At 38.2% G+C, this 144,179-nt stretch overlaps 8 protein-coding genes and 1 long non-coding RNA gene across 10 annotated transcripts in view; 7 read left to right on the forward strand and 2 right to left on the reverse strand.

The window, feature by feature from the left end:
• Positions 1-23,002: 23,002 nt before the first annotated feature.
• LOC131787910 (uncharacterized) lies at positions 23,003-34,781 on the reverse strand. The gene is made up of 3 exons (XM_059104985.2): positions 34,381-34,781; positions 24,449-24,522; positions 23,003-23,720 (listed from the first exon to the last, which is right to left on the reverse strand). The coding sequence occupies exons 1-3, from the start codon at positions 34,779-34,781 to the stop codon at positions 23,278-23,280; spliced, it is 918 nt and encodes a 305-aa protein (XP_058960968.2). The 3' UTR covers positions 23,003-23,277.
• Positions 34,782-45,953: 11,172 nt separating this feature from the next.
• On the reverse strand, positions 45,954-46,562 carry LOC131787899 (forkhead box protein L1-like). Its single transcript, XM_059104973.1, has one exon. The coding sequence runs from the start codon at positions 46,560-46,562 to the stop codon at positions 45,954-45,956; it is 609 nt and encodes a 202-aa protein (XP_058960956.1).
• An 8,217-nt stretch (positions 46,563-54,779) lies between these two features.
• LOC131787898 (rhodopsin-like) lies at positions 54,780-55,922 on the forward strand. Its single transcript, XM_059104972.1, has one exon. It carries the CDS (start codon positions 54,780-54,782, stop codon positions 55,920-55,922), a length of 1,143 nt encoding a protein of 380 aa, XP_058960955.1.
• Positions 55,923-56,866: 944 nt separating this feature from the next.
• On the forward strand, positions 56,867-58,617 carry LOC136279313 (uncharacterized). Its single transcript, XR_010716812.1, has 3 exons — positions 56,867-57,315; positions 57,620-57,714; positions 57,920-58,617. It is a non-coding gene; the product is annotated as an uncharacterized lncRNA (long non-coding RNA).
• Positions 58,618-60,637: 2,020 nt separating this feature from the next.
• LOC131787901 (uncharacterized) lies at positions 60,638-89,231 on the forward strand. Its single transcript, XM_066162926.1, has 36 exons — positions 60,638-60,742; positions 64,303-64,467; positions 64,868-64,958; positions 65,492-65,718; positions 66,073-66,435; positions 66,833-67,155; positions 67,411-67,549; positions 68,131-68,444; positions 68,692-68,833; positions 69,421-69,746; positions 70,108-70,246; positions 71,128-71,453; positions 71,852-71,990; positions 72,509-72,840; positions 74,380-74,518; positions 75,329-75,654; positions 75,923-76,061; positions 76,454-76,779; positions 77,057-77,195; positions 78,398-78,723; positions 79,240-79,378; positions 79,630-79,955; positions 80,817-80,955; positions 81,246-81,589; positions 81,827-81,965; positions 82,467-82,795; positions 83,388-83,526; positions 83,812-84,137; positions 84,334-84,472; positions 84,698-85,023; positions 85,202-85,340; positions 85,878-85,982; positions 86,619-86,697; positions 86,885-86,929; positions 87,321-87,368; positions 88,295-89,231. The coding sequence occupies exons 1-36, from the start codon at positions 60,685-60,687 to the stop codon at positions 88,320-88,322; spliced, it is 7,269 nt and encodes a 2,422-aa protein (XP_066019023.1). The 5' UTR covers positions 60,638-60,684; the 3' UTR covers positions 88,323-89,231.
• Positions 89,232-90,842: 1,611 nt separating this feature from the next.
• On the forward strand, positions 90,843-92,922 carry LOC131787902 (octopamine receptor beta-2R-like). The gene has a single exon (XM_059104975.2). It carries the CDS (start codon positions 91,383-91,385, stop codon positions 92,361-92,363), a length of 981 nt encoding a protein of 326 aa, XP_058960958.2. The 5' UTR covers positions 90,843-91,382; the 3' UTR covers positions 92,364-92,922.
• Positions 92,923-107,918: 14,996 nt separating this feature from the next.
• On the forward strand, positions 107,919-109,405 carry LOC131787903 (adenosine receptor A2a). The gene has a single exon (XM_059104976.2). The coding sequence runs from the start codon at positions 108,028-108,030 to the stop codon at positions 108,991-108,993; it is 966 nt and encodes a 321-aa protein (XP_058960959.2). The 5' UTR covers positions 107,919-108,027; the 3' UTR covers positions 108,994-109,405.
• A 2,304-nt stretch (positions 109,406-111,709) lies between these two features.
• Positions 111,710-118,302, forward strand: LOC131787904 (ubiquitin-conjugating enzyme E2 variant 1). 2 transcript variants are annotated; one of them, XM_059104981.2, is made up of 5 exons: positions 111,710-111,922; positions 112,046-112,185; positions 113,638-113,760; positions 116,753-116,832; positions 117,554-118,302. In XM_059104981.2, the coding sequence occupies exons 1-5, from the start codon at positions 111,904-111,906 to the stop codon at positions 117,621-117,623; spliced, it is 432 nt and encodes a 143-aa protein (XP_058960964.1). In that variant the 5' UTR covers positions 111,710-111,903; the 3' UTR covers positions 117,624-118,302. The 2 variants fall into 2 exon arrangements, with proteins under 2 accessions (XP_058960964.1, XP_058960963.1); XM_059104980.2 differs by having other exon boundaries at positions 111,713-111,922; positions 112,043-112,185.
• Positions 118,303-119,907: 1,605 nt separating this feature from the next.
• Positions 119,908-144,179, forward strand: part of LOC131787894 (dynein axonemal heavy chain 5) — a 61,545-nt gene continuing 37,273 nt past the window's right edge. The window contains 34 exon segments of the mRNA XM_059104968.2: positions 119,908-120,251; positions 122,263-122,397; positions 123,029-123,116; positions 123,722-123,885; positions 124,376-124,553; positions 125,321-125,496; positions 126,284-126,460; positions 126,672-126,785; positions 127,235-127,342; positions 128,210-128,656; positions 129,384-129,469; positions 130,256-130,583; positions 130,852-131,058; positions 131,841-132,158; positions 132,372-133,506; positions 133,927-134,162; positions 134,741-134,845; positions 135,333-135,446; positions 135,880-135,942; positions 136,405-136,643; positions 137,322-137,562; positions 137,926-138,125; positions 138,531-138,684; positions 138,776-138,939; positions 139,082-139,184; positions 139,501-139,605; positions 139,897-140,058; positions 140,657-140,881; positions 141,667-141,919; positions 142,292-142,390; positions 142,811-142,981; positions 143,105-143,272; positions 143,275-143,315; positions 143,827-143,961. Of these exon segments, the coding sequence (XP_058960951.2) occupies positions 120,087-120,251; positions 122,263-122,397; positions 123,029-123,116; positions 123,722-123,885; positions 124,376-124,553; positions 125,321-125,496; positions 126,284-126,460; positions 126,672-126,785; positions 127,235-127,342; positions 128,210-128,656; positions 129,384-129,469; positions 130,256-130,583; positions 130,852-131,058; positions 131,841-132,158; positions 132,372-133,506; positions 133,927-134,162; positions 134,741-134,845; positions 135,333-135,446; positions 135,880-135,942; positions 136,405-136,643; positions 137,322-137,562; positions 137,926-138,125; positions 138,531-138,684; positions 138,776-138,939; positions 139,082-139,184; positions 139,501-139,605; positions 139,897-140,058; positions 140,657-140,881; positions 141,667-141,919; positions 142,292-142,390; positions 142,811-142,981; positions 143,105-143,272; positions 143,275-143,315; positions 143,827-143,961 (6,804 nt within the window). The 5' untranslated portion in view covers positions 119,908-120,086.

A 144,179-nucleotide genomic window follows, 5' to 3' on the forward strand; every position in this document is an offset into this window, starting at 1 on the left:
GTGTTTAAAGTCTCAATTAGCTTTGTAGGTGCACTGTTTGTAAATGCTCAAATTGGCTTCTTTGCAAATGTGTTTGTTTGCTTGTTTTCTTTTCCTAAAAGTGAATGAGAGAATGGTCTTGTTGACAATAATTTGTAGTTTATTTTAGTAATGAGTATAATTGAAAGAAACTGTTTTAGTTGATATTTTTAATATGGTCATTTGTCTCAATTTTTTGCAAATTTTTAACTTTTTTGTTATTTTAAACCAGGAAAGCAAGAGTTTAAAGGCCGGAGTAAGAAGAAGACACTATCTATTCATGACAAAGCTCAGACTAGGAATCACAGGGGAACAATACAGGTGAATATATTCTTTCCCTTGGATTTTGTATATGAATTGAAAAGGCTTCAAAATATTTAAAAATTTTATATACAGCGTGCTGAAGTTGGTCGTCAGGACGCTTCTTACCTTGGCATGAAGAAGCAGTTTCCTCATTAGATTTCCATATGGTGATCCTAACTCTGTATTTTCTGGTGGCCATGAACACCTATGTACTTGTGGGAGACAAGGATATTGCCCTAAAGCCCTAGACTCTCAATTTTTTGCCCTGATTCAATTTTGGTTATAATAATGATAATGCTGAGAGTCAATGATGATATCAATAAATTATTGAAATAAATTTGAATAGACCTGCGTTATGTTGAATGATTTTTCTATGTCAATAACACTTTTTTGGAAAACCTATTATAATTAATTCAGTGGTTGAGATTATTGAAAGATTCAATCCAATTAATTAGCCTGAAAATCAGGCTCATCAACATTTTCTTGTAGCTTGAACTCTTGAAAATTATGATATTTTTCATTTAACCTATTGCTAGCACCATCAATGGAATGGCACAATGAATGTCATGGTGAAGATGTTATTGTTATTATTATCATTGCTACCAATATCGTTTTTGGTTAAGAATATATGAAAGTCATATATTTGAACTGCGGATAAAGACGTTAATGAAAGTGATCCTCGCAGTAATGTGCACTACTTAGGCAGTAGTGAAAATAAGGCCTGAAAAAAAAAAAAAAGGCCTCAGGCCTAAGTAGTGCACATTACTGCGAGGATCACTTTCATTTTAACATAAATATCGTTTTTATTAATTTTACACTTTTGATGTTTTTATTGTTCCTTTTTTGGTAACAATCCAAATGTTAGACATGATTTGATGGTACTCTGGTTTACAGATCTAATGAATGTAACCAAAGATGTTACAATTCACAGACTCAACATTTCAACACTCCTGTCTAGTGCCTTCATCAGGGGTGAACTTTATTATATAATACAAATGTTGTTGACAATTAGCCATAGACATAATTCTTTTACATATAAGGTTCCCTCTTATCCTCATGTCATGGGTTCCATGGGATGTGTCCCATGATTAGCTACTGAGTTTGGGTCAAAAGGTCAGAGTTCACTCTACATGTACAGTATTCCAATAAAAGACCCTCTGCTATTATAGATCCTCTCCCCACTGACATGTGCCCAAATATATACAAGCCAACCTTGCATTTTTCTTTAGCTTGCACAGGAATTTTGTAGCTTCAGTTTATTTCATTGTCTCCCCTTTAATAGATTGTTGTGTTATATCTACTTGTCATCCTTGCTGTCCTTGTGTCGCTGTACTTTGTATTTTACACTGTATATGCTGGCAACAAAGTCAAAAGCCACCACAGCTGACAAAAGCAGGACAGAAAAGTGTTGTAGCTGGCAGTGGTTGGACTTCAAGAGAGAGGTACATGACTTGGCTTAATTAATCAATGAAACTAACAGTTTCAACCTCCCATATTCAGTGCAGGTTTTCTTTAGATCATCCCTCTTTGTCCACTGAAGCAGTTATGCAAACTTGTGAGCTATAAGTAACATGAACCCCAGGGGGACCTGGTACCTCTGTTGCTGAAAATTGTTTAGAGAGATTCTCTTAGGAGGAGGAATCCTATCCGTCTATAACTAATGATACCAACTTCCTTGCAACCATGAAATGTCCCTGTTTTTTTGCTGCATCAAGACTGTAAGGAACTGCAAGACAGTTTTTTTTTTTTTTTTTTTTTCAAGTCATAACTCAGTTCTGTAGCCTGAAAGTGAAACAATGATACCTCTCATAGCTGCCAATCCAACAACTTCCTTTGTGTTACCCAAAAGTGACTAAGACCCCCTTTTCCAAAATTATTTGCTACATGGTAGGTTCCCCAGTTTCCAGACTTTCGTTCTTAGTTTCTTAGGTAGATACTGATAGTCAATATTTCTTTGTTTTCAAGATTTTTCTCAGTCCCTAAATACTAGAGATTCTTGTTTTCATGGTTTCAATTAATATTGGGAAGTTTTCTTCTCTAATTTCTCAAGATTCTAGTCAGTTCCAATTTTTATATATTTATTTATTTTTATTCCTATATTTTACATTTTTTATTAGTTAGCTGATAATTGTTCGAATGTTCTCATATTAAACCTAACATTTCGCCGCCAACGAAATGTTTTCATCAGTATGGATACTTCACTCTAAAGATTTTTATTTTAAGTGTACCTTCGCATAAACTGCAACAAAAACTTTAAAATTTAAAATGCAAAAATAAGTATAAATTGTTATTGTGTTAATTTTCGGCATTAGCACTAAAGCAAAATAAACACCAATCTTCACACTTTCGTTTACTGCTTCGTTTCTCCTCCTTCGCAGCACAACCTCCGCGTGGCGGGAAATGAACCTCTATGCCAGCCGTGCACATTTTCCCGCTAAAAAGCATCGCGCGCGAAGCGGCGGAGACAACGCGTCTAGAAACCTCCTCTCCCCAGGCCTCGGGCCAAAGTCTTCGCACTTCTTCCTCAACATACATCAACTGCCTGCAAGGAATTTTTTTGTAAAAGTGAAGTACCGTGGAAGTAACTGGTCTTTCATCTGCTGTTGTGACAGTTTCGTTGATGACTGTTCTGGTGAAACCCCTGCGTTGGAGTTGTGCAGTCTCCAGTTTTCTGAGGACATCATTCACAGTTGCTCGATAGTCGTGGTTGAAAACACGAATTGCGATCTTCTCGCCAGCATTTGATTCTGCAAGTAATAACAGCTTTGATCAGTCTACGACAAAGTGCGAGTTCAATAAGAAAAAGTCATACATATGGTCTGTACCAAAGCTAGGCAGAAGCCATAGCCATCGAACTCCTCGAAGTGAATTTTCAAAATACATGTATGTTATGCAGCTAAAAGAAAACGACGATAGATGAACGTATCAGGCACGTGGTGTTATGTTGATGTAACCCCAAACTTTTCCCAACTTATTAACTGAGAAATCTGCAGGAACTAAAAGATAAAATTGGTATTTTAACTCTGGATATTTTTATTAAAAGCCTATATCTTGCTTGAACGAGGACCAATGAGCATGTTGATTGTTACTTTGTGGTGACGTTTTGTGAATGACTGTGAAGACGATAAACAGAAAACAAAAATAATGTTAAATTTTCTTTTTATAATTTTGCATAGAAACCCTTACATGTAGATTGTCACGCTAATTATTGTTTCCAGTAACCAGAACACTTTGAATTGTTTTCACAACAGGGTCTCGTTGTTAAAACCCTTTTATAACCATTGACAGTTGGCAGGCTGCTGTAATGTTCTCATTTGAGTTAAAAGAAGCAGCTCTTTGCATGGTTACTCACCATGATCAGTCTGCCGTGAGCCTGTTGCAATTATGAGAAGACTGGAAACCAAAATGGTCATACACCACGTGATATTCTTCATTGATAACGCTTGTCTGAATTACTGTAAAGAAGACAAGAAACAGTAAAGGTGTTTTAGTGGACTGACACGGTTCACTGCCACACGGTTCTGGGTGTGTCACTCTGGAACAGTCGTGCGTTTACTTAAGAACCTTGTGACCAACCAAGCACTTCGCCAGTCTCGACTGCAAATCAAAGTTTAATTTGCAACCAAGCCCACTAATTTGGTTTCTAAGTTTTTCTTTAGCAGCCTTCAATTGGTTTCAACATTACGCAAAGTGTGTTTTTGCAAGACGAATGCGAGTTGTTTTGAACCATCGCTAGCGATCGTTTTCATCAATGTCGATTGAAGACCCTTTGTCTCTAAGATAGGTAATAACTATTCTTTATATAACCATATAACCATTTCACTGAATTGAATAGGGCGCTAATAATTGGAAATATCTCTAACTGAACTTATGCAAGTGAAAAAATAAATAATTATTACATCTGCACTCCATTTTATAAATGCCTATCTGATTATGGGATCAAAAATCAATTCGAACGTAAAAAAAGACGAAAATTAAAAATTTTAAAAAAATTGAAAAAAAATTCCCAAAATTGTGAACTAGCTATATACAAAGCATCTTTTTAGCGTTTCGTTCGTTGTTAATTCAAAATGGTTAATGTGAAGACTAAAGGAAAGCTTTTCTTCTTTTTTCCCATGTAGCTGTGTTGTTTGGCGCTACAAAATTGCGATTAGAGCTGTTTTCCTTCTTAAAAGTTTTCATTATTCTTATGATCCTTATCAAGAATATATTATTGTCAAGTACTAGAAAGGTCCACCACTGATATGAGACGATTTTTCAAAAAAAGAAAGCAAAATCAAAACGATTCTTACGAGATTATCTCAATTTGCTTTTACTACTTAGCGAAGTCTGTCGCAAAATCGACGTGTAGGGATATGCTCCTTGTCTTTTAGTTGATTAGAATTTCGTGTGGAGCGCACGTTCTTCAAAAGCACTTAATATACCCTACAATAGACAGATTACGGTCATAATAACACTGGTCTTACCTGATCTTTGTTTTCAACTTTGTATCCGTAAGGTAACGCTTGAAATGGAAGAACGGTGGAGGAAATTTATATGTTTTCGGCCGCCGTAATAACGAGTTCAGCCGCTTTGACAAAGATCTCGCTGGTTAATTAGCTGTCATTAATAAGGAAACGCCTGATAGCTTTATTATCACTCTTTTCAGAACTTCAAAGCCGCAATGGGCAATTTCCTTTAGAAAAATTAATTCGAGGAACTCAATTTAGGATAAGAGGTGATGACCTATTATCACCTCCTCCCAGAAAATGAATTTTCCTTAAGCTGCTGCAAGAGAGATCCTGTTTTTGCTGAGTTAATTGTTCGACGTCTTTGTTTTAACTCGGATTTGTTACAATAAATTACGTATTTTTCCCAACCAGAAAAAGATACGATAACCAAATGAGTGCGAACTTTTCGACGTTGTTTGCTTAACAGCCCTGATAAAAGACTCCATTGATGCCTTCCGTCCTGTGACGTCTTAGCACTCAAATGGTTTAATACCTCTATGGTTTTAAGCAGTTTTTGTTTCAAATATTTCACCTTTTTGGTTTGTTTTCTTTTTTTCTATGGGAGTGCGGTTAACGAATAACTATTTTACAACGTTACTGTAACACGTAGGAGTGCAACACTGCGGCCCCCAATGACCACAGAGGCTTGAGTCTATTATGGAAGTTTTTTTATTTTGATACTCATCAGTTTCGTTAATCAAATATTCACGAGGCGCATCCTGTTAGATTTTTAAAAACCTACGACTGCTACGTTTATGTTTTTCTAGACTTCTACCTTTTCTTGAACGGAAGTCAAGAGTCACTGATTTAAAATGTAATTCCACAAATTTTTTTATGTCAGCGACATTTTCTAATCAATAAGTTACAAAGTCTGAAGATTTTGATTGCCGAGGGCGTCCTCTTTGTATAGCAATGCCATCTCTGAACACGAAAGATCCAAAGTATGATTGAGGATTTTAAAGAAGTGCGGAAAACCGTAGGAGGTTGTCATTATGGTGGTAATGAAGGCGAAATGTTACGAACTGGTGTAGGAGTTGTCTCCGTTGTTGTCGGTGTGCGTGGAGAAGAATAAAAATACCGGGACACCTTCTTTATGTGATGAATTTTTGATTAGTCAAATGGTTCTTTCATTCTTAACAATGTCGGAGGTTGCAGCTAAAAGGAAAACAAACAAAGCTGCATCACCACGTGGCCTTCTAACGGAAGATTATTTATTGCTGAGAAACACCTTATGAAGTTAATAACTCGTAACACAGTGCCGCGGCTGCCTGACGTGCTCCTGTCGAACAGATTTAGTCAAGTAACTAAGAAGCTTTATATTTGCGGTCAGGTGTGTTTGTCTCAGCTGCTAAGACATAATCACGACTTGCATGACTTGGGTTTAAACTATATAGTGAAATATTAATCTTGGGCGTGTTACGTTGGCTTTACACGTCCCAACGTGAAAATTTTAGAAGGTTCCAGCTTCTAAGGCCTAATGTGACGTTTGAGTGTTTCTTGGCGGTCCAAGTATTATTAACACTTTTGTGTTGAAGTGCCATTCGAGTGCCCTTCCATTAAATGGACTTCTAATTTTGATAAAAGCGATCAAATTCTAGACTCATTTGAGCATCCTTGAACTCCCAAGATCTCTCTTTTAGCTGCTAAATATTTCCTCGTTAAGAAAGACAAAAAAAAAATAGAGAGGGAAAAAAAGTGAAAAAAAAAATGATAAGATGCTGGTTAATGTATTGACATTGTGAGAAGTTACACCTCAATCATTTCTTAAAGTTGAATGGTTAAAATAGCTGACACACTAACGAGATCATAGTAGTTCTTCCTACTGCAAAAGTGCAGTAAATAGGTAAGGTTCTCATAAACTTTTCAATAGAAACTTATGCGAAGAAATAACAAGGCCGTGTAATATCTACCCTGAACGGATAACAACAACTTTATTCGCACTATACAAATACAGTTACAAGTTTATTAACAAAAGAGACAGTAGCTGGTCACCCAAAACAACCTAAGAGATAAAATGGCTGGTTAAGTCTTCCTATGTATTATATTCATCACCTAGATCAGCGGCGACGCTCCAGAACGATGCATCTTTTCGTGAGATTGTTTAAAGTCGTTTGCTTATTAAGATTATGAAATGGTTGCTGAAAACTCCCCTTTTAGCTCTTTATCCGGAAGAGGCTTCTAAGCATTCATCAAGAGTTGACATTCATCTCTGCGATAGGTAACCTTGAGGATGCTACTTATTGACCGATGAGACTAACATCATTTTTATGTCAGTTCTTGTGAATCACTCGAATGGGGGTACTGCTGTTTTTTTACTCGTGTCTTCATGATGGTAAAAGGAAAGCCGGTCTAGTTGAGTCTGGAATTTGTCTCGGATTCCTACAATAATGTAGGAATTTGAAACTTGTAACTGTATTTGTATAGTGCGAATAAAGTTGTTGTTATCCGTTAATGGCTAGGTGTCTTCGAAAAATTTAGTGTTACACCAATTTAAGATCATCGATGCATATCAAGGAGTTTACCCCCTTGAAGTTTAAAAAAAAGGCTTTTTCAACTTCCTTCAATTTGTATATTGAATTTTAAGATTATGTACCCTCATAAACCATGGAAGTAGATTCCTAGATCGCATATGTGTATGAAACAGCTCTTTTCGTGCATGTTTTACGCATCTGAGTAGAGAAAAAGTGAACTGGAGGTCTTGTGCATGTTCACGTGCTTTTTGCTTAGGCTGCGAGCAATACGCATTTTTTAAGCCATTCCGGTAGAGAAATACTGTTAAGCTTTATTAAAATATATTTCGCCTCAGGAAAATGTGTTGAAGAAACCAGATTCAAACGATCTGAAACTGGGCCATGAGGAAAATAAAAAAATCACACAATACAGCCGACGCCTGAATACTAAAGCAATGAAAATGTGTTTGGGTTTATAGAACATCACCGAAAATTACAACAAAAATCTAGGATGAATCATTAAGAAAAAATTAAGTTAACAAGATTGTAACTTGTTGGTGAACGTCCAATGTTTAGTACAAAAGAACCGCGAGCATATCAATGTATCATTTTCTCACGTACTTAAGGCTGAAAGAACACATAGTGAAGGGCAATTTGGAAAGACTACCCAACAAAGGATCCTTATTCAAGCGCCATTTTTAGCAAGAACTTAGTGGTAACAGGTGGCCTAGTTCCTTGATAGTTCAGAGGGAAAATGTTGAGAGTACCTGTGGTCGACTAGTCAAACTGGAAGTGTTACTGAGACTGATCTGAATAAAAAGTACCAGCTAAAACATGATAATTGAATAAACTTGAAAACAACGAGGCTCCTTCTATGAAGTCGCGAGGCGTGAGGATTAGTTTTGGTCCCTTCCTTCCTTAGTGGTCTGAAGGAGAGTTCTGTGGGCTAAATGAAGCCAATGCATGCATGAAAATAAATACAACGTAGGCAATTATAATTAATGCTAATACTTGATTGTTGCGTAGGCAGTCTTTCACGTCATTGAGGTTTGAAGCGCCTTTCATGCATTTTCAGTTTGTTCAAATCCGCCTATCTAACTAGAATCTGCCGATGCTGTCCAGCATTCCAGGGTGTCTCCGCGTAGTGTAGCAGTGATGTGGAGATAAATTTTAGTTTTCCCGCCTTCATTTTCAATGGCCTACGTCTCCTGCTTAACTGGCGCAATGGCTCAACTTAAGCATGGTACTGTTAACCTTATATGTGATAAGTTGAAGTTTAATCAATTAACAAAAACATTGGACTGAACTGCCAGACTTTTTATGATACTCAACATCGGTGTCTTCATCTCCTCACTTAGCTAGTCGCGGTGACCAACAATAGGGAAAACAAATAAAGCTATAAAGCAGTTTTGGAGCGCCTAAGAAAGAAAGAAAAACGTGGCCAGGTGTTTAAATATTTGAGTAGATTATTTAAATTTTCATGTTAAAAAATTGTGGCTGATTTGCAGCGACTGTCTTGTAAACAAATGTGACACGAACATTGTCGTTGCAGACACTGCGACAAGAAATGTAAACAATACCTTGTAGTACACTTTATCAAAAGTCACTGGGTGATAAGGTTCGGTGCACTTGACCGCTCAATAAATTGATGACGTCCATGGACCGATTGCGGAGAATTTCAAGTTCCTGTTTGAAAATACGTCTACGTGGTTGCTATCGGTTACATAAGAGGTACGTCGAAATATAAAGTGTTCCGCTCTTTATGATGCGAAAATTCCAGGTTCAGCCATGAAGATCTTTGGATACCTGATCACTAGAAAATATTTTCTCGGCAATGAAGCCGGTGCAATGATATAATAGATTTTCGTCGACATATAAATCCAATTTCCATTCCAGTGTATGTACTTTCAAACAAACTTGCGGGAGAAAAAATTGCACTGGCGCAATTCTCAAGTCGGACAAAGATACTCAATATCTACAAAACTTTGAAGGATTTTAAGTGGTGAATTTTTCTCAAGCAAATTTTCTTTCACAAGTCCTCTTTGCTATCGGATGAGATTTGATTTTGAAGTGCGTAGTTATTTGGGTCTTAGTTACAACGATGAGATTCAAGTTCCTGTTTTTGTCTGCCTTGTCCAACTGCTATTAGTGGACCCTGAGCCCAGATTTTGGCAGTCAAAGATTGATTGTTTGATCGGAAGTATCAAGTGTGTTATTGTTGCAAGGCTAACCCTGACTCCAGAGTTCCTGTTTTGGCTTTTGCAGTCAAACGCTGATTGTTTGATCGGTATCAAGTATCAAGTATCAAGTGTGTTGTTGTTCCAAGGCTTGGAGGAATAAAACAATATAAATCACATTGAGGTTGAGAGATAAATAATTAAGAGCGAATTTTTTTTATCACCGCGTGGGAGGTGGCACACGATCGGAAAAATCACTATCCTCATATTTCGCTCAGAGATACCTTAGGGTAACTCTATAAACGTGGTATAATTTTTTTGTTCAGAGCTGTTTTTATTTTCTAGAAATTCACCAAACACTGTTCGAGCCCCAACCGCCGTAAAATGACCGAATTGAAGTCGACGAGTAGGGCAACAAAACCTTTATTCCTCAAAAGCGCAAAAGAAAGCAAGTCTTTCTGAATTTTACCTATTTATATACGAGGTATTAAAAAATGATTTGAATCTAATAACGGGCTTGTTGACATAACTATGAATTATTGGCGAATATTTGAAAATAGCCAAAATTTGATTGATTAAAAATTACATTTTGGAGCAGTTTTTCAATAAAAATTCTTCCTACCTGGTATAACTCGGAATCACTTGAGATGAGCATTTTTACAAAGTGGAAAGAATGTTCTTTCCATGGATATAAAAATTAATTTGGGGCTCTTAATTACTGCGAAGAAGTAGCCCGGTCTATTTCGTGCAAATCGTAACGCCGCCATGTAAACAACCGCAGATAATCCAATTAGGCTTTTAATTATCGAAGCCATAATTCCAACAAAATCTTATCGCTTTGACCTATACTAGATTGTAAACTGGATTTCTTAGGCTCACCTGGCGAAAAACACCTTTCTAAGATTGGTTCCTTGCCTCAATCTTGTTATAAAGAGACTTGACAACAGCTTCGATAGTACAGCACTACAGGCGGTGTATACCAAATCACACTGAAAACATCTCACGAAGGTTCCTGCCGGAAACGTCGCATTGCTGGACAGTTATAACCATATTTCAGCTTGGAACACTCACATTTTACAAGTCTTCCTTTCACAATAAGAATGGAAGTTTGTTTTTTATAGAACGAGCCAGGGCATCCTGATAGATGAAATGAATCATTGACGTTCGTTTTTTGCGATGGTGTCACGCAATAACATGTCACTCGAAAGGAGGCTCGGTTACCAATACGCTCTTATTTTCTTTCCTTCTTATCCCCTATTTTTTATTTCCGGGAAAAAGTTTTAAATCCAGAATTTAAAATTACCGTTGTTTGCATTTTTTAAGCGCGATACCACTCATGCGTCACCCTAGACTGCTAAATGAATTAGCTATATGTTACTACAGCATAGAGGAAATTTCACTGCATTAATTTTTAACGACGTAAAAAAATGTGTTATCCTATTTTGTAAATTGTGACGGCTTGCAGGGTAGACAGGTGCAGGAGTGGAAAAATTAAATTGGGAGTAGCTTTCTAAAATACTCAGCGCTAAAAAAATAAATTAGATTAGGCACAGTTTCTAACCATATAATGAGCGTCGCGCCATAAATTTTCCAAAGCAAACTAAAATGGTGTTTTCGTTTGGCCGCCGATTTTTTTAAGAGGTGAGCGTACCAAATGGAAATCAATTGCTCCTTTCAAAGATTAGTTGGGGGATGCTGCTCCCAAGATAAGCGAAGTCGTGTTGCAGGAAAAGCTTCTCTTATAGTCCCTCTGCGCTTATGTGAGAAAGACATCTCAGCACACAAACAGGCTGTGGGCGTGAATGATGTTGAATCGGAAGTCGATCTCATTTTAGCACGGGCATCGATATTCACGTTGCCTTCCAATATTTCGGTATCTCGATATCTCCGTTCATCGTAAGCAGCCTTACGTGAGCAAGATCGAAGCCCTTTGTTTTAGCTGTACCTGTCAGCAGTGACGAACTACATGTAGCTTGAATTCATTGGTTTCATTGACCAGGAAAACACCTAAAGTATATGAAACTGTATTCCTTTCCTTTCTTTCTTTCTTTCTTTTTTTGCTTTATAAAACCCATTCAGTTAGCTGGTATGGAGGAACTTCCTGATTTCTTGAATCTCCGAGGGTACGCCGCCTCTGTCTTGTCGAGAATTCGGGATCTCAAAGAATGGCCGATTAATTGTTTGATTAAGGGACGGGAAACAACTTTTTCCGAGTTCGAGTTGAGAAAACTGTCAAGTTTCTAGCGATGGCCATTATCATCGTAGCAATCAAGGTACAAAATCGAAAGGTTTAAATTGATGAGCACGCTATCGTAAGGAAAATTAAAAAAAACAACAACAACAACAAAAACAAAAAACAGAGATTGTGTAAGTCCAAAGCTTTAAAAATGTAATTGTAATGACCTACAGTCAGGCGATATCAAATAACACGTAATGTCTCGCGGCCTATTACAATCGGCCGACTTTGTGACTCGAAGATTTACGTTTTTAGTGAAGTTTAACGTTCAAAGTGCTTAGATAAAGCACGAAATTGTTAGTCTGTTGTTCTGTTTACATAGTCGGTAGAATTTTTCCAGTGTCATTAGAAAAGAACGCCTCACCGTGGAACCTGTCTGCCTGCCACTGAAGGTCATGGTAGACCTTATCGATCCACTAGGGACACGTAGGTGATGTATATAATCACGGAGCACCAGACAATTAACTTCCAGTTGTTTTAGTTTACTGGGAAGTTCGTCATTTGAGAGGTTGCGCATGACGTTTGTTTTTCCCGCGAACGTCAAAAATTCAATTTCTGTCGTCTGTCTCTAGGCGTGTGTAAACGGAATTAAGTAGGTTTGATTTATTTCATTTTATTTTTTGTGCAGGATTTTTTTAAGAATTCCATAAATAGGTAACAAAATGAAAGGCAAGCTTGCGTTTACCGTTTGCCGTTAAACGTCATACTTAAAGTGCCTATTGATAAATAGAATCTTTGCAAGCGCGAAGTCGTGGAAATAGAGTCGATAACAACGCATGTATAGTCAGTACCAGGGGGTGACTAAATTTACGAAAACGTCAAAAAGTAGTTTTTCAGAATGGCACTAATTCAAAACACTCAAAAGAGATCTACAGCGTTTTTTAAGTGAATTCGCGCAGGTTTTTGTTTAAAACATAACACTGACTAAGAAATAAATATTAGTTGGCCCTGCACTCGGTACAGCGATGTCTGCAGACGAATGCCTGTCTGGGTGTCCTGTGCACGTTTAGCGTGATTGCGTGACAAACATGATTGATGACACACGACTTGGTGAACATCGTTGTGCCATTTGGGGAACCAAACGTTTCTTAACTGAAACTGTAAGCGATCAAAGCATCTTGGTTTATCGTGCTAAAAAGACTTTTGTATATACTGGAGTTGTATGGAAGCAGAAATAAGTCCAGAGTTGCGATGGTTTGCGATGATTTATGAACAGCTCCGAGTATTGTAAATGGTCAAGCCGGACGTTGTAAACACTTTTCAAGTGAACATGGCGATTTGAAACAAAAATAATGGAAACATCACTCCTTAATCACTGGTTTCAGAAGGTAAGGGTAACATATTGAGTTTCTGATAAAGCACAGCTCAAAGCGGTAAGATTTTGAAGAAATTATGGCTTCGATAATAAAAGAATAATTGGATTATCTGCGGTTGTTTACACGGCGGCGTTGCGATTTGCACGAAATAGATCGGGCTATTTCTTCGCAGTAATTAAGAGCCCCAAATTAATTTTGAAAAGAACATCGTTTCCAATTTTCAGAAATGCTCATCTCAAGTGATTCCGAGTTATACCGAGTAGGAAAAATTTTTATTGAAAAACTGCTCCAAAATGAAATTTTTAATCAATCAAATTTTGGCGATTTTCAAATATTCGCCAATAATTCATAGTTATGTCAATAATCCCGTTATTAGATTCAAATCATTTGTTAATACCTCGTATACAAATAGATAATATTCGGAAAGACTTGCTTTCTTTTGCGCTTTTGAAGAATAACGTTTTTGTTGCCCTACTCGTCGGCTTCATTTCGGCCACTGTTATGGCGGTTGGGGCTCGATATAGTGTTTGGTGATTTTCTAGAAAATAAAAACAGTTCTGAAAAAAAAAATTATACCACGTTTATAGACTTACCCTAAGGTATCTTTGAGCGAAGTATGAAGGTAGGGCTTTTTCTAGGCATGTGCCACATTTTTTGGATTTCACGCGGTCTCCAGAAAAATTCTCTCTTAATTTCTTTTGTTTTATTTCTCCTAGCTTCGGAACCATGTTATAATTTTAATGTATCGACAATGACCTGTTCAGTTGACCTGCATGCACACTGGTGTACAACAGAATAGACCTTTTTAAAGTTCCCGGCGCCATATTGGATTAGTAACCGTGCACACACAAAACCCAGGCTGGCGTTGACCCGGCTGTTCTTTCAAACAGCTGGTCTGTCGACATTTCACGTTCTAATGCACTTTTCAATGCGATTTCTCGCTTCAAAGTGGTTTTTTAACACAACAATATGAAAATTTCGTCATTAGAAGACATCCAGAAACCCGAAGCAAAAGATCTCAGGGAGAATTAAAATCTTATTCAAAATCGACGGGCGGATTTAGAGCCGACTTAGTGTCGAGAGTTTATGCTTTGCTGATGTGACACGTCCTTCCATCGAGTAGTGGAGAAAACCGAGAACTTCTTACAGACGTCCAGGACCTAGAACCAAACCAGAGCGACTTCAAATACGAAGCAACGATGGTAAGGATTTCAGCCCTTGAATGGTCGAGCAATCTCCGTAATTTACCTGAGATGAATTTTAATTCAGCTTTACGATTACTTCGTTGTTTCACGAGAATATGGCCACATCGTGTTGAGAGGAACGCACTACAGGATGTACCACAGAGGCTGTTCAGTATGGCTTAGAAAGCGAGGCAAAGGCTGTAGCCCTCTAGGTAGAGGAGATTTGTTATTGCTGCTGTTGTTGATGTCGTACTTGTTGTTGTACCATATTCTTCAGTTAAAGTTGATTTGCATTTCTCAAGCCGTTTGTCATTTTTTTGTGAATATTGAATTATCTTAGCGCAACGCGGCAAAAATAGATCAGGTGACTAATTATTTAAAAACCTAGAAGTTCGTTACACAACTTACATTTCAAAAGTGTCACCACAGATCGCACTTCGAAGCTTACTAGCCGCATATGGAACACAAATTGGAAGTATAATATTTTTCCCGTCGCTTCAACCGAAATCGACATGTGTAATAACCTTCTTTGTCATATTAATTTAATTTTTTCAGTTGACTATACTACTACAAGTGCAAATAAATTCCATGTACGGACATGTACGCGAAAATCAGTTAATGGTGAAATCTTCAACATAAAGTAGCCCTTCAATCACAGGAGCGAATCAGTCAAAATTTGTTGCAGAAGATTACGCCGAGTTACTAACTACCGCCAAGCTTCGCATTTAAATTCCGCTCACAATGCCGCCGAAGGTAGACGTGAAAACTCTCGCGGGAAAACTGGACAATGCCGTCAAACTCTTGTACGAATTAATGGAAGAATTCGAAACAATTTTCTCCGTAAAACCGGAACTAAAAACACTTGAAGCAGCATTCAGTTTAGTAGAAACCAAGTACAGGCTGGTCAAGAAACAGCAGGAAACAATTCTGGATAGACTGGTCGACGAAGGCACTGGCCCAGAAGACGAACTCGTGTTAGCAACAAAGAAAGCTGGAGACAAAACCAAAGCTGATTTCCTTCAAATCACTTTAAAGTTTGCTGCATATCAAAAGAACAAAACTCCTCTGAAAATTCTAACAATGCGACAACTCTGGAAGCACTAACATTATCAATGTCGTCCATGACGTCGGCGGTGCAGAAAATGGCCGATAACATCGGATCAAAACCGTCATACTCAAGTTTACAACGATTACCTGTACCAGTATGGGACGGAACTCGCAGAACCTATGCCACGTGGAAAAAGGAGTTCAGCCATTGGATGAAGAAATACGGTCAGGATAAAGATGAACAATTGCAACGTTTTCGAAATGCAATGCCAAAAGGATCGTTCTGGACCGACCAAGTAAAAACTTGTAAAACCATTGACAGCGCGTGGATCATTTTGGATACAGAGTTCGCAGACAGACGAAAACTAATGGACGAACTGCACACCGAGATTAATAATCTTAAAGCAGTCAAACGAGATTCTAAGTCCCTAACGCATTTCGCTACGACAATAGCCTGTTATGTAAGTGACATGGAAGATAAAATTGGATGTCCTGTGCTGGAGTCAGTTGAAGCGCCGTTCCTCATGTCCCAGCTTCTGTCCAAACTCGATCCAAGTGACAATTCAGATTTTGGTAGAGAAATGAAAAGAGAAGGAAAAGAAGAAACCGTGAGCAATCTAATCATCTGGTTACATCAAGAAGCGAGTATTCGTTCCCGAGGGAAAGCGAACACCAACACAGTGGAAAGAAACGAAATTCGCCGAGACAAAAGTCCCAAAAAGACAGAAAATAACGCCGCTAACAGCGAGGATTCTGACGATGAAACATGTCCTCTTGGCTGTAAGACCAAACATCACCTGGCTGCATGTCCTAAGTTTCAGATTCTAACAGTCAATCAAAGGTGGGAGGTTGTAAAGCAACATTGGCGATGTCGCAAGTGTCTGAGAGCGCATCACACAAACGATTGCAAGAAACCAGACGGCTCAACCTGCGACAAATGCAGAAAAAACCATCACCGGTGCCTACATAATGAGAAGACTGGAGAAACTAACACAAGTTTGAATCCCAAAGCACCACCGTTTCAAAGTCAGTTCCAAGGGCCCACATCTACATCGAATGGTAACATCCAGGGGAATGCTGTGTACCAGAAAAGCAAGTTGAAACCTGTTACTGGACTTTGCCCTGTGCAAAAAGTTAAAGTCATGGACAAAAATGGAAACTTTGTCGAAGTTCTCGCCATGTTGGACTCCGGGTCTAACACAAGCCTACTCTCCAAATCTTGTATTGGAGCTGGACCCCAAACACAAAAGATGTGAATGGAAAATGGCGCGTATTGTAGGCACATATCCTGGAAACGACGGACTTGTCCAAAAAGTGAGAATCAAGACAAGAGACGGAGAGTATGACAGACCAATTCACAAGTTATGTCTCATAGCCACTCAAGACGAACTGAATGCGGATTGCTGAAGCTAGTCGATAGTAGAAATGGACTCTAACACCATTTTCTGACACTTCTTTATTGAACATTGAACACTTAAGCCATTATAGTCGTTGCTCAATTAGAACTAATTATTTAGACCTAATTTCCGCACTGGGGCGGAGTGATTTGCATTTCTCAAGCCGTTTGTCATTTTTTTGTGAATATTGAATTATCTTAGCGCAACGCGGCAAAAATAGATCAGGTGACTAATTATTTAAAAACCTAGAAGTTCGTTACGCAACTTACATTTCAAGAGTGTCACCACAGATCGCACTTCGAAGCTTACTAGCCGCATATGGAACACAAATTGGAAGTATAATATTTTTCCCGTCGCTTCAACCGAAATCGACATGTGTAATAACCTTCTTTGTCATATTAATTTAATTTTTTCAGTTGACTATACTACTACAAGTGCAAATAAATTCCATGTACGGACATGTACGTGAAAATCAGTTAATGGTGAAATCTTCAACATAAAGTAGCCCTTCAATCACAGGAGCGAATCAAAAGTTGTTCCCGTTTTGTTTACCAAGATGTATTTTAGTTTGCCATTTTTACATTGTATCTTATGGGAAACTATACAATAGAGCCTGTAGAACCACTTGATTATAACCCTTCTTTCTATCAACCCATGAGGGAAACTGTAACTAGCAGATATCATAATATTTTGATACCCATCTGGCCCAGGACAACTTATGCTCGTCATACATTGAAAACCATTTTAGTTCGCGACTGATGGTAATTTATTAAATGGCAAGACAACATTGAAAGAATCGGACCAAAATATTAGATAATTTAAAAACTCCCAAAAGTGGCTGATTCATGTAACTTCTCCCTAAAATATCCAAACTCTATCCAGCAAACAGATAATGATAATACTGAAACTTATCAAGCAGTTATCTTGATCTTATATCAAATTCTCATAACTTATTTACAAGTAAATGTGTAGCAACTAGAAGGGAGAATTAACAATCAGATCTTGGGTATTTAAGGGTTAAGCGAAGAGAACAGAAATGCTTCCTCTCAGCTACTGACCTCAACAATGCTAGTCCTTTACACACATTTAGGTTTCTGTCAGCGACAAACATTCAGTGAATTGATATTCCCATTCTTAGCCCTCAGAGGCCTTCTGACACAAAGGTATGCTATACTAGTTCTTATTGCATTGTGTTAACCAATGTTATGATAATATAATTTTGAGATGTAAAGAAGATACTTAAAAGATTGAGAAATATATCTAAATCAAGATATTTATTTAATACTGTTAAAGTTACCATAAGATTTGTTTGAAAGAGAATCTTTCAGACCATCGAGTTGTATGAGAAATTAATTTTGTGAGATTTCTATCAAACTTGGCCACAAACAATATTACTGCCGGAATAATAAAAAAACTCTATTGAACTTAAAACAATTCAGGTACCTAATAGAAGATTTTTTACTAATTTTGCAACAATAGTTACCCTCATTTATAATTCACAGAGAATAAGATAAGTATAGAACGATAAATACTTAGCAAAAATACATGCCTCCGTGCATAAACTTGAAGAAGTGAAAGCTCGTAGGCAAACCATTCGGGCCATAAAATGTATTTGAAAAACCAAACGCGGCACACTGCTTTCCTTTCTTTTTGGGAGAAAAATGAGCTTTATCAAGATTTCGGCTAGGACTATCCATTTTCCTTAAAAATCGAGCAATTTTACTGCCCACGTACAAATTTCACTAAAAGCGCTCATAGAGATTTAACACGAGTCAACCCCAGCCTCGCTCTCACATGTGCGCGTTTGCATGTTCAATATGGTTCTAGGAACTGTAAAAAGGTCTATTCGGAGTTAGTTAATCAGTGTCAATCACCCAGTGGGAGTTAGTGTTAGCTAAATAGTGATCGAAGGAAAGTGAAGTGAGGAAAGTGAATATGCTGTAAATAGAAGTCAGCGGAAGTTACAGCCGCCGGGAAAGACCTAAAAGGAAGGTCTAGAGTCCATGGCGCATCCACTATACGCTCTTCAGCTAGTTTCCCCCAACCACGCTGCAAGTAACGGTTATGTTTTACATAGCATAGTAAACTGTAGCACTAATCCATCGAACCGCCATTTCTTTCAAACTTGTAACGATTACTAGCATAGAATAATCATCGTCGAGGCTTTCATACCACTTATTTATCACGAATATCAAATGGTTATAAATGTGAAGGCGAAGAGAATTCCGTGTTTTCGTGGCCCTTTTCTGCCAAGAGTAATTCTTCATACAGTTGTAATTAACTGTCAGACAAACCGATAAGGTATGTAACGAAAATCATCAGAAGGAAATATTGCCAAGATGTAACACCCAATTAAACAAAGAGGGTGAATAAGCTTTCAGATCTCCAGATTGAAAGTGTGAAAAAAAAAAAAAAAAAAAAAAAAAGAGAAAGACAATATTTACACATCACTGATGAAGTTTACGAAGCCGCATTCCTACCACAGAGTAAACGATGGCCTAAAGCTTAACTGGTTAGGTTACAGAAGGAGAAGTTGAAGTTCGCGGTTTTGGACAATTTTTCTTGCGGTATTTCGCTGATTTTAATCTCGAATTGCTGTATATTCCAAACCTGCGGGAGCGGCAGTGTTTTAATATTTTGGGCGGTAATAAAATTTATCATTCCTTCACTGTTTTCTGTTTTCCTCGATACATATGTCGATTTTTGTACTTGTTGTTTTTCAGTCTACAAAAATCCTTCTGACGTATTTTAGACTCATATGTTAGCTTAATGGTTATTATACCATTTCACATGTAGATCACACCTCTTGGGGTTGTAATTCAAAAAAGTTTTTGTTTTTGTCCTGTTTTGTTTTTTTCAATGTTTCCCCAACGTCATTGTAGAATTATTCCGCTGGTAAATCGATAGGAAGTACAATGTCCTTATTGTTAGTGGTGACATGTTCGTGGTAAACTTGACTTGTCAAGTGGCACATTTGTGCTGCACATAATTTCTCTGAATAAGCGTGCACGCATTAAAAAGCGCTCTTCCCCCGAATCAGCGTCCACCCATCAGGCCATTTCAACAAACAAGACCCTCTCTCGAAATGGTTCTGCTCCTCCCCCACTTTCCTAAATAGTAGGGATGCAAGGAAACCTGTTTTTATTCCCACCTTAACAACAGCGGGATCAGTAAAGGTTCAGTAATAGTTTCTTGATAAGTGCCCCCCTCGATTAAGCGCCCTGGTTCCAATAAGAGCCTCTCCTTTAAGCCGAAATTTTAAAAATGCCCTTAGGCGCTTATTCAAGGGAATTTGGCATGCTCAGTGTTTCATAAGCAGATGAAAATTTAATACAAATTCAAAAACGCACGTGTAAACAGGTCGGTCACAGACTAGACAATTTGTAGCTTACAATACAATACAATACAAAGACTTTATTTAAACACGATAATTGTTAAAGCGACTACACGCTTGTGGGGTCGTGCGTAAAATGGAATAAAATGAAATGTAGTAAAATACAATAATTAAAGTAGCCTATCAAAATTAGAAGATCTAAAAATATTTAAAATTGGGGTCCTTAAAATTCACTGTCTGTGGAGAAATGGAATTAAAGTTCAAATTTAAAAGTGCCTTTGATTTGTAGGCTAACGAGGAGAGCTGCTTAATGGTTATATTTCTTAAATTTGATTCTTGGAGAAGTGTGTTAAAAACGATAGGTCCTCTTCTGGAAAAACTGTTTTTCATGTAATATGTATTGAATTTTGGTACTTTTATGTTGGCATTACTTCTTAGATTTTTCTTAGTATTCACGTCAACTTCTTCGGTGGTATCTAAGATGGATATAGGTAAAGTCTTCTTATCTATTTTGAACATCAGTTTAGCTAAATTAACTTTATATGTGGTTTCAATAGAAGACCATCGAGCTTTGCTTAGTACGTCAGACTTAGGCATATCCCATGGCCAGTTAAAAATTAATTTTGCCGCTCTACAGTGTAAAGACTCTAATGCAATTAGGCCCTCCTTATTAGTAAGGCCGCCCCAGATGGTGATACCATATATAATTGATGGGTAGATTACTTTAAAGTATAAGTCCAGTAGCATGGGTCTTGGTAAGAACAAGCTGCGCTTCAGCATGTTAAGCTTATTTGCAAAGCTGATCTTTAGTGCTTTGACATGGTAGTCCCAGTTAAGTCTATTATCAATATAGACTCCAAGCAGCCTGGTGTGTTTAACCCATCTTATACAATGATTCATCAGTATTAATGACTGTAGTGGACCAGTGAAGTTTCCTCGATGAATTAGCATGCCTTCGCATTTCTTGGGGTGAGGCAATAGTTGATTTCTTAAGCACCATAGCTCTAGTTCCTTGAGAGCAGCATTCAGTTCGGCAATAACAATGTCTACGGTGTCTCCGATACAGAACAGGGTGGTATCGTCTGCGTACATAAAAACAGTTGCATTTGTTATATTATCAGGTAGATCATTTGTGTAAAGTGCGAACAAGGTTGGACCGAGGACTGATCCCTGAGGAACGCCTGTATTAATGCGAGCAAAATCAGAGGCTGCGCCGTCAATGACTGTGAACTGTCGCCTCCCCTTTAAGTAGCTGTGAAGCCAAGCAGCCAGGTTGCCCTTGATCCCAAAGTCAATCTCGAGTTTATGCAGCAATATTTTATGCGATACACAGTCAAAGGCCTTTTGAAAATCGACAAAAACCACGCCGACAACTTTACTGTTATCAACCGCTTGTCTCCATTGTTCTGTCAGTTTTATAAGCATTAATTCAGTAGAAAAGCCTTTCCTATAAGCCCATTGGTTTTCAGTGACTAAACTGTGCTCGTGGAATGTATGGTTGACGATTCTCTGAGAGACCGTTGATTCAAGGATCTTGCTGGGTATACTGAGAATAGAAATTGGCCGATAGTTGCTCATGTCGCTCTCATCGTCCTTTTTGTGGATAGGGCTCAGCCTAGCCACTTTCCATTGTTCAAACACGTAGCCAGATCTTAGACTTTCACAATAAATATGGTATAATGGATGGACCAACGCATTCCCGGCAGTTTTTAGAGTTCTAGAAGAAATCTGGTCGGGACCGGTAGCTTTATTCCATTTAAGATCTGATAAATACTTTTCAATTTCGGATTTTGATAAAATAACGTCTTTGATAACAGGAACTGACTTTAATGTTGTGGCAGCGTTGACTTTTGTGAATGAAAAGTTCCTTGTTAGATTAATTCCTATATTAGAAAAGAAAGAATTCATCAGATTTGATTTTTCTTTACTATCGACTGCCAGAGAACCGTCTTCCCTCTTCAAGGGTCCAATAGCCTTTCTGAGTTTTGGTGCAGTGGCATTGCGAAGAAGATTCCAATACTCCGCAGCGGTTTTTATTTCAAGTAGTTGGTTCTTGAAATGTTTAGTTTTCGCCCGACGTACGTCGGTGGTGATTTCATTACGTAATCTTTTGTATTCCTTCCATTTGACCGGATCTTTTGTGCGAGTGGCTACTTTGAATAATTTAAACCGTTTGTTCATCTTTAATCTTATTTCGCTGTTAATCCATGGTGAACAGACGCTGCGAACCTTGACGTCTTTATAAGGGGCATGGACATCACAAACATCGTTGAACAAAAGATTCCAGCCCCAAAGGACGTCGTCTTTGTCTTCGAATATATCCAGTACGTGGAAAGGTATTCGTTCGATATCTTTCTTGAAATCTTGAATGTTACATCTCTTGAAGTTTCTTGAGCGGACAATCTTCGGAGGGGGTCTTTTGGATTTCAACTTCAAAGTGGCGTAAACTAAACTGTGATCAGATATGCCCAATGGCAGCACGCCGCATTGACGAACCATGTTTGCTTTAGTTGTAACAATAAGGTCAATTAGGGACTCCGTTGTGGATGTTATTCTAGTTGGTTGAGAGATAATGTTTTGCATATTGAAGTCTTCAAAGGTCTCTATCAGCTTCTTCGTTTTGCCCAAAGTAGGTATGCCGTCAGGGTCCCTATTTAATAAACAACAGTTAAAATCGCCAAGTATAAAGATGCTGTCAGTTTTAAGCCAAGCTTTTTCGAGGGCTCCACGAAAGCTTTAGGGTCAGAGGTCAAATCTAATATTCAAATTGTTTTCGTAGCTTGTTTATCTTAATTCATTTTAATATATAGTATTTGACATGTTTGTAAATTTCGTTTACCTTGCCACCCGGAGTCAACGCAAAGCGTATGAAAATTAAAATACCTTTCCTTTTTTCGAAGATCTCCGTCATAGAGTTTAAACTAAGAGCGTTTTGATCGATATTTTTGGCCAGTTTTTTTTTGCAAACTTTTTGTCGTTTCACGTGGTTCATGTGTTTCAAAGATGTGCATTTGTTATGAAAGCGTCGTAAATGATCACTGTAATTCACATTTGATGCAAAATAGCTTTTATTGTCCATATCAGGAGCTTAGTTGCCTGCCTTGTCTTCACAGTTTTTACTCAGCGTGTGCTTGGCAAATAGATCTAATTAATGATTACATTTTTCAGTTTTACATTTGAAGCTTCTAAATGACTAGTTGACAATTGTCACTGATCTGCTACAATACTATGATGTTTTTAAAAATCGATGTAATTTTCAAACTAGTCAAAAATCAGTTGAAGTTTAAGTGTCAGCTAATGCTAAAATTACAATTTAACGGCCGGTTTACTGACTTATTGACGAAACTCGGAAGCAAAAAAAGCAATCGGGGTTTTCACAATGTAGCTTAATTCCACGCTTTACAACTTTCTTTTTCTGTTGACAAGCATTTTTGGGAACATGAATTTCAATTCCGGCGGTACATTGTTGATTTTTCCATTTTTTCATTAGGGCTTCTTTTCGAACTTGGTCTGAAACATCTTGTCCCCAGATACCAGGCATACTTCTACGTAATTCTTCTTCGACTTTTGTGATATTGTGGCAGGGGACGATTTTCCTATAGCGGACGATGAGATGAAGTAATCCTTCGTCTGTTTGGGTAGATGTTGTTTTACTGTAACCCCGCTCGATCAGGGCTGCTCTGCTTAATTTTCTCTCTATTTCCTCTTGGTTAGCGGTGTAACTTCTGTCAAAAAATCGTATATCCACCTTTCTTTCTGCGGTTATACCTTTTGAGAATTTACAAAGAAAGGATTCTGTCTCAAAATTTTCATTAAGGAATTTCTAAAGGCATGCTTATAGGAGGTCATACTCACTCTACGTCTAACGAGAAAAAGCCAGATGAAATTTCTGTTTACAAGTGTTTCATGTCAAAATTATGGAATCGATAGCCTAACATTATTTGAATACCATATGACCCGTGAACAAGGTATCTAACGGGAATAAAAGTTGTTGCTCATAAGATAAAAATCTTTAATGTAGACAAAAATTCGTTATTTTTTTTATGCAAAAGCATCTAAGTTGATCGCTCGATCCACATAGGCGATGAAGTTACTTATGTCAGCCTAATAGAATACCCTACATCTTCTTGATCTACAAAACTTTACCCCATAGTAGTATGTCCTGATAAATATATCATCAAAAAAAAACATGTCCGCTTTTTTAGCCGAAGCCAAAGTGATCAGCCAAAAACCAAATGAGCAGCACATTGCGCCAATTTCGAAATGACGGCATTCAAACGTCCAGTGTCTCAGAATCTACAGTCTCACAATTTAAGTTTGAGTGTTACATATACCTTGCATCGTCAACGAAAATCTACCACGTATTACGATTAAGCCGAAATGATTGTAGAACCAAGCACTCTATTATGATCCAATTTAAGCTTTGAATATCTTAGAATCAAAAGTTTGGCAACTTAAGGTGTTAAATATATCCTACATCATGAACAAAAACATACCTTGTATTGCGGCTGAAGCCAAAATGATGACGAAAATGAGCAGCATGTTTCGCCCTCTTTGAAATGATGCCGTTCACTGCTTCAAGTGACTCAGAATTACGCTTCGACAACTTTCGATTCGTTTAAGTGCCACGTCGGTGTTTATGTATTTGAATATTTATCAGTAGGTACTCTATCCAATAATGTGATTGAGGAAGTAGCACAATAGGAAGTCTAGATTCTTTCAGTTGGAGCTCTACAAGCTGCTATTGGTAGACGTTATTAATGTTCCTCTTTGGTTTACGTTTGAAGTACGTGATGGTTCTAATAGGACGTCACTAAATGCTTGATGCCGAAAACTTGACACAGCCTGACCTAGCATTTAATTTGGAAGAAAGTATGTCGGTGATTGTGATCTATGGATATTCGTGAAGAGCTACTCAAACTATGGACAAGTGCAACACAACCTCTTCACAACAGTTACCTTTGAGACAGAATAGAGGGGCCGTTGTAGAGAAGTAGTCGTTTCGATAAGATATGGAGTGTAACCTTAACACCAAATATTCCTGAAGTTCAACACCTTTACAATCAGGGAAACGAAACTACAGAATAACGATAATACGTTGAGACTGAAACTAAAAAAAAAAAAAATAATAAATATATATATATATATCTATCTTAAATTTTTAGACCATAAATATCGATAGAACTAAACGAGTATGCAGGCTTGCACGATTTGCGCTTTCAGAGCTACAGTCATTTTAAATGTTCATTGTCAAGAGAAAGCTCTCCGGCAAGGGTTTTCTGTTGCCCTTGAAGAAAAGGTTACCTCTGTACAGAGCTATTCGTTGGCGATGCTTTCATTCAGCCTTCTATTCACTGATATAACTTTCGACATCACAGCGAACATGAAATTACAGTCGGTCAACCAATCGTCAATCGATGGATCAAATAATTAAATTAGAAGCGCGAAATGATAATTTACCCGCGTGACAGTTTGCCCGTCACACTTTCAATTATTACAAGTTATTAACAGTACTTATTTCCCTCACATTCATTGGCGTTCTTATGATCGTGAAATACGACAATGCAGCCAAACTTTCTCCGAGAAAAATCCCAGATTTCCTTAATTTCGTTTTCTTTTTCGCATTTCCTGTCCAAGAGAAGGAAAATTGACCATATTTAGCTTAAGACCGCATAACTACTTCTAGTCGTGAATTGACACGTCCGGTACAGAGTTCGCTTTCCTGTTTTTGTTGAAAAATACATTTTATTACAACATAATTCTGAATGGGTTGGTTTAACAGATTTTGTTGAAGACGTAAGGCTAGATGTAAAGACAAACAAACAAACAGGCATATAAAATAAATAGAAAATGATACATAGGCGTGCGTACATGTGGAATTTCTTGTTCAACGTGTATGAAACTATTGCTAAATGAAAGGAAACGCATCTCCGCTCTGTGATCATAACAGGATATCCCACCGGTATGTCTCCGCTATTTTAAGCTTCAAGTTTGAAAAAATGTAATCTAATCTCCTTTTTATTATGAATTATGCTAAACCTAGTAAGAGAAAACGTCGTTAGAGTCGAAATAATTGCTTAAAAGGTGTACTTAACCAATATAAATGTGCTGCCAGAGTGTTTTTCACGTTCTGACCAAAATTTTCGCTTTCCGCTTTTCTCATGGAGGCCGGAAGACAGTTCGTCAAACCAGAAACGGAATTGCGCCTGTCGAACCTTCCAGATATGAGAAATTCCTCAATCCCTCTTACTGACTATTATATTATGGGCAAGAGATCTTAGGAAGTTCTACTAAGCTTTTCCGATTGAACGCTAGACTATGAGCAGTTCCTCCTTTTCGGCGAAGTCCGTCACAGTGAAAAAAAAGTTGTTGTTAACGCGCGTGAGTGAGGCGCTCGAGCCCCTCGCTCACGGAGCTCCCGCGGCGCATCGATTTCCCTCTTAGAACTCTCCGCGGCGCGCTAACGTCAACATTCTTCCGCTGTTTTTTTTTCTTTTTTTGACTCGCACCACGGCTGCTCGTAGTCTAATCGAACGCAGGGTGTTATTATTGCTCAATCCCTAGATGGCTTTTCATATTAAATCTTTAGGGTTACGGGTATTAAAAACTAATTCTTAAATAACAAAACAGTCGATTTTGTACGGTCTCGGTTGAATGTTTGTGATAGATTTTTAGAAGAATCGGATGATTTCAGTATTTATTCTCCCGTAATCATGCACCTCACCAAGTCTTATGACCCCATCCCTCCCCACCCCGTTTCATCGAGCTCTTCGCTTCCTCACCGTAGTATACAAGGCCGTCACTTGATCGTCGCGCTGCGTGTTAATGTTCTCCCAAAATATGCCCTTGTTGTTTGGATACTCTGTTGAATCCGTTGAAAAAGCAAAGGAAGAACTTCGGAAGAGTGTGATAAGAGTTTACGGAAAAAAGAGGGCTTTCGTGCCTTACGATTTACAGACAACTTAATTGTAGATAGGTATGCGTTCAGATATAGTGCATGTCTCTTCGATCACTAAGTTGGAATTCATGAAGTCTGTGTGCTTTGTGCTTTCGATGTTAATTTTTCTGATTCAAGCTGTTATTTTTGTTGTTGCGATTGGCGAAGGCGTTGACGTGATTTGACCATGAAACTCAACACAATGGCGATTATTTCGATTCATTCATGATTTCGGTCAAAAGCTAAAGGTCGAAACTTGACCTCTTTAAATGTTCAAAATAACGCAGACACGGATTTATCCTCTGAGCGGGTTATGAGGTATGCATTAAAACAAACGGTGGAATAGTGTATTTAACTAAGAACATTGTATCAGTAGGTTTCTTGTAAACGATATCATCACAGATTATTATGAAATGAGTCAAATCCAATCTTTTAGGATTTAGCACTTCCTATTAGAAATGTAACTTAAAGATAATTATTTTAATTCATCACTGGATCATTTTTTTTCATTTCTCTTTTGTTGTTGTTGTTGTCGTCGTTAATTTTCCTTTTTTTTGTGGCTCTCAGCTCTCAAGTTGGTCCCGTGTGAAGGCAGCATCCCCTATTTGATAATCTACTCCCCCCCTCTCTGTTTGACTTTTTCCATTGCCTGTCCGTTTAGCATTGAATCAAATGTTGTTAAACAAAAGTAATTAACAAGTAACCTCTCCTCGTAATATCTAAACATCATCCAGCAAAGAGGTCATAAGAATACTTAAACTTATCAGTTACAAGCTGTTATCTTGATCTAATACCATATTCACACAACTAATTTACAAGGAAATATGTAGCAGCTGGAGAGGAGAATTATCAATCAGATCTTGGGAGTTAAAAGGTTAACAGAATCTACGTATCGATGACTCTGGAGGGTGAAAATATGAATCATAATTCATTGTTAAAGGGATTATGGCAGATGATGGACAACGGGCAGGGGGAGTTTACCAAGGTGAAGGTTCAGGGGCTTGAAATGAGTATCCCATCACTAGATTTGTAAACCTTCAAACAAACCTTTCCATGATTTCTCCTCAAGTGAAGCATACGTTTGATGTAGATCTTGTATTGAGACGAAATACTTTGGTTGCTTGAGAAGATCCGTTCACTTGAGATTTGCAACGACTTGTTTTTGTACAACCATCCTGGTCTTGGGAAAATCGTGTCATGGACACTTGAAAGAAGGCTGTTGCAAGAGGGATGGTACTAAGAAAGGTTGCGGTTTAATCATGAGTTATTCTCTCTGAGCTCATCAATAGTCGCTCATCGAGCCTAAGAGACAGTGTCACTCAAGTTCAAGCCGTTTCGTCTCTGATCGATCCATAGCAGATTTTGCTCATAATAAGGACTAAAACCCTAATGTTTTCTTCAATTGCCGTAGTTACGAGTATAAAAACCCAACGCGTATAACAATGGCTGTTTGTAAAAGCTATAATTTTTACGGATGAAAACAGACCATTTGAATAACTAGAAAATATCGAAAAATAATGGCGTTAAATTGGATGACCACAACAAACAAAAAAAGTTATTTTTACTGAGAAAAAATGTGTTTTTAGATACAATTGCTCAGATTCTTCGTTTTCCTTGCAACATCTACACCTTTGATGGTCTTTAACCACCATCTTGGAAACACGTGAAACGTGTTTTCATGACTTGGCACTGTCATGACATTGAATAGAACTATGGGTAAACAGTAGACTTTAAGAAAAGCAACAAACTCTTACAGACAAAGCAGTGGCCGCAATATTGTTTCGTTGCGTTAGATAGGTTAGCAGGTTTTAACTTGAAATTGGCGCACTTTTCAATGGTTTGATTTGCTTTTAGTTAATCTTCTCATCCAATTGTCTATGCATGACTACGAACATTTTAGGGAGCTACTGCGTCTATAAAAGATACACACGAGGGACTTTCAGGGTACACGTTAGTAATTAAAGAAATCTCGAAAATGTCACAACGAAATAATAGCTGAGTTCAACTCGGCAGCAGATGAAGTACATTTATTTAACCAAACGACTCTTTTAAACGATCTTTAGATATCAATTTTAAAAATAACGTGAAGTTTGAGTAAGCACTTAGCGTTCTGTTTATTACGGTGCTTTTAATAAAATTCCCGCCTTTTTTGCGCCGTATTTCATAGACATGTACGGTTCAAATTATGAAACAGAACTCTCTGTTCGATCACAAAGGGCACTCCTAATTAGGCGCTTAACTGAGCTTAAAGAAGCCGTATCCTCTTGTGTACCATTTGCTGAACAGAATTTACTCTGTTTTTCTGCCTCTTATTTTGATGAAAATATTACGTGCGTGATAACATGAAGGTGGTCCATCATCAAACATCTTTTACCTCAAAGTTAATACCAAGCGGATTACCATCATAAAAGGACTTCCTTCACCCAATAAGAGCCGTGCAGTGCATGTGCACAGAATTTATGAACCAAATCTCCTTTGTCAGATAGAAGAGAATTTAATATGGGAACCAAAGTTAGTGTCAATGAAGTTGAATAATTCTATAGGATGGTGTTTACACTGAAACAAGTGACGAGATTATTAGCACCCATTAAAGCTCTAGGTTGGTATTAGGTGATGTTTTAAATTCATTCTTTGGCGACACGTACAAAAGTGCAATTCGCCATGTGTTAGATATATTGTGAAATGCACTTGTAAAACTCGTAGCTATAGCTACCATCCAGCTCCCGGCGTCCAAATGACTTAAAATAAATGGATTTTAGACAATACTGAGACAAAACGAAGGCCCAAAGATCTGTGTTGTATATTGAATGAGTACTTATTGGTTTTGTTCAGCCTCCGGGGTGTAATCAGGTACCATTTATCACCAAAGATCAAATAAAAAAGAACAATTATTGTCTGCTAGTGCGTGAGATTTTCCGAAAAAAAAATTTAATTTGTTTAGATTGAATTGAGAAAACTGGAGATTTTTCGAAATTAGCTACCAATGATCTTACATATATGTTCAACTACCACCGAACCTCATTTGTAAGACTTATCTAATTTATTGCCATAATGCTTTTCAATTGCTCACCAAGTATGTATTTATGCGTTTACCTCCTTTCAGTCTTGAAGTTGGGCCAATTTAACAGATGATAGAGGCTTGGTTTTTTTTAAAATTTTATTTTTATCAAAAGACCAAGACCACTCAGGTTACGTCTTGAACTTTAAATTAACCACCTTTTTGCCGTTCCCATTATGTCTTTTGTTCTATTATTTGTGATACATGTGCCGACGATTTTGTTGAGTGTGTGGAACTCAAATGTCGAAAGCACCTGGATGACAAACTTGGAAAAAATTATACGTGGGTGCATATACCGCTTAAAAGTTAGTTCCGCGTGTACTTCTTATAATTTGGCGATGGCTTCCTCTTGTTCCGTTGAGCATTCTTTCCTACATTATTTTCTCGACACTAGGACAACAGAGACGGAGAGAGGCCAAATTACTTAAATTAAACCTGATACGAAATGTAATCAAAAAGCTAATGGTCAGTGGCCCATTTGATCTGTGTGATATAATTTCATGAAAGTTTTGACGAGCAACTGTTGTTTGATTTTTTTCACCGTCGAAATTGGCTGGAATCTATCGTTATTACTGTTTGATATCGTAGTGAATTTAGAAACCTCAAAGCGTTGAAAATTTTTGTGTAACTTATCGCAAGGATTAAATCTTTAATGAAAAAGCAATAAGATTTCCTTTAATGTACAGGTTTTTACGGGCAAATTAAATGTTGTCGCAAAGATTAAGTCTTTAATGAAAAAGCCTTAAGACTGCCTTTTATATACAAATTTTACGCGCTAATTGAATATTGTACAATGGATTCTTTCTATGGCAAGCAGACGTTTTTCTGTGTTGCGATTCAAAGATTTGATTAAACGTTCCCCGCCGAAACAGACTCTCATATCTCACACTATTTTTTTTATTTTAATTTAATTTTGGGCCAAAATGCCTGCAGGACATAGGTAGTAGGTTAAAAGTTCATGTGGAAAACGTGGTTAACAAACCCCAAAAGACTCAAATTTGGCCAAGTGTACCCTTTTCACGTCCATAGTTTTGACTTGGAACCAAAGGAATGGCTTTATTGACATACGGAAGGCTTGTTAAAGCTGAAGTGCAAACTTCTTTTGTTGTAAATGTTTCAGTGTTAAATATCTAACTTGAGAATGCTAAAGCACGTGGTTAAAGCAGCGAACATGATAACAGGAAGAATTTTCGCTGCAGGAAGTAAATGTTTCTATTCCGGTCCCAGTTTCGAGTCGTGTTTAGCATGTGTTGAGTTAGCTTTTCAATACTCTGCAAAATCGATGAATGAAAATTAATTCATCTAGCCGCGTTTTATGTTATTTTTAAACTACGAAAAGCAAGGCGCTAATTTACGATATCAATCTCCAGACAGCGGTCCGTTTTAACCAAAAGGTCTGCTGGTTTTGTTCCTTCGAGGAAGAACAATGCTACAAATTTATTCGTCTGTGATTTGTTTACGCGTTGAACTTCGAGTAGAGAGTGTATGAATTTCTGTAGTTTATGAATGATGGCAAATTGTGAAGACGGCTCCGTTTTATTTTTCCATGTCTATCTTGAAAACATGTTATTTTTATGTTTGCCACAGCTCAGTAATTTCAGAAAACCTTGGCAACGACATACCATACCTTCAACCTTATTTGCCAAGACCTGCGCTAATATTTCCACGTGTTACCCGTCTGACAAATACTACGGGCCATGTTTAAACTGAATACTTCTAAACATTGAGGCATTGTGCCTAAAAAGATTTGATCCCTTTTTAAAATCATCCATAGCGTCCTAACACACAATTGTTTGAACGATATCCTCCTTTGATATAATTGCAATTAATCTCTTTTTTTATTTTCATATAAGTTCACATTACCACTATTCAATATCGTTGAAAAATGAACAAGAAAATGGCTTTGTTCTTTTTTAGGAAGGTTAATTTGGGGTACATAGCACAAAGCCGAAGAAATACCACAATTTTATATTGAAAGCGGAGACCAATTATATGAGGTATATAGGTACTTATTAAGTCGACGAGTTTATTAGGCCACATTCTTGGCTTATTTTAGTCAAAACAGAATGTGCCGGTATCACTTCGCGATAAAAACCTAGGAACGGTCCGATATCAAGAAACACAGTTTTGTATGAATCCTTTTGAAAAAATGTATCATTAACGTTGTTTAATGTTCAATTACCAAGTTAATGGATCATTTGCCTCCCATCGAAATCATTTAAGTCGCTCTATAGTTTGATTTATTAGTCTTTTGGAGGCCATGTTTCAGCAAATGATTGGGAAAGACAAGTGTTTGGAGAGAACGGCTCAAATACAAAACATCAACAACACAAATTCAAAAAACGAGCTGGCATTTGCTCTTTTACAGACATTTCAATGACAGAGTCCGCAAAATAGACGGAGTTTAACAAGGATGAATGTTGCGTGACAAACTTGTCACGATTGTCTAACAGGCTGAGATGTAGTTTAGCGACTTCTTCGCATTAAAGTTCTTTTTTCATGTTGATATGTTTGAATATTGCCTTAAAATTTACACTATATAGGACTGTAAAGTATTTTGATCATTTAAAAAAAAACTCGTCGGGCCAAATGGCAAGTTAGTTACACTGCGTAAAGGTGTGCTAATGGCAATGATAGCATTCATTAAAGACCCAATTCATTAAATTGAATATGTGCTTTGTTTGTTATGCAGAAATAACACACGCTAGCTGTCAAAGGAAGTTGTGTTTAATCTTCTTCTTTTTTATCTAAAAAAAGCCTAGAGAAGAGATCTCCACAACCATCACTATATGAAAGACTCAAACTAACCCACCCAAAACTTTTATTTCGCTATCTGACGACTCTAGAACTACAACTATAAAATTGATAAGACAGTTGCACCTTTCATACTTCTATTGAATGTAAAGGATCCTTCTAATTAAACCTACTAGTTGTGAATCATCTTGACAAAATATACTTAAGGTCTGCAAGTTTTTTCGGAACATCGTTATTGAGTTCTTTTGTTTTCCAGAGCACGTGTTTCATAGGCTGCGAAATGGTTTACGTTATCAAAAAGCATTTTGTAAGTTTTCACTGAATCCTGATTTCCCATGACAACAGTTTATTTTGTACCATTTAAAGAGGAGATCTCTGTAGAAAGAGGAAAACCGAAATTAGTTTAGATGCTAATTGAAAATTAGGAAAAAAATAATCGCTCTTTAAAGCCAAAAATTGGCTTTCTCTGTTAACCTTGTGTAACATAGGCTGATATTAACCTCAATTTAGTAGATTTGGCACTCGTTTTTAATGATCGTATGCAAACTCCCTCTGAAGTTAAGAAAAGCTTTTTTTTTTTTGTTCAAGCATTTAATAGTTGTGTAATTTTTAACTTGGTCTTGTATAATATTGTAGTGATGGGGAAGTTATCGTTTCGCAGTAAGTCAATCCGCTTGGCCCTCGATCGCTGTCCAGCAGACCACGTGTTACTTAAAGTCCCATCAAGAGCGGCCCTTTGTACCACGAGGTAAACTAAGTGCGGAATGTGGTTTTGCTGATGTTCTATCTCGACTTGAATGACAAATTAGCTTGAATTGCGGAACATAACATGCTGTTCGCCTCTATTAAGAAGGCGTTTTTGACTGTTTGGTTCTCAAGCTGGCTAAGTAAATCAGCTTCAAGACTACTCCCCAGGAAAACCTTTGTACCCTAATCCTTGACTGAGATTTAGCTTTAAGAATTCTCGCCCTTCTTAGTACGAGTATTGGAAAAAAAGAATAGAAATGCTTGGCAATAAACGCAACTGTGTTTATTAATTAATCTTTGAATACAAAACGGATTGTCGTGGATTTTTTAGTAGCCTGAGGATTAAAAAAGACTAATAACAGACACCTAAAACATCAAAAAAGCACGCGACCTAAAAATTTGTGACCCATGAATCTTATTACTGACAAAAGACGTTTATCTATTTACATAAATATAGATTTTCATAAGGCAGAAGAGCATCTTTGTGGATGCTGTGTATCTGCTGTCAGTCTCGTCCATTTGGAAGGCAAAAACCCTATTTCCTTTTTACAAAATATTATTCTCATGCTAAGGAACACCTTCTTTTGTGCTATGTATTACATCCGTGATAAAACCTAACAAAGTCGCTCGATTACGTCTTAGCAGCACCGTGAAATAAAGCCTTTACATACAGTTTTTCTGAGGAACAAAGCCTTGGGCGTCCAAGGATGTTTTGGAGTGTGTTTCTTGTTTATGTAGGTGCGGCAAACTGAGTTTAGAAAATCCAATTGTTCCAAGGAAGCTGTGGAAGTTGCATGTATTGTAGTCCCCTTCCAGAAAAATGTTGCGGCAAGGCAGTAGAGGACAGATACAGCTTGGCTGGCCCACAAATGTAACAACTGCATGAGGTAACTGGACCCACAGGAAAAGGATTTTCATATGAACTTTCATACCTATGTTCCAAAGAGGGTGATGAAAGCTGCGACAACTTGTGTCGTGAAAAATCTCCCCGGCTGAACTCGCCTACAAAGCCTGGATGTATCCGCCAGTTGCAGCCTTTCTTATTGAAAGCCACTTCCCCGCGTACAAAGCAGTCATGAAGGGAGAGGTTATGACGGACTGTGTTCTTCCAGCGGGCTCTGTTCTCTGTAAATTGTGGATGGCGCTCTTCAATGAATTGGTATATCTCAGACAAGGGAAGTCTTTGGCGTGGAGAACTGAGAATGGCGTGTGCTATTACTGCTACATATGACAAAGCCGAAGAATTCCGCTTTCGCTTATTAGGTTTCCTTTCCAATGGCATTGCTGGACTATTACTGTTCAACAGCATGCTTTGCCCCGGCCTGTTTTCCATCCTTTATATGTCTAAGCGTTATCTTGCAACTGCCAAGTTCCTTCCTGTATAGCAAAGTCTGTGTTCACCAACGGAGCTAGAGCAGTCCTGTTATATATGATGATTGAAAGCACGTTCCTTTTGTCTCGAAAACTAGTGTTCAACCAATGCCTTGTCACAGATTTGCTAAATAGACAAAATCTCACTACGGGCACTTGATGTGTTTTCGCAGAATGTTGTTATAGTGGAACAATGCTCTTGAGAGCCCATAATTAGATGGACGAAGTTGGTAATTTTGCGCCCATCTTTTGTTTTGGAAATCTGTCAATTGTCTTAGAGATATTCCAAAACCATGTCAACTGGCATGTGACAAGCACCTGCATTCCGCTTTAAACTTAAAGTCATTGAGAGTTTTGGCAAGAAACACATTCCGGGTTTTTCTTGAGTAGTCAACCGATGCTTTGTGAATTATCCTTGTTGGTATAGAAAACAATAAGCATTAATTATCATTACCACACTGTTTAGCGTCATTGACGCAAATCAACATCTCGACTATGTTTTTCCGTGGTCCTAAGTGAGTTGTTTCGCTATATTTTCAGTGGCGCTTGTGCTAGATTTAATGAAGTGCGTGAAAAAAACGAAAAGCAAAAAATTAAAATGTGAAATACTTGAAATGTTTTGGTGCAGTTTTTTATGTTGTATGTGATACTTGTATCCATAGATTTTTTCAGAGTACTATCTGAGTGAACAAGGTCGTTCTCTACAGCACGAAAATACTAATATCCTGCCTGGGGCAAAATGAATTAGCAACAAAACGCTTGGCATTCAGAGGGCTTATTTTTATTCTGATAATTTTTCCGATTGCTCTTATCCTATCTGAATGAACTGTGGATCCATATATTTGTAATAACTTTATTGAAATCTCGAGGTTTTTCAAGCAATAAACTCAAACAACGTCTTGTCGCATGTATTAAATTTTGAATAATTATTTCAATTAGGAAAAAATTGCTAATTCATGGTCGATTGCGCGCACACGCTAACTTCTGTCAAGGTAAGGTTCCTGTAAAAAATGAATTATCTATCGAACTGAGTTACCGTTAAAATACTTTTACAACGTTTCCAAACATTTTCGGATTTGTTTTAAGTATTTTCACGACGAAACTTGGTTGTTAAGGTATTATTCAAACACTGAAGAAACCTTAAACTGCATTAACTTCCCGAACACCTGTTTTAAGCTTGAGCGGGTCAATAATATAAACAAAATTGCCCCCACACTTTGTTCCTGCTATCATCACGGTAATCGTTTAACGCAGCCATTACAGGTGTTTATTAAATGAATACCAATCGAAAAACGCAAAAGTTGGCAGGGTAACACAAAGAAACGCAGGAATTTTCGGTGAAGAAACTAAGCAACGGCCTACGAGAGCGTCTCTGGAAAGAAGTTGCGATGTTACTATACTTTTCCGTTTTAGTTTAATGTTACCCCCTAGTTCTTTGTTTATCTAAGCAAATCCACTTTCTTTCTATTTAAAGACGATTCTCTACAGCGTCGTTTGAAATTCTTTCAATTATCGTGATGTAGATGATGGTATACCTTGAAGATAAGCTCATCACTCGTTTACGCTAAGGGATCTCTATGAACGGCTATAAAGAATTAGCATTTTAGGTTTACATGCGGTCGAATTAGACAGAAGAAAGAAATGAACATCGTACTTTGTTCTTGACACCATTCTTTCAAAATATTGTGTCGGCAAATAACAATTGGGTTTGCGTTTCGTTTAAACTCTGTCACATTACGAATCATTTCTTCCCATTAAAAAAAGGATGACAACGTTGAAATTTGACAAAGATTTACAATAATTTGCTGAGACGTTATTTGCCTCTGTTTGCGTAAAATTTTCCTATATTTCAGTGCAAAGGATGAAAAGAACGAAGAAGTATGGGAATTTTCTTTCAATTTTAAAGTTTTATTTCAGATAGATAGGAAATCCTTCCTTGTGATGTTACGCTGATGAGGTATGCTGTGTGTGGAAACCACCACTGCGCTGATCGTTCATACAAACACAGGGGGCGCAGAATTTCTCTATAGGAGCTCATTGAAATTGAATTTTACCGAAGAACGCAAGGAAATAAAAACCAAATGCCTCGAAATGCAATTTGCAACGATTGCAGATGATAATGGTGAAATATAACCTATTCACACAAGCAAAACATATTTAGTTAAACTGGGTTTAACCGAAGGAAAATTAGAAACCGAACTGGAAAACCGAATTTTCCTTAGGATATAAGTAATCAGTAAATTGTATTTTCAATGTTCTACATTTTATGTCGACGAACATCAGTTTGAGCAGCTTTTATTCGGTTTTAAGCAGCTTTTATTAAGAAAAACATTTTGAACCGGGGTTCTCTACACAGCTCGAGAGCATTTTATGCTTTGGTGTGAATGCCGTATTAGCTGGGATGGATGGTAAATTATGAGCTCGGTGATCGAATTACTTGAGTAAAATACTCGTGAACATTAGTCAACCCAAAACTTTTTCAGTGTAAGGAAGAATCATTTCAAACTAAAACTAGTTACTTTCATAGGTACGAAGAACAAATGTCAATGTTATTAAATTAAACTACAGCTGTAGATGTCTTCTTAGAAACACTGTGCGCGACTGCACGATGGCGTAATATTCGATTGCCTGATGAATCGGTCTACCACCTTACTTACTTTACGCCTTGAAACTTTTTTTCTCTTTTTCAGAATACTTCTGGTGTCTTCTTCGCGCTCGAGGAAAAGTACAGGTCTTCTTGTTTCTTCTTGAATGGAATTGTTTTTTCATGACGGATCGCCGGAAATTACGCTGTCAACTAAAACGGGTCACATCAGAACCAATAAACATCGTTTCGCAGTTAAATGAATAAAGGGGGTAATAACTGTTAATACTGTTATTATTAAATAGTGTTAATAACTGAGTTGAAAACGTAAATTAGCCACCGTAAAGGGTAAAAAAGCTGACGTTTCGAGCGTTAGCCCTTCGTCAGGGCGATTGGAGGAATTGTGGGTTGTGTGGGTCTGAGAAGTAAAACACTGACCGCATTCCACTTACTCTTACATTTCACCCTCACTACCACGCAGTTAAATCTATCATTCTTAAAAATTTTAAATTAGTCCAAAACGATTCAGAGACTGGCACTATCTTTTCGCAACCCCCACTTATTCCATTCAAACGTGACAAAAACATAGGCAACTTTTTAGTCAGGAGTTAATTTCAAACCAACTACCAATCTGGAACTTTCAAATGCGCTCGCTCACGATGCAAAACTTGTTCTTTCATTCACAACGTAAAGAAAATATCGGGACCCAAGAGATCCATTAAGATCACTGATCACTTTACGTGTACCTCCGCCGATGTTATTTTCTGCATAACTTGAACTTATTGCAATAAGTTATACATCGGCGAAACAGGAAGACGACTAGGTGACCGATTCCGAGAACACCTTCGCGACGTGGAAAGAAATGACAAGGACTCATCCAAACCAGTCGCTAGACACTTTAATCTCCCTAATCATTCTAAACAGCACATGGCAGTCTGCGGCCTTTCCTTACATCCAGGCAGTTCAGAAAGCCGCAAAACACTAGAAAAAAAAATTTATCTTCCATATCGCACCCTTAATCTCCACGGAATCAACGAGCGCTTTTCATTCAACTAATTTATTCTTGTTTTCTCGTCACCATATTCCCACCAATGGCGTAGCTCCACTTTCTGCATATAAACCCACACACAACCCACAATTCCTCCAATCTTTCTGACGCTTTTTTTCCCTTTACGGTGGCTAATTTACGTCTTCAACTCAGTTGTTAACACTAAATTACCTGTTTCGCAGTTAAATCGATGACTTAAATGTGAGTTCACGCAATCGATGTAGGTCGGACCATTAACATTTGAGGGTAGGGGGCGGGGTGTGCCGCCACGTCTCTTTTAGAGAAGGTCCACTGCATGGACACTGTGAATAAAAACGCTCTTGCATAACCTACAAAGGAAATGAAAGTCTTTCCTGCATATATTTGTTAAATATCTTTGAGTCCATATTCTGGGATTTAGTTCTAAGCGAGTCGTGGTGGTCATGGTTTACCCAAGGGAGTTTTAATCTTTACGCTATAAGCTGACAGCGTTTGTTCATTTGTTTTACGAGGGCAACCCTTTGGGCTGTCCGTAAATCGAGTATTCAACCCAATACACCATTATCACGCAGCGCTATCTTGGATTGCGTAGCGCACTAAATCGAGGCTGAACGGGCCTAAGGTATAGCGTTGTGTTACATTATATAGTTTTGAGTGAAGATTACAAGCAAGCATGGCCCACAATCATTACTGCGTTGATTTCTGTAGTAACGAAAAACGAAATAAAAGTGGTATTTAATCTTTTTTCAACTTTCCTTCGAATGATTTATTGAGATCGAAATGGATTGCCGCTACAAGGTGAGATGAGGGCCAGATTTCGTCGTGACCGGTGAGCTATTAGATGCGCGCGTTATTAGCGATCGACTTTCCCTTTCGATTGAAGACTCAGCCAGCACTTTTTTATGACAGTTGAACCGGATTGAACCGACAAAGAATTGACGTCACTCCTCTTCTGCTTGCAATTTGTTTTGTCGGCGCTCTTTACCCGCCTTGGTCCACGCAAACTGCGATGGCACAATTTAAGGTTTTCAGACTTGTAAGCCCAGCCATAGTCACATACATATCCTCTGGCTTGAAGTGAGCCGAGTACACCAGAGTAAAACCTTGCTTTATCTGGAAAATTCGTTTAAATCCGCAAATTATAAGCAAATAAACGAGGGAGAATCTTTTTATCACGTATTACCAAATCCGAGTTAATAAAAACATACAAATCACAACTATGTGCCTTTGATAGCTTGAGCCGAAAGTAAAATAAAAAAACATCACGTACAAAGAATAGTACATTCATTATTGAATCCAGTGGATATGAAATGAATAAATATTTTATAGATAAAAAACCGCTGGCTGAGTCTTCAATCGAAAGGGAAGGTCGATAGCTAATGGTACGTGGATCTAACTGCTCACCGGTTACGACGCGACTCTTACCTCGAAATCTGGCCCTTCATCTCGCCTTATCCAATAAATCATTCGAAGGAAAGTTGAAGAAAGATAAATTCTCACCCCTTTCATTTCGTTGGTTGTTGCTACAGAAATTAACACAGCAATGATCGTGGGCCATGCTTGCATGCAATCTCAAAACACTGTAATGTAACACAACCCTCTACCTCATGCCTGTCCAGCCTCGATTTGGTACGCCACGCAATCCAAGATGGCGTGATAAAGGTAAATTACGTGATAAAGGTGAATTGCGTGATAAAGGTGTATTGCGTGATAAAGGTGTATTGCGTGATAAAGGTGTATTGCGTGATAAAGGTGTATTGCGTGATAAAGGTGTATTGCGTGATAAAGGTGTATTGCGTGATAAAGGTGTATTGCAAAAAGAGACAATAAAGCCCCTCAAAATGCGGTTATGATTATGACCTCGAGCCGAGGTCATTGAGCGGATTGTCTGGATATGATGGTTTCGAGTTTACTTTTTGTCGCGTCATACTGTAGCCATTAATCATGGCTGTAACGCACTGTAACATGACCAAAAGAGAGAACATTGCTGAAATCGTTCATGGTATACTATGGCACTGAAATCTCCTATTGAGATTAGGCATTACTATGAGGTAATGCGTGCAAAAGTGAATTTAACAGAACATACCAATTGTAAAAATTTTATTTCAATTCCATTTACGAGTAAACGTGACATCTTTTGTTTGTGAAAATCTGAAATGGGAAAGAGGTTGGGGTGATCCCGAATTAAAAAAAACTCTGTCCAAAACTCTATCCTTCCGCTGTTTAAGGCGTAAGAGATTGAAAGAAGCTTTGTCGCCATGTCTTTCATAGCTTATAAAAGTCTACTCCCTGAGATAAGTCGAAAATTCGATCACCATGATTAAAGACTGCTGATCGAGAAATGCGGATTGGAGGAATGTGGTTGTTTCACCTAGAGAGCTTGCATTTTTAGGTGATGGGTGGACTCCTCAAGTAAGAGATCGAAGACTCTCTGACTCAATGTTGTCTGTGAGACCGAAGGAAGATGAAGTGTGTCGGACGCGGCTCACGCAACAAGAGCACCAAGTAAGCTTCTGGAAGAAAGGGTGGAAATTCTAGAGAGCGTTTCAAGACCTCCAGATAGGTTTTGGGTGACAAGAAGCCCTATGGATGAAATACCAGATAAGCGAGGTAAATTCATGATAGTCTCAAAGTACGTGTAAATAAACCTCTAAGGACTAACATATTAGTTTTTTCATGTTTTTTAGCTCAGTGTGCCAATTACGAGTGTCTTGGAATCAAGCTTTAAAGGGAAGATAGGTGGGGTACATTAAGGCGTATGTTGACCGTGCAGATTTGGAGACACAGAGCTGGAGACATAGAGCTGGAGACATAGAGCTGGAGAAATGGAGTTTAATAACTGATACCAGTGATAGCGAAGAGGAAACACAAGGAACACCATCCAAATATAGAGTGGATACAGGTGGTCAGTATATTAAAATCAAATTTCATCGTTGCTTAAATCGTTTGCACCTTTTTCTGCTTTCATTTCCCTACGGCCGCTCTCGAGCTTAATACTATATATTTCATGCATGCAAGCTGGCGTTACGAATTATCATCATCGTCTGGGGATCGCTAAAGAAATCGCATTAAATGTAAACGTGCACATCGCTCAGTCAAAAGGTCCATAGGTCAACTTATAAATGAGTTAGCATAAGACACGTATGGTAAAGATGGGCACACCCTTGCAGACTTAATCAAACCATAAAGTGGAGCTTTGAATGTTTTCTTTTTGCACGTTCAATAATTGAAATGAAGGTCTTTTGTACATAGTAAGTGACTTAAAGGCTATTGGAATGGTTAGCGCAAGTTTCTTGCTAAGAAGCAAAAAGAGATCATCAAAACTTGATCAAACAAATTTATTTATATCATATTTTGATGACGATAGTAACGGGAAATATTTAAAATTTCACCCCTATTCAGCAGGCTTTCGTTTTATTATCTGTGATCCTTTGACTTGAGATAAAACATCAGCTATAAAAGGCTAAGATTTTTCTGGTATAGTTTTACGAAGAAAATCACCGACGCCGATGAGAATGCTCTGCCACCAATGAAAAATTATTTAGATCCCAGACAGTCATGATTTTATTTGATTTTGACTCAACTTGTGATAGGGAGGAATCCTGATATAGTTTGCCATTTTGGTGGTCCTGAAGGGAAGTCTACGTCCCTTTAATAGAAAAGACGCTCTAAAGGGGTTTCGATTTAAAACAAATTAGGAAGTCGGTTTTTACAGGTTTGACAATGTAGTTTTAGTGTGGATAACATCAGTCAATAGGTTTTTGTTATTATGTTAGAAGAATTATTCTCTAACACTCGGTTGAATTTTCTTTATTTTCTGGTTGAGCTCCTGGTACAATTATTACTCTCGGGAACTAGCCCAGTATTGACCTTATTCACCACAGTTCAACTTATTTCTTTCGACATAAGTCCACACTGTTCTGCTTTGCTATATTCTCTGATTGAAAGATGCTGTGCACTAGCTTATAAAGGTGACACCAAAGATGACACCTCTAAGCTGTCAAACTTCTTACATCACGATCGCTCCGTTTCAGCCAGCGAATCACCTTAGAGTATGTACGACAGTTCCTGCATACTAAGTATACACCTTCGAATTGTTTACGCAATCACAAAATCATCTTCTACCTTAAATTTCTTAGTTTTACGGTTAAGGTCGGCCAGAACGAAGACAAGATTGATAATACAAAAATTATAATTAACCTATCGGCAGAATTGAAATTACGCTTTTACGAGAAAATAGCCCTAGATGATTGTTATACAACAACAGAGTAAACAGAAAATTCGGAGGTACCGCCCCTAAGAAAACTACGTGTTATTCGCATAAGTTATATAATTACAAATTCAGTGCGGAGATGAAAAAGCATAAGCTATGTACAATCAGAGTCACCTTTTTAAGAAGAGTTGTTGAAGGTGTTAACTTAAAATTTAAGAAATATTCTGGAATCGTTAATTTGACTTAGAATTTGACCATAAAAACCAGTCTGATAGTAATCAATAGCATAAGAAGCAGGAGTTTCCAGGAATTCCTGTGCGAGGTTAACTTTTACCAGAGAGATTTACAACTAGAAAATTGACATAATTAAAAACATAGCTTATCACAAAATAGTACAACAAGATCTAATCACCGTAGAAACGGAGCAACTGTTTCCTTACCAAATTCACAACCGCAATAAGAAAAAGGTGAAAGAAATTGTACTTAGATGAGATCGCCAAAAGGAATAAGAAATAATCAACCTGTCTTATTATAATTTTTGTATCGAATGGCTTAAAGTAATATATAATATTTCCATTCTTTTTCCCAACACCAATATAAGGAAACCCTTACAATATTTCAGATTAAATATAGTTCTATTTTTATCGTTTAACAATTACTTACTTCAGAGAAAAATATGACTTGTGGAATCCATTACACTTAACTGCGAAGACTGGTGATATCACCATCATTGAAGTGATTCTGTCACGTGGCCGAGACATCAATGGCAACACTAGTTTGACGTTTGCTGGTGCATGTGGCAGAAGTAAAGCTGTGGATTACGTGCCACACAATAGACCAGAAACCTCTAAGAGAGGCTGGTTGGGAAGAAATTCGCTGCATGCAGCGTTACAGGCAGGCAATGTTGCAGACTTTGCTTTCATATGGTTTAGAGATATATTCAAGAGATGATGAAGGAAGCACGCTTTTAACAATTGCTGCCCGATTTTGCAGGAGTGCAACCGTCACCTACATCTCTTAGAGAAACTCCTGTGACAGACAGTCATGGAAGAAATTCTCTACACATAGCTATGCGCGGCGGTTATGGCCCCATCATCGAAACCATGCTCTCAAATGGCATGATCTTGATATCAATTCAAAAATTGGTTTATATGGTGAGATACCGTTGGCAGTTGCAGCCCTATTTAATAAGAGTGAAGCTGTCCACTATCCTCTAAAGGAGGAAGCCGAGATATCCATTAACACCTTGCTCGGAGCAAATGCACTGCACTCAGCTATACTGGGCGGTAGTTGCGTCATCATCGAAAAAAACACTGTCACGTTCTCGTAGAATCAAGTCCAAAGACAATCGTGGTTCGACACCATTGTGATGTTCGTCGCTCAGTATGGAAACGATGAAGTCGTTCATAGTCTTTAAGAGAGGGGAGTAGATACCACTCTGAAAAGCCGCCCTGGAAGATTTGCTGGTGTTGGTTTCCACTTTTCGCACTGCTTAGAACTTTTGTTTCATTTAAGATACTAAGGTTGATTGCATTATACCAATGCCGAGGTTTCTGTCTGAAGACATCAAAAATACTCTTAGCCTTTTTATCATCCGAAACAGTCAATTAATCAAGGTAACACCACTTCAGTAAAATATCTGATGAAACTCTAACCTACAGAAATGTACATGCATTAACATTGACCTACGGCCAAGGCGCTCATGTAAGTACCAATGCGACTGGATATCGATCATCCGACGTTTTGCTTGGGTCGAAAGGGTTCACCTTCCCTTCTTCCTAAATATATCTAGCTCTGCATTCTTTTCAAGCCTCCAAATGAAAATAAGACTCTTGCTAGATTTTCGAGAACTCTAAATTTTATTTAAGATTATATCTAATAAGGAGAAAAATCTGTCAGTAAAATGCACTTTAAATCGGCTACCTCGTCCATTTGCATCGTAGTGTACACTGTTCATCACTATGATAGGAGTGTGGAAAACTAAAGAGTATAATCAAGGAAAGAGAAGAACAGTGTTTTAGCGTATGCAGCTGCTCCCGAAGTCACCCCCAAAACATTTTAATGGCACTAGCTAAAAGACTCGACAATGCGATTTTCAGAATCACCAACTATCAACCAAATAGCCACCCGGCTATGCACGTGCTGACAATTATTGAAGGACCCACCCAGCCGTGACGTTTCCCTTGACTAATTTAAGTATTTAAAATACGGTTGTACCCTTGAGGAAGATATGTGATTATACCTGTTAAATTTTAAGAAAATTTTGCCTTAGTACTGGAATAACGGAAACGTTATCAACTAGCAATCATTTGACGATAAAATTAATTTACACAGCAATAAAAAACAAAACTAAGGGTGCAGTGAAATTTCCCCAAAATTTACTCCCTTTCGTCCTCTGGCGTTGTGACAATTTTTTTTAAGAGCTAATGCGACTGCCTGTTCTAAGAATAAAAAATTATGCCGGTTACATGGTATTTTATCCCTTAGCTTAGATTTCAATTGCGAATTGTTTCGCGGAGAGCAAGGATTTTCTCTTCTTAGCTTTCAAAAAGGAGAAAACTACCCTTGCAACTTACAGAGTTTTTGGCTTGTAAACATGTCTTCGATTTACAGAAGACACAAACTTGCCACTCTCTTGGCTTCGTCGAAGAGAATACTTGGGGTAACCTCTTATCCTTTCCCTAATAATGATAACTTATCAATCGGTCAAGGTCTTGATTTTTTGAAGTATAACTTGTGGTAATTTCTTGAAAACATGAATTGCATTGAAAATTTTATGACTCACTCAGAAGGTTTTTTGTAAAGAGGTAATGCATTTTAAATAGTATAGGAACCCTTCGTGGTTTCTCACCTCTCTAGATATTCAGGATCGACTAATATGCATTTACACTCAAAATCTTAAGGATAACCTCAAATGTGTTGCGTCCTAGATAAATGGGAATACGTCATATCTTAAGTTTGCCCTTGTCTACCCGTAAAGGTTCTTATTGTTCATCGGCGATTTTAGACTAAAACTCTCGTCTCTTCCTGATGACTAGAATCGAGAATTCTTTCATCTCCTACTTATAAGAACATTGCGGCTGTTGTTTTAACTTCCTGGTTTAGGAATATTTATTTGACTCGAAAGTAATTTGCTTTTACATAAAATTGAACGCCATTATAGAATAGCCTTATCGTTAGGCTTATGTTCTTTGTCCAAGAAAGAACGCTGCGTCTTTGTTTTAAATGTATATTACCCTTTTGCTATGTGAATGTGTTCCTTGCCTTTGCCTTTGCGTGGATCCAGCATGATCATCGCTTTGGTTAAATATTAGTACATAAAGTGGTTCCACGTAAAGTATGGATGTTGCCCATAAGCATGTATGCCTCGGTTGTGATACTGTTGTACTCCAACATGTGGATGGTAAGGCGAGGGCGGCTCACACATGCGGTAGGGAAACACGGGACAAGGAGCAGAGAATGCAGGGTTTTCAACAAGACTGTATCCACCATCCCAAGCGCAAGGTAGATTTTGTGGCTCCTTATGTCGTGAAAAATCTCCCCGGGAAAAGTGGGCAAAGAATCTGGGATGAATCCGCCAGTAGCATCCACTCTTGTCCAAGGCCATTTCTCCTCGCTGAAAACACTCGTGGATGGAAAGATTGTGGCGGACTGTGTTTTTCCAGCGCACTCTGTTCTCAGTGAATTCAGGGTAGTTGTTTTGGATGAAGCTGTATATATCGGATAACGTAACCCTTTTTCTCGGTGAGCTTAGAATGGCATACGAGATGACCTCTATGTAAGACAAAGGGCACGAATTTCTCTTTCGCTTCTGCTTCTTTTGTTGCGTTTGAATCAAGGCTTTCTCTTCGTCTTTGGAGACACCAGGTACGGATTTGCGAAAACCTTCCTTCTGAATCCCTTGTTCTGCTCTTTTCATCTTGTTTTCCTTGTCCTCTATCTGTCTTCTTACTGGTAGCTTACAACTGATCAGCTCGATTTGCCAGCAATGCCAAAAGGTAACTAACTCCGCGTTGTATTTTATGGCTTGTTAAACACGCCTCTTTTGTTGTGTTATCGCACGTTTAATCAATATAGTCGTTAGTCACATAAACTTTGTGGGAAGGACTCAATCCCAGAAAAACAATAAAGGATGTTGAATAAAACATGTACTTCCATATCTGCTTGTTACCGGAAACAAATAACCATTGCATTAATTTTGTATACCATTGTTCCCGAAATTTCTTCCGCAAAATTTACCAAAAACAATTGATTGAATATTTGTTGCGAATAACTATTCAACTTTTTTGCAGCCCCCAGTTTCATGATTCTGCCCAAGAGGAGAAGAAATAGCCACTCGCTCTCAATCTGTTAAGGGTACGAATTGAAATTACCCAAGCTTTGCGTCTATCGCGAAAATCCTGAATACATTCTCCACACTCTTTTTGAACGCCAGCTGTGCGAGGGTCCCTCGGCAACCCCCTTTTTTTTCTAACTTTTTATTTTTCTCTAAGCAACAACCAGCGACGAATTTTTGGCAAATTTCACGAAGAAAATGGAGACTACTGGTGTTATCTTTGTCATTTGATGGCATCTTAAACAACCATGAAAGTAATAGCTCGTTCCTATTGATGCGTGTCCACCTTTGCCGTCTTTAAGTGATATCAGTTTGTTCCGTACGGAAACTATAGTGCCAAAAAATTAATTGATAAATGGTGTGAAAAAAATTTTCATTTTTTTCTTTTTAAAGTTGACGTGTAGAAACATTACAGATGAAGTTTTTGGCTCTGTTAATGTTTTAGCCAACGAGTCCAAGACTGCAAATCATTTTGATCACCAAATAAATGACCCATAAAAAAGCATTGAAAGATTATCAAAATATGATACAGACGATAAGTCACACAGATCTGATTATTTTCTATCATCTCGAAGAAATATTCCAAATATTATAGCCTTGGAAACAGTCCCCATCAGTAAGTGTTTTCCCAGATCCTTGCTGCACGCGCTTGGATAACAGGATATTTCGCAAGTTTTTTCTTGTTTTAAATTCCAATAGTTTCAAAACGCTCTATTGAACAGATGCGTTGATGGTTTAAGAGAGGGCAGGCGCTCAAACAAAGACCACTATATTAAACGTGACGTATAGGAACATAGTTTGCAACTGTGAAACTAATTGTAGAAAATGATACATACAGAGCATAGCATGCTTTTTCGATATAATATGGTTGAACTTATACGATATTGCAAGATCTACCAAGTGGCTCTGAAGATAGGATCATAAGTGTGGAAGGACTTCATATCATCTTGCACTTCAACGTCTCGCTAACTGAGAGCAATACTTTTTTTTTACAAAATGCCTTCTTGTTGCAAACAAGAAGGCAAAAACACAACTGAAAATATGTGTGCGAGGTAATAAAAATAGCAATTGTCTTTCAGGCGTGTTATTGATATGTAAAACTAATTGCGGCCACAAACGGCGTAAGTGGGCATTCATCTTACAGTACATCATGTGGTGGAGTACTGCTATTAACAAAAAAAAATGACTTAAACGGTGAATATAATCTTATCTATAATCTTTCTCGGTCCAGTCGATCGTTTACAGTGACATCACGCGCTTGTCAAATAATCCATCGTTAGTTTCAGAGAAATACATGGTCTAAATCCAAGGAAAACGTAAGTGAATGACTTCAGAGTTTGGAATGAATAGGAAGTTTAGAATCCTATGAGCTCGAATACTCTCTGATTTAGAGAGATAACAAGCGTCTATTATACTTGGCTGTTTACAAACTGATGCCATTTGTGGGTGTTCTGCTAAATTCAGAAATAACAATGATTAAACACCCCTAAACCACAAACGTAACACAAACAATGGTTTCTTGTGTGTAATTTTAATCGAATTGTGAAATATAAGACGGTCCACGAGGGTCGGAAGTTGGAAGCGGGTAGATGTGGAATGGGTGGAAAAGATTTCGAGCCCTTACTGTCTTGGTGTTTGCGGTGGATCCAATAGCTTGTAAGCGAGCTCCCAGGTTAGAAGCTAAGGGAAAAAAAGATTCTACTCCTCAATTTCGCGATGTGCAAGTGGACGTTGCCAGGCGGTGGACCATGGATTGTAGAACAACACTCAACGTCAGTGAAGCATACAACAAAGCGTGACTTTTAATATTAGTAATTACGATATTCTGTTTAAATAAATATACATTAGCAGTGACTAGGTAAAGACAGCCCTCCCTTCATTTTTGTTATTTTGAAAGGGGTGCGTTTGTATCCGAAAGTTTGACCGTGAGTTATAAACCAAGCTAAAAACACTAAACTGACACAGTTGAAATGTCACAATAAACATAATTGTTGCAAAAAAAGTGGCGAACACAATACAGGAGGCAGTTTATTGTTTAGCGGGTCAAACTTGAGGTTCAATCCAACAGCAGAGCGTTCGTCACTAGATCCTTTAGCAGTGAGTGCTTCTAAAATAATCAATGGTAAGGATCACCATGCAGTCTGAATCAAGGGGTTAAAAAAATAAAATTGGTAGGGAAAGAAACAATCCCTCCTCGAGTATCATATGTGCGCGGTGAAAGGTTATACTGGCGCCACGATGGCTATTACATTAAAATGCAATTAGGCCATGCGGTTTTGCAAGGGGTTAAAAAAATGGAAAAGACTAGAAAAGGATATGTAAATTGTTCTGATTCAATTCGGTGAAAAGATTTAGGATATAGACGTTACTTTTGAAATGGGTTTGTTACTCTGCGCGGTCCCTGCCAGTAGCTCAAAGGAATTCATGTCGTCACATTTTAACTTAGTGGAATGGTCAGCTCTTGAGCAAGAGTTCTAGGAGTCAGTTGGCAGGGCACCTTACAAGGAAAAGAGACTGTTGTAGAGTCAAATCCTCTTTGGAAACTGATATTTTTCTCAGCTACAAGTTCATGAAGAATAGTACGTGGTCTTAACTACGATGCTTTGCATTGCTTTTCAGAAATATTGGTCATACAGACATAGAATGATGGCTAATTGATATTGCTGGTAAGTTTACTTATGTGCTAGAGGGTTGTTTCCCAGTAAAGCACGGGTTCAATAGATACTTTAACTGATGAAACAGTCAGAACACGCTAGACAATTAACTCAAGGAACAAAGCGATCCACGCGACAGTGAACAATCATAAGGAAAGAAGGAAAAATAGCAAGAAAACCTAAAATCAGGTGAACATTTTGCATTGGGGCCAACCGTTAGACCCCTGGTTTTCTAATTAATGGTAAGGGTTAGTTGTCGACAGATGTAAGGAATCAGGATGCCAGAACCTCCAAAGGCTTTGAGATGTCCAAAAAAGGCACTTTTCCAAGCCAAAATACATGTAAGGGGCAAAACTGCATGATAATTAAAACACCACGTGTACCCGTAGCTGAAGTTACTTCTGACCTTCTTATCTAGAGGAAGGTCTTCTTCTTTCAGCCACGAGAAGACTCGTGGCTGAAAGAAGAAGATTGACTTACTCTGGAAGGGTGTCGAAATTCTTCAATCGTTTTCTGGGCTAATTTCGTTTGACGATTGGGTCTTGGTGTCACAGCCGCTATGCGTATAGCAGGTTGTTTACCTGATGGCCCTTTGATGATCTATGACAGGTACACAGACAATTAGGATTTCATTATTTTGATGTCTAAAGATTGTTGATGTATTTTATTCATGGATGAAGGAGGCGTTATGGGAAACCAAAATTCTTTTTCTCGACTTGTTGTATTGCTAGGAAGATTTCTGCAATACATTAGTCTTTCATCATGGGATCGCCTCTAATAGATGTTATTCTTACGAAGATAGACGAATGTTGGACGATGAAACTAAATTAAATCAGTAATTGGCGAATAATTATACCGTCCCAACCGGAGAGTAACGGGTGCACTTTAAACGAGACCGAGACAGCTTTTAAACGAGCTGAGACAGCATTTTGCCCGTCTTTCAACAAAATTTAAAGTAGCCACTTCCACATTCTCCTACATTCCTGCAGCAGTATCAAATTTTTACCCTCCTTCACCACAAACAGGTGCCATGAAAAAAATTTTTTCAGTGATGGAATCGATGTAATCAATACTCTGAATAGGAATTAATGTCAACTGTATGATTTGGGATGCATCTTTCAAGTAAAACGTACCAACACTTCCGCCGACTGTCTTATTTAAACCTGAAAAGGCTCATTCAGACTCAAGAAGTCACACGAGTCGTTTAGAAGGCTCTAGACTATGTGGATGTTGTGGGCGTTGAAACCCTAAGTTTCCATGCACCTGCCTTAACTGGTTCGATTCACTTAGATAGGTAATCTTCATTTTTCGGAAGGTCACTCTCCTGTCACTACAAGCGACTTTCCCAGTAATCGTAAGTGATATAAAAGTGAGTTTACTTTGAACCTGCAGAGAAGACTATTGATGTATAACTGGGAAAAACCACCAACTTTCATAATGTTCTTTATAAAGGTGCTGGTAACTCCTTACCTACTACTGTGATAAGGGGTTTTTAAATAATAACCTGTTATTAGTTTCCGGTTCTTTTACCTTGTAACAGTGAAAGCGTGGGTCCAATTTCAAAGCTACACCCATTTTCTTATCATTTACAGTTCGGAGTGGAGGCCTCTCCTGCCACGTGCTAATTTTTATCTTTTTTGCGTTGCCTTACTGGTACTATCGAGTATTCTTCTTTTTTTTTTTTTTTTTTTTTTTTTTACCATCAACGCCTAGAACAGGGCATATATTTTGATAAATTGCATCATCTATGCTCTAACATTGGTGAAGTGTGAGCTTGGTAGGGAGAGTCAAGGGATAGGTGTGTGTGTGTTTAATATGGTGCGAGATGTGGTCTGAGGGGGCAGTATGTCGGTAGATCCAAAGTGATTGTATGGGCGCCAGGATTCATGTCTCTCTCAGTAATTATGCCAAGGGTTTTTGCTTAAGGGTAAAATTGGAAATGAGAAAATCTTTTAAGTGTTAGTTTGAATTGATCTTAGTCGTATCACAATGAATTTCATTCCTCAATTTGATCTGATGAGTTTGTTTGCTATTTTTACCACAATTTCCTTTGAACAAAGTCACTGATACGTAACGGAAGCCAAGTTATTAATATTTATTGTTTCCATCCGGTCTGGCTCGCGCAGGAATCATGTAAACCTCTCCCAGCGTGTGGCTACATTTTAAATAGCTAATGCCTGAGGGGTGCAAGAAAACTTTTCAAAGGCGTGCGTCCAAATTGATCCAAGTCCAACATCTTTAGATACTTAAGCAAGCAAAATAATTATGACAAGGGAACTTTAGTATTCCACTGCGAAATGCGGAGACATGGGTGAAAATGCCGGCTCAATTTCAAGCGGTTCTTAACACTGAGACTTAATAACGAGCAAGGATTACTCCTGTATCGGTGGATTCTATGGGAAAACCTGGATTAAATAGGAAGACATTGAGAAACAAAACATAACGACGAGACTTGATCGTGCGAAGGAGCAAGACAGCCGTACCCATCGTTACTTAACTTGATATTTACTCGGCCAATTTTTGGTTTGTTTTTTTGCATATTATGTCTTTAAGTTTTCAGAGGGTCTCGGGTTTGATTAACGCATAACTGATAATAATGTAATCGCTTGCTATTGGACAGATGTACCATTAAAATTAATGAATAAAAATTGTAGAACAAGCAATGTAAATATCTGGGCCGCTATGAGAAAATTGAAATAACTTGACCCTCAATGAATGGCTCAATAATTTCCTGCCTGGCTGACAAACATTGTCAGTCTCGTTTTCAGAGCCTTCGTTGTCTTATTTGGCTTGGGAGGGTCCAACATAAGTTTGGCGGGTTGCGAGATGAGGGTTAAAATCGAGGCGGGATTTAGGAAATGAGAAATTTTCAGGGCGAGATGTGGGATGAAAATAGGAAGATGAGACCTGGATATGCTCCGTTTTGAAGGCGGGATACAGGATGGGTATAGGCGGGATCACAATTTAGCTCAAGTTACGAGCCACACCACCTCAGATACATCAAAAAATATTTATTTGCTTTACAAACGGGCTCAATTAATGCTCCCGTGTAAATTGGGGTTGACTGGTCTAAATGGCTCTGTAATATGTCCAGTTTTCTCAGTATATGTTACAAATGTTAATAGACCCACACAGCTCCATCGTGTGATATAATTTTGCTCTCACGAGTATTTCTTGAACGCCCCTTTCTCTATGATATTACCGGCTCTTTGAATGTTTGTCTTAGCAGTGGTCGTTGCCGTGGTAAATGCCACTTGCTCATAAGGATTTTTTTTAGGTTTGGAACCGTTGGATAGTATTGTTTTACAAAGGGCATGATTCGATTGTTTTTCTTTGATGGAGGAGGGCCCGTTTACGTCCTTAAAATTTCACTTCTGAGAGTGTGGTTAATTAAGTTCTTCGGTTTGCCTCTCTCTTCCTCTCTCTGCTCGATGTGTTGTGAATTTTTTTGTTTTGCTTTGAAGAATTAGCATTGAGGAGTCGTTACGCTCCGCCTTTAGCGAAGCCTTTGCTCCAGGTGGGTGACACGTCGTGTAGAACGTGTACTGAAATGTCTCTGTTCGTTTGAAGTGGGTTCTTACATTGAGAACTGACTACCTGTTAAATCTTTCATCATCATAGATAACTCTTACCATGAAAGTAGCTTCTGAGACAGATTTTTGATTGATGATGGCTGGCTGGTGTTTATTTGCTTGAGCTTCGGTTCAATGAACTGTTTGACGACATCTCTGTTGGTGTGCTAAAAAGAAATTATGTCGTCGAAGTAGGGTTTCCAAACGAGCAGTTTTTTAGGTATATGTTTGGTATAATTGCACATAAGCTCGTAACTTCCTTTGAAACGAGTATCACTTCTTTCGGAAGCTTCGTTTTTTTTCTGTGAAGTACGTGAAGTTTGTTGTATCTTTGAGACATGACTTTTATTGTTGTTTGTTCGGAGGAATGGCTGAGGAATTTGATAGCTTTTCTGGTACTCCTTCCATGGGTGGAGTTTTTGTGTCTCACCCCGGACCATAAACAAACCGAGGAACTACTTTCTTTTAGGCCGGTTAAATAAGCCTTAAGAACGTCTTTGCCTTTCTCCATAATCAGGAGAGTACATTATCAATATTGTAAAGGCTATAGTTTGTTCATCAATTTAAATAAGGCGTTAAATAGAGCAAAATGCGTTTAACCCTATGGAATCGGGATGATAATGTCAATTGCGATAGAATGGTGGGATGGAATGAAAAATAGCGGCGAGATGCGGGATTAGAAAAGTCTATTTTGGACTCTCCATTAAGGGTGCTAAGTCCCTGTTTAAATCCAATGTTAAGGAAAAAACTGAGAAAAGAACTGAAAAAATGTGCTCGCTTTTCTAATTTCAAGTTACTCCCATCTCGTCTAAAAAATCACAAGCAAACTGAAAACAGAATCTTCGTGACTGTTCAAACAAAGGTTGCTTGTCTTCTCGTTTATGTGATTAATTTAACAGGCAATATCAAGACTCCAAAAATAAGCCAGAAATTCGTCAATTTGTTGCCGAATTGAGCGAATATCAGTTTATTAACAAGATCGGCCTAGTATTACAAGTGTCTTACACAAAATGACGAACAAAGCTCTTTTCTTTCAATTCTGAGCTTAAGCTATCAAAAGCCAATATTGACTACCACGGTGTAAAAATATTCTTGTTAACTTAAATCTGCTCGATCAAGCTGCAGGGTTCATGAATTTCATCTGATCCAAACCTTAGAGCCCCAGTGAATCATTTCCAAGCAAAGAAGTGATGTTAACCATATCATAAATGTCAAAAAGAAAACGAACTGTCATATTTTTGCTAAAAATAGCGCTCTGGTATTCCATTTAGGAACGATCTAACTTATTCAATATTGCTTTCTCTTGCTTTACGCATTAGGCAATAAGTTTAATTAATGACACTTAGCCAGAGATTTGAAAAGTGAAATTAATCTTTGGAGGTACAGTAATTAGGTCTTATAAGTGGTTTTAAAATCTACACTGACGTCAGAGAAACAGGAATAGGATTGTAAATGAGCAGAAATTCCCGAACAGTGGAAGGAATAGCCCTATAGTCGGAAAACCTGGACTAATCTTCTCTTGTCCCTTAACTATCTCAGTTAATTAAGATATACGAAGAAGTTGAATAGGAGGAATGGTTTTCGATACTGAATTTGCGAACGATAAATCTGCCATTCTCAGTCAGGGAATAACTGTAGTTATACTCTTTGCGCTGGGAATGGTTGGCAACGGAATTCTCATGGTGGCTTATTGTCGGGATCATCGCATGCAAACACCAACCAATATGTTGGTTATAAGCCACATATCCGCTGAGTTTTTGTTTTCTGTCAATGGCATTCTTGTGTACGGATCGAGTCTAATCCGACTTGAGGTTCTGGAAGGAAACCTCTGCATCCTCGCCGGCACTATCAACATGTTTTTGTTCTTCGTCTCTGTTCTCAGTTTGACAGCCATTGCCGTGGACCGCTACTTCGCTGTGGTGAGAAAAAGCCATCATAAGTTTACGAAGAACTTAGTGAGGCGTGTCGTGGTTGTTATTTGGAGCCAAGCTGTGGTATCCGCAATTCCCTGGGATTTGATTCTTATTAACAAGCCCGGAAAGAGATTCATCGCCTGGGTGCTAGGAAATTGCGAGAAATACCTCACTCTACGAGAGCATAACAACGTGCCCGTTATATCCTTTCGCATTGTACTTTGGATACTGTCCTTCATGATACCGTGCGTTGTGATATTCTACGCTTCTGGACAAATTCTTCGAACTGCTCTCAATAAACGAGTTCGCGTCCATGTACTGGAGTATCCGAGAAATCCCGTCGATGCTTACTCAAAGTCTTCGTTCACAACGATCATGATAACAACCGTGTACTTCCTATGTCTCATACCAAGCCTTGTATTGTATATTTTGAGAGAAGGCAGTTCCGGGTCGTACTACTCTCCAGCGGTTCATATCATTGCCAAGGTGGCTATGAGTTTTAGGTCGGTGTGTTATCCAGTGATTTTTATCGCTCGCAATCGGAAATTTTCGGGTCATGTTCGGACGTTTTTAAGAAAGAAATGCACACTTGTTCAGCGAACTTGTGCAGCCATGCGCTGTCGATCGCTCAACTGCCGACAAGGTGTAAGGCATGTGTATGAATGTCCTACTCATACGGGGCGCAATTCAATTCATTTTGGCATGAACGGTCAAGCTTCCGAGCTTCAGGTTACGCCCTCTATGGGTATGCCACTTAGAATAGCTTTTACGGACTTAAAAGGTATCTCGGAGAATTCCTTATAGACCTGCAGGATCAGGAAGAGGTCCAACTAAACTCCGTTTTGAACCATTTTGAATCCTATCGAACCGTTTGGCTTCCTTCGTCCGTTTTTCCTTTTTCCTCATAGATGTGATTGTCTGTGTCATACTGAGGTCAAATCAAAGACTGTCAAACAAAAAGGAATTTAGACAAAATGGTAAATTGTTTCAAAGAAAAAGTCATAAAGTCACCGGTAAATCGTGGAAAATTTTTGCTTAATTTTTGTGTTACTGTAATTAATTTTAGTAGTGGGTTCGATATTTTAAGAATTTTTTGACATTTTTCGACCTTGGACGCCGCCATTTGAAAAGAACTCAACAGTTAACCTGGCCTCACACTCCTCAAATGGCAAGAAATCACAACGAGCGGTTTACAAGCAGCGCCTGCTCTCATTATGGCCACAAATTCATTCTTGGAGTCATGAATACCTTTTTGTAGGTTCTTGTAGATTAACCAGATCGTCAAAAGATGGATTTTTAAAGGTAATAGGACCGAGTGGAGTCCAATTCGGTCTGTATTTATTAGAGTAATTAACAAAATCAAATTTGTTAATTACGAGTATGATTACAGACAGAATTGGACGACACGAAGTTCTGCTTCCAATTAATCAAAACTATGACAAAAATTAAGAAGGAAACTAGACATCGGTTCTACGTTTTTATTAAAAAAAAACAACGACAGATAACTCGGCGAATTGTAAGAAAACACCGCACACACATGACGCGTTCTGTCCATTTACACGGGCATGACCTGTGAACTGTGCTTTTACATGTCGTATTACACTGTCCAATCATAAGCATGACGCGTACACTGTCCTATCAGCGCTCAAATCGGGTTGGTGATAATTAAAAATGATATTAACCTAGCTACTTTATACAGATGTAAAGCATTCTGGTCCATGAGCAACGATACAATTAAAGATGGCGACATTTGGGTTACTGTGTCGAATCTTAAAACCCCACTGAGTGTTACTTTATAGAATTCGCTTTCACCCTTTTTAACTGCCGACGTAAACATTGCATGGTCTCTTGAAAATAGTGCTGTGACGTAGCATGAACGGATTTCCTGTACTACCTTTACCGCGTAGCAATTTTCGTCACCAACGAGCAGAGGGTAATGCTGAGTCACCGTGAAGCCCAAGTGTAATGTTTTGTGTAATGAGGCGTTTTTAATGGAGAACATGTTGTGAAGAAGTCTAGCGAGGTACTTTTACTAATTCAGAAGAGCTCATTCAACGGGAAACGAATCCACAAATAGATAGTATACTCAAGTGAAGGTCTGATGGCAACAGATTTCTATCGTGCTCCGTCAAAGTTTACGAGAAGTGTCCTCACAACGTTTTTGTTCGCTAATGCATATAGCAGATAATTTTTCAAGGTAAATGCAGCTTAAGGTTATCTAGATAGAGGATTGGAAGTGTTGTGAGTACGAGAAGCTGTAGATCCCTTTTTATTTTTAGACTGGGTTTAATGCTTGACGCTGATTTTCATTTCATTATAATCATTGCAGAGCCGACTATTTTAATGCCTATTTGATCATATTGAGATCAGCTGAGGTTTATTACCCACAAACAATATTTGATGGTTTTGCATGCGATGTTAATCAGGAATAATGCATATTCAGCACTTTTCCCAGATGTTCGGTCACATGCTTTTAACTGTGACATTTCATTTCTCAACAGGCAGATTTTCGCGTCGGTAATTAGTAGATAGTAACAACCCCGTGGTGTGATGCTGTTGCATTTTTTTGTAAAGATGTGCATTGGTGGCGGTTTTGGTAGGTCTGTTTGAAATATCCGTTGATAGATATCTAACCGTTGTGAAAAAAAGAGCGTTACGAAGTAACAAGAAGACAGTTCAGAATCTTTTTGTGCTCAATCTGGATTATGTCCGTGGCCTACGGGATTCCTTGGCGCAATGTCTTTCGTGGAACCATTTTTCAGGAATTATATCGCACTGATTTTTCGTAAATTATTTTTCAGAACTGACTGCAACCGACAAAGCCTTCCAGGGCGTTACATTCACCGTTTTCTTACTGGCGTTTTGCTTCATTGTTTTTACGAGTTACCGCATCCTGCATACATCCGCCGCCGACCAGGAATCATTTGAACAAATAAAAATCACGTCGCGACGATCAATCAAATCTGAATTCACTATGATTATTATAAATTGCAGTCTCTTTCTTGTGTTTAATACCATCAACTGTTCCTCTCTTCAAATGCGAAAGGAACTTCTTTCTTCACTGCGAGGCTGAAAACTAGTTTTTGATTCATTTTTCGAAGATTAGGTTGTGCTTTCGATCAGCTTGTTCCCCTGCCATTTTTAGAGCTCAAAGTCACAAATTTTCTAGGTACATTCGTGAGTTGTTTCACAGAAGCATTTGTGGCCGATATTAAATGACAAGTCGACGACAATCGTCAAAAATTGTTGACGTTTACCATTAACTGAGCACTTTGGGACATGGAACCTAGTGATTCCTATGCAATAAGTCTTTGGTTGACATCCAAAGCGATCTGACCTTCATGAACTTGGAGAAACACCCTTTCAATAAAAAATGTAGACTTCATGTTGCATAATACAAAATGTTATTCAAACATTAAGGCCGCGATCAACGAGTTTTGTACTTATTGCAACATTACTTTTTTTTTGGAGAAAGTTTTTTTGTAATCCAATAGCAGGATTAACAGCATATAATTTTTTTTACAAAATGAAAACCCTATCAATAACGTGTATCTCAACGCCTCGTAATGCGTAGCGGTCGATATCATGTATTAAAGCGTTTTAGCGAAGGTCTTCGTTTAGAAGTTCGAGCCTACTTTTCCTACGAAACGTAGACCTTATCATTAAGGTGTATTTTAACGACTTACACAGCATAGCGCCGGGGCGTAAAGATTGACTTTAACCAAAAAAAATTGTTCTGAAATGCTGTTTAATGTAACATATACAGATCAATTTGCAATGATGAACAAAGACATTTGAAACAATCGTTTTATTGTCAGCCACAAATCCAGGTTTTTTTTTTAAATAAAGCCTTGCAAAGCCTTAGAGGATGCTGCAACAGCAATAGTGGCTTATATCCAAGCGGGGCCATGCATGTGACATCCTCTATTTGGTCTTGGCGTGTTTCGTGCGATATATACAGCGCTCGAACTTCCCCTCACAGGTTTGTCTTTCGCATGAAGTGGGCGCCTTTGAGGAAACTGAATTTCAAGTACTTTCCTTCCTCCGGATAAATAATAACATTTAAGTTCGATTTCAGTGTTGAACTTTAACCTTAGTGCCACCGTGGAGGTCTCCAATGACGAATTTAGTCTCTCGGTTGTAAATAACACGATATGAGTTTTGTAGCTAGATGATATTCTTTCCCATCTTTTTACAGTCTTTTTGGAACTCCGTAATATTCTTTATGCACAAAAATTCCCCTATTTAGTATGAGTTCTTAAATGTGCAACAAATGTGTTTTTGCTTAATGTGCGTGACTGCGAGACGTTTACTGTCATATACAAATTAGTTTAAGACGTGAACTTGTGCATCACGCTTGTTTACAGATGTTGGACGAAGGCACAGACAGGAAGACCGGGGCACAGTCAGTATGACGTCATTCTGTGTTCAGTTATTATTCGAATCGGAAATTTTGACTTGATTTTCTTTTAGATCTCTGATGCAATGTTTTGAATTAGTGGAGCTGTTTGGGACAGTCTCCTTGTCGGCGCGTATTTTTTGGGGCGTGTACTTGTTCATTGGTAGCCGTTAAGCTGTTGTATTATTGATAACCTTTGAAACCACCTTACAGTGGCTGAAATCCATACCCGTGTTCAGACAAAATGCTCAAAAAATTACACCATATGGAATGACACTAACCTGTTTACTTAAGATCATATGTGGAAATAGCCTTGACCCATTCCATGGGCCAAGAACGGCAAAGTATGGAGTAATGAAATCGTTCTAGGTGTGACGCAGACGGCATATCTCTTTACTAACGGCTTAGGATTATGTCACGCATAGGTCTGCTTTTGAGACGAGGCCGAGCTCTGATTTTGCCTATAGATCATTGATTATATTTATTTTCAATACAAGTTACTTTTAAAAAACGATGAAAACGCAAAGAAATCCTAAATGGGGTCGACTACAACCATCCTACGGAACAAAAACTGACCCGTAGCTGCAGTATGTGTTCCGCTTGCGTCACATGCGATTCATAATTATGACATAGATACCTTGATGACACAACAGAACTTCCCCTGCCCTACTGAGAGCATAATATCTTACCGCATATCGTATTGATTACATGATTATCAGACTAATTCACTTAACCTGCACGTGAGAGATAATTGAACACGCGAGGAAGTGTTTCGTGTGATATTTATAGCACTCGGACTTCCTCTCACAGGTTTGACTTTTGCATAAAGTCGGCGCCTTTGAGACATAGATCGAATATTTTTTAATGTTCTACTTTCTTTTTAAACTTGGTGGTAAATGCCATCAAAGGGGCTCTTCAGTTATGAATTGTGAACAAGTTGTGAGATTTCTCAGTGGGAAACTGAAGAAATATTCTCTGAACCGCAGTAAAATCCCTATTATATAAGATTGACAATTTGACACCGTCTTGTGCACGAGTCACGTTCTGCCTTCGGGTGATGACAAATTAATTCTATAAAAGCTGAAGCTTAAGGGGTTGGGCAAAAACGCCTCATTTCATTTTTTCTGCGATCGCCAGTGTAGTGACAACTTCAATGCCGAATTCACGATGCCGCTGTGGAAAGCTTTTGGCCTGATTACACTGCTAAACAGTTTTGTATACTCAGGTAAGGTTTCACCTAGCAAAGTCAAAGAGGACTGTGAACCGGATACGTTTCAGACTGAATAGTGTTTGTAGCAAAGGAAATAATCCTTTACTCTTGCAACTGATTCTTCAGCTGACAACCTTTAAACTCAAACTTTGTCACCATACTCGGGATTCAGAAGAAAGAGGAGCGCATTCAGCAAATATACTCTTGGGTTGCAAACCCAGCGGGAGACTTGTGTCTTTGCAAAAGAGTTTTAATTCATACGCCGAGTCATATTCGAATCATACTCTTTTGAGCTATTGACGCTCGTGCCACACAATTGCTTTTCAAAAAAGAAACACAAAACATGTCCAGGTTGTATATTATTATTTGTAAAGCATGATATTTATTTTGGCGGAGTTATATGGTTGCTCTGATAAAACATAATTAATTAGTGTGATAACTCCAGACTAGAAGTGGCGGCTTTATGTGTCAAAATGTGCGATGTTCTCTTTGACTACATTTTGTTTTCTGAGAAAGCGGTAACTTTCAGAGAAAGCGGTAACTTTCTGTGAAAGCGGAACTGACGCAATGTTTCCTTCCGGTTTGCTCAGTCCTTTTAGATGACAAACGACATAGTCTTGCCCCAAGACATTGCAAATTGAAAACAGACTAACCCATGGAACGAATTTGAAAAATAATCAATCTTAAAGATCGAAAAAGTTATGATTCTGGTAATATTCCCTAAAAAAAAAAAAAACTAAAGCTATGCTAATTATGCCAGCAGTGTTACTTTTAAACGGTTAAGTATATATGAAAGTCATATATTTGAATTGCGGATAAAGACGTGAATGAAAGTGATCCTCGCAGTCACTTTCATTCACGTCTTTATCCGCAGTTCAAATATATGACTTTCATATATTCTTAACCGTTTATTTCATCACTTCACGGGTTTATTTAGAACCAACATCATGACTAGCTCCCATTTGGCTTGTTAGCTCAGTTGGTAGAGCGCTGCACCGGTATCGCAGAGGTCATGGGTTCAAATACCGTACAGGCCTGAATTTTTTTCTAGCCTTATTTTCACTACTGCCTAAGTAACTGCGAGGATCACTTTCATTCAAGTGTTACTTTTATAAAAATAGCAAAAATGATGCTCATGTTCCAAATTATACCAAAATTATGCAAGCCCAATCTTTAGGGCCCATTCCCGACCCATTTCACGTCTTCTGCGAAATCACTATTTTTCACGCTAGCATCTCCCGAACCATAATGAAACTCTCTCTGCGACTTCATCGACCCCAGTTTTTTACCAATCTATTCTTTGTCTTATAGATAATCACGTTCTTTCGCACTATTGTAGTTCAAGCCTATCGTGGTACTCCCTTCAGCGACGAAATACCTATTTTAAATCATGAACTTTCTCTCTCCCATCTGTTATGTTCTGAACTCTCCTGTCTGAACTTGAAGTCAAATCACTTTTTTTTTGTTGCGCCATTTATTTTGCTTTCGCGTTGTGGTGTATTTTATTGCTAGAGTTCCGCCGACCTAACTTTTTAAAAGCGAGTCGTCAGAGCCAAAACTAAAATAGGAGAAAATTTTTGTTTGGTTTATCAGCTACCATATTAAGGCTCCTTAGGCGAATTAAAATGAATGAGCAAGCACTAAAAAAGATGTGCTCGAATTTGGTCGGAACTAGTTGAGTTTAAAAAGGTAAAGAGGCCTCGGTGGCGTTCTCTTGAGCTTCTTTCCGTGACGTGTTAGGGGTGCTACTAAACAGAGTAACGCAGTAACGAGTAACGGCACCATTTGGACGCTTTAGGAGCAATCTTGCTAGGGCAGGCCGGAAAACACATGGGATTGTTAGTTATAACTTGTGATCTTCACCTTGAACACCTGAACTTCTTATTTAAAACTTACTTTTAAAGTTTATACTGAGCATCGTTGAACAAACAAAATCCAAGGTTAGGGGCGAACCTAACACTATTGTGGATCGCTTCGATTGTCTACGATCTGACTGAAAACGAACCGTGGAAGCAGTTGAAGGTCAATGGCCGATTAAATTGATGAAATAATCTTGTTTACAATAGCGGCTGGATACATTGGTTATTGAAACAATGCTAATTCAGCGGACGAGAATAATCGTGTGCTTTTAAAATTTCACTCAGAAAAAAAGGAAAACATTTGATACATTCAGAGGTATATCGTTTCGAGGCAGAAGACAAAAAGGATTCGTTTTCAATTGCAAGCAAGAGAAACTTTGCACGAAGGAGGGTAGGGAAATACCTGTACAAAGGACTAAGATCGTCGCGTTGCTTCGCATAAACAGTGTGTTTGCAGGTGAAATGATATCAGGTTTCAAAGAGAAGACTGTGCACTAGGCCTTGGATACGCCGAGGGCGGTAATCAAGACAGAGGGCGGAGTTTGTCCCAATACAGACCGACCTACACTCCCAGGGACACCTCTTTGAGGTTTTTTCACCCACCCCCCTTCCTCATCCAGTGTTGTTGATGACCAATGTTTCTATGCTAATCCCCTTACCCCCCAGTGGAGGCAGTACGACGAGTCCCACTATATGGTGTCTTAGATTGTAGACGTGTGAATGAAATCATTATTTTTTTTCTAAAACGCAGCGTTTACCGAAAGAAACCGAATGATTTTGTGTTGTAATTATGGCAAGATCTCCATAAACTGAAGAATTTTTGCAAATGGTAAAGAAAACAGAGGATATGAATTCATCGAAACATTTTTAGGACCTGTTTACATGAAGGTGGAGGCCCCCTAGTAGGTGGGGTAACCCGGCTAAACGTAGTCGAAAAATAGCCTGCGTTTACATACGATATTACAATCTACGGGTTACACCTCCTTGACGGCTTACCTCACCTGCCTGAGGTCCCTCAAGTACATATAAACAGGCCCTTATTTATGTATTGTTAAAGATGTTACAGCTTCCAAGCAAACTTTGAGACATTTTCATGAGTATCTGTCACGATCTGACACCTGTCAATATGAGAGTGCATAAGAAGAAAAAATAGCGCACGTTCACTCTTGAATTCACAACAGCACTGATTTGGCAAACAAACTGGAGTTAATGGACTATCGTGACGATTTGTTCTTCAAATTAGAGTCAGCGATCGTACAGAAAGTATCATTCACTTCCATCGACGATTAATCTACGAGGATTTACCCTTGTTTAATTTTAGGTGGCAAGGAAAGTCACTTTAAGTAAATATAAATGTAGTTTGATGCTACTCTGGTTTGCAGATTTAATGAATGTAACCGAAGAAGTTTGAGTCTATGAATTGTAACTTCTTCGGTTACATTCATTAAATCTGCAAACCAGAGTAGCATCAAACTATGTCTGATTGTCCACCTGGTTGCCGTGTGAACTTTAATATATTTTAAATATAAATGTATTTCTTGAAGTTATGGGAGTCTGTTCGTTTGTTTGCTTCCATGGCATATATAAAACGGAGGCAAATGAGACACTTCCTTTAGATACAAGGGGATTTAATGCGGCGTTTACTCGTTGAATTTCTTCGTTTTCCTCACTGTGATGGGCCGTTGTAGTGAAACTGACTGTTTGCTTTGGTTGCAGCTACTGTTACGGACCCTGCTATAGATGTCTACATTAGAAGCGAAGGGTGTAGTGATAGAGGAAAGACTCCGAACACATGTGGTATTGCTTATATCAAGGTGAACGGCAAGGATTACTCTCGTCACAGCAGAGGACATAACGTTGTTGTCGTGGACGGTGCAACAGGTGTGTGAACCACTGTTATGATCTTATTTCTCACATTCACTCATGATAAAGGAAAGCTCGATAAGAGTAACACGGAGAGAGCTACTTGAATTAGGCGAAATAAGCAATCAACAACAATCAACATCTGATTTTTGTCACTTTCAGCCTCGAATGTTGTATTGCATTGCGCATGGCTAGTTCTGATTGGTTCATTGGATCAGGTTTTAATTCTCGCTTCGTCGTCTTGAACGATTCTTCAACAGTGAAATCAAATTTTTTCAGGACGTAATTGTGCACATTCTTGCATCCATGACAAAAGAATATTATTTCCCATTCTAAGTTTACCGTGTATAATTTCGGGTTCTTAAACCAGGCATGTGTTTTTTGTATATATATATATATATATTTCATTTTTTTCCAGGCATCATTCTTGATTCTCAAGTTTTCGACACCCATGGGGATAGCTCTGCTGGTAATAACCTGGGGAAGTACCTCAACAACACCAAGGGAAAGTATGTAATTTTGGTTCAGGTTTATAGTGTAGTTCTATGATTTTACTCTGAGGAAATCACACCTTCAAAATGATGCCCCACTCTTTTTATCGCGACTATCATATTTAGTTTTAAAAATAATTTTTCCTGAACAGACGACTCACCAGTGTAATGATCACGTCCGGCTATATAATGAAGGACTACTTGCGATCGTAGGACGAGTTGGCGAAGTGGTTAACAAGTGTTTTCTATACTCTCGTTGATTCATGTAACTTTCCAGTTCAAATAGTTTCAAGTCAATTATACGTGTAAAATACATCATTGGTCTAGCCTCTATTGACTTCACAACAATTGAACAGGAAAATTACATAAATCAAAGAAAGTAGAGAAATCACTGAGTAACTGAATTACATATTAAGATTGAAATTACAAGTGTTGACATGTAAACTTTTCATCAAAACAATTGTCACGAGTTTGGCTCCTGTTGGATATCGGAAACCAAGGGCTAACCTTTTTTCTGTGGATTTAGCATTTTGTTATTTTACTTGCTTTAGCAAAATTGTTTTGGTCGCCGTTCAAGACGAAGGCTCGAGATATGCTTCATCGGCGGTTAGCGCTCTCAGGAGACTGGGAGCTAAGGGTCCTGTTCAGGGAAGCTTTCGGTCTTCTTTTGCTTTTGCTGGTTACGCGGGCAGAGACCGACCAGCCTGGATTATACAACAGTGGAAACAGAAATATCTTGGGCCCAGTGAAATAACTTCGAAAATTTCCCTATCATCAAGTATGTCAAGTCAGGAAAGTTTAATGTACTTAATGTCTATGCTTTTGCCAAACAAGTAACTCAGTTTGAGATCGCTTAGTACCTCTTTGCTTCCACAAGCCACCGATGTACATAAATCAGTGAATGAACAAGATTTTAGGGTTTCTACCTTGATCAACCAGTTTTCGGGAAATGGTGTGCTTGTCGGTTAAAATCAGCTCTCTTAATCACACTAGCCGAGCATTGATTGAGAGAGGAGCGAGAATGAACAAAACCATGCATAAGCCGTTGCAGAAACTTGTGACAGCCTTTCTGTGCCACTAAGTTTAATGAGGATGACTCTAATTATAGGCAAAATAACTGTCTAACTTACAGGAAACTATAAATGTCAAAACCAAACTCTACACGGAGACAAAGGCGTCATTCACTCACCCAACTATCCAGAAATGTACCCAGATGGGCAATACTGCATGTGGAGGATCGTAGTGAACGCATCTTTCCAAGTGGCTTTAATGTTTACACGCTTCAGTCTACAATCTGAAAACAACACGGACGCTGTTTATGTGTACGATGTTAATAATCAAACAAGGGAGGTGTTAGGAGTGTTCTATGGGGGTCAGCCTCCTCCCAGGAATGGAATTTATTCCTCATCAAACAGCCTTCTTGTAATATTCAGATCAGATAAGGATGGTTCCTTCCCTGGGTTCCAAGCCTCTTACAGCGCTGTTAAGTGTTCTGGTAAGAGACTGTTGATTGACAGCATTACAAATAAGTATGGACAATTTCAAAGTTTGAGATATATCTTTGCAAAAACTTGGAAATAATCTGCTTCAATGCGCTCGGGAATTTTACAAAAATCAGAACAAGCCATAACCACTGACACTATTGAGTTAATCGAATGAAAACGTGTAATGTTACGCGTGAAGGGCGATTCAAAGCTGCGTTGAATTCCTAAAAATTGACGTGGCTCCTGGGCTTAAACTTTGTACCATGAAAAATATTGTATATTCAATTTCGTTTGCGAGGCATGAAAATTTCAAAAGAAAGCTTATTCATGAGTTATTAATTAGAATTTGGCGCTCAAATCAGGTGTACATACCGGCTGTTTGACCTCTTGTGTCTGATAAATTTGCAGGAGCCCTTGGAATGGAGAGTGGCGCTATTTCTGGTGCCCAGATAAGTGCGTCCTCGCAAATGAACAACAACAGCGCACCAAGACAAGCGAGACTGAACTCCATTGAACAAGGAATCAAGAAAGGGGGGTGGTCGTCTCTTAAAAATGATCATAACCAATGGCTTCAGGTGGATCTTGGCAGTCACACCACTGTGACAGGTGTGGCGACTCAGGGAAGGAACTCAACAAAATGGCGGCAGTGGATAACAACTTTCACGTTACAGTTCAGTTTTGACGGAGTGATCTTCCAGTCATACAAAGAACCTGGAAAAATGTCAGCAAAGGTAAAATTTCTTTGGATGACAAATTTTATCACCTATTTTTTAAAAATTAATTTCGAATGAAATCTTCTCTGAATCGGGACTTCCCAGCGCTTTTCGAGAAGTTTCGAGAATGTTTTCTGCCTTTTTACCACTCAATCAACAACAATTGAGACATAAACAAGTGTTTTTAAGATTTTTAAAGTCTGTACATGAGCATCTTCTGAATGAAGGTAGGGTTTTTTTCAAAGCTCAGTTAGTTTTGTTTTTAACTATCAGGTACTTCACGCCAATCAAGACAGTGATACAGTTGTGTATAACAAGTTGATCTCACCAATCAAAGCTCGTTACATCAGGCTTTTGCCAGTCACGTGGTACAACCATATATCACTCAGAATGGAGCTTTATGGGTGTCAAGGTATTTCATAAAATTATGGTCTTTAGTTAGAAAAAGTTAGTGTTTGAAAGAAAGCACATCTCAGAGACACCAAGCATAGGTATATAACACTTCTAATGCTAGAGGACGAAATGTACTTTGCAATCAAAACATAATAAGATTAAAACCGAGGAAAGATATAAAGAAAATTGTACCAAGAGAAAATTGTTCACAAAACTGATTAAGGAAATCTCCTTATGGCCTAAATGTTCGATTTCACGCCAAACCTCCTTTTAAGGTTCTAAATCATTTTCCTTTCAAAGAGAGAAGAGAGCCATAGTATCTCATTCCACTCTTACACAAAATCTATAATTTTTCAAAAGCACATGCAGGTGAAGTAGGATCTTAGAGTGCCTACTTTTCATCATTTTCAGCGCCTAGTTTATGATCTTTGATGATAAAAAAGTTACCTCTACCTCCTTTGCCGTAGATCTGTAAAAGTAATCGATAACAGATGACGTCGAATGTAGTCGGAGCAAAAAAGTGGCTAACGAGGACCATATTTTGACGTCTTATGCGATCTTCTTTCTTCTTCTGTGTCATGTCTGATTAATCCCATTTAGGTTGTTCGTCACCACTTGGCATGGAAAGCCAGGTTATATCCGATGCTCAAATCACCGCCTCCAGCCAATCGAGTAGTGACTATTCTGCAAAATTTGCACGTTTAAACTTCGGCGGCTGGGCTACTTATGCAAACGATCAAAGACAATGGCTTCAGGTGGACCTTGGAACTTACTCAACTGTGACAAGTGTTGCAACTCAAGGAGGGAAATTGTGGTATTGGTCTTCTTTTGGGACGGCTAGCTACAATTTACAATACAGCGATGATGGAATGGTGTTCCATTTTTACAGGGAACCTGGAGAAACTGTACCAAAGGTATACACAGAAAGTAACTTAAATGCTCATGGAATACCTTTGCTCATGTGACAGATTCGTGAAAATACTTACTCATTATATTATCACCTTTGGCGTCGCACCATGAAGAAAAATTTTAATTTTTAAAGTCACTTACGCGGTTACCATTCATTTTTCTGTTCTTCCTATAGTACTTCTTGGTGTCAATGGTCTTAAGATGTGCAAATTCGATTATGTCTCTATAATTATACTGTGTTTGATTTCACAGGTGTTTAACGGAAATCAAGACTCCCAGTCAGTTGTGTCTCACAAGCTGAGGCAAGCAATCACAGCTCGTTACATTCGATTCAAACCTTTAGCCCGGCACGGTTACAAACTTGGAATACGAACTGAAATATATGGTTGTCTAGGTATTGTCCAAATATTGTTTTATACAGGATATGTTGTGGGAAATAGATGTTTGTTATGAAGAGGGGGAGTTCTTCACGCATTCGAGGCTTAACGAGGAGAGACCCTGTTACAACATTGGTATTTCATAATTGTACATATATCACAAATCATTAATTTTAGACTGAATCCATACTGTCGAATTTGCTATTAAACATACACTTTTGCAGCTACAAATGTCATTTCTAGTGTAATGACTGAAGACTTGACTTCTAAATTATTTCTATTAAAAATATGAATTAGAATGGCTTTTATCTCGCGAAAGGAAGGTTCCTTCAAATTTAGTATCCTTTAGCTGTTAAAGTTTATCCTTCGTAATTTGTTGGAAAAACTGCAGGTATTTTTAACGATGATCGCGTTTTAACGATGCAGTCATAAAAAGTCTTCAACTGAATCAGGACGCGGCATTCTTGTAAAGTATCAAAACGAAAATGACTATAGCTAGGATATCGTTATTTCAACCTTTGTATTTGGGGGAGCTGGATTACAGTTACATCATTAGAAGCTTCCTGTCTAACAATAGATTAATACCAAAATTTACTCATTACAGAATGCGCTATCCCTCTTGGCATGGACAGTAGGTCGATATCTGATGCGCAAATCACCGCTTCCTCGCAACTGGATGGAAACCACTCCGCAGTACAAGGCAGGTTGCATTTTCGGGCCGAAGGAAACAAAGCTGGAGGGTGGTCGGCTCTTGTAAATGATGCCAACCAATGGCTTCAGGTGGATTTTGGTAGTTACACTCGCGTGACACAAGTGGCGACTCAGGGGATGAACGGAGTTGATGAATGGGTAACCAGATACAAGTTGCAGTATAGTGATAATGGAGTGACTTACAAGTTCTACCAAAAAATTGGGGACACATCGGTCACGGTATGGCTTATCCTCAGTTAAGGAATTTTATCAAATGAGCTAACTTCTAATATACATAATTGTTTTCATAAATGAAAATATACATCTGCAAATACCGTAATTCAATGTTTGCACTCAGTATGAACAGGACATAACCACGGGTAAGAGACCACGGAAGCACTCTGTTAATGTACTACTGAAAAATGATTTATTTCTTTCTTTAGTTATTTATTATCACCTGTTATTTCAAGTGCAATTCTGAAAGTAAAGCCGGCCAAAAAAAAAGACAACAACAACAAACTAGCAAACAATAGAGTAACTTATGGTATTTAGGCATCAAATTAGATCTTAATTTGACTGTAACATTTATGACGATTTCCAGGAGTTGAAGGGAAACCAAGATCGTAACGAGGTTGTGTATAATACACTTCGTCCGCCACTCAAAGCGCGCTATGTCCGTATAATCCCAACACAGTGGAACAAACATATCTCCATGAGGATAGAGCTCTTTGGATGTCCAGGTAATCGAAAACCATTCGTGGCTTTTAAAATATTTTCTTGTTAGGTTATCTCAGTGTATTTTTTTTCAGCCATACTTCCTCCTGCAGTATGGCTAAAATATTTTCCCAATTTTACTGATTGTATAACTTGTTGCGTGCGTTTGTAGCTGTCAACCTTTTCTCAATTTCTTATTTACCGTGTATTTTTGATTCTGACAATCTGGTGGTAAGATCTAACATTATTTGGCCTCTTCTTATCATTTTTTCACTTGAAATTGATGCAAAGCAAAATTACTTGATAATGAAAAGGTCACTATTAGGGTTGACTCAAATCTGTCGCGGCTGTTTGTTGTTAACCGCTACACAGACTAAATGTCGACCAAAGGTCATCCAGTTATGGAACTACTTTATAACATACTACCTCTGAAGCTTAGTGGAAAAGTTGTCGATTACACCTGAAAAAACAACATCAACGTTTTTTGATTACGCAAACAAGCTGATTTAAACAAATTTAACCATGACACGATTAAACGTTTTCCGGATCCGAAAAGAGGTCTTCTTTAAGCCATCGACAAAACAATTCATAGGACGCTTCTAAAAATGACAATTGCTAAATTAATTTCACTTGAAAATGAAGGAATAAATTAAGTTCCTTAAATTTCTCAAACTAATTGCAACTTTGGTTCATTTACAAAGAAGTTTTTCCACATACACACGAATAAATTTAAAAAAAATGCTAGTTTAGGAGAATGGAAGGGAAAGAAAGGAAAGATGTCCTCAGCATTTTGTCGAGAAGTAAGACTCGGCAAAACACACCAACTTACAAATTATGTACTCAGGTTGGAAACTTCACCAAGTAAACTAACTTAGGATAATTGATTGTCTGTTATTTTCTCCTTAAGCTTGCATTACACCCGCTGGTATGGAGAGTGGAATGATCGCCGATGGCCAAATCAGTGCATCATCACAACTGGATGATAATCATGCACCACAGCGCGCCAGACTGAATACCAAGATAAGAGGAATAAAGCAGGGCGGTTGGCTTCCTCTTACAAATGACCGTAATCAATGGCTTCAGGTGGATCTTGGTAGTTATACTCGAGTAACACGAGTGGCGACTCAAGGGAGGGATGGCTATGATCAGTGGGTGATTTCCTTTGAGTTAGAGTACAGTATTAACGAAATCACTTTCAAGTCTTACATGGAAATTGGTGTTAGCAACCCTAAGGTATGCAGCTCCAACTAATTTAATGCAGGGCTTTGAGAATTATTGGCATCGTTAATAAACTTCAGACAGATTTCAAAGTTTATTAATTATTTGCACATGCAATCTGCCTAAAAGCGGTCTTTTGTTAATTTTCACGCTGTAATTGTAACGGATTTGAATCATGCCTAACAAAGTAGCTTCCTAACCTAATGAAAGCAAAGGCCATGATACACTATGGATCTCAAGGGCAGTTTTTCAGTTAAGGACCTCTCTTGTAATTGCGTAGCTGTACCACTAGAGTGTGTTATTCAAATGTATGACAAAAGGCAGACAGAACTCTTTCATTTCATTGCATATCATTCGCAAGCTCAAAGCATCATTTTTCCCTAACGCTAACGCTATCTGTTTTCCTCGCTTAGATATTTCCCGGAAACAGTGATAGTGAAAATGCTGTTTACAACATTCTTAAACCTCCAATCACAGCACGATACATAAGGATCTTACCCATAACGTGGCATAAGAACATAGCGATGAGAATAGAGATCTACGGTTGTACAGGTAACGTAACAAATAATTCCAACAAAACACGGAGTAGGGCTGCCCTTTAATATACCTTTTAAGAAAGTACCGGCAATGTAAGAGGATAAATATATAGCGCAAATGACACAAGTGTAACTTATTATTTCGCTCAAGAAAGTAGACTTACAGTCTGGTATAAGGAGGATTTGCATCGGGAAATAAATTACAGTAGACACACTCAGTGCAATAACATTCACTTTACCTACTTCTTTGAAGTGCATGCCATTTAACCATCTTTTCTGCTCTATTCAGCAACACAACACTACCAACAATGTTGATCTCGTAGAAGGTGCAGCATGCGGGACACGTGTCAAATATGACTAATAATAGCCAATCTCACCACAGTGATCTCTAGCTTGGTAATACAGCCTTAGGGCGAAATTTTTCGAGCTTCTGGAACTCGATTCTTCTAGGAGAGCCCAGAATTTTTCCCTTTTTCTTGCTTCTGATGAGACGAATGAATTCTTATTCAATTAATTTACGATCACTAATTTCAGTGTGCCGCACACCTCTTGGAATGGAAAGTGGAGCAATCAAGGATGCACAAATAACTGCCTCAACACAGTCGGATGACAATTATGCCCCGTCTAGGGCCAGGCTGAATTCGAAGTTGACTGGAGTAAAGACAGGAGCCTGGTCATCTCGTTTGCTGGATCTCAAACAATGGCTTCAAGTGGATCTTGGCATGTACACCTCTGTGACTGGTATCGCAACTCAGGGGAGGGATGTAAACTGGCAGCATGATTGGGTGACCAAGTACAGGTTGCAATACAGTACTGATGGAGTAAACTTCCATTTTTACAAAGAAAAAGGCGACAACTCAGTCAAGGTATTTTTAGTCTTTCTCGTTGTTACTGATGTTTGGCCATAATATTTTAGAATTTTACAGATGGCGACAAAATTTGGCTTATTGCAAATTCTAAGTTCAGTTAGTTTTCTGGAAACTTGAAAACCACGTTCTACAGAACGGAAACCTTCTGAAAGGGAAAAAAAAAAACAATCAAACTTGGAGTAAAGAACGGAAGTAACGTTTGGGGATCAAAAAAATCCAGAGTGGTTTGCTCATAACTGAGAAATTAAAAGAATCAACTGCCAACCTTAAAAATTGTGATGAACTAGGGAAGCAAAGTTGAATATTTGAAGATCCAACTAACTTAAATTTGTCAAAGGCGGGAAAAAACCGGCAAAATTAATCCTCCATAGAAATACAATTCAGATTCGCAACCAGTTAAGCTTTTGGTTTATTCTGAAACAATCGAAGACAATTTCATTCATCTTCTGAAGAATCATTCTGCTGTAGAAGACTCCTCGGTTCTTTAGTGAGTTACTATTAAGCAATAAGTAACTTTTTCGTGTTTACATACTCTCACCTGAACACAAATGTGGCTGGTAGAATTCAAGAAAGTTAACGAATAAAGATGCGTTTCTTCCTGTTTCTGATGTTTGATAACAGACGTGCGTGATAGCGATTGCGGAAACCAGCCGGTATAACTTTGTATAACTTTCTATTACTTAACTTTCTCAAATTCTCTCAAACCTACTCCCTCGTGTTTAATAAACAAGGAAATACTTCCATAATTGCTTTTCATGAAATATTTTCCTTCAACAACACGACAAACGAAGCACCGTGTGAATGAAACGATGCCGTAAATTTGAAATATTACTCCCGAAATGTTTAAGATATACGATTCCCCAAGGAAAGAACTTCAAGAGAAGAGGTTTAATTAGGTTGAAAATGATTATCGCTGCGGTTGATTACTTTGGGGAGTGACGAAAACTTGCCCGATTTGGTAGCCCGAGAACATGGTTGAGAAGCTGAATCGCTGTTCGTTCTTTGTGTAGGCTGCCTCGTAAAGTATGCTGCCCATTCTGAATAAAATAGTTGAAGACTATTATTGCCTTTAAGAAAATAACTTTTTTACGCTGAGAACGGCACAACTTGGTATGCGTTTTGGTGAAAATTTGGTAATAAACATGATAATTGCAGTACTCAAATGGGAAAATTTCTCATCAGAAAAGTATATATTTCGTATTTTGTCGTCTTTCACTCTCACGATCATGAAGGCAGACATGGCGCTAAAGTTCTTCTTTCCTTATCCTTTTTCTTAAGTCACAGGAGTAAAGACTAAGCAACACCCTAACTCAGAATTTGGAAAATTTTTCTCCATTTCTGCTATGTTTACTTGTACATGAAATTCCTTTACGAGTATTGTAAAAGTGCGACGTTAAAACCTTGTTCAGGTATTCTCATATAGACTGACGAGTTAACCAAGGAGAGCACGCGTACTATTATTTTATAAAAGTATTTATAAAGCTTTTTGTCACAATTCCTCCAAATACCGTAAAGTGAATATGATTTTCTTTTCAGCTATTTGATGGTAATCAAGACACAGACAGCATCGTATACCATAAATTGGCAAGGCAAATTACGGCACGTTACATCCGGTTCAATCCGGTGGAATGGTACAGTCGCATCTCTATGAGAGTGGAAATCTATGGTTGCGAAGGTTAGAATCATATCGCTGTCTATTTCGTTGTTGCTGTTGCAGTGGTTGTATTAATTTGTACCTATTTCATATTACTTGTAAACTTAATATTTCATGGTCGTTCGCACTAGCTTTTATAAAATGCTTCATTACATAAACAAAATAATATAACATTAAAGGTTGAAAATTGTGGATAAAATATCATGGCTAAAAGATCTGTCCTAATTACATATTACATGTAGTTGAGAATTAAAACTAATATAAAAATTAGCCAATGCATTAAGGGCAACTCTCACAGATCACATCCTTAATTACATTTGTCAATTTTCTATCAAAGCAGGTTTCAATTGGTTATTGATAGTGATCCTGGATTGCTTTGATTTTGCTTTGTTCTGCACTGAGATTGGTCTGGAAGACTCGGGCCACCATCTCAGCCAATGAAGTGCGAAACTAAAACCAATCCCAACTTAGTAACTAGCGTTTTCCCTTGCTTCAAGCAGATTGCTTGTTTTTATATGAGTTCTCATTGGTTAATAATGTTAACTTTTGTTTTGATTGGTATTTGAGAATAATTTGGTTTTGGTATTCGACAATCTTACCACCGTTTTGGATAAGCTCGTCTCCTATATGCCTTTAATAGAGTCAGCTTTCAGTAAACTCACACCTCTTGTCATACATAAGATTGGAGGAAAAGGATTCAATTGTGTGAGGAAACCAAGTAAAGCAAATCGAAGATTGCTTGGCTCATCCCACCAAATAAATACCTTGCCAAATTTGCTTTATCTTCTTATTCTTTTCCCTTCTTTTCCTTTTTTTCTCAAAACAACCCAGGATGCTTTGCACCGCTTGGAATGGAGGATGGATCGATCACTGATGTCCAGGTCAGTTCTTCTTCGCGACTGGATGACGACCATTCACCAAGTCAGGCCAGGTTGAATTTTAAAGAAGAAGGAAATAAAGCTGGGGGATGGTCAGCTCAGACAAACGATAAAAACCAATGGCTGCAGGTCGATCTTAGCAGTTATACTAGAGTGACGCGTGTGGCGACTCAAGGGTTGAATGCCAACGACGAGTGGGTGACCAAATACAAGTTACAATTTAGTGACGATGGAAAAAACTTCCAGAATTACAAGCAACAGGGTGACAACGAATGGACGGTATGTCTTAGTTAGATGTCACATGCGTGTGATGGACAAGAGCAATATCCAAAGGCGAGATAGGGGACAACTCTTTCAATCCATACTCTTTACACAAATGCAATAATTTTGAAACATGCGTATGTTTTTTACTTTCTTGAAATATTACTACTGCACATACTTTGACTCTGATTTCAAATGAAAGATAAGGGCCTTGTAAGGGCAGTGTATGTCACTTTAAAGGGCCCTTCCAAAAATGGACTTAATCCATGCTACTTACAATCTACAGGTGCTGAATGGGAATAAAGGAAGTGATACCATTGTTTATAACAATCTGAATCCTCCAATCACAGCAAGGTTTATACGATTTATACCAACCAGTTGGCACAATAAGATTTCCATGAGAACAGAGATCTTTGGCTGTCCAGGTATGGCGATTATTGATCTGGGTCTTAGAATCCGCCGGCCAAAAAACCTCAGAAAATAATAATAACTAGATTGACTGAGAAGCTTAATAGGACTTTAAAATCAGCTGTCAAATTTTAAATACTGGCTTTTCAGCCACAGGTATATACCAGCGAGTCAGAAGGGTCTTAGTTACTAATTAGAGAATTTTGAGAGAAATAGAGGGTGCAGTGAGATGAATGCGTGTGATTTAATTTTGGTATTTTATCGAAGTAATTTTGACTGAAATTAACCAATCCTTTTGGTGACTACAATAGTTTATCAGAGGCAATTATTAAAAGAGGAAGTTAATAAGTGTGGTGTAAAGTTTGGATAGTATCTGCATCTGACGCTTATCTCTTAACAACAAATGTAGCATGTATGACTGCCCTCGGAATGGAAAGTCAGACAATAGAAGATGCTCAGATAAGTGCCTCCTCGCAACTGGATGGAAATCATTCTGCAATACAAGGTAGACTACACCATAAGAGAAATGGTCAAAAGCAAGGTGGCTGGACGGCTCTCACAGATGATCGTAATCAGTGGCTACAAGTGGATCTTAATACTTTTGCGCGGGTAACGGTAGTGGCGACCCAGGGAAGAAACGGATTTAAAGAATGGGTCACCAAATACAGCTTGCAGTACAGCGATGACGGTGTGACCTTCACTTTCTATAAGGAATCTGACAGCAGCTCAGAAAAGGTGTGGTACAATTTCACAGGTAAAACCTCACTTGAAAGGGCTATCTTTGAGGTTTTATTTCAAGAAATAAATCGTTAAAAAAGAAAACCGTTGAAAAACGGCTATTACAAAGGATTTTTACTTTAGCTCATATGAGCGATCTCTTCCCTCATGTATTGAGTTTTGCACTACGGATGTGTATGAAATATCATTCATAAAGCGTCTTGAAACGAGAAATCGATGGAATAATGTTTGAATCTTAGATTACTTGTTTAAAATCAGTGATCATTATACTTAGGTGTTTGATGGAAACCAAGATTCAGAGACAGTCGTATACAACAAATTGACTCCACCAATAACAGCTCGGTATATACGGCTGATACCAATGACGTGGAACAGCCACATCTCAATGAGGATGGAATTGTATGGCTGTCCAGGTAGTTTTAAATCCTTATTTTAGTGACTACGATTAATTCTTCGAACATAATTGGCTATTAGTAGACCTACTTAAGTGCCGCTCCCGCTAAGAGCGGTCCTCTTGACTTCCCGTCGGAGAAAAGTTTTCTTTTATTTTTTGCCCATGAAAAGGGTTTAGGACACATGTTTCAAAAATCGTTTAGTTGTTCTCCAATTATCTTTTTTTGCGTCGCCACAAGCCAAAAATGATTTTTGGCCAGACCACCCCTGTGGACAGCGATCGAAGGTGTAAATTTCAAAGATTTTGTCCAGCGCGCAGCGACTGCATCAATGAAGCTCACGGAATTCTATCTTACTACAAGTTACAAGGTGTATTCAGTTAGTTCACAGACAAAATATGGAAACTTCAGCTGAAATATTTTTCATACTAGCGTGATCAGAGGAGACCGTTCTCTTCGACCTTAATTTGCATATCAAAAACTCACTACTTTTTACGAAAGAATTATCAAAATGCAGTCGTTAATCGGGCTGAAAAACTGAATACACCTTGTAACTTGTAGCAAGATAGAATTCCGTGAGCTACATTGATGCAGTCGCTGCGCGCTGGACAAAATCTTTGAAATTTACACCTTCGATCGCTGTCCACAGGGGTGGTCTGGCCAAAAATCATTTTTGGCTTGTGGCGACGCAAAAAAAGAGAATTGGAGAACAACTAAACGATTTTTGAAACATGTATCCTAAACCCTTTCCATGGGCAAAAAATAAAAGAAAAACGTTCTCCGACGGGAAGTCGAGAGGACCGCTCTTAGCGAGAGTGGCAATGAAGCACTCAAAAAGCAGTCCAGGTGTTACGCTTATAATTGGGCAGTGTAAAGGGGCAGTTTGAGCGTCATGTTTTTTGACAGTCAACGTTATACGCACGTGCTATTGTATGGAATCTTTCCCGACTGTTATGTTTTTGCTCATAAACACATTTAACCACTGTGTATTTTTTTCCTCATATTTTGCCACAATTTTTATGAATTGGTAATAGAACTTTGTGTCGTTTAACTCTGTGCGTAATCATACTCGTGATTACGAGATCTAGTTTGAACTCCCGCTTGGCGATCGTCCAACCTCCATACAACAGTTGTATTAGTAAAAAAAATTGAACTCCAGTCGATCTTACGACCAATGGCCATAAGAAGGTTTTCTAAAAACTTAGTTTTCGCTTTTAATTTAGGATGTATGTCACCGTATGGCATGGAAAATCGAAAAATTTCGGACTCTCAAATTAAGTCGTCAACACAGCTGGATGAAAATCACTCCGCAAAGCATTCCCGGTTACATTCAAAGGCAAATAGAGAAAACGGAGGAAGCTGGTCAGCGCTTAAAAATGACGTAAACCAATGGCTTCAGGTGGATCTTGGTAGTTATGTAAGGGTGACGGGCATTTCTACTCAGGGGAGGAATGGGCGTGACGAGTGGGTGACCAAGTTCAGACTGCAATACGGTGAAGATGAAGACACCTTTCATTTCTTTGAGGATCCAGGAGATTTTGTCGCGAAGGTTTGCATTTTGAAGTGGTTTTCTCAACAGTATTCTCAATGGCAAAAGCAATAAAAATAAAATTTTATTCAATCCCAGTTATCAAAGCCTTGCCAGGCTATTTCTGAATTCCATTGTCAAGTTGGAAAGAATCCAGGGCAAAGACAAGTTTTCAGAAGTATAGTCACCAAATTTTGTTTCCTTTGACTTTGTTTTAGGAATGAAATTTCACATCATTTTATTTTGTGTAGATTTTTACACACGAAGCTCAGCGAGTTCCTCAGTTCTCCTCAGTATAGGTCAGCTCTGATAAAAAAATTGTGGTCATGCAGATCGACGTAAATCTACTCTATCGTACGCTTTTGTTCTCAAAATGTTTCTCATTTGAAGCGAATTGTAAGAAATAAGAAGCGTGGGGATTCTATGAAGTTTTTGGCTCATTTGGCAATCTTTTCATTTGTTTTGAGAAAAATTAATACCGAAGAAGACTTTGAGTAATCATCTTTGTTGTTAACGTATTTGCGTTTTTGTATTAAGGTTTTCAAAGGAAACAAAGACAGTGACACTGTCGTGTACAACACACTGACTCCACCCGTTATAACGCGTTACATTCGATTCAAACCCGTTGAATGGCACAATCGAATATCAATGAGGATCGAGATCTATGGCTGTCCAGGTATGTAGAATAATCTCATATTCGTTGTGAAGACATATTGAATACTAGGCTTTGAGTTCTTTTGCACAGATAGCAGGTTGCATTTATTCTACCTGATGTTAATCACTTTTTGATAGGCTGTCTGTGGCACGCTGCATGTTGTGAATGACAATATCTTTAAATGTGGTTCTGACCACAGGAATAGGTAGCCATTATCTATGAAACAATGGCATCTATTTTTAACTCTAACCGTTCATTTTTGTCAAACTAAGGTTGCATAAATCCTCTTGGAATGGCATTTGGATCAATATCTGATATTCAGATAACAGCATCGTCACAACTGGATGGCAATCACTCTGCATCACAGGCCAGGTTACATTTCCAAGCGGATGGTTACAAAGTTGGGGGTTGGTCAGCTCTCACAAATGATCGTAACCAATGGCTTCAAGTGCATTTTGGTAGTCACACAAAAGTAACGCAACTGGCGACTCAGGGGATATATGGCTACGATCAGTGGGTGACCAGATATATGTTACAATACAGTGATGATGGAATGACCTTCCACCTCTACAAGGAAGCTAGATCCAGCTCTGCCAAGGTACCAGATATCCTAAGCCTTTATTTTCTTTGCTAAGTTACAGACTTTTACCAGTAACTTTCGTGCAGGTAAAATTCGCGGTTGTTTCATCGAAAAATGCAGAACCGACAAATATTTTAGAAGAAAGAGAAATGTGTTCGAGAAAGGGGAACTTCATCTATCCACCTATTCCTCTTTCCCTCCCACTCTCCTTTTCTCCTTCCATGCGTCTAAAATTCCATCCATTCATCCATCTGTCCGTCCATGCATTAGCTCAATCTATCGATTTATCCAAGCACTCATCCGTTCGTCCATCCATACATTCATCCATTAAATATTTTGCTCCCACTTCTAACCTAATAATTGTAGCTCAGCAATCATGCTGCACGCGTAATCACGTACTACTATTGGTTACCTATATACAAAGGAATTATTGAGTATGCTCGGCTGGTCCTATCTCAAGGAAAGTAGAAACAAATAAAGATCTCTCACGATCTTTAAAATTGGATTTTCTTTGATCAAAGTTACTTGAATAAATAATTTTTTTTTATCTATTTATATAGTCCTTCAACTATCAATCAATTCCATACATTCGCCCATCCATCCATTCACCTCTCAATCCGTCCATTTCCGGATTCATCCATCTATCTATCCATCTGTGCATTAATTCCGTTATCCATCCATTATCCTTCCTTCCAATCCATATGTCTAATCCATCGATCCACCGTACATCTGTCGGTCTATCTTCCATTCACGCATCAGAACATATTCATCTGCTCAACATCAGTCAGCAAATCGGTAAGACCCCAAGTCAGGTTGAGCGAACCTGAGCAGTGTTGAAAAATTTACCCTAATTTTTTCTATCCCTTGTCAATTGTTTAGGTGTTCAATGGAAATCAAGACCAAAATTCTGTTGTTTATAACACATTGAGCCCACCAATAACCACACGCTACATCCGACTGAAACCGCTGGCCTGGTACAACCGGATATCGATGAGAATGGAGATTTACGGCTGCCCAGGTACATTTCCTGTTGACAATAACGCTGGAAAATTTATTTGACAAAACCTTTAAAACAACCAAAGCCTCTCAAATTCATCACAGGTTATTCATGTGAATCTATTATAACTTTTGAAGACGACGTCCCCTTTTTAGTAGCCATGGTTTTTCATTGTATAGTGTTACCTTTAATTCGTCCAAATTTCAGTAAGTAAAGAGAACAAAAGTATCACGATGCGCTTAAAGGAAGACCTCAACTGTACGAAGAGAAAATACACCTTTCGCTTTCTTTTCCGGTTTCAATACAAACAGGTTGTGCGGCACCACTTGGCATGGATAGCGGGGCAATCACCGATGCACAGATAAGTGCTTCTTCGCATTTGGATGATGATCATGCAGCCAGGCAAGGAAGGTTACATTATAAGAGAGCTTCCCACACCTCTCATGGTTGGTTATCGAGTATAAATGATTTAAACCAATGGTTTCAAGTAGATCTTGGTCAATACACCACAGTGACAGGTATAGCGACCCAAGGCGGACGATGGATGTATTACTGGAGAGATTGGGACCAATATGTGACAGCATATAAATTGCAGTATAGTGACGATGGAGTATCTTTTCAGTTTTACAAGGAGACGCCACACGAAAGTGACAAGGTACACCTTTAAAGCAATATTGATTCAATTTTAAGACATTGTAAGTGATCTTAACTCAACATTAAATTTAAAACTTGTGAGAAAAAAGACAAAGTGGCCGAGAATGGGAAAGCAATATTCTTTCTTCCTGAAAGCTTCATTGTTTGAGGGGGGGTGGATGTGTGTGGGGTGTATGAGGCCTTTCGCAATGTTCTGATAGAGAGCTCGCTTTTCACTAATCCTAAAAACTTTGAATAGGTCTTCCCAGGAAATACAGACGGAGAGACCGTAGTCATTAACGACGTACGCCAGCCAATCGGAGCACGCTATATTCGAATTAGACCAGTGAGTTGGCACCTACACATATCCATGAGGGTTGAGATCTATGGCTGTCCAGGTAATTTCCATATTTCTTGTCATTATAATAATAATAATAATAATAATAATTATTATTATTATTATTATTATTATTATTGTCATCACCATAATTTTTGTTATCATCACTATGATCACCACTTTTAACATCATCTTTATAAGGTAATGCAGTTGTTTTCGTTTATATCTTACTTGTTCATGTAAAACAAACAGCATTGCAACCGCTTATTATGATAGTGACGAAAATTACCTGAACGATGGAGGTAAACCCACAAAATTGGTATGGACGACCTTTTGTCATCGTAACGTTGATAGCGGTATGTTAACTATCTAGCTTTTCAAAGGTTTTATTTAACTATCACTAGTTTAGTTATAAAATAACTCCTCTCTAAAGGAATGACCTCAACTTTGGGTGGTATGGCTTGGCGTTAACACTTGATTGTACGTATTACAAGATCATTAATAAAAGATTTTCAACCTTTTTGTAGCTATATCTGCGATATGTTTTTCTCGACATATTCAGGCTGTGTATCCCCCCTCGGCATGGAGAGTAAATTCATCTCTAATGCGCAAATATCTGCCTCCTCACAACTGAATGATGATCGTGCTCCAACACAGGCCAGGTTGCACACTCAAGCAGCCATAGGTGGTAAAAATGGGGGATGGTCTGCTCTCAAGAACGATCTTTATCAATGGTTTCAAGTGGACCTTGGAAGTAAGGCAATTGTGACGCGTGTAGCAACACAGGGGATAGATGGACTCGATGAGTGGGTGACAAAATACAGAGTACAATTTAGCCATTCCGGGACTTACTTCAACTTTTACAGGAAAGCAGAACATAGTTCTGCACAGGTATGCTCTTACGGCTGTATTCTTGATGTGAAGTAATGATAAATTGACACTATGTAATATTTACGTTACGGCTGGATCAGTTTGAGGCCGATGTAAGTAAATGAGAAAACTTTTAAGCCAGTTTTGCTAATTTGAACAGCCTAAATGAATGGTTGAGGGAAGGTCGGGTGTCTTAATGGTTAAGTGGGTGAGTGAATTGTGGTCTAGGGTCACATTAAACTGACTCACCGAGAATACCAAAGCAAACAAAATGTATTATATTATATTTATATTTACCATATTACGAGCATTTTCTCTCTACGGATTCGAAAGGTTCTTCTAGGGCAGACCACAACACCAGGAACTACGTTCCCTACTCTTTGCGATAAGTGTGTGGGTTCTTTAACGTCCCCTACTAACTAGTACCAAGAAGATGCGGGAGACGGGTCCTTATCCTAGAATGTCTAACCGCTTGCAGATATCATAGCAAAGGCAGCACACTCTCCTCAGTTATTTTAAGGCCCTGACCTCCCGCACAGTGGTCTGGCGCTCATCCACATGAGCTAACCAGGCGGCGGTTAACTACATTTCCTTTTTAAACTTCCTTTTGAAGGTTTTCGACGGAAATGAAGACAGTGCAACAGTTGTCGTTAACAAACTGACTAAAGTAGTCAGAGCACGTTTCATCCGGGTATTGCCGATAGAATGGCACAAACACATATCAATGAGAATTGAGATTTACGGATGCCAAGGTACAGTCAATTCTTTCCAGCGACTTTTTACTTTCATAGTTAAGAGGTGTCTTCTTCATTAAAATGACCATACGGAATTTTGAATTAGCAATAGCCTGTGGCAAGGTCAAGTAATTGATCGAAAAGATACAGCTATAAGTGTATCAAGTCAACTGCATGATCATTTTCCAACCGCAAGTTTTAAGGTATCAGCGTTTATTATTGGTAGTTATGTATTAATCAAGTATCATCATTTCCCCAAAGGAAACTGCATTTGCTTCATGACCATTTTTTCGCATTTCTTAGACTGCATCGCACCCCTTGGTATGGAAAGCGGAAATATCGCTGACTCTAAAATAACCTCATCCTCGATTTTGGGTGGCAAAACCCCCCCAAGCCAGGCCAGGTTAAATTACAAAGCAGAAGGTGGCTTCGGCGGAGGTTGGTCAGCTCTCACAAATGATGCTAACCAATGGCTTCAAGCGGATCTTGGTGCTGATAAACGTGTGACACGTGTGGCCACTCAAGGAAGGAATGGGTACGACCAGTGGGTGACCAAGTATAGGGTGGAGTACAGCGAGGATGGCCAAAGCTTCCAGGTGTACAAACCATCAAATGCCAGCGTAGCCAAGGTACGTTTAATCATTTCTGTAACTTGAAAAGGTAATCTTAAGCACCTAAGGATTAGAAAAAAATGCACCCAAAAGGAATGAATATTGGAGTTCTTCTAATTAATAGTGACACAAATGCCAAATGCCATATTCATGTCATGCACATTCCTTTTTTGATGACGCATCAGTTGATTTTTTCCCTTTTTATTGTCTTAAGATTTTCACGGGAAATACAAACAGCGAGGCCGTGGTTTACAACAGTGTGAGGCCCCCAATCACAACAAGGTTTATACGGCTTATACCGGTGGAGTGGCACAATCATATCTCGATGCGGATAGAGATCTATGGCTGTCCAGGTGCTTTGAACTAACAATTATAACTGATCATTCTCTAAATAGGGTTACTTAATATCAAAACCTTTATATCTTCAGATACTGGCCCCTAAATGATGAAATATAATCATTCAAGCGGTCTCACAAATTATGCAAAATCTTGTTCTTGGAAGATTATGCGAATGTGTTGCCATTGTGAAAGGATCCGAATCATTTATCTCCTAAAAATATCTTTATTTTCAAACACAGGATGCGCTGCAGCGCTTGGTATGGAGAATAAAGGAATACCTGATGCCAACATAAGGGTATCATCGCAACTGGATGGGAACCATAGCGCAAAGGAGGCAAGGTTAAACTCAAAAGCAGACTGGCATAAGGGAGGGGGATGGTCAGCCTTGAGCAATAACTTCAATCAGTGGCTTCAAGTGGATATCGGCGGTAACCTCCAAGTGACAGGTGTTGCAACTCAGGGGATGAATGGGAAAAACCAGTGGGTGTCCAGATACCGCATACAGTATAGCAGTGACGGAGTGACTTTTGAATTTTATAATGCAACGGAAGACAGTTCAGCAAAGGTATGATTACTGCTGAAAGGAACAAAGAGGTTTGCCACTTGACCCCATTTTGACTCAAGTGCTTATTTTAAGTGAAGCAGTTAATTGTAGGCCGTAAAATTCTAAAAAAACTTCAGGTCCCTTCTTTTATAGTTACTCAGCAAATTGATAATTTCTGGCTTTACTGTCTCAACGTCAGGTATTTTATGGAAATCAGGACAGTGACACAGTTGTAAAAAACATGCTCAGTCCACCAATATCAGCACGTTACATTCGCCTGATTCCTGTTGAGTGGCACAATCATATATCGATGAGAGTGGAAATCTACGGCTGCTCAGGTACAGTAGCTGTCTTGTATCGCTGAACTGTGATGATGCCTTTGCTCATAGAGAAATTTTGGGTGCAATACCTGCTTGAGTTTACAATGAAAGATTGGCTGCTAGGCAATTTTAAGATGCTCTCAGTTTAATAGTGGTGATTAATTTGAAATCACAATTATGATTTCAGACTAATTTAATTTATTTTACACGATGTTTGACTGTCACTCTTCACTCTTTTACATTTTATTACATTACTTTCGTTTTCGCTCAATTTGATTGGCTTCAGCGCACAAGCCTTGACTGGCTAGTTTTTCCTGTTTTAGTGTTTAATTGAAACATAGATACAAAGAGTTGGTCCGATTGTAGAAAAGAGCACAATCATCTCATTCCTACCTTGCAAACCTCAGTTTGCTTTTGCGATGAGCAAAGTCTGTGCAAATTAGCAACCATTCAATTTGGTCTTTTCGGTATCATGTTGTCACCGCGAATTCTTGAACATGTTTCAATTTTTTAGTAAGAAAAAACCTGAATTTGAAACTTTCTTTGACCTCCTAGCGCTTACCTATTCGCCAACGGCACCACCATCAGAAATGACGACAAAAGCTAAAAACAGAGGAGAGGGAAGACCCGCAGCGAGCAGAGGGAACCGGAAAACAGAAGGTGCCACTGAAAATTTTGTCTAATTGTTGTGTTGTCGCGTCAGACGATGCGTTAAGAAAACGAAACCCGTGCGCTTAACATCCAGCACAAAGGAAATTATTGAAACTGGGCAGCATAATTAAACATTTTTATCTCACCAACTATCGTTGAGGAGTTAACCAATTAAATCATCATCATATGAATTTTTTTGTCGATTGCAAGTCACAAAAACATTCGACTTACGTTGAGCAAGGTAATAAAACGGTAAGTAGATTGTGATCGCACAGTCTAGAGTCATCATCCATCACCAGTTTTTCATATTGAACTCTGTGAAAGGCTTTTTCCCTTCGCTGTTGATAGCCTATAGTTTCAGAATTTTGGTCAGCAAAAAGGCTGATCCGCGTCAGTCTCGAAGAAAACCACACCCAATTTCAGACTAATTTCCCAAGTTCGAGTAACACGAATAAAGTGTTTATCTCCTGCTCTCTTGAAGATGAGTCAATGTGGGCTAAAAAAAACCAGGGTCGTAATGAGGAGTGGCCTTATCATACCTCCCTATCCAACTTTTATGACAAGGCATTTATTTTTGAGATACGAGGGAAACCAACTCCTTGTACTTGATTGTTTAACTGGGTAGATGCGTTCATCTTTTGACAGGTGTCAATGTACTTGCTGTGGTGTTACCCGTGATATTAAGCATTTTGATCGCTGCCTTGGGTGTATTTTACTGGAAAAGGTGAGAACGAGCTCTAAACGGGGAAATTCGTTGTCTAGCGACGGCATCAAAGAACTTGAAATGTACAGGTTTAACTCATGAACAAGACATGAAGATGTTTATATGATATTTACATTGTATAACGATTAAACTCTTACCTATGGTTTTCTTTCCTATGATGTGACTTTGTAAACTTGTTTTTAAATAGGAGAGCTAAAAGGAATAAGGACATCAACTCAGTCGCATTTCAAAAGTGAGTAGAAATCATTTCTAGTTTTGTTTGTTTGTTTGTTCGTCTGAAAGAAAAAACGTCTTAGCACATCTTTCTTAGTATACTGACTGACTCACAGACCATTTACTTACGTTAAATATGGTGTACTCCAGTTCTTTATAGGACTTTGGCCTTCACAAAAATCTATTGATAAACTCATCCTATGCACACATCTCTGCAAGCATATCATTCTATGGTTTTTTCCTGCACTTGACGTCTTTACTTGTGATTTTCCAATCACAATTTTTAACTTCCAAAACGAACACTGCTGATGATTGATTTGGTCCACTGTCAGGTGTAAACTGACAGTGTAAAGTCACTTTTAAGAGTCGTTATTACAGTTTTTCACGTTATCTGCTTTTATTTTTTGCAGGGGAACCGATGAATTAAACTATGCAGTTAACAGAATATACGATGACGGGTAAATAAAAAAAACACTGAGAACTGCGGTATTTTTGTATGAATGTTTACGCTTGTCCCACTTACAGTACGTAAGTCCACGAACAACACGTACATTGAACACAGGAACAAGTAACTCGTTATAGTTTTTTCTTAATAGAGGTTATTTAAGCATAGACGTTGAAGAGAAGCGATGGCATCCGGAAGAGGAATGAAACTAATTCTTACGCACTTTGACCCCAATGTATTTGTCGTGTGAATGTCGTTTTAGTATGCTAAATCTAAATGATTTATTCGGACAAAAATGGTTAAAGGCGCACCAGGCATGATAACTTTATCTTCTGGCTACCATCGCGTCTAAAAACCGTTTGTGCTTAAGTTTCCTAATAATTTTTGGGGCAGTTCTTGACGCAATCGTTGATTTTCCTCAGAGTGTGCACAGTATAACGGCAGCCTCTCGGTGTTTCCTCTAAGTTTCATGCTTTCTCGCAAACTTATATCATTTGGATATTTACCTCCACCGAAGTGGAAGCGAGATCCACATATCTATTTTATTTCCTGATTTCCTTTTTTCGCTTCAGTAAATCATTGGGTTACCAACTCCTCAGCGAAAAAAAATTTTAATCGATTAAAATAGGTGATTGTTATCGTAACAATTGATGGCATTTCGACGGAGAGTCGTGAAATAAAAAAACTCAAAGCAAACAGGCGAACCGCCTAAAGCGTAACAGAACGCGACTGACCAAGTCATCATTGGTTTTAATTTTGAATATTGATGGTTGGGAATTCGAAAGTGGCGCAACCAAAGCAAACCCACATTACCTCCGACATTCAACTGGAAATTACTCAGTCTATCCCTCTGAAAACTTAGAAATCCCAGAACTGCATTCGTGGAAATATATATGTAGCTCTAATCATTGAATTTGATGTTAATCCTTTTTTTGATAGGGACGAGGTGGTGTACCACGAGTTTTGAAATCAATAAACTCCAGCACCAAGGATATGTTTTAGCCTCTTACTGTTTTTTAAAAGAAATTGGAAAAAATCATATAAACAAATGTAAAGATCCTTTGAGGATTCTAATCATTTTCCCTCTTAATAGTCATAGTAAAGAACATCAAGCAGAAGTAGCATGTTCGGTTTTTCTTATTAGTCAGAGGATGATTAGGAAGTGAATCAGTTTTTTAATGCGTAAATGTGAAAAGATTGTCACTTTTAGTTCGTTGCTGTCTAAACGATGTAATTTTGTAGCAGTTGGTGATTACTGGCTCGTAGAGCGTTTCCGATTGAGTGTCGTAAACACAAAACCAAAGTTATCACAAGACCCAATCAGAAGATGGGAAAATAACTGCAAGAACCGATGAGAACTCGCTCGAAGTAAACAGTGAACGGTCCAAAGCGAGGGAAAACGCGGGTGACCAAGTCGTGATTGGCTTTGGTTTTGCACCTGATTGGTTGAGAGAGTGGCGCAAGTTCTTTTGGACCAATCACAGAGCGGAGAAAAGCAAAACCAATGCAACCCGGAGTATTTTCGACACTCAGTTGTAAATTGCTCTAACCTGAAAACCACACAAGTAACAACTCGTTGTACACCTGAAGAATATGGCTCGCATACTTTTAACTTTTTTTACTTTTTTAGACTACTGGATGAATATCATAATATGATTGTCTTGGATAAATTTTTTTATACAACCATCGCTATCATCAGGACTACCCTCACCCGGACGTTCAGACTGTTACCCCGGGGTTCAGATTATTTACTGTATCAATGCTCTTTTGGTTTGACATTCTATCTCAAAGGGAACTCATCGCGTTCCACACATCTTGGAAAGTGAACCAATTTTTCTAAACAAATTAAATTGGACATTTTGTTCGCGTTGTATGATTTGCTTTAAGATTCGCATGTGTTCGATCCTTACGCTCACAGCTCTCCTTAGAAAATCATAGATCTGAGCAGCTGATGTAAATTTTTTCGATATTGCGATCATTTATTGCTTTTGCAAATTTATGAAACTGTGCCAGACACATGACTTAGTTAATCGTATCGATTTTTCCCCCATCAAAAATTAATCGAAATTTCTCGAAAGGCGCATTCATTCCGGTAAGTCTACTGCTAAAGCTAACATCTGGGAAAGAAACTGCACTGATAGTAATGTAACATTGGGAATATCAAGGTAAAGAAACCGAGCAATTGTGATGGTCATGTAGAGGTTAGATTTTCCCATAGAGGAGACAATTTATTTCTTATCTTTCTCACTAATTATTTCGTCAGCGTTTTCGTTACGCGACCGATAGACGTTTCATAATATGTACACTCTTGCATGTTAATCACCCTCTCCCTGGAAAAAGTTGCAAATTACATGATCGTCAATCTTTTATGTTTGCATGTAGGTATGTATGTATGATATCATTATCTTAGATCTATCACCTGACAAACAGTTCAGGTGAGACGGCAAGAAAAGCTGGCGAGAAACTTTGGCAGCTTTCAAATGGATGACAATAGTGAAGCACTTTGTTGCTCTGTGTTATCCCTCAGCGGGAAAGTTTGCATACAATCAAAATACGGTCATTTCGACACTAATAATGGCAATTTTCTGAGCAAGTTGTAATTTAAAATTCATGTTTTCATAAAGAAAGCAGCCGCGATTTTAATACTAGGTGTCGATAATGTACACGTATTTAAAACAATTCTTTCAGGATGTTCTAATTTACAACAGATATCTACGTCAGTTATTTCTGGTGGCAGGATAAGAAGATTATATCCGAAAAAAAAAAAAACAAACTGATTAAGATTTTTGAAGAAAGAAAGTATGCGAATAAATATCCGAAAATATTCGACTGTACACGCAAGGTATTTCCCTTTTTTTTTTTAAAATTCAGCTTGTGTTTTTGGACGCAAGGACAACTAAAACGCCAAACAATTGTGCTAAAGCAATTACGGAGCAAACAAAGTGCCTTTGAAAGCTTCTTTAAAGCGCACGCATTTTTGAACGAGGTCATAAACGAGTTGTTATTTCTGGAAATTGCTTTGAAGTGAATCACGCACGTAACAGACGACTTATGGACCATATACGTTACGTGATCGCGATCACGTTCATAAAGAAAGCTGCAATTTTTGATATCGCGTGAATTTGTCCCTACTTAAATTGGTCAAGATTCTTGTATATGGCGACAATCGTGTTGAAGCTATGCTTCAGTATGCCTTTTACGAGACCACAAATGCAAGTTTGTGTTGATGTATCTAAGAATCTAAAAATCCTGAATGTAGGTCTGTTTTTTTTGCCACTCATGAGAAATTTTTTGTTGACAGCGGTTGCAAAGAATTAAATTACTAATTCCGGGTCCTCTTATTAATCCACTTTAAAAAAAGCTCGAGGAAAATTTAGTATTTGTCGCTTTTTTTTTTTTTTATCAAGGGAGATTCTGCTATTCAAAATATTTTTTCGCGCTGATCACTTTTGTGCAGTCTTTTAATCAAATATTCGATAGGGTTTGCATATGAAGGGACGTCAAATTACCACCAGATTTTAATCATTGCTGCTGAACAAGAAAGGGTTTTTCATCTTATTCTCAGCCTATAACTGCAATCTTAGAACTAAAGCCATAGAGAAACAAAGTGATTAATTCGTAACGTGCACGAATAATGCATGGATCTCGGCCCTTAATCTGCCTAGCTTTAACAAAAGATCTATAGCGTAGGAAAACAAAGCGACACCTATTATCTTCCTCCAATGGCAACGAAGAGAAAATACTCCAGACTATTAAAAGGATTTCCTCAAGACAGGTTCATTTCTTATCAGTTATTCTTTAAGGTAAACCGCAGTTGCTTTCGACTTATGTCCAAAAAATAACAACCGTAACGGCTTATTTTAGGCGTGTTTTATCCGAGAACAAGACCGTTTCAACCTCAGGTGACTTGAGAGAAGCATGTTTGAGACAAAATTTTGATTTCACTAGAGGCAATTTGGTTTTAGCAGGAGCTGAAAATGAGGCGCTGAAGATGAATACGTAAGATTACATCGGGATTCTGTTCAATATGGGAAACACGACAGCCGTGGAGGTGAACAGTTACTTTTCAGAACCAGTAGATGCCAGAACATTTCGCGCTTTAATAGTATCGTGGGCATTACTCGGACTTATCTCTGCTGGATTGAACCTTTTCGTGTGCGCCATGGTGATCTTTAACAAAAAGCTTCACACAATGACAAACTATCTTGTTCTCAGCTTGTCTATCTCTGATCTGATGGTAGCGGTTGTGTTTGTCCCTGTGTACATCATCGATCATTACGTCAAGACAGTCATCGCAGGCTATTTTGTGGCCTTCGTCTTATTAACAACGGTTTTCAATCTCTGTGGCGTCACGTACGAGCGTTATATCGCGTTGACACGACCTTTTCGTTATCGAGCGATCATTAACAACCAAAATGTGACCGTTATTATCAGTATCTCTTGGATCCTTCCACTGATTCTGTCTCTTCTTCCGTTGGCTTGGAACACCGACGCGACTTCCACCATTCACAAAGCCTACCTGGCGACGATTTTGGCGACTTGCATCTTCATTCCATGTACGACAATGGTGTGTGTTTACATGGGTCTGTTAAGGGTGGTACATCGTTTTGTGATGAGAAATAAGAAACGGACGTGCAAAGGTAACAATACCGGATACCGGGTGGGCAACGAAGAGAAAGCAGCTGGAGTATTTGCCATCGTTCTTGCGATGTTCCTGGTTTGTTGGCTTCCTCTCATCTACATCAACATCTGTTTGATAACAGACCAGAGACATCTTCTCTCTAATGAACTAATACTAATCTCTTTTTACACCTTAGTTCTCAACTCCATACTGGACCCTGTAATCTTTGCACTTTATAAAAAAGACTTTCGTGAGACGTTGAAGAAGCGCTTAAGGCTCAAATGTCCCGGCAAAGACCAAAATGGCCACCCCAAAGATGATTCTGACATGGGTTTAAGAAGGCTCTCTTTGAAAACCAATAACTTTGAGGAGGTTACATACCCCTAACAACGGAGACACCAAAAAGTGTCATAACTACCTATTTTAGCACGTTGAAAATGAATGTTATTGAACGACTATTTTGACTAATACGGCAAAAGTAAAAATTTAAGTGTTAATTCTAAAAAGATCTTTCGGTTAGCTGAGAGCTTCACGAATAAAATTCAGCTGTGATAACGCTGGAGATGGCAAGGATGCATTGCATCTAAACTTTATTGGAAATTGCTATCTGGTGGACAAGCTACCGTAGGCAGTAGATTGAGCTTGTTTTTTTTATTTGTTTGTTTTTGTTACTGTGTTTTTTGTTTTTTCCTTTTGTATGGAAAACCTATGAAAGAATTTTTAAAAATGATTACGCTATGGAGTATAATTTAATCAGAACCTGTGCCCATAGATGGAAACGGTGAGACGGAATTTACAACAATCGTTGTTCGGTTGTCAGTGACGGGGAGTGAGGTATAAGCCAGGCCAGGCCATTGATTTATGTTACTGCAAAAAAATTGAATTTTTTTCTTAAAAGCTCTCTTGCATACTTCGAATGATGTCTTTCAAATTTCATGAAAGCCACGGCTAGGTTACTGTAATTTTTTTCTATCGATTATTTTTTTTTTTAAAGAATGAAAAATATAATTTTTAAGACGGGGACTTTTTACTAGCAACCATCCAAGTGCTAAGAAAGAAATATTGAAAGTTCGTTTTAAGGTTTTTGGATTAAAGATGCGCCAGTGATGGTCTAAAAAGAACTTGGTATTTCCATGGTTGTATCAACGATATCAACAAGTTTTGTAAGCCTGAAATTAGTCCGTGGTGCTTTGATGTCTGTCTGTGGAAAGAGTGGACCATGAAATTACTGCAAAGAATTATTTATTTACTAGCACAGTCAATTTCAATTAAGTTACGTGATAACTTGTGTTTTTGTTGTAATGAAGGCTTGAACAAAAGTATAGTTGTTAAATTGGGACTTTCAGAAAAGTGTGCCATTTTGACTGAGATGGGACGCCTGAAAATTCACTGGGCTAAACATAATGCCATAGTTAAGCAAGGCTAATGTGAGCCACAATTTATCTCTTGTCAGTTAAAAACAAAGAGCTTAGCTGAATTTGAATTCATAATCTAAATGTTCCTCTATGATAGGCGAAGCAATAAATTGAATTAATTGTGTTTTTGTTTCGGTTTGAAGTGGAGTACACGAGAAAAACTAATGTCTATTACGACTCGTTGACAATTCTGACAAACCTATTTATTTTGGATCCAGAATTAAACTACAACGCACCACTTGCGTAGTTTCATGTATTTGCGAATGTCATTTCAAATCCCTTTAGATCTATTTGCGATCTGATATTTACAGGTATAGCGATAATGAGTGGTGTTTCAAAATGTTTTTCTCAATACCTTGGAAAGAGAAGGCACTGTTATTGTAGATGTACCATCGCCCAAAAATCCGCGATGACTTACACAGAGACATTTATTGCGCACTAGAAATGAATTACAAATTTGGAGCGAGAATCAAACTGTGGCGCACAACTCGTTCTGTTTTAAGTATTTGAGAATATTATCTAAAATCTTTTTAAGACTGTGTGTAATCCGATATTCATAAGCATTGCGACAACAACTGGTTTCTCAAAGTGCGTCTCTAATGCTTTGAGAAGAGATGGTATTATCTCAGCTACATCATTTTCCACAAATCCCCGATAACTAACAGTGAAACAAAAATATTGCGGACCAGAAATTAATTTGAAATTCTAACCAGTGGTAAAATAGAGAGTCAGAACTTTAATATTCAACATTGAGCTTATTCAACAGTCACTATGGAATCACATATCTACCGAATTTTCTAACAACTGAATTAGGCTTATGAGTTGGGTAAGACCAAATCGTTTCATAAACCTCCGACACATGATATTCGAAATTATTTTATATTGTAAATTGACAAGATCGAAAATATCGAGTATTTTTAAATTAGCCACCATGCATAACACTGATGTATCATTTGGCAGATTTTGCTGATAGCAACACAAAGCTAATTGAATGGTTACACGCTTCAACCGCCAGACACTCTCGGTGAATCAAACTCGAGGTAAATGGAATATTTCTCAATTTCCAACTGGTATAATCGACATAAAAAATTTCTATGTCAATCAGTTTTCAAGGTCGGATCTCTGGAAATGTTTATTGTGGCCAAATGCCGGAGCCGGCGAAATGCGATGTACATTTCCGACGATAACGCCTAAAAATACATTACAAATAGCGTCATTAGTAAATGTATCATTTGATTTCTTATCATAGGCTTTGATAACTTTTAGAAGTTGTGTTCGAAAACAAGTCAATAGATTCGTCTCTTTCAAAGAGTTCCAAAGGCAAGGTAAGCTAAATTATTTTCTTCTCGATCAGTTAACTAAATGATTTTCTTAAAATTCCGCATAAACAAAAAAAGTTCGTTTGGTCAAGAGTTGATAACGCAATCATCTTATTTTTTCATCGCAAAGCACAACTGTGATGGAACAAATTGAGTTTGAGGATGATCTGAACTAAATCTTATAGTGCACAATACTGAATTTGGATGACTGATTCAATTTCTGAGTCTGTTTAATAGAATTTTCTATCCGGAAAGTTTCCTCGTTCGACTCCTATTAAAATTTGTATCAGTGAACTGAAGTAATTCGATTTGTACAGTACATAGCATTTGAAAAAAAATCAATCCTATGCTTATACATAATTCGAACTCAGATATCATTTCAGTTTTGAGGCCCGTGTTTTGCTCTTACAATGTGTTTCATCGAGTCGTTGTTGCTTCTTTTAAATCTTGTTAAAAAGAAAAATATATATTTTTCTTCTGAGCAATTTTGAAGCGCAAGTTATACAATTGTCAGTCAGTACAACGGTGCGCAGCTGTTTGTTAGCCTTTACTAATAATGTGACCAATAAAAACACAGCAAATCATTGCGTTAATACCTTTGATCTCGCCACAAATAATTGCATTAATAAGAGTCAATGCATTTTCGTCATTTTAAATTCTGGTTTTCAAACCTCAAAGGCGAGTAGAGAATTTCATTGGACTCATCAGCGCTGTTTTTTCTTTTGATTTTTCTGAGATCGCTTATCGCTCCCTCAGGGCTAAGTAACAGTTCATTTACAAAGGTCGTCACAGAGCAATGGAAACTATACTTGAGTCCGTTCTGTTGACGTCATTTTTCCGTGGGCTGTTCTGTCTCGGGGCACGAAAACGACAAGGCTAATTGCTGAAAATTTGTCGTTCTGCGTCATGAATTTAAGGAAAAAGAACCGTTCAATGCTCTGGGCGGCGAACTATCCAATTACCCGAGTTAGCTGCGTTACAGAGTAAAGTGTTTTAATACAAATGAGGCTTTATTCTGTTTGGGAAAAAAACCAAGATCAAATAGGGATTTAGTCACATTAGAAAAAGAGCTTTGGTTCGATCACGAAAAAAAAGCAGCCACTTAATTGCTGCTGCATTTGATCATAATTCATCTGGGTTTTCACAGTCTTCTCTTTGCTACTTGCGCTACGAATTGTTCGCGCCACTGATAACCCAACATCTAATCTATAGCAAGTTGTGACTGAGCAAGTTTCCAATCTTACTACAGTACAGCTAATTCAATTACTATTTAACTTCTGGTTTAGTTTAATTTGATTGAATTCTGCAATGTAGACGAGAATGTCTGATGAATACCTGGCTTTCACTCCTTTGAGAAGCACGAAATTGACAAATCCTATTCGAAAACTACACAAGAAAACTAATTATTAGAGAGATATTCAAGTTTTGCGTGCAATAACTATTTTAGTGGAGAGATCTCACTTAGTTGCGAAAAGATTCTCCAGGCTCTAACAAGGAATATGTTACATCCCAAAGGTTGCGACACGGGCTCCTAGCGCTGAGTTGTGATACGTTCATTTATGTACCTATGCCGGATAATAGAACTTTGAATTGAAAGGCAATTTTTAAACGTCGTAAGGGATACAGTTATAGACAATTGTGACTATAGCCGAGCTCCAATCGATGAAATTCCACAGGGACTTACCTTTCTTTACATGATTATCAAGACCTGACTAATCTTCCCATCTTCCATCCAATCCTCCCCCCCCCCCCCCTCCCCCCAATATAGACAATATATATCTACGTTTACCGTCTATTAAGCCCAATTTCTCTTGGGAAATAAAGAGTTCACAAATGTTATTATGAGAAATAATTATATTTCTAATAATAACTATACCGAAGCGCCAGGGAAGCAAATAGAACTTTGCGGTGAATATCGTGCACAAGCCATTGCTCTTCCATTTTATTTAACTCAACCAAACACGTGTTTTCCATCTGTCGTCACAGAGAATGCAATAATGATCTGTATTTACTTTACACCAGAAAATCGATAGTACAAATCCATCCTAAATCCACCTTGGAACAATATGGTGCGAAGGTATTGTCAACAGTCCGATTATAATGATAATAAGGTTGCTAAAAGTAGATGAATAATTGCGCGTTTGATAATCCACAGATCGTCTACATTCCTTACTCTGTAAGAACATGTATGAACCCCTGGAGAAATTGCAGAGTTGGATGAAGGCTCTTAAACTGGTAAGTTTAACGAGATGTATCGTACATCTGTCCCCAAACACTTTTTAACCTCAAAGCAGTCTGCGTTAAACCAAACGTTTTGTACTCATGTACAGCGTTTACTTCTTTAAAATCTTGAACCGACATCATAATACTGCGAAACTTCAAGCCAATGTCATAGTTCAAAGACCAGAATCGAACGTTTTTTAGGAATTTTATTGGAAGTGAACCTTGACAGATCGGCTTGGAGCTTCTAAGGAAATAGCTACCCCCACAATTACTGATTATTCAACAATGTTTTTACAAGTGGTTCTGAAAACCGCTTCTCGAGTGTTCCACACGAGGGCTAATTAACTGAATTTTGTGATCACGACGATGCTTCCAGTATAAAAAGGCCCGTCAGATATCTTTTAGGTTCTAGACCTCAAAATCAACGCGTAGAGTTGTTGAGACGTTGCATGCGTAAGTGACGACATAAGAGAAACATCAATAAATTTGCGATCACAGATTCGTTCGCTTCATGGGTGGTAAGAACAGCCAAAATAAAGCAATAGGGTGAACATTAAGTCAATGATTATGAGATGATATGTGTTTTAATGGCTACTTGATAGCCAGTGCCATTGAGATGGACATTAAATGTAGATATTTATCACCAAAATGCGAGTTTAAACAATGCTTGAAAAAATCTGAAATATGTTTCTCAATTTATATTAATGGCATAGAGCAGTAGATATATCATGACTATAATACATTTTCGTGCAGTCCGCCGACGAACCATCGTAAACTGATAAATATGCAGCATATGATAAAATTATTATCGCTTAAAAAGAGAAAAATTGCAAATTTTTAATGTAAGAAACTTAGATTAAGAATATAATGTGTTTTTTAGCAGACACCATTTACATTTCGAGGTGGGTTAAAATCAAAGACAAAAAAACCTCTGGCTGTTATTTGAGACGTTGAAAATGAGATGCAATCGATCGATTGCAATAGTAGTTTTTGTAATTAAGAAATGCAGTTGATGTCCATTATGTTTTACCTGCCGAAGAAACGAAAACATTCTGCCAACTTGACCGCAGGCGGTACGATTACGTCCCAGAAAAATGTAGTTTTCTCTTTCTAGAATAAGTCTGCGGTTCGGGCGCTCAAAACGCCGAAAAAATCGACCAAGCCGAGAACCTTGCATATGAAAATGAGATAAAGGTGTTTGTATTATGTTCTGCATATCTTCGTTTTTACATCAAAGAGGGGGGGAGGGGGTAGGCATTCAAGGATAATTTAACTATTTTATTCTGAATGACCATATCTTGGTGGTAAAACAACAATTTTTTTGTAAAAACATGCTCGATTCGAATTGCTTTTAGCATGCTTGCCGCTCTTTTGTATTAAGTGTTTAGTTGATATTCTCGCATCCCTCTGTTTTTTACCATAGACGAAAATTACCGGAAATAAATTTTGCTCCTGTGGGGTCGCTGCCTATCTGTCGCTTTTATCACATCTTCCATTAGTAGGACTAAATGCAAAGAACGCATGTTGCGTTATCTCTTAATGAATACAATATTCTCCTTTTCAATCCAATGAACAATTCCAGGCTTACTGAATAGTTTGTACTTGAATAAATATTGTTCTAGAAGCTATTGGCGAACAAAGCCCAGTGAAATCACAAAACGTGAATAATTCCCCCTTTAGCCAGGCCATTTTCTAGTAGTATGAATAACTTTTTTTCTTTATGACAATAGTTCTGAAAGAAAGGACTTTTCGGGACTAATTGGGACAAATGTGGTAATTGGAAACAGCAATGAGATTAATGAGGTCAGCATAGCCTGCAGGATATTTTGACCGGGACAAAAACGTATTCTTTTGCAGCAGGGCTAAGCGGCTGCGTTTGTTTTGATGGATAATGTGTTAAAAGACAGGAAAACAATTGTGCCAAAAATGTTGTTAGCCGTGGCGTGTAAACAACGCGAGAGCTTTTTGTATCAGAAGAAAAAACATGCAAAGGACGAACTAGATGGAACCATTTTTTTTTCTTTCAAATATTCCGCGCCCCAACTGTATCAGTTATGTGGTGCTTTGTAACCTATTCAGACGGGTGCATAACTTCTTAGACGGGGGGGTTACAAACACTTTGAAAATTTCCCTCTAATTTCCAGAATATCAAATAAATTCCTAAAAACATCCCCGGATAACATTTCCATGGAAAAAGTGGCAGTTGCCTAGAAATTTGTTTCTTGTAAATAAATAGCTAATAGGCAGTTTTAGATTTGACCAATTATGACGATTTCCAATCGAGTATCAAAAGTAGGTCTTGAATAGTGGGCCTTGGTTTTGCTTCATAACGCTCTCTGATTGGTTAAGTCGGAGAACTTGCAACCAATGAAATGCAAACGAAATCCTATGGCATTTAGGTTCTTTGTATTTTCCCGCGCTTGAAGCCGTTTCCCCTTTTGAACTTTGGGTTCTCATTGGCTAATTCTTTTTAATTAATTATCAACGTGACATCAAATGAGAACTTTTGTCGCAAAAAGGTTTAGATTACAGGAGAGATTATCTTTGTTCCAAATTTTGCTAAGCAGTGCACTTTCCCCTCCTCTACTACCGTCAGCGGGCCTTACAAAATAATTCTTCGCTTTGCTTTAATGTTATTTAGAAATGTTATCCATAAGAATGAAGACAATAAATCAAGTCTTACATTAATTTCACGAAATCGTGTAGGCCTATGTCACTCTTGAGTAAAGGAGGATCCATCCCCGTAGAACGCAAAAAGCAAGTGTTCAATTCTCTCTCGAGGTTTCATGGTAGGGTCTAAATAGAACAACATTTCAATGTTCTTAATGCCTCTTCTAACGAATTAACGGATTATTTATATGAAGCGTTTCAAAGATCCTTTGAATGAACACTGAAATAGGAAATGTATATTGGAGTCATGACGAAAGTATTGCCCCAGGCAAAACTTCTGTTGAACATGTGCTTGTTCAAACTCAAACTTAATAAAATGTATAGAATTGTTAATTCATAGGCAGAGCGTTCTCTGCTGCACGCTTTTTTTTTTATTTTGATGTTCAGAAATAGAGAGTAAAAGAAATTTCATCCTAATCAAAGAGTGAAAAATAATCTCTGATTAAAGAAGGATAGGTCGATAAATAAAATACGCCTCATCTATGTAAAAAAAAGAGTTAATCTGATTTTTTGAGACATATTAAAGCTTCATTTGCAGTTTCTAAAAATAAAAACAGTTCGTCATGATTGACATTCTAAGCCTTCAATTCGGGTGGCCAAATGAAAGCTCTCGATATAATTGGATTCCGCTTGTCCATGAAAATATAACTTACTTAGGGTATGTATTTTTCTTTGGAATGGGAACAAGACTAACTACTTCTCAGCTTCGTTTAGCCATTTTTGGAGATACACGTGCAGTAAACAAAGGTAAAGGATATGGAACGTAAATATCTCTTTGTTAGATTATATTACTAAAACACCTCTACAGCTAGCACACACACGAAATTCAATATGTTTTCATTTTCACTTGAAACCACGGAAGCAAGTTATGTGCAAATAGCAAACTAAGGATTCTTATATCTTTGTCCTTGGATTTAAAAGTTCATATTACCTTACGTTTTACTTTTTTTCTTTTTTCATCAAGAACTATAAAATTTGTGAGAAAGGTATGATTAACTATGATTTCCGATGAAGAGACACCTATGAGGTACGTTACTTTAGGAACAAACATTTTCCATAAAAAGAAAAAAAAAGAAGACGGGGCCAATTTCTTTCCTTCGATCTCCCTTGCAGTGTCAAATCCAAAATACTATGTAGACTTCCTCGAAGATCTTAGGTTATTACATGCAGTTTTAGAATAGTCTCAATTTGGCACGGTGACAATCCAACATGGCGCTTGATTTCCTGCAAATCATAGACTAACAGGCTATTTTAATCACGATCTTTCCTTAAAGTGGAATTTCAAAACTTAGTAAACACACTTCTATCGAAGGGTTTTTCTTTTATTGCGGTGTATCAGAGTTATTTAGCTCAGGCTGAGAGATTACATTATATTGTCTTGGAATGTTATGTCATGCTGATCTGCAGCGCGCTCAATATCCCCGAGGCTACCTTCAGAATTTAAGCCAGATCTTACACAACTCAGATTTTTGCGGAACTGTTGTTAGTATGATACTGGCGCAAGAGAGGATAAAGTCCAGTCTTAGTATTGGCGTCTTAGTATTGGCGTATACAAGGCTTAAAAAAAAAACTAGAGTGAAAAATAAAAAAAACTGAGGTAATTATATTTTCAGTGAGACAAGTGCGATGACAAAGCGTTTTTGTTCCTCTAGGCCATCCAATCTAACCAATTAAGAACATGATTGCAATTGCATAAAAAAAATAACAGCACGTCCAAATATACTTTTCGTTTTTCTTTTTTAATTTGGAAAGCAAAGCAGCAGTCTTAAATTATAAACCATTACAAATTGGATCGGCATGAATTTGTGAATGGCATTATAATTCCGACTGTTTATTTTCTTGAGTCTGAATATTATTTATTTCAAAAAGAAAGAAGAAGTTTGTTTAAATATGAACATGGCTCTGTCAAGGCAAAATTAACGCCTTTGGTTATAAAGTTATTCTTTTTTCTCATCCCAAGTTAGCTGTTTTCTTTACTTAGGAAAAATATTACAATTTTCCTTTTAAATTAATAAAGAGATGAATGAATCTTATTTCAGTAAGCTATTGAAGAAATTTGAAACTGTTTAGATCTACAGTGAACTTTGAGGGGGCGGAGTGAATGATACTACAATATCCGCTTCTTCAGTCAAGTTTTACATTCGTATTTTCCCATTTATCACCATGACATGTACTTCCTGTACTTGTGTCTGTAATTGTGTAATTTTGTCCATTTACAAGACTGCTAGATCTAACTTAATAATTACATGCTTTTTTCATTTCTAGAGCAAAAGTGCTCTCGTTCAATGGCGTTTTTTAAGCCACTTTTATTAACGAAAGACGTTCAAATTGTAGCATACTTCACTCTCCTCTCGAAGAGAATTTTAACCTGGAAGAAAAGGTGCAGGTAGAACAGAATATTTTCTATCCTTTTTACGATTCATATCTTACTATATAAGGTTAAACAATTGTGTAATGCAGCTAGTTTTGTTTAGGATTATCTCTAAAGTGTCTCTATATCTTGCATATGTGATCATAATTTTAAAACATGTCCACGGTTTCTTTGATAAGTTTAACTAAGTTGTGTCTCTGTGTTGATTCAAAGTGCTATCGATTTTTGAAAAACATGGGGCGAACAGAGGCTATCAAAAATCTTGCTAATCAATCACTTCAAAAGTAAACTTTTCTTTGTTTCAATCGACCTGACTTAAACTATTCTTGTTTCAAGACACTACATAAATTAAAATCTTTCGAGCTCAAAGAGTTCCGGAAAGCTCAATAAACAGTTGTCTTTTTGCATAAGTGGTTTTTATTATTCATTCCAATAGATTTCTAAAAGATTTTCACTGGCTAAATTAGGTTTTCTTTAGACGCCGAAATTGCTTAAACCCTACGTTCGCGTGGGAAAAGGCACCTTCAAAGGATTGTTCCCTAAGGGCAAGACACCAAATTGTAAAATTACGTATGCCGGGGAATTTGGTCTGTTTCGTCTTCAGCATAATCGAGTGAAAGATATAGACCACTCGTGTATTGTTAGTAAAGAGGGTCTACCCTCTCAGTTTCAATCGACCTGACTTAAACAGAGCCACCGCTCTGACGAAGGGCTAACGCTCGAAACGTCAGCTTTTTTACCCTTTACGGTGGCTAATTTACGTTTTCAACCCAGTTGTTAACACTAAATTACCTGCTGACTTAAACTATTCTTGTTTCAAGACACTACATAAATTAAAATCTTTCGAGCTCAAAGAGTTCCGGAAAGCTCAATAAACAGTTGTCTTTTTGCATAAGTGGTTTTTATTATTCACTCCAATAGATTTCTAAAAGATTTTCACTGGCTAAATTAGGTTTTCTTTAGATGCCGAAATTGCTTAAACCCTACGTTCGCGTGGGAAAAGGCACCTTCAAAGGATTGTTCCCTAAGGGCAAGACACCAAATTGTAAAATTACGTATGCCGGGGAATTTGGTCTGTTTCGTCTTCAGCATAATCGAGTGAAAGATATAGACCACTCGTGTTTTGTTAGTAAAGAGGGTCTACCCTCTCAGTTCCAGGGGGAACAATGGCAATGAAAACTGTCAATGAATCTATATTTACTTTTGAAACAAAACAACGGATGTGAAATCTGAAAAATACGCGCGGTGACATGAAAAGTAATGCCACACGATTAGCTGTCGTCATATAGTGATCAAACCTTAACTAGGACTCAGATATATAACTTGGTTGGTCTGACTGAAAAATTTCTTGGAAACAATCACATATCGAACTGCTCGTCACTTACGCGGATCTTATCTACAATTCAAAGATGAGTGATGACTCACACGTAACACACAACGAACAGAACGTGAGAAAATTTAATTGAGCGCCAGAGAAAGAAAATGCGGATGGGGTGGTTAATCGTATTTATTCAAGGACTTAAACATCTCATTTGATGTTTCCTCCGTGCGCTGTGAATGAGCCAATGGTAAATGTTAGTTCAAAGTGGCTATGACTTGTTTATATGAGTTTCTTAACAGATATTTCCTATAGTGAATATCATATTATGACAAATTGCCGCGTCATACAAGAGCACGTTCCTTAATATCTACACTTTTACTTCCCCATTGATATAATCCTTATCCATATGTCTTGCGTATTTTTCTGAAAAGAAAATAATGTAACGCACAAATTGCGAACGAAAAATTGTGGTTTAATTAGTTTCGAGGATTAAATTTCATCTTTCCCGGAAAATTCTACTAAAATATGTAATTTTGCGACTAAAATCACGTACAGTCATAAATCTGCCGAATCATTTTGGTAAAATTTGCATCACAAGAATATTAAATAACCTAGTGTCGACGCCACTTCAAACTGATACTCTTAAATTTAGAATCAGATCGTGCTGGCAGAATATTCAACAATTAAAAAATAACATGAAAATGAAAAATCATTTTTCCTTCACTTTCGTGCCAATCGCTGTTGACAGAAAATGAAATAGACTACAGATTGTTTTCTGAGGCTGACATCGTTTTCATTTTTATTCAAAGATGACCCCGTATAATTAGCAATCAAATGTGAAAATAAGATGAAAAGGTGGTTTTTCCCCATCACTCATGGGGGAGGGTAGGGAGGGGAATGCTCTCCTAGAATCCTTTTCAAATGTCAAGTACAGGTATCCTTATCTATTTCCGGTCGGTATGTCTGTAATGCTTTTCATTACCTGTGTTCTGTAGGTTAAAGCTTTTAACCTTCAACAACATACTTAGTTTGTTGTCAGAACTCTGTTTTATAAGGACATGATGTTTTTTTTCTTTCGTGTGTTCACAAAGTAAAAACTTATCACTCACCGTGAAGAATCAAACTTCAGACCTTCGGATTCCGCCCGCCGATACTCACCACTGAGCCACATAGACTCTGCAGTGAGCAAGGTCGTCACGAGGTACTGGGTAATTTGGTATTATCAACTGAGTTGATAAGGTAAATTAACCACCGTGAAGACTTTCAAAGCTGACGTTTTAAGCGTTAGCCCTTCGTCAGAGCGACTCCCTCTTATGATCTCCCACCGACGCAGCACCACAGTTTCTTTAGAAACTTACCCCTTTTATTCAACACGAGGTCCGTTTGTTTTCTTTCAGTCATCCGTCAAAGATAACAGATCCAGCTTTAGCTCACTTCTCTGCAGCTTGCTAATGAGGTCGACGGGGTGAAGTAGTTGAGAATTTTTTCTTGTGTGGGGATTATTTCCGTAATTGAACGAGGTAGCCACCCTGTTTCAGGCATGCGAAGAGGTTGATCAGAGGATATCTCTTCTTCTCGTATTGTTACCCATTTACGCTAGCCTGATTTGCGTATGCTTATCGATATTTACCTGCCTGTTGAGCTCTAAGTAAAGCAGACTGAACCATAAAGATTGGCCATCAAAGCAAAGGACTTTTCAATTAGTAGAGGTTGAGGCTATAAAAAGCAGAAGCTTTTAACAAGGTCATACCAAAGTCAAGTGTCCATTAAGGAGCAAACATATGTTTAAAATAGGCACGCTGTTGGCATTTTTGGTTACCTTTCATTTCGTTGATCATCAGGAAATGCAAGCTGGCAGTGTTTTTCGTTTCTACCAGTTTTATTAATCATATAGTTTCCACTGGACCCTAAAACTAAAAATTGGTACGTACATATTATTGTTTTTCTTCCATTGTTTTTCGGATTAATACACCGTAGTAGCTCTAACGGTAGGGAACATTTCAAGACAACTTTAATGAATGATGTAGATCTAAGAATCCTCACGTGTGGCACTACAGCAAAGTAAGAATGATATAACTCACTCAAGGTCTAAAACTCTTAGTCGTCGGTCTCAAAGGAATGGGATTCAATCAGTCCTTAATTAAATTTACACTTTTGACATTGCCGGCTGATCTCAGTAGTGTCACAGTGTTGCACGGTTGTCATAAATGGACTAGCTACCATTGGGTTTAGTTCTTTTAAGGAGGGGTTCAGTGTAACTCATTGGTCGAACATGGAACGACTCTAATTTATCTTTTTCCTTGTCCTACTCTTTTTAAACATCTCTTTCGTGACGAAGGGCTAGCACACAAACGTCAGCTTTAGAATCTTGTTACGCTGACCAAGTCGCATTATCAACTCATTCCCCCCGATATATGCCGAGCACATATTTGCCCCCTCTAATTCAAAAGCTCTTTTTCAGAATAGAGGTGATTAACTCAACAATTCAGCTGCCTGGTTTCCTTCGAGTTTAATTTTTTGACAGACTGATTGCTGTCTCAAATTTCTCCTAATTGGCATGAATATTTGGAAAGCTTCTCCATCTAACCATCCTCTTAACCAATTAGCAGAGACTCTCGTTTTCCCTCGTTTTAAGCGTGTGTTTGGTTTGACTTTGAGCTGCAATCGGCATCCTTTTAGGCTGTCTTTCCTTCTGATTGGTTGCTGCAGTGACGTTGGTTTTCGTTGTACAACATGCATTAAATCGAAATGCGCTATAAAGTTTAAACTTCTTGGTCAAAATAGTGTTTACAGAGGATTAGTTCCTAGGTATACGCATCTCTGCTCTCTGATCAGCCGGAATTTGCTGTTCGTTTAAGGTGCTCCAAGCTATATGTCTTATGTTTGTTTCTTTGTTTCTCTTTTCTTTGTCTGTTTATTTTGCATTAATTTCAAAAGGAGACAAGTGTAGCTAAATACATACTGAGGTAAATCTCACAACTGTTTTGAACATATCCGTTTGTTTTCATATGATAAGGCCGACAAGTGCTCTTGCTTATGTACATGGATATTCAAGTAGAATTGATTTTCTTTGTTTTGGTTCTCGTTAAAGGTATTGTTTTGTTCATCATCACTGTTCTTACGTGTAGGGGGAACAATCCACTAGGATTGTAGGAAATTTCAGTTTTATCTAAAATCACCTACAAGACTTGCCAAATTAATCATTTTTAATGGACACTGGTTTCTTAGAGTACTAATTACTTGGGAAAATGTGTGAGTAAACAATGAGGTAAGCTGCAGTGTGTGTTCAGTTTCGAGGACTCGGGTCTGTTAAAAAAGCTTCGATCACATGTTGAATTTTTTCTAATTACAGTAAAAATCAAACCAAATCAAAAGGCGTGACCTGAATTTGTGATAGATTAAGTTTATTTTTTTCTCTTTACTTTAAAACGCAAATATGGAAATGACGTTTTCAAAGGACTTCGCTTCTCATCAAAATCAAAAGCATAATCATATTATGGTATGCGTCTTTCAAAGTCAAAGGAACTTGACTATTCCATTTTGATTTCCAAGCAAAGCTTTCGCCTTACAGCAAGAATGCAGGATATTGATGCAGAGTCTTTGTTAGATATAAATGAGTTTTTGCGCAATAATATTTTCTCGCTTACACGCAAACAAAGTCATAACAAAAAGGAGTGGGAAATGAAAAGCTTTGTTAATACGCGTTAAAATCTGGTTATTCGAGGGTCAGGAAATTAAGCATTCCAAGCCTATTACCAGACCCGTTCTAGATCTTAGAATTTGTTGTAAAATTAGTCAGGTTTCAGCATTATTTACAGTCAAAGTGATTTTGTTTTTTTATATATACAGGAAATTGCTTACTAATGTCAAAGACATTCCCACAACACCAGTAGTCTGTTCCTAAGCGACTTAGCTTTGTAAGGAACAATGACATCATTGAGAAACCTCAAAGTAGTCCCTGTTTAATTACTAAGCACCATACAGCATTATGCATCAAATAAAACCCACCTACGATAATGTCTAGTGAAATATTAAGCTGTTTATTTCTAAAAAGAAACGAAGTGGTGCATAATTGGTAGGCACGGTTCGTCATGAAGCAATTTCAATTTTGGTTGTGTCTGGGGTAATTGACGCTGGTGCCACATTTGCATGAAGTCCTCATAATAGAAGTTGTTCGGGAAAAAAAAAAAGAAACTGAATCTTGAATCAAATTCCCGTTGGCTGTTATTGTAATAAAATCTTCAATAGATCTCTATTTTTAAATCTTCTGAGAAAAAAAAACTGAAGGAACAAGGATCGATCTCGATGGTACAAAACCGCTTTTTCGAGCAGTTTCCTATTAAATATTTATTTAGTTTAGCTCTTTCCTGAGCATATGTCAGCTTCGTAAAAGTTATTTCATTAAACTGTTGTTTTAACATCTATTCTTGACAGGTCGATGAAGAAGGACCAGTTACTGGCTACGTTAATCGCTAATACGCTAATCGCAGCTGATCCTTTTCTGAATCGAAGATTGCGGGTAAATCGTTGTGTTTCCTTAGCAAAACAACTCTAGAGTAGGAGACCCCCTTGAAGAAATCGAACATTGTGCCATATTTCATAAAGGTAGTGAAACAGCTGCAAATCCCTGTTTGTCTACGGCTAAGAGGAAAAAACAAAGAACAGAGGAAGTTAAAGAACACAAAGGAAAGCCTGACTCATTTTTAAGTGTGAATTCATCATTCATTTACTGATGCAACTAGCCGTGAACAACACATCCACTTCGGCTTCTTTTACACCCGACGCTGAAAGCTACACTGGTGTAGACACAAATGTATTAATCCCGCTTTCCGTAACATGGGGTGCACTAGGTCTTGTGTCAACTGCACTCAACATCATCGTATGCCTGATAGTTCTGAGCGACCGACGGCTGTGGACAATTACTAACTCATTTATAGTGTCTCTTTCGGTGGCCGACCTACTTATAGCTGCTGCGCTCATTCCGATTTACATTTGCGAGAACTTTACTATGACGAAGACGCCAATTACTGGGTATGTTATCGCCTTTCTACTTCTTGCGTCGATCTTCAACATCGGCGCGGTAACCTACGAGCGATACGTGGCTCTGACCAGACCACTAGGTTACCGGGTGACAATGAACGCTACCAGAGTAGCGGTGATCATCTCCCTGTGTTGGATCTTACCTTGTTTCATCTCGATACTTCCAGTGGCTTGGGATGCTGATCCGATGTCGAAATATCACAAAATTTACCTGTTTGTTACTGTATTTGGCTTCGTTCTGTTGCCGTGCTTGGTGATGGTGTGGATTTACGTGCGTCTTCTCCGCGTGGTGCGTCGATTCATCACTCGAAATCGAAGGCGGTCCACTTGGGGTAACAGAACGGGGGAGCGGGCGGGGAACGAAGACAAGGCGGTGATAGTGTTTGCTCTAATTTTCGGGATGTTTCTTCTCTCTTGGATGCCACTTATTTACATCAACATCTGTGAAATATTTGATCAGCTTAACCTGGTCTCGTTGCCACTTCTCTATGTTTCGTTTTATACTTTGCTTTTCAACACCATCATGGACCCATTGATTTACGCGTTTTTGAAGAAAGACTTCAGCGAAAGTTTAAAGAGAAGGTTGAAAAAAGACGACTATAACACCTCAAGAGAAGAATCACAAGTAGAAATAACAGTGGTTAAATCAAAATGTTAAAGAAATAGTCTAATATCAATTAAGATTAAGTCGTATTAATTTTTTTTATAGAGCTTTTAAGGCAGATTACTACAACATCAACAGATTCGCCATTATCAACTGTGATCGGAACTTCTATTTTTTTGCGCTGCTGTGTGGGATCCCACCCAGGAGTGACCCCGCAGGGTTTTTAGTGAAAGCCGGTTAACGCTGTTTGTTTTTCTCGCGGGCAGGCTCTCGTGTTTTTGTGGTTTTGCTTTATGGCCACTTAAACAAAAGGTTAGCGGACTCCCTGGTGACCAAAAATAAGTTTCTCCTTACAATATCAATCATTTTCAAAGAGAAACGCCATGAAAAGAAAGAAAAATGTCAGCTTGGGGGAACTTGTTTGATGAAACATCAGAATCTCAGAATAAAAGTTATGATTAATGTATGACAGGCCGTGCGGAGAATTGATATTTTGTGCGTGAAAATTTTCACATGTCGAATTTTTTCTTGAATTTTTACAACACAAAAGGAAATCGCGTAAATTCGATTATCTTTTCAAGATTTATGGGCTCGATTGACATTTAGTTTCAGCTGAAATTTTTCTTTTTCAGTGAAATTAAGCCTGAAAACCTTTCACGATATCAAGTGGCCGTGAACATCAGTTTTACGAGCAGTTTATCTCGTATTTTTGTTTCTTCAGCAAAAACATCCTTTTGAACGCCACTTTTAACTTTCTTGGTGCACTTAATTAACTCGATGCATTATTGAACGATTTGAAAATGCTGGAATTCTTTTTTTTTTTTTTTTTTTTTTCTAATAATGACGGTCAGACTTTACTTTTAGCTTAATTTCGAGAGAGTTCAGTGTGAAAATCTCGTATCGCACTCTAAAATAGATTTATGCATCTTGCAATTGCCTAATCGGGTATATAAATTTTGACGAGTATGTAATTAATAAAAATGCACCCTTAGTAAAAGTATATGAGTGGGTGTGGCCGAAGCCAACTATGAAATCGCTAGTTGATTTAAAAAAAGATAAAAGCTGCTCTAGAGAAAGAAGAGACATTTTCATCTCAGGTGCACCATAGGGAAAAAACAATGTTGCATCTCGAGATCTTCCAACCCTACCTCCCCGTGATTTTCCACGAGTCATTATCTGACTAGGCAACATAAGAGACTTACGCTTAGTATAGGGGGTGATTCCTTGGAAAGTTGTTGATAAAATAGAACGCGTGTTAGAGTGGAGAATACTCCTTAATTATCTTATCTTATTTTCTTCCAGTAAAGTTAAAAAAACGACATGATTTATTGAATACGTCTCTGATAAATGGTGTTTCTTTCAAAGTGTTCCAAACCCTTTCAAATAACTATGAAAATCCTTTTCCCTATTCTACCTATCAGGTCTTAGATAATTCATTTCAATTTAGCAATGAGAATTCAGCTTGTATCAAATAACACCATATACCTGGAACGTTTCTCAATTTTTGTAACCTTCCTGTTGGTATTGACAGGAGAAGTTGAGGTCCATCACTTTTGGTTGAGCAGGGTTATCTCTCGCACGAGTATAAGCTTGAAAAAGGAAGTCTTCAAGTTGCACAATGTTAAGGGATTTGCCACACATCTTGCCACCCCGTTTGTCACTCGGAGATAAACTGGTCGTTAACCGTTTTTATTATATGACAGGGTAGTGCTGAGGTGAATCCGAGCGTGCGGTCGGGTTTGCCATACGGACCGTTTCCATAGGAACGGTCATAAACCCTGTATTTTTATTCTCCAAAACCGGCAAATCCAAAATTTGCAACTAAAAGCGCGGAAAGGGAACCCTTGAATATCCTCATTCTCTGTTAAAAAAAAACAACAACAACAACGACGACGACGACGACAACAAAACTGGCACACAAGTCACCAAACGACTGATTACAGGTATGGAAGACGAAGAAGATTAAGATCATTCACCAAGCAATAAAACAAGCCATGGTGAAAGCCAGGAGTCTATATTTTATGAACAAAAAGAAAGGCTTTCCAACAAAAATGAAGGTGGCTGATGATTTGAACACTCTCGTCCTCTACAAAGATGCAAATGAAATGAAAAGCCAAGCATCCGACCCGGCTGCATCCAATCTTGACCACCTTTTGTCAATGTATATTTTTTAGGAATACACGTAGGAAAAATGAGTGCGAGCCGGCAACAATTTCCGGTTTTCAGCGAAGTAGACAGTGACAGCGATACTTATGCCAGAGGAAATATTCATTTAACCTATCCAAGGACAATGTGTTTGAAAAATCGAGAATAGCACAACCTGCGGAGTACAAGTAGAATACGCTTTGCCGATTGGCGAAAGCGAAGATCTTTTTTTTGAAGCCGGAGGATTCGACAACTCCAGTCTAGTTTCACTTCAGTGAACGGTATGGTGGTTTTTATCACTACATTTCGGTTTCCGAGCTTAAGATGAAAACCGTCTCTTGTGATTTAACACTGAAATAATTTGTTTTCAAACTCGTGGAGGCTTGGTCTTTCTTAGTTGCTCGCGTCATTAAAAACATGTCACGGCGAAAGCCCTTTGAATTAAAGAGACCGGAAGTGCTATTTATAGATAAAATGAATAAGTTTTGTCCGAGTGCCGTATGTAATAAATTACTTACCAACCTTGATTGCTCGAGGCGAACTGGGAAATATTGGCCCTCGGTCGTTTTGTACGGACCTCGCTGCGCTCGGTCCGCACTGCAACTACCGGCAGAACAATAATTCGAAATGTTGGGAGAATTGAATCGGTTAATTCACTTACTCTTAAAAATCATTCAGACTGTTCGCTCAACAACTAATTATTGTGTGTAATCCCGAGAGTTTACCGAACAATTACCGAACACTGAAGGCACCGACGAATGTGACTCGGCTACTAAACCGGAAAGTTTAGCCTCAAGCTGGCGTGGTTGAGAATCCAAGATGGCGGGTGCCAGTGTTGGTGAGCAAATAGTTACTCTTTGTCGTTCTGTGCTCATGATTTTGTTGGGTTAATTAGCTGCTTCGTGTCAGAGAAGCTTTCATTCGTCATTTAAATCGTGTACTTATTTTATTCTCACAGTAGTAGTACCCCGCAATTTTCGCTTGCTCGAGGAACTCGAAGAAGGTCAGAAAGGAGGTGACGGTTTTGTTAGCTGGGGCCTGGAGGACGACGACGATATGAACTTAATAACATGGACCGGTATGATCCTTGGTCCTCCAAGAGTAAGTTTTCAAGGCTATGAAATACTGTTGGTTTTATTTAAAACCTAGTTAAACGGATTACTTGCTTTGATTTTGTTAATTTAAAAGCTTAAAGTGCGTGAAATTATCAACTTGAAGCTTCATGAACCTCCCAATGCAATCACAACCTTCGGCGGACTTAGTTTGTATTTGGAAAGTAAAATCACGCTTGCTTTTTTCTTCTTGAAAATTTTTTTTCTACTTTTTTGATGTCGGGTACAGTGAAGCCTTTGCTCGCTTACCTTGACTTGATCTACGGGTTACGTGTTACGTTAACGCTTGCACGCCTTAATTAGAACATCAGATCAAAATCGTTGTATTTTTTATTAATCAGAGCAATATGATTGTTGTAAGCCTGATTCGAGTTCAAATAAAATGTTCTACTCAAATTACACCCCTTCTTATCAAAGGAAAAGCCAGAAAGATAATTTATGAGGCCGTACGGACAGTGCAGAGGGCAGTTTGGAAGTTGTTTGGGTTCCTATTCTTGATCAGTTGCAACCAGACATTTTGTTTCATCTACAGTTTTACCCAGTAAGAGTTCACCTCCACGATGACTAGTTCAGCCCTTTAATCGATAAAAACTAATCATTTGCTGCACCTTAGATCTTTTCACTCCCCAGAAATTCTCAGTAATTTGGAAGAATGTTCTTATCCAAATTACTATCTGTTAGTCACCAAAATATTACTGAAAACCAGGCTTTTGTTGTGAGTCAAGGCAATTCATTGTCTGCTTGTTTTTCTTTTGCTATGATCAGTCACTGCAATTTGGTGTGTTTGTGAGATTCTGTCCAAAAAAATCTATAACACTGTGGACTTGGAATTCAGCGCTCTAACCATTATGCCACCATGTCTCCAGCTAATTGGTCTTAACCCTTCAACTCCCAGAAGTGATTAATATTTTCCAGCAAAATAGGTGGTGAGAATATTCAAACCTATTAGGTAGAAGTCATTATCCTGATTGAACACCAAACTCATGCAACTAATTTACAAAGAAATGTGTAACAGCCTGAGGGAAGAATTAATTATTAGATCTTGGGAGTTAAAGGGTTAAGTCTTTACCTTTATATTACTTTTTCTAAACCTACTTGTATAGTACTATGTAATTTGTCCACTGTCATTAATTTTTAATTTAATTGTTTATGAATGAAAAAAGGAGTAATTTTGGTGATGTGAATCTGGCATGTTATCTTTTCTTTTAGCCTTTTTTTATTCTCTAAGAGGAATAAGCATCCAATTTCCCCCATTACTATTATCACTGCATCAAAAATTGTGCTCTTGAGAATAAAGGAAATGAACACAAGGTTATGAAGTTCATGATTATTAAGCAAATTCTCCTGGTAAATACTTTAGGAAACATATAGAGAACAGTATAGAGAACTTTGAAAGGGATGTTAGGGTTAACCTTTTCTTTGTTTTTATCTTTACTCACAGACTGTATATGAAAACCGAATATATAACCTCAAGATAACGTGTGGTCCTAAATATCCAGATGACCCACCTAATGTGCGGTTTAAAACAAGGATAAACATCACTGGAGTGAATGCTACTGGTGTTGTAAGTAGAAACAGACTTTTAGTTGCATGCAAATCTACTGTTCCTTACTTAATGGATATGCAAAGCAATGCATATACACTGTATATGTACATCTGATGTGTCTTTGTTATTCAATATAATGTTTCCATTGTGTTGCATTGTTGTGCAAAAGAAAGAACTTTTGGGTCTGAAAAAGAAATGAGTTGACAACCAAAATTTCCATTTTGAAATAAGCTATAATTTTACACACATGCACATCAACCACTTCATGTATTTGTCAAATGACAAGCTGTTGGAATAGACTTGCTTGATGACCAGAGAGTGCTCTCCCCCCCCTCCAAAAAGACTAACTAATAGATAACATGAAAAAAAAATAGTTATTCTCCTGAAATGTCTTGAAAAGATTCTCAAACCAAAGTTCTTAAATTCTCACTGTAAACTTGAAGTGCCTCTTTTAAATTTATTCTCTGAAAACCCAGCAAAGAGCAATATTGAGGTACTGAGAAAACTAATGAAACAATCTCACAACTTTTGCAAGGAAACAAATATTGTGGTATGTTTAAATTTTGAGTGGAATTTTCCCTAAACATTGGTAATCACCAGTCAAATCACTTGAAGCTTGGCAAAAAACATTAAGTCTGAATTAGAAAATGAAAATGAAATAAAACAGCATATAGAAAATAGCCAGATGTTTCCTGGTAGCTGTTTCAGTTTCCTATTGTAATTCTTTGAAAAATGGTTAAAAACTTTGTAGAAATATTATTTGACTGTACATACATTTGATTAAAATCCCATTACATGGATTTCATTTCCCTGGTTCAATTACAATTTGTGGTTAAATACATTTAAACAACTGTTTTGGGCTGAAAAGAGTTATACAGTTTTAAACCAATCACCTACTGTATTGCTCTAGGTGAGTTTAAGAGTCCAATATGAATGAAAAAAATGATTACCAAGTAAGGAAACTCTTGATTGTTAGACAAATTCTCCTTGTCAGCACCTTAAAAAATATACTGAGAACAGTATGGAGAATATGCATACTGACCTTAGAGTGTAAAGGGTTAAGGCCTACGTTTTCTGAGGAGTTTTACCTTAAAGTGCAACAGAAAAAAATATTTAAAATGATTAGAACTGTCTACAAAGCTACACATGTTGGCCAAGCCCGGGTTACAGTAGCTTAATGGTGCTTTGACTAACCAACCCCAAATCTTTTTTTCTAGCTTTGAAATCACTTCCAGATAGAAGCTTTAGCACAACATCAGATCAACTCTTTCACTTGTCTTTTACAATGTTTGATTATTTTTTTTTTAACTGGCTCTGTTCAATAACATCACAGGAATTTAGAGCCTTTTTGGGCCTTTTTTGTAGTTTAACCCAAAAAAGAATTTGGTGACCCTAATTTTTTTCAGGGAGAGCTTTAAGCACACCTCTAGTGCTAACATAGAGATATTTCCAAAACTATTTTGAGATATGTTTTTTGCAACTTACAAAAGTCACATTCGCCAAAACTGCCAAAATATTATCCAGAGACTTTTTATGGTTTTTATAATTGTCTTCCAGTTAATTAATATACTAATTTTTTTTACCCCAATAAAGAAGGGATAGTGGAAGTTGTTTTTGCTCAATTAAATGTGTGGGTAATATCAACAATCTGTGCAGGATTCACATGCAAGTGAGATCTTGACTTTCATGGTGCAACTTTGCACATCTGCGGCTCATTCTGCAGACAGGATGCAAATGCAAAGCTAGCCAAGAAATACAAGGAGTTTTCATATTTAAAACCTGGTTGAGATTGCACTGTTAAGATCAACTCTTTCACTTTTCTTATACAATGTTTGATTATTTTTTTTTGAAGTGGCTCTGTTCAATAACATCACAGTAATTTAAAGCCTTTTTTGGCCTTTTTTTTGTAGTTTAACCAAAAATTGAATTTGATGACCCTAATTTTTTTCAGGGAGAGCTTTAAGCACACCTCTAGTGCTAACATAGAGATATTTTGAAAAACTGTTTTGAGATATATTTTTTGCAAATTACAAAAGTCACATTCACCAAAACCGCCAAAATATTATCCAGAGACTTTTTATGGTTTTTATTTTGTCTTCCAGTTAATTAATATATTAATTTTTTTAACCCCAATAAAGAAGGGATAGTGGAATTTGTTTTTGCTCAATTAAATGTGTGGGTAATAAAAGCATCTTTGCAGGATTCACATGCAAGTGAGATCTTGACTTTCATAGTGGAACTTTTGGAACTGCGGCTCATTCTGCAGACAGGATGCAAATGCAAAGCCACTCAAGAAGTACAAGGAGTTTTCATATTTAAAACCTGGTTGAGATTGCACTGTTAAGAACAAACATAATTGATTTACCAAGAATGATAATAAAAACTTTAAGTTTTTACTATTTTACATCAATGTAAATGGCCAGTCCATGATTGGAACTATTTTCTCCTATTGTTTTGACATGGTGGCCAGAACTCATTTGATTTGTGAAAGTACTGCAATGTTGACGGCAAAGATGGCTGCTTACTTTGGTGTAAGAACCTGCAGATGCTTTCTTTGTTTTTGCCTCATTATTCCTTTACCCCGTAACTTCCATGAGTGACCAAGACAGAATTTCTCCTTACAATACCAATACAATACCAACCAGATAAGTGATGAGAATAAAGAAAAATATCAATTTGAGGATAATTAAGTGATCCAATACTAAACTCTCCGAAGTAACTTCATAAGAATTGTATGGTTGACAGTAAGGAGAATGGCAAATTTGATCTGGAAGTCAAAGGGTTAAGCTCAATTGTATTTGTTCCATGTCATGTGTGAAAGTGATGTGTTCTTACACCAAAGGATGAGCCAAAGAAAACACACTCAGGATCACTAATAAGCATTTGCAGTCATTTGAGTCCCTTTAGTTGTTACACAACAATGATGTTCAATTTTAGTACACCTATTGTTTATCATTCAACATGAAAGTACATTTTTTATTTTTACTAACATGATATCTGTCTCCTACAGGTTGATCCAAAATCATGTAAAGTATTAAAAAGCTGGTTGAGGAGTAACACAATAAAAACAATCTTACAGGAGCTAAGGAGGTAGTTTTGCTCTCTATGTTAAATTCAAGTGTAGCTTCCCATAACAATATCTTATTCAATTTATTATCTAGGGGATGACAATTAACAATTCTGTCAGGAGGAGAATGTTATACTGATCCAACACCAGATTCTCTGGGCCATTCCACCATGTAAAAAATGTAAAAAGCCACACTGGAGAATTATTGCTCAGTTTGTGAGAGCTGGGGAACAAAACTACAAATGTGTTACATTGTAGATATTCTTAGCAAAAACCCTGTAGACATTTAAAGAGCTGATATGGGGAGAAGTTTCTTAAAATTTATGAGCTTGTCAAATTTGGCTTTTTTGTCCATTACAGTAGGCTGGATAAACAGCTGCTGTTTGTGACACCCACTCCTCTTAAGGGAGAATAAAAATTGGACATGAGAGAGTGGTAAAAAGTGACTTAGCAAATACTGTCCCTAACCCTTAAAGTGTTTGTAAATGCACTTTATAAAACCTTTGACCACTACAGTAGGAGTGAATAGCATCTAATTTCTCTTGAATCAAACACTAAGGTCACAAGAGTGAAGGAAATGATCACCAACTCTAGAAGCTATCGATTGGTAAACAAATTCTCCTTGTCAGTGCCATGGGAAATCTGCGGAGAACAGTGTGGAGAATATGGATACTGATGTGAGGGTGTAAATAGTTAAAAGGGGCTCTTTACTCATTTGTTAATTTATTGTTTATTCACTTGTAGAATGATGACCCTAAAAGAGAACATGAAGCTTCCTCAGCCACCAGAGGGAAGCATGTATGATGGACATTAAATGAAACTTTGCCTTTCTAGAGGTTCTTCTACAAATTACACTTAGCAGCAGTTCTCTTTTGATGAAGAAAAAGCAGATCTCTGTCAGTATCTGAGCATTTGTGTACCTACCCTTTGACTCATAACAAGTCAGGGTTAATGTTGGGTCAGGGGAGGGGTGGGTGCACAGTTGTTCAGATACTGACATTGATCCAAAAAAGTCATGTAAAGAAAACAAAGCAATCCACCTGTATCTTGAACAGTGTTCCTACAGTGCATGTTTCTAGTGAGACTTTTGCACTTGTTGTAAACATCAAACAAATGCATCAGCTAATTCAGGTGCAAATGTGTAATGCTCCAAGGAAATTCTTTATCCCACTTTCAGTTGAGTTAGACATTGTTGGAATATTTTCTTTTTTTTGGCCTATGGACAATGGTTTGTTAGAAGCTTCAAAAAAAATTTAGATGTTAGTGTAGAGCTGCTTGGCTTGAAGATACATGTTATCAAAATGTAAAATGATATCAACTTTATTCTATTCTAAGCAACATGTAGCTTCTGGTGTGCTTTTTAGTACTTTTACTGACCTCAAGTCTTGTAATGACTCGCATGTAAGTGTTTGATTGTTGTAAGTAAGTGATGAATTTCTTTTCCAATTTGGTATTTCTAGTGCAGAAAAAAATAAAGAAAGTTTATAACAAAATTAACCCTCTTTTCCTTATGGTATGAACCTATGGTATGTATAGTATAATAAGTTGAATGTTTATTCTTCGTCTGTTCACGGTGAGCTGTCAAAGGATTACTCAGGCTCAGCTCCAGCTGTTGGTGTATTGATACCTTCGTTTTCCTCTCCTCGCCAGGGAGGACCGCGTGCGCACTGAAGAACTGACTCCTGGAGACTGAACCGAATGGTTACTATACAGAGCCAGATAGGGCCCGGTTGTTCGAACGACGGATAACGCTATATACCGGATAAATCATCATTCAGCAGATTAGTGTAACAAAACATATTGCGCTATCCACCGAAAAGCGATATATTCAGTGCGTAGAGTTGTCTATCCTTCGAACTTCACAACCCTCGTTGATTTGAACAGAGTTAAGCCTTCGTTTCACAGTGGGAGTTTTTGTAACCTTTATCATTTTATGAAACATTTGACGTTTGGATGTGAAGAACTGGATTATAATTATATGTGACTGGACAGTCAACAGAGAGAGCCTAGGTACGAGGTAACGCATAGACCGCTGTGTTGTGAAATAAGCGACTAAACCTTTTTTTTTTTTTGTCAATTAATTTTTTTAATTGATTATTTTTTCAAAGCATATTAGAAGTACGTGTGCGGCGTGCATTTCAAAATGTTCGTGAATAGTCAGAATATATCATTCTTTGGCGTATGATTTACATAAAGCTAGCTTGCTTTGAGGAAGGAGAATGTGATTAGCCTAATTGTTTTAGTAAGAATGGAAAGGGATATTTACCCGAAGATGAACGAGAAATTCTCCTCTTTCGATCAAATCTACTCGGACCTAGGAAAAGATTTGCTCCTGGAGATAAATTTCATTTGGAAAGTTGTAAGTTAGTGCAGGAACAACTGGGAGTTAATGCACTTAACGACAAGTTTGTTTCCTCAGTCTTTGGCCATAATCATATTTAATTTAACGAAATTGATTTTAGACATTCACGAGGTTAAATTTGAGCACCAGCAATGGTTCGAGACAAAATCGTTGGCGTTTACTGCTCCGTTAGGATAAGAGGTTTCCTTGGCGCCCTACGGCTCACCAATAGCAACTATCCTCAATTATAAAAAAAGAAGAGAAAAAAAATAATAAAAGAATAAAACAAACAACATTCTAGTGCTACACTAGATTTCACGACAGAGCACGACGAATTGAAAAACAATGGTAAGAACAAAATAAAAATAAACAAAAAGAAAATTATCAAAGAGAGAAAACGAAAAAAAAATTATGTCAGCCGCTTCAATCACTTAAATTTGTTAGGTCACACAAACCACTGTTGTAGCTTCTTTTTTTCTGAGAAAAACGTAAACTGAGTTTGCAGACAATGGTTCTCTCTTCGTTTGGTTTAAGATACTAATAACTGCTAGAGTTTGGTGGCTTATTGCGATAATTGACGTAACGGGTTTCGCTTTGTTTCACTCTCCCTTTTTGTAGCCACTTTTCATCAAGTTGTCATCGCCCTTTTGTTAGTTCTAGCTAATTATTTTTCCAGCCAATCACAGGCCTTCATGCATCATTTATTTTGTTTATGAGAATCAATAGCTGCTTCCATGGAAATTAGAAGTCAGCCGCAGATGGTGGCTTGAAATGACTAAACACACTGAAAACAAAAAATCAAGGATTAAGATAGGACGACTTGCGTTCAAATTGGGGACATCTTGAATCAAAGTAGGAGTTCTGTTAGCGATCGGTAACCAAGAATGATCTAAGGAAACGCGTAAAAGAAAATTACCCGCGCAAGTTATAACTGAAATGGCGGATCAACCTACATCGAGTACTAGTAATCCACTGCCTCACAGTCGAGGAGGAAGACATCGTTCACGTAAGCAACAGAAGCCCTCAACGGCTGAAAGAGAGCAGAAGAAAGCATCTCGATTGCAGGCTTTAGGTCCAGCGGAATCGATAAAGGAAAAGCAGGTTAGTTATACCTTCAATCTGCGCGTGTAAATGTTTATTACATCCTGAGGTTAGACTAGTGTCACGCCATAAATTCGATCATGACTTCTTAGTGCCGAAGGAATGCGAATGCGTTTTCTTCTCTTATATAATTAAAAGGTTGCCTTAAAAATCTAAAGTATGGACGATCGGTTTGCATTAGAGAGTGTCCACAATGGTTTTTATGAGAACTCTGGAACATCTGAGCGCGAGAAAAAAAATATACAGAACTAACAGTAATAAAACTTGTGCTGAAAACTTTTGGTTGCTTACGCAGTTAACGTATATCGTTGATATTTTGTGAATTATGCCACAGGAATTGAAAATTTCCACAGCTGTAGATTTACGATGAACGATAAAACAGGACACAGTTCATTTTAGCTTCCTCGTAGACGTACACTGAGGAAGTTATAGAGGGGAGAGATTGGTACATTATGGCAAATGCAAAAAGGTGCAGATCTGACCTTAGACCAGAGTTACATTCGGCTGTTTTTAAAGCTTCCAAGAGCTTGTGTTCTATTTTCTCAAAACTCAAGAATTCGATCGGTTGTACCGTTAATTTTTTGACTTTTGATTTTGAGTTTCGTTTGACTTTGGTTGCAATGGCCCGAAAGTTGTGTTATCATGACGTCACATGTTAGAGACTGTTGGTACAGCTGATGAGGTGGTATTTTTTCCGATGGAACCGTTCGATTGTTCAATTGGACGCTGAAAATATAAAACGATCAATAATAAAGTGAAATTATCGGACCACGACGAGGATAGTTAATGTTGCCACACTGAACACTCACAAAAGTGGAGACATTTTGCACCTAGACCGTACAATCCTCTTGAATATTTGTATGACAGAGAAAAAAGCTGAATCCACTTGAATTAAGCTTAGTATAAATTCTGGAGGAAGGAGGAGAATTGGATTTTCAAAAATGTGTCATTAAGAGTAAGTGACAATATATTTAACATTTAAAGTGCCGTGATAATAGCATGATTCCATGGTCACTTGTGACTGAATAACCCAGTGATGTGACAGACCAGCTAGCTGTACAAACTGAACTAAATAAAAATAACAATTTTTTGACAGTTGAAGGTTTCATCTATATTTACACATCATCATAAAGATAGCATTGCATATATCTCTGTGAAAAAAAAAATGTGCAGATTGATGCAAACCAAGAATATTGAAGTGAACAGGAGTGAGGCTAAGGTTGACCTTGTTATGATACAAACCTTGCTGCTTTCAAAGACAAATTTCTTTGTTATCATGCTAACTAGATACTGGTCTCTATCACAACAAGGTCACCTTCAGCCTCACTCCAAATCAAAGGCAACTAAGTACACAACTGTAAAATGGCCTATTGTTCCCCCTCCCCCTCCTCAAAACTATTTATTTTAGTACCATTTGTTTACATCTTGCACAGAACTTGCTTATCCATTGATAATGCATGGTTAAGATGGCAATGAAAATAATTATACCGTTGAAGGTAGTGCCAAAAAGAACGATCTTTCCAGGATTTCTTTGCTTATATATCTTGTTAGACGTTTTATTTTATAGTATCGCTGAGTATATACAGACAACAATTAAAAGTACTAAACAATGCTTAATACACCAAAAGGTCTGATGAGCTATTTATTATAAGACTGCTTTATTATCTCCTCATCTTACACAAGTCAGGAAAAGCAAAGCAGAAAGAGAAGTGTAGTGCATGCAGCTAACCAGTAAAACGTTTTTTTTTTTCACAGTACAAAATAACCTGCTGTACAATATCGCTGGATATTTGCACTTTATTGCTTATTATTTGTACTCTACTTTGTGCAGTTTGATTATGGTGATAATTTATAACCTTCAGAATAACCTGACATTACCCAAATATTAATAAAAAAATCAAGAAAGTGTATTGTGGCTTGAACAAACTGAATGTGACTAACCCAGGAGGGTACAGAGGGTATATGATGAGCAGGGAATTCTCAATGTAGTTTTCTTGTGCTTTTCAAATAGCAAAAGGCCAGAGAGGAGCGAGAAGCAAAGAGGTCCATGATTGATTTTAGACATGAATATGTGATGAGCACAGTTGCCAGTACCCTTGGGCTAACAAATGAGGAGGTCACAGAATCTTTACTAGAAGGGAATCAGGTATGTGTTTAGCATTACTCAAGTATAAAATTTGATATGAATGATTATAAAAAGTATTTTTTAATTATTTTAATTTTTAATGATGTTGTGAATGGTATCTAATTTCTGTTGGTGTCATCAATAGTAATTAGATGGTTATTTGAATGATGCCTATTAATAGTGGTATCATCATAATAACACAAATTTGGTAAACATGTGTAATCATTATGGCATTTTAAGAAAAGTATGCAAGTAATGAAATCAAAACCTTGAATTTTCCTACCAAATATTTTTATCAGAATTTAAAATTTTGTACTTCAAACCTTCACATCACTTTCATTCTTATACTACATCTCTACAAATATTGAATGTTAAACATCATTATCAGTTTACCAATGGACAGACATACTGTAGGTAACCTCAGCTCCGAAAGGGCTAATGCTTAAAATGTCAGCTTTGAAACTCTTTATGGTGGCCAATTTACGATACCAAATTACCTTGTTATTCACTCTTACCAACACAGCACCTTAATTTCTTTAGAAACTTACCCCTTTAATCATTAACCTCAGTTAAGTATTGCTAAGTTAGATTGTGACATTACGATGAAAATGTTCTCATATTGATCATCTCTGCAAACATCATCTGCTCACAGATTGAAACCATGGAGGATTTTTTCAAAGCAGATGGTCTTTCAAAGATCATATTTTATTTTCAAGAAGTGGAAACTTTACCAGATGCAGGTGGGTTGTGAGCATGAGATTGTAGTATAGAGCTTTAGGGAAAGCTTTCTCTAAAAATGTTATAATTTATGATAATTAATTTTGGTAATTCTTGGTTTTTCTACTCTACCAATACATGTCTCTTTTTCTCTACTTTAATTTGGAAATTGGTCAATCAATGCTATCTTTTATTTTTTTTTTTTGTTTTATTGAAACTCACTCCTTTAGTTGCTCTCCAAACTTTTATTTGGCTTTGGAGATCAATATCACTTACAGAATTTCCATGTCATTTGTAGCATTTTTTTACACTGGTGTGGATTTATGTTTTGATTTACAACATAATATGTATGACTCATTGTCATTCTTGTTATCATTATGTTCACATCTGCATCATAGTAAACTCCTCAGTAGAGTAATGTTCTTTATCATCATCATCATCATCATTATGGTTTCCTCAAGTCAAAGTTTACTACAGTGTAATAAACTTCAAGTAAACCATACAGCTGGCTCTCATTGGTCAATGATTGGAAAAGAATGCACTTTACCAAACAAATTTGGTTTGTAGTGGATATTAAGTCTTAACATAACAAAATAAACTAACTTCTTTTTTACAATTTTGATTACAGTTGAACATGTCAGACTTGGGCCTGGTGGAGCACAAGCAACCAACATTAAGACAAAACCCAAAGTGTTTATCACAGATACAAAGGATATGCAGCTCACCGGAGCATGTGTGTTCTTCATCAAAATTAACCCCACAAAAGCTCTAACAATGGCAAACATCAGTCAGGTAATGTTACTGAAATTGTATAATTCCCACCCCTTATTTATAATTTATTTTTTGTGAGAAAGATGTCCACACAGAGGGAACAGGAGTGCATTTCCTTTTACAATTGTACCAAGGCCTAAATAAGCATAAAAAACATTTCAGGTAGATTTTAAGTATTCCATATTGGGTAGCAATAGAGGATCCTGTAGTTGCAAGAGTTCAGGTGTCAGACAAATGGTAAAAAGCCCACACGTCTGACAGGAGGAGGATGAAGACCCACACACTATCCCCCTTGGATCTGCCACTACGGATGGTTTTTAGTTACATCTGATTCAATAAAGGAAAAAACTTATTTTCATTTTTGCATCCATGAACCTGCCCCTTCCTCCCTTGCAAGCCAAAAAATGTATCAAGTATGAACAGACAGTGGTTATAAGAAATAATTGAATTAGTGAAGAGTATGAGTGGTGGGGTTTTTTTTCAGTTTTCTAATCTGTGTGTTTTAACTCAGGAAACAACTTTTGGTTTGTTGGATACTCGTGGTGTCGGTGTTCTTCAATCAGTTGAGAGATTACTTGCAGATATCTACATTCCTGCCCTGTCTAAAAGTTCCAACTGGGGTGATTTATCAGACAAACATGGTGCAAGTGTACGACAAGGATTCATGAACCAACTTGACAATTTTGTGGGTAAGTTGATGAAGAAATGACTCAGGTTGATTACTGACATGTGTGAATGTCATCAGCTGGAATGTGCCATCAATTAACCTTGAACCCAAACTTAACTTCATGACTTGAACCCTTTCACTCCTAACGGATCTCAATAGCAATACTCCCCACAGTTTGCAAAACATTTCTTATTGTTATATTTTTAAGAGTTTGGTATTTAATCCAATGATAGGCTCTAGTTGATTTTTTTTCACTCTTGTCACTTTTTAGCTTGATGGTGTATCATTATGACGGGAAGAAATCTCTTTTTGATCTCTCTAAGAAGTGACAGGGTTAAAGCACTGTACAGTACATGAAATATCTGTAAAATTTATTGTTTCAGTTTTTATTATCATATCTGTAAAAACTTCCGTGTTTACTGGGTGATAGCCATTGTAGCTTTGAGTGGGAAGAATTAACGAGTAGGCAAAGGATGAAAAGTGAATATTCTCTTCATTTTATGTGAATCAAGTACACGGTGGTTTTGCTGCAGTTTTTGACGTCATTTCTTTGATCTGTGATAGCAATAGACGATGGTCAATTTGCTAAGCATTATTTCAACATTGAAAATGACATCTGTTCCACTGTTTATGGCTTTAAGGTGTCAAATCAATTAGTGTAAACTAAGAAGAGCATGTATCGAAAGCTGGTTGATTTTAAACTCTCACAAGCTAATATTTGTAGCAACGTACATTTGATATTCCATAGTTTGTAGTTCATCTTGATCTCTTGTACACTTCACTATTCAGGTATCCTGGCTAGTGCACAGGCCAGTCTAGATGATGCAGTGAGCCTTAAGGAATGTGACAGCATTGATCTGACGAGGATAAGTTCTCCTAATGATTTCATAGCAGCTGCTAGCTCCAGCGAGACGCTTGAACAGATTGAAGAGATTGTTACGGCTTGGATTAAACAGATCGAACAGGTTCGTGCGTATTCCCGGAAAGTATTTTCTAGAAAAAGATGTAAACTTTCTTTTTGAGGTTTTGAGGAGCTGGTCCTTTCAAAAAAGACTGGTGAAGATTTCCGAAGATATGTCCGTAAGGGTTCTGACACAGCCTCCTGTCTAATGCTTTCCCTTCCAACTTTCAAAGTTTCAGAGAGAATGTAATAATCTGCGAAGTAAACCTATATCTCTTCTCAGATCGGCTTAAGCCTATTTCACTCAAAGAATGTTTTTAAAATGTTTCACTTAAGGCGGAAAAAGCGCCTGTTTTCTTATTACGTGTAAGAATAGAAGGGCTGGCATGAGCTGTTGTGAAATCGAATTCTTTTAATCCGTAGACGCGAAAATTGTTATGTAAAGCTGGTGCGTATTCTTTAGATATAAATTTTTTGTGGGTGAAAGGTTTCTGGGCCTCTTTTTAGGTTGAAGGCTTCTGTGCTAAAATCAGCAAGCTTAAGTCTTCGATTTTAGTTTGAATGGGGGCAATCCACATGCGTCAATATGGCCTGAAAGAACGCCCAGGGTTTTACATCCTAAGCCTGAGCACTTGAACGAATTGCTCTATGAATTGATAGGATGTCACAGTGTCATTTTCAAGATCAAATCAATTGTGCACCGATCAAGGAAGTAAGATCCAAGTTTCTCGCCCCAATCGTGCACTACACGCTTCTGTATGAGGAAAACTTCTATCACCTAGCGGCACAACCCTAAAGCTCGATGGGCTTATGCTTATATGTTAAACTCGAGGCTTTTTTTTCCTTTCCAGGTTTTGGCAGAGAGTGAACAAATGAGGAAAGAGGCTGATGATGTCGGCCCCAAAGCAGAACTAGATCACTGGAAAAAAAGAATGGCTAAGTTTAACTCGCTGCTGGATCAGATCAAGGGAACAGAATGTAAAGCAGTGGTTGGGGTTCTCCACGCAGCCAAATCTAAACTACTAAAGGTTTACGAGATACTTTAGAAAGTTTTACTTCATTTTGCTCATTTGTTTTACGTGATCCGTGACCTGCTCTAATGCCTTTCCTTCCAAAGTGTTAAGCTATCTACTTTGAATTGTACGGCCTCTACAAACTTTACATCATTGAAGTATAAATTCTGATCTTAACATCCTATCAAATTTAATTTTTTTCGTAAAACTGTCGCATTTTTCACAGACTTGGCGAGACATTGACAGCAGAATAACAGATTATGCCAATGAAGCAAAAGACAACGTGAAGTTCCTCTACACATTGGAGAAATTCTGTGACCCGCTTTACAACAGTGATCCGGTAAGTAACTGCGATTGTCACATGCGGCAACTGAAGCGTAGTTCGAATGTCGAACTTTTCATGTACTCAGATGTACCGAACTCAATCCCTTTAATTATATGTGAGAACACGAAAAGAACGATTTTTGAATCACTTCAGTTCGATATATGTAAAGAATCCAGCTGAGAATTAAGCTCAAGTGGTTGGCATGGGAGGTGCGACTGTGAATGGACTTCGATTTTTATGTTACACTATTCATGCGTTGCTTATAACGAAGGAGCCGCTTTAAAATCTTTTTGCGTCTTTTAGCTAAAACACATGCTCAACTAATCATTTAACTTCTACATCTGAATCAACCGTCTGATTTTATAATTTAGGTCGACCAAATAGGTACGTCCATGAAAATTTTACTTTTGAGCCGAGAATGAAAATGTTTCTTTCCCTCTTTCATGTATTTGTGTGTTTGTTAGGTCGGTATGATGGACGGGATTCCAGGTCTTATAAACGCCATTCGCATGATTAACAGCTACTCAAGATATTACAACACGTCCGAAAGGATGACGGCTTTATTTGTTAAAGTAAGTGTTAAAGGGAGGGTGAGGTGACTCACCCATTACGCTGTTGTTTGAAAATTGACGATCTGGTCGCCAAGTTGCTCGGTGCAAAGGGTTCCCTTGACCCTTAAACCCGAAGAGTGACTAGCATCAAATTTCTCCTTACAATATCAGCCCTGAATCACACGTTAAGGTCATGAGAATGAAGGAAATGATTACTAACGAGAGAAGCTTTTGATCGGTAAACAAATTCTCCTTGTCATCACCTTAGGAAATGTATAAAGAACAGTCTGGAGAATATGCATGTTAATTTTAGGATGTAAAGGGTTAAGTTATGCCAGCATTTGAAAGACGTGCAATCATCGTTAACACATATTATCAACTAAGGGCACATATTATCAACACCATCTTCACTTCGGATGGTGTTTTTGCTCACAAGCGATAAGGGTGGCTGGTAAAAAAAGAACACGAAATTGCAATTGCCCAGTACAGTGCCCTCTTTTAATCAGACCTTGAACGGTTGATCCATGATACAGAACCTCATATTTGGGAAGTTAATGACCAGTCAGGTACAAGGAAGCCTATTTTATTTTACGGTAGCCGTGTTTTACAACAAAATTTTCGTGTTTGCTCACTTTTTTAGTGCTTGTCGATTGAGTTTTCACAGCCCCCAAACAAAACCGACTTTAGTAGCGCAAAGCGCCTTTAAGTACTAGGAGCTAATGGGTGAGACGGCCTGAAAGGTCGCGAAAATGCTAATATCCAGGTCACGATTGGGTTTAGCTTGAAACTTGATTGGTCGAGCAGGTGGCGCAAGTTTTGTACACCAATCAAAGAGCGCTTGGCTGATCCCGGCACTAAATCGAGAATTGCTCTGTTTTATTCCTTCAGGTCACAAATCAAATGATCACGGCGTGTAAAAACTACATCACAGAGCATGGGTACAAGACAGTGTGGGAATACCAACAGGAGGAACTTGTCGAAAAACTGAAAAACTGCATTCGATTAAACGAAGAATACCAAAGATGCTTTCAGAAGACTAAACAGCGACTCGAGCAAAACTCGGAGGAAAGACAATTCGAGTTCAGCGAAATGTACATTTTTGGCAAAAGTAACACCTTCTCACGGCGATTGCACAAGATCATTGATATGTTGGATACGATGAAAGCGTTCTCATGTCTCGGAGAGTCAAGGATAGAAGGCATGGAACAGCTTTGGAACAAATTTGTTTTAATTGTCACAACCATGAAAAAGAAACCATACGACCTGCTGGATTATCGAAAGATGGACTTTGATGCGGATTTTGAGGAGTTTAAAAGGCAAATTAACGATCTACAGGTAAAGTGATGTTGCTTAAAGAGTATCTACCCTATGTAGGTTGTAGCTGACAATCGGGAAATAATTGTATTTCTCTTTACGGCTCAAGCACAAAGCTTTCGGTAATAATGAGTTTTAAACAATGAGTTTTTACGACCTGGGTCCACTGCGCTTTCACTCGCAACTTCATACAGAAGTTTTATGATACATTCCAAGTGTTTATCAAAAAACGCTAGATCCAATATGGGTATCGGGTATATTTTATTCCGCATGCCAAAAGGATCGCGTGTTTTCCTGTTTATGATCTCTCCACCTTACTCGAGGTCAACCCCCATCTTTTCGACCAAAATGAGAGTATATAGATGTGTTTATATGCCAAGTAGATTGCATGCAGGCGTAGAGAGTGCTGGTCATCAAAGAACATTGCAGTACTAGCGGTGTACACAGAATATACAGGGAAACACGACTGAATTTTTGAAAAGATGACCCATGGGTGTGGCCATGTCTTATCCAGCGCGTCATATATCACCCTTGTCAGTTGGGAGTTTTTGGGGGGGGGGCTACATTTAGATTTGTCACATTGAGGCAGATGTTTTCTGAAGTCTTCAATGTACCACGTCGGTATTCATACTGTTTCAACAACGATAACAACATTTTCTTTACCACGATATGACTTTACTTTTTTAAAGAATTCCATAGCAATTAGAGTCGTTAGATTTTAATGGAAATGGTTGAAACCTCTGAACAGGTTCAACTGCAGATTTTCATGGACAACTGCTTTGATCGGATTCCTTCGACCCAACGTGCCTTGAGGTTAATAAGGAAATTCGAGAGGTAAGTGATGAGCACCCTTACCTCTCAAGCATTATTACATCACTTCTGGTACCTTACACTTTTGAAAGCTAATCGCTACACGAGAGAAATAGAAAGGTTTTTGCCAGCTCGAAAGTCGTGATAGACTTCTTAGAAATGCCACGCCTAGAGCATTATTTTCGAGTCAAGGTTTCCAAGACGGAAAAACGGAAACTTAAGAAAGCATGGATAGGAAAATTCATTCCGCCCTAAGAACAAATCAGAATGCTATAGTCGTTACCGAGCCTTCTTGGAAAAACATTAGAAAGTTTCTATTAAGGTAACTTGCGGTTGTATTTCCAGATATTAACACGCCAGCAACAAATGTTTTCAAACCCTCTGTCTAGATTCGTCGACCCAGCTCAACATTAAACATTTAAGCTTTTCTATCGACTTTTCTGATCTCACGGTATGCAGTCTGTTTAGGATATAAAAGGTGGTGCATGGCCTCGCTCACGAAAGAGTTTTTAGTAGTCTAGTTGGCAGAGCTTCTGGACCCGAAATCAGAGGGTGTGAGGTTAGAGTTCTCACGAGGACCTCTGATTTTTACCAGTCTCTCGCCTGCGCAGAAGTGTTAACATATCTCTAATCAGCTACCATAGGGTTCTTTGTAGCTCACTGTTAGAGCATCGGAGCACGGAATCAGGAGGTCTGAGTTCAATTTATCATAGGAACCAAGATTTGTTTTTCTTTATCTATGTTTCTATGCTTGTGACAATATAAATAACATCCTCTCATATTTTTTTGTTTGTTTGTTTTTTCTCGTAGACTTTCCCTAGACAGCTTGAAGGACACGATTCAGGAGAAATACGAGCGAATCCTGATGTACTATGGCCGCGACATTGACACCATACAAAAGATTTACCAGAGACACCGTAATGATCCACCGGTGGCCTGGGATTTACCACCAATAGCGGGCAAAATAGCCTGGGCCCGACAGATGTACAGAAGGATTCAAGAACCGATGGAAATGTTTCAAAAGTATCCCACAATCCTGCAGACGCCTGAGGCCAAGAAGACCATTAAGAACTATAACAAACTTGCTAAAGTGTTGTTAGAATTTGAAGTGTTATACCATCAGGCATGGATGAAGCAGGTATGAGGGATAGTCATCAAGCCCGTTTAGTATTTTGGTTTTGTATGCTTGATAGTTGATTCTTGCCAGACAGGCTTCGATGAAAATTTGTTGCAGTAGAATTTTACCTTAATCTCGTACAGTTTCCTTGACAAGCCATGTACAAATTGTTGTTTTGCTCCTTTAAAAAATATAATTTAAATGGCGTCTCGTGCAATGAGTTTTTTTTTTATCAGGTTGCAGTCCATAGCTTTTGAAATTATTATTATTATTGTCGTACCCTTAACAGGTCGAAGTGGCAAAGTCTGGTTTACAGGCCTCCCTCCTCGTGCGCCATCCGGAAACAAAAGAACTCTTTGTGAACTTTGACCCTCAGATTCTAACCCTCATTCGTGAATCTGAGTGTATGGTGCGCTTAGGCTTGGACATTCCATTTGGTGCGCAGACCCTGCTCCAAAAGAGTCAAACGATTAAGAAGAACTACAATAGATTACAGGTAAATACCGATGCCCCTCGGAGGACAATTAATGAAAAGTATAAATGTAATAGTGAAACCACATTAACGCGACCACCGTCATGAAAACCGGGTACTTTAGACGGGGTCGGCTGTCAAGTTTTCAGTTAGTTTTGGGATTCCGAATCACAAAGTTGGGTTTCGAGGTTTGGCCGGGTCATTTGTGTTGTGTTCATTCTCCCAACGCCTTTCACTGTCCATGAGTAGAATTGGTTATCGGTAAGCTGTCGGAGAAATCTAACTAAACCCTGATTTGTAAGAATTCGATGCAATGGCAAGCTTGTGAGGTCTTTGCTTTTACTTGTGATTGTTCACTTTTTCTAACAAAGAGGGCAAAATTACTAAATGCAGATTGGCTAAGACAGAGGCCTTTTTTTATTAATTTTAGTTATTGCCCAAGGCAAAGTTGATTGAAATTGATTGGTTCTTAGATTGATTAGGTCCTTTATTACCTTCTTAATAAAAGAACATTTTGGCCTTCTTATTTATAAACAAGTAATTGCGTGTATCCTCGTAAAATGATGGTTTTATATTCCTTGCGTTTTCAGAAATTTCCCAGTTGCGCTGAAAACACGCGTGTTATTAATCCTTAATTTTACTCAGCCCCATGGGATTTCCTGAACTTACTTGTCCCATTTTCAAATGGTTTAAGGTTGAGGTGACGGAATCGACAAGTGTCTTATAGCTTGCGCTTGGGCAAAAAGTGTCGTTGATTTCCATTAGGAACCAAGTGAAACTTAAAGATTTTCTTACACTCTTTATAGCTGTTGTTATCAGAGAGCGTTCGGGTTCTGGCAAGGATACCTCCGGCATTTAAACCGCTTATGTCGCCGCATCTGGCCAAAGTAGATGCAGCAATCGAGCCCGGGCTGACCATGCTCAACTGGACATCTCTCAGTCTGGATGTCTACATGGATAGTGTCTATGATGCTTTCAAGGAACTAGAGCTGCTGATTGATCGAGCCAATGATTTGGTGAAGTTTCGAATAGAAGCTGTTTTGCAAGAGATGAGCAATACGCTGCTTTGTGAGTTACCGAGCGATGCGCCTTGGACTGTGGAAAGGTTTCTTAAAAACACCGAGGTAAGCAAGTGTGAAAAGTGTGAGGTTAAAAGAGTGCGCTAATTTTTATCTCCCTTGGCTATTGAGATGGAAAAATTCTTTGAAAGAATTTTGGTCTCAAAGATGTAAAAAGGTACATGGGTCTGTAAGCAGGGGGTTGGAGGGATCTGCCACAGTTGATCTACATTTAGATTAATAACATTTGGCATCATACACTTGTATCTTAATTTACAGGATCTTTGCAAGCGAGGTTCTGAATTACTGGAATCAAAAAGTGCACGAGTGGAAGAAGCTGCCAATGAATTGATCACAATGCTGCTAGAGCTTGAAGAGGAAGACCAAGATGACCTTGACAGCGACGAGGACCAAGAACACGAAGACTTTACAAAAGACCAAGACGATGGAGAACACGACAAAGTTGTTCCCAGAGGAGAGAGTGCACGCAGTCGTCCCCGGACGGGTGGTAGTCGACCAGACAGTCGGTCTGCTGGCAGTCGATTGGGAAGTGCAGTTATTAGCCCAGCGGCTGCAGCGGCGAAGCGTAAGCGCGAGATACGGGATACGCTAAATATGGAAGCTCAGGAATTGTTGATGCATTTTATTCACAAGAACATTGACGCCATTGTGCGCGTTACAAGAACAACCTTGGATGGTATGCGCAAACGCGTACAAGCTGCTCTATCGCATCATTATCTTGAGAACAGTGGCTCGTTAGGACAAGGGAAGGATTCTGGACCTGATCTATCGCCGCTCTTCTCGGCGAATGTGACTTTACAGATCCCGAACATAACCATGCAGCCGGCTTTGGACGAGATCCAACAAGGGTTAAACAAAGCTGCCCAGTATGTTGTATCTGTGTCAAAAGGTATCTCGCAGTGGTGCAAGACTTGCAAAGCACTTATTAAAGTGGAAAAGAAAGACAAAGACGATTCTGATAACGAGGCTCGAAGTCGCTCGGCGAGCAATGCAGGCAGCGATGACGAAAGCCGATCCGACGTCGCGCCTTCCCGACGAGTCACGAGAATGCCCGCCGATAGTGATGCTGGTACCGTTGTTAGCATGGCAATATTTCCGCAGAAGGCTAATTACTTCAAAAATGTCGCTGAAAACAAAGAAATCGCTAAACTTGTGTCGTTCCTGTCAACGGCGATTAACTCTCAGAAAAAGGATGTAACCACAGCCTTGGACTTTTTCAGCAAATATGAGTCTATCTGGAGGGAAGATCGAGAGGAAGACATTGCTAAGTTTTTGGAGACTGACCCCAAGTTGTCAGAGTTTGAGGCTCAGATCTTGAGGTACAAAGCCTTGGAGGACACAATCATGAGAGAGCCTGAATCTTATAAGGCTGGAGCCGTATCGTTGTTCACAGGTATTTTGTTACCAAGATAGAATTTTCAACGTATGGTTGATAATGTGGTTAAATCAACTGAGTTGAAATGTGAATTTGCCGCCTTAAAGAGTTTCTAAAGCTGTCGTTTGGAGAGTTTGTCTTGGTCATTCGGTCAGCTTTTGAGACCCTTTACAGAGGCCAATTTCGTCATCAACTCATTTGGTAAAACCAAATTATCCTGTAATACCTTCCACCGACGCAGCATCACAGTTCTCTAAAAACTTTCCCCAATGGTTGAGTTTGTTGGCTCATCGAGGGTTAACTGTCTTGAAATTCTGGAAAGCATTTATTCAACCATTTGTGGAGTTCGTTTCACATATTGACCGTCAAGTGACAGATTTCTAACTGACAATATACATAAGGGTCGTTTTTGTTTAGCTTTGTCTTTCTCTTGTACAGAACAACTCAAAACAGCGCTTTGTGCGGAAACCAGGGCTTGGTGCGTGGCCTTTGGCCGAAACTGTAACTTCAGGTACCGGACAGAAATGGAGGAAATGTTCACCTTTATTGAGGATATCACGAAACGTCTCAGTCGACCAATCAAAGACCTCGACGACATTCGGCATGCCATGGCCGCACTGAAGGAGATCCGAGATAGGGAGATTATGATTGACATGTCCATTGGACCCATCGAGGTTAGTGCAATTGGTTCTAAAAAAAACTTCGAAGCCCGACGGACCGTGATGTATCACAAAAAACTTCAACGACTTAGTCGAGCCACAGAGAAACTTTCGAATGAGATTCGTTAGTGATCCTAGACTGCTTTAGTTTTGCTTTGCCTCGCTCTTTTATAGGTCAAGAAAACTTGGTAGGTCATCCGGCCTGTCAACCAATCAGACGCAAAACTAGCACAAAACGCGACTTTCTCACTCACTTTATTCCGAGTTTATAGCAGCTCACTTGTATTTTACGTTGAGTTCTCATTCGCTTCTTGTAGTACGTGCCTTTTTGTTTCTGCTTCTTCAAACAGTGCGCATGAAAGGTCCAGACCGCTAGAAAACGTATGGAAACAAGACACATCTGATTGGTGAACCAAAATGTTTAAAAAGTTCATTTTCGACGCCAATCATAAAACGCAAGTTAGCACCACGAAAGGTCTAATTACTGAAATAGTTCTATCAGGTTGGACGGGCACAAGAAAATATAGAACTTTATACGGTGCGGGTAAACGACTTCTCGAATTCATTTTTCTTTGAACTCATTTTGTTTTCAGGAATCGTATGCGATGTTGAATCGTTACGAGTTATTGGTCGCCAAAGAGGAGTCAGAAAGGGTTGACACGCTTCGCTACTCGTGGCAGAAACTTCAGTCTCTAGCGGTAAATATATATTTTAGTATTTTTTGTCTTGGTAGTGCATTACACGTGATATTTTAAAATCTAGAGTGTCTTTTTTTCTCCAATTTGTACAACAGCTCCAGTATCAGTTATAATTAAAACTTTTTAGTTTAACATGGAAGTTGGGAGGAAAAATTGAGCGGGCTAGATGAGACTTAAGTGTCTTAAGGGGTAGTTATAATGATTAATTGCCCGAAACATTTATTGAAGCACGACCAACTTAAGAAATGGATTGAGCACGAAGGTTTGTCAACAAAGCTTCTCAGAAATGCGATGTCTTCTTGTGCTTCCGTTCCATGGCACCTGCTTCCAGAGTAGCTCAAATGACATTGTTGTGTTTGGGTTGCAATAACGATGCAGATATCCCTAAGTGAATTTGGGAACTCGAGCTTATACAGCATGTTTTCTCTGCTAAAGTCGTCAAACAAAAATTCAATTTAACCTCAACGTTTGCTGTTATTCTGTGCAGACGGAGTCTCAAGGACAGCTCATTCAAATTCAGCCTAACTTCAAGGGAGACCTTATCGACAAAGTGCAGGTTTTCATCGTGGATGTCTCTTCATTTTCATCAGATTACCATTCGGTAAGAGGTTGACTTCATTCGCCCTGTCATTTGCATGTGCATTTTTTCGCCCTGTCATTTGCATGTGCATGTGCGTCGCATATGAATTGTTATTATTATTCTTTTGCCAGAGTCGGCGTAGATGATTACCTGAAGGCGCTCGTCATAAAGTTTGAAATGCCTGGGTCCAAGTCATATACACTGCCTTACAATTATAATTTTTTCTTGGTTTTCCTAAGTTCATTTCCGCTGCTGCGATTCTTAACATTGATAGCCAAATGGTTGCCCTTCACCGTTTTAACCAATAATATTGATTCCATTTGTTAACTTTTTCACAGTGTCTCCAAGTACCTCGAAGGTGTTTGATAGGTTGACCCTTCAATCGCGGTTTTTTTTTTACCCTTTTAATTTATGTACTAATTAATATATTTATTTACAACTCCTTTTTTTTCAGACTGGCCCAATGGTTCCAAATGTCCCTCCACGTGAAGCTAGTGACAGACTGATCATCTTTCAGGTTAGTTCGTATGAAGACTGAAACCGCAGCCAGAATTCCTAGCAGCCTTTATCGAACTTTATTTTATTGAGTGATCGTATTCGTTATTACAACGTACCTGCCTGGGCCTCGTTGTATAAAAGGCGGATGATGCTATTCAGCGGATAAATGGTTATCCAGCGGATAAATTTTAAGATAAGCCTAAGATAATTATCCTTCCCTAGTTCAACTACTTGCTAGAAATTTCCCTGAAATTAATTGATGCAGAGGAGAGTGGCTGAGTGATAAGGATATCGTGTTTTACAAATATTGCACGTAAAGAAGGATGAAAAACATAACCCCTTGAGTAGCTGAGTTTTCTCCTTTTCTTCAGGCAGACTGGTCTAAATCTTTCCAAAGTTCCACAGTCTATACAAAGACTGTCCTACTGGAAGGAAAGTAGTCTTTTTGAAATATTTGTTTTTTTTTGTCGTCTTCATGCAGAATCGATTTGATGCTCTTTGGCGTAAATACATCACATATTCCGGAGGAGAAGAGCTATTTGGGCTCTCTGTGACAGAATACCCAGACCTGATGCAGATCCGCCGAGAACTGAATCTTTTGCAAAAGCTCTACGGCCTGTATAATGACGTCATTGACACTGTGAATGGATATTATGATATCCTGTGGGTTGACGTCAATATAGAAAAGATCAACATAGAACTACAAGACTTTCAGACACGGTAATGCTTCAGTTAAATAGCTCACTGGAAGGTTTTGCTAACATAATTTTTAGATTACCAGGGAGGGTAGGCTGGTGTTTTCAACAAGAGGGAGCGGGCGCTACATAGCGTATAACTGGCATTTAAAGGGATGTCTGGTTGTTTTATCATCACAAGTTACAACTTTTACTTGTCCTAGAGGATCTCAGGCACTAGGACTATTTGCAGGAAATAACTTATTAGCAGTGGGGATTTCAAGTGAGCCTGGATGTTTTTTTCTTGCTATAAAGAAACTACAATAGCAAATCACACCAGAGGGTTTTTTCGAAAACAAGCTGGCCTAGACGAAGGGCCTCAGTGGTGCGCTGAACTCTGAATCGGAAGAACTGAGTTCGAGCCCCGACAGGGGGTTATTATGTCGTGTTCTTAGACAAGACACTTAACTCTCACCCTCACAGTGCCTTTCTCTTAATCAGCGTACTGTCACGGAAAACTGACGAAATGCTGAGGGGTTATCTGCAATGCAGTCGCACCTCATCAAGATGGAAACACCTAGAGGCGCTTGATTGTAACGAAACCGGGATGAGCTGCCATGACATGGCCCGCTTTGCTTGTGCGCAGATTTTACCTTTACGGTGATCTTGAATTCCTGGAAAGCGTTAGTATTCAATGTAAACTCTGCATTTTCCTTTCCACTAGATGCCGTAAGCTCCCTCGAGCCCTGAAAGACTGGCAGGCCTTCCAGGATTTGAAGCAAACGATCGATGACTTCAATGAAAGCTGTCCGCTGCTGGAACTGATGGCGAACAAAGCCATGAAACAGAGGCATTGGGACAGGATAGCTGGACTGACAGGACACACATTTGACATGGAATCAGAAACATTCTCTCTGAGAAACATCATGGAGGCACCTCTGCTGAAGCACAAAGAGGATATTGAGGTGTGCACCCAATGGATTGTGTCATTTTCATTATTGTTTTCTTAATGTCCCCAGAGAGGTTTTATGGCACAGGCTAAAGATGGCTAAGCAGTCTGAAGCAATGGAAATTTTGTTCCATGAAGTGTCTTGCTATTTAACCTCTGCCGGTCAGATTTTGAACAAGGAGTGGACGTTTAAAATCTTCCAGTGTGAATGGCTCAACAAGAAAACTGTTCAGGGTTGAAAGGGAAATTCACCGCAGCAAGTTTTCTCTTACAAGCAGTTTTAAAAAATTCTCTTTTTCTATAAAGTGAACAGTTTTTCCTTGTCAAGGTCTTCTGTGTCTTAACTTAATCGTTTAAAATCGGTCTTCACTCTCTGCAGGATGTTTGCATCGCTGCAGTCAAAGAGAAAGACATAGAAGCCAAGCTTAAGTCAGTTGTTGCTGATTGGAGTACAAGGGAGCTGACTTTCGCAAATTTCAAGAATCGTGGCGAACTGTTGTTGCGGGGCGACAACACATCGGAGATTGTGGCGTTGATGGAGGACAGTCTTATGGTGTTAGGCTCTTTGATGAGTAACAGGTAAGAAAAATTCGTACAGCTTAATGGATGACGTGGGAGACTTGGTGGCCTTGATATTAGCCTGCTGTGTTTAGGATCGAAAAACATGTCATTGTGTCCAGGCTTGGCACTTTGTTCTCTCAGCGCCTCTCTCCATTCAGGAGTGTATATGAATACCGGCTTATTTGTTTGAGAAACTAGACGAAATGCTTAAGGGTAGCCTGTAATAGACGGTTTCGCTAATCAGGAAGCGTAGCAATTACTCCCGGTCGCTTTGAAACCGGAATAAGCTCTGGAAGCTATTGGGTCGGTTAAATTAAAGCGATAACTTGCGAAATGTGACGGCAAGTTAGGGCCAACAGCTATTACAATTAAAAATGTGTCAAATATGTGCATAAAATGACTCGTATAATTCTAAACACTTAGGTACAACGCTCCCTTCAAAAAGAATATCCAGAGCTGGGTACAGAAGCTTTCCAACACAACGGACATCATAGAGAACTGGCTAACGGTTCAAAACTTGTGGATTTATCTCGAGGCTGTTTTTGTTGGTGGAGATATTGCAAAACAGCTACCGAAGGTTTGTCTCCGTCTAGACAAGATGCTTTTCCAAGCTGCTCTCAATATTAGTCTATATAAACATATCTTTTTGGGTTTATTTTTTCTTTTAGGAAGCCAAGAGGTTTCAGAACATCGACAAACAGTGGGTGAAGATTATGACTCGCGCACATGAGAATGCCAATGTAGTGCAATGTTGTGTGGGGGACGAGACCCTGGGGCAGCTGTTGCCACATCTGCTAGAACAACTAGAACTTTGTCAGAAGTCGCTTAGTGGGTAGGTTGCGGTTCTCTACCTTATTGTCTTTCTTCTCAGTTGCAATGACGTTGTCTTCGCGTTATTGCGGAAAAACACAACTACATGATCGATATATGAATCTTATGTTTCCTTATAAACGTTTTTTTGTATTACTTTTTAGGTACTTGGAGAAGAAGCGTCTGGTCTTTCCAAGGTTTTTCTTCGTTTCTGATCCGGTCCTGTTGGAAATCCTTGGCCAAGCAAGTGATTCTCATACTATTCAGGTAAACATAATTTCTGCACAATAGAATATGTGGCTTCAACTGTAGTGCTGGTCTATGTTTGCTACATTTAGTACGCTTTTCACCGCTGAGGCCACTTTTACGATATCCAAAGCCCTTGTTTAAAATGAGGGTTTCATGAGAAAATTTAGAATTTGATCTCATTTTGAAATTAGGGACTTTTGGAATTTTGAAATTGCCTGTAAGTATTGATTTAGAGATAATATATCTACAACATAAGCCAATTTACTTTTTGACGATTCCAAACAGTTTTGTGTATAGACGTCGTTAAGTATTGTTACTGTGTTTCCGTTTCTAGGCTCACTTGTTAAACGTGTTCGATAACACCAAGAATGTTAAGTTCCACGAGAAGGATTATGATCGTATTCTGGCTGTTATCTCCTCCGAGGGAGAAACAATCGAGGTAAGAAATACATAATCAAAACTTTCGAGTTATGTTATCGCAGTATAATTTTTACTGATCATGCAATCTTCGAGAAACTGCCTCCAGTTTAGTAGGTAAAAGCAGTTGTTAGAGATCGTTTCGATTGAGCGTCGTAATTTTTAAATCCATTTAAATCCCAGAGAACAAACGACAAGCAATGTAAAGAAAAATATGCAAATATTTTCGACGCTCAATTAGAAATTGGTAAAAATTCAATGACAATAAAAGCTTTTTCGACTCCTAATTGAAATTTCTTTGTTGATGTTGTAGCTTGAGAAACCTGTTATGGCTCAAGGTAATGTTGAAGTTTGGCTGGGCACCCTGCTAGAAATGTCGCGCAAGTCAGTTCATCACGTGATCCGGACTGCGCACACCGCTGTACAAGATCAAGGTTTTAATCTTCTGGAGTTTCTCAATACGTTCCCAGCTCAGGTGCATTTGCTTTCCTCTTACTATTCTATATAATGAACTTGACCGATGATGGGAGTATGCCTATTGAATTATGATTATCCGGACAATATAGAGGAAAGAACAACTTGGGGTAAAGGATCGCAAATCTAGCGCAACACAAAACTGAGGAGGAAAACGAGGAAAAACGACTTACTAAATGGTGTTCGTATTTCTTCTGGCCGGAATTTCACTTGAGTAATGAGGAGTTTAAGCTTAGAGTTTCATTTCCAGATATGTATATATACCCAATAAGAACTTTGAAAACCATGCATACACTGTACTTTCCGATCTTATTGCGGGCTATTTAGGAGGATATTTCTCGACTATAACCCGTTCATTGCTGTAGGGAAAATGGTGTCTCCTTTCCTCTCTTTTCTATTCAATTCAATCGCCAGAATTGTATTTTTGACCATAAAAAAAACAAAAAAAAGTGCCTACTTGCTTTTTTGATCTGTCATCCACACTTCTTTCATCAGTCTGTTCATCTGTCAGTCCACCCGTCCCGTCCACATGTCAAGACATTATGTTTTAATTTTCTTACCAGTACAATCGCCTGAGCTATGTGGCCTTTTTTCCATAGGTCGGCTTGCTAGGAATTCAAATGATATGGACCCGAGACTCAACCGAGGCTTTGACAAACGCTAAGTACGACAAGAAGGTGATGCAGCAAACCAACACTGCATTCTTAGAACTGTTGAACGTGCTCATCGAGCAGACCACCAAAGAACTCACCAAAGTAGTCAGGACAAAGTTCGAGACATTGATTACCATTCATGTTCATCAGAGGGACATCTTCGATGATTTGGTGAGTGAATTGAAGACCTCAAGAATGAGTGGATTTATGAGACTTTCTTGATGCATTAAAATGTCCCCAATGAAAGATAAAAAAAATGATACTGTAACCGAGCGCTCTTTTCCTACAGTAGTTTTTTTCCGCTACTGAAGATTGGCGAGAATTAGCAGTTATTGAGTGAGTTTGAGCATGGTATCATGAATTATCAATGCCGAGGTCTCAGTTGTCTGCCTCAGCCTTCGGCTTCGGCAGATAACACAAACACGAAGTTTGATAATTCATGATATCATGCTATCAAGAATTGATATCATGATTTCATGCTATCAAGAATTGATATCATGATTTCATGATATCAAAAATTGTTTAATTATGCGTTTTTTAAACAATCTGCAAAAGACGACACTTCTCTCTGAGTTGGTAAAAGTTTGAGAATACTACACGGACAAGGGGCTTGGAAACTAGGCAGAATTTGACCTCGACATGATAACCCAATCCTTGGCACGGAGATTGGGTTATCATGCCAAGTTCACTCGCTATTGCTCTCAACCAATCAGAGTTTTCATAGTAAGTCTAATGTAAAATAGTCTGACTTATTCGTAAAAATGGCTATCAAACAGACAAATACTTCTATGTTTGAAGTGCTTTCCCCATAGATCTTTGCTGCTCTAAGCAAATTCCACTTATCGAAAACCGAAAAACTTTCAAAGAGAACTCAGATCGAGACGTCGCAAGTGGAGAGAGGGGCTTGGGGGAAGGCCACCGCATTCAACACTATTGTTTCTTGTTCTTTTTTACAGTGTCGTATGCACATTAAGTCTCCAACAGACTTTGAATGGCTGAAACAAATTCGCTTTTACTTCAACGAAGATACGGATAAATGTTTAGTCTCCATCACTGATGTAGACTTCATGTACCAGAACGAATTTCTCGGCTGCACAGAAAGACTTGTCATTACACCACTGACCGATCGCTGTTATATTACCTTGGCTCAAGCTCTTGCTATGTCAATGGGTGGTGCGCCGGCTGGACCGGCTGGAACTGGAAAAACAGGTTTGATATTACCCTATTGGAAATAAATTGGTGTACTTGACTTGACTTATTTGAGTGTGTTTACACACCTTGCCTCCCGGCAAGTGAGGCCGAGCAAGTCAAGGAAACAAGTAATCCAAATGAAAAAAAAAATTTTAAATCCTAAATTTAAAAAGGCAAACCAGTTGAGTATTTACAAGTGAGTCTTTGGACTCGGGTCGCACGTCCAACACTAAAACTACTCAGCTACCCTGCATCTGTAATATGATGTAAATTTTAGATTTGGTCTGCTGTGTTCATGGACAGAAGTCGATGCGGTGATTAACAGTCCTAGAGTAATATTAACTTGCAATTTACAACGTCTAATGTTTACCTAATTTACCTCTCGCGTAGAAACCACCAAAGACATGGGAAAAGCTCTCGGAAAGTACGTGGTTGTATTCAATTGCTCGGATCAGATGGATTACAGAGGTCTGGGGAGAATTTTCAAAGGTAAGGATAGATTAGATATGAAACGTTTTTAGTGTTTCTGTTAAGTGAATCATGGCTGGGACAATCAAGAATTTTCGTTGATGATCAAAGGTTTGTCATTACCACTATACCTTTTCATGCAACTCAGACGAAAAAGAGTAGTCTTTTCTCTATATTAATGTTAACAGTCAAAAACAAGCATATTGTTTAATTATGATAAGTGTAATCCCTTAACTAACACGGAAAAATCCTCAAGTAATGCTGGATGAGTCGGGTTATGAGAACAGAAACCATGCCGGGTTCAGGCTGCTTTCTCGATGTAACACCAAGTTCTCCTAACTTATCTTCAAAGAATGTATAACACTGCGAGGAGATAATTTCTCATCAGATCTAGGGATGCAAGTTGTTAAAAAACAGCTAAATTCCTGTGGTTTGTTTCAGGACTGGCCCAGTCAGGCAGCTGGGGCTGTTTCGATGAGTTCAACCGTATTGACCTCCCAGTGTTATCAGTGGCTGCACAACAGATCTACATCGTACTTATGTGCAAGAAAGAGAGAAAGAAGCAGTTCATATTCTCTGATGGCGATGTGGTCGATATGAACCCAGAATTCGGTAATTTGCCTCGATGATTTTCGCTCCATTCTTACAGATGGGTGCACATCTCCACTTTTAGAGGTATTATGAAAAATCTTGTGATGTGTTTGATCAACTAACGTATTTGTCATTAATTTTCAGGAATTTTCTTGACTATGAACCCTGGTTACGCTGGGAGGCAGGAACTCCCTGAGAACCTGAAAATCCAATTCCGCACAGTGGCTATGATGGTGCCGGACCGACAGATCATCATTCGTGTAAAACTCGCCAGCTGTGGTTTTATCGACAATGTGACTCTGGCCAGGAAATTTTCACTTTGTACAAACTGTGCGAAGAGCAACTCTCTAAACAGGTTAGTAACGTGAAAAAAAACTTTTAAATTGAATATTTCTAACGATTTTTGTTGTATTTTGTTTGTTGTATATGACGTAAAACTAAAACAACTTTCATCCTCACCACATTTATAGTAGCAAGTTTTCCTTATTATCATCATCATCATTATCATTTTACAAAAACCACGATAATCTTACAGCAGTAATTTTTAGGGTCTTGTCTATGATCAGTTCAAACTGAAGTGGCTATAAAATACATGGAATTTACAAGACCTTTCCCCATAGGTGATGTTTTCTGAACACTGTATGTAGAAGTGGAATTATATGACATCTTTTTACTTGGCTTGTGCCCTTGTCAGAAAAAGTGCCCCTGTCTGGAAAAGTGCCCTTGTCAAGAAAAGTACTCTTGTCAGGAAAAGCACCCTTATCAGAATAGTGCCCTTGGCAGGAAAGAAAACCCACTGGTGTGAATGCGGCCTAAATGTCTATGATGGTGTCTTTCACTCAGTGCAATACCGTATTTTGTTCCAGGTTCATTATGACTTTGGCTTGAGGAACATTTTGTCTGTTTTGAGAACCCTTGGCGCAGCTAAGCGGTTGAGTGTTGGAGACAGCGAGAACACAATTGTGATGAGAGTACTGAGGGATATGAACCTTTCTAAACTAGTAAGTTTTTAATGGCTGTAGTCGGGTCGTTAAATGTGACGTAAGCCTTTCCTACAATCTCTGAAAAAAACGTTGGAATACGGTTCTCAAGTTGGAGCCATCACTCTCTTCCTCTTTACAATGGTGATTTGTAATGTCAAAATGAATTCTTTGTATTTTAGCTTTTGTTTTCCAATATTCTAGTGAGGAGAAAGCGGATTCTTTCATGATCAGTTCTC

This window comes from Pocillopora verrucosa, chromosome 3, assembly GCF_036669915.1.
Source record: "Pocillopora verrucosa isolate sample1 chromosome 3, ASM3666991v2, whole genome shotgun sequence".
NCBI lineage: Eukaryota > Metazoa > Cnidaria > Anthozoa > Scleractinia > Pocilloporidae > Pocillopora > Pocillopora verrucosa.

Coding starts and splice junctions, on each gene's coding strand:
- LOC131787910 (XM_059104985.2), bottom strand. CDS start 34,781: ATGGAAAACAGGCCGGGGCAAAGCATGCTGTTGAACAGTAATAGTCCA. Junction 24,523..34,380: donor TCACCCTCTTTGGAACATAG/GTATGAAAGTTC, acceptor CTTGAAGCAGTG/AACGGCATCATTTCAAAGAG. Junction 23,721..24,448: donor GGCTTCAGCCGCAATACAAG/GTATGTTTTTGT, acceptor AATTCTCAAAAG/GTATAACCGCAGAAAGAAAG.
- LOC131787899 (XM_059104973.1), bottom strand. CDS start 46,562: ATGAAAAGAGCAGAACAAGGGATTCAGAAGGAAGGTTTTCGCAAATCC.
- LOC131787898 (XM_059104972.1), top strand. CDS start 54,780: ATGGTTTTCGATACTGAATTTGCGAACGATAAATCTGCCATTCTCAGT.
- LOC131787901 (XM_066162926.1), top strand. CDS start 60,685: ATGCCGCTGTGGAAAGCTTTTGGCCTGATTACACTGCTAAACAGTTTT. Junction 64,959..65,491: donor CTCAACAACACCAAGGGAAA/GTATGTAATTTT, acceptor TACTTGCTTTAG/CAAAATTGTTTTGGTCGCCG. Junction 75,655..75,922: donor AGGGTGACAACGAATGGACG/GTATGTCTTAGT, acceptor TACAATCTACAG/GTGCTGAATGGGAATAAAGG.
- LOC131787902 (XM_059104975.2), top strand. CDS start 91,383: ATGGGAAACACGACAGCCGTGGAGGTGAACAGTTACTTTTCAGAACCA.
- LOC131787903 (XM_059104976.2), top strand. CDS start 108,028: ATGCAACTAGCCGTGAACAACACATCCACTTCGGCTTCTTTTACACCC.
- LOC131787904 (XM_059104980.2), top strand. Junction 112,186..113,637: donor TGATCCTTGGTCCTCCAAGA/GTAAGTTTTCAA, acceptor CTTTACTCACAG/ACTGTATATGAAAACCGAAT. Junction 113,761..116,752: donor GAGTGAATGCTACTGGTGTT/GTAAGTAGAAAC, acceptor TGTCTCCTACAG/GTTGATCCAAAATCATGTAA.